This window comes from Podarcis gaigeae, assembly GCF_964106915.1.
Source record: "Podarcis gaigeae genome assembly, chromosome: Z".
Taxonomy (NCBI): domain Eukaryota; kingdom Metazoa; phylum Chordata; class Lepidosauria; order Squamata; family Lacertidae; genus Podarcis; species Podarcis gaigeae.
In genome coordinates, this window is record NC_139691.1 from 8400607 (window position 1) to 8508140 (window position 107534).

At 43.8% G+C, this 107534-nt stretch overlaps 1 protein-coding gene across 7 annotated transcripts; it reads left to right on the forward strand.

Annotated features, from left to right (window-relative positions):
• Positions 1–14890: 14890 nt before the first annotated feature.
• On the forward strand, positions 14891–94039 carry TNC (tenascin C). 7 transcript variants are annotated; one of them, XM_083721563.1, is made up of 27 exons: positions 14913–15389; positions 40963–41555; positions 43565–45157; positions 46707–46970; positions 48229–48344; positions 48448–48604; positions 51569–51838; positions 53316–53501; positions 53910–53999; positions 56970–57233; positions 62370–62642; positions 63544–63816; positions 65717–65992; positions 67514–67789; positions 68956–69228; positions 72990–73262; positions 76396–76518; positions 77344–77487; positions 78355–78474; positions 79654–79797; positions 80118–80248; positions 82543–82675; positions 84367–84518; positions 85890–85986; positions 86735–86896; positions 91662–91825; positions 92935–94039. In XM_083721563.1, exons 2-27 carry the CDS (start codon positions 41093–41095, stop codon positions 93043–93045), a joined length of 6528 nt encoding a protein of 2175 aa, XP_083577689.1. In that variant the 5' UTR covers positions 14913–15389; positions 40963–41092; the 3' UTR covers positions 93046–94039. The 7 variants fall into 7 exon arrangements, with proteins under 7 accessions (XP_083577695.1, XP_083577689.1, XP_083577691.1 ...); XM_083721564.1 differs by having other exon boundaries at positions 14988–15389; positions 41048–41555; XM_083721565.1 differs by lacking the exon at positions 67514–67789.
• Positions 94040–107534: the final 13495 nt, after the last annotated feature.

The window sequence follows — 107534 nt, forward strand, 5'->3', positions numbered from 1 at the left end:
CAGCTCTAGAGGCATCACCTTCCTTAGCAAATGTGAGATTTCTGAAAGCTCTCGTCATTTACACTCCAATGTGATGGGGAAGGTGGAGAATGAAGCCTGGCTTGTGGAATTTATCTTCCAGCATACTCACAGCTGAGCTCTTTCTGACTACATCCCTATTGTCTCAAAAATATATTTGAAGAAGGACTTTGAATTCTGGCGGAATGAGATCATCAGCCTACAGTACCGAAATAGGACTTGGGAAACGGTGGCTGCTCCTGGAAGCATAAAGTGAGTCACTGCAGTTCCTACAGAAGTCAATGGCATCTCTCCAGCGTGCATCCCTGAAGCACGGTTCTTTGGAAGGTGCTGGGTCAACACCAACTCTGATTCACCTCTCCAAGAATGCTAAGGGCAACAAGGCCCTTGTCTCTCAGCACAGGGGAGCCAGGTTTCACAATGCTTCTGCTGTAGCTGCATCGCAGACTGTTTGTGGCACAGGCTAGCCAGACAGTGTGGATGTGAACCAGACCAAAGTTTAATTAAAAGCATTTGGGAATGATGTGAGGATGCCTTTACGAACTCAGCATTACTCACTTCTTAGGAGAATGTTGCCAACCTGAGCTGTCCTCTCATTGCTGTGCCATTAGTTGCAGGGATAATCTTACCCAGTGCTTTTTTAAAAATAAACTAAAATAGGTGCCAGAACACACCATGTGCCCACCACCATCCTCACTGCCGCTTGCCCCCCTCCACTTGCTGACTCCCCTCCTGCACCTTTGCTGCTTCCTCCTTCTCTGCTGCTGCTGTCTCCTGTGGCTGCAGGCACAGCCTCCCAGAGTTGTTTTGTCGCGACCCTTTTCACCCCGAAAGTGTCTTCTAGGAAGGTACCTGATGATTGTTAAAAGGGTGCACCAGAGCCTTACAATCGACAGGCACCTTTCTGGAAGGCTCTTTGGCGATCATAAGGGTCGGGCCATAGTGCCTCTGTTCTTATTATCACCAAAGCGCCTTCCAGAGAGGTGCCTGATGGTTGTAAAGCTCTAGCTTGCCCTTTTTACAGTCACCAGACCCCTTTCTGGAAGGTGAATTGGCACGGCCCTCAGGAAGGCTGTGCCTGCAGCTGCAGAAGGCAGCAGCAATGGAGGAGGAGAAGGTGGCAAAGGTGGGGGGCGAGCGAGTGGGAGGGAGGGAGGGAGGGCAGACAGGCAGTGGCAGCAAGATGGTGGCAGGGGAGGAAAGAGGTGGCAGTATGCCGTGCCGATGCGTACTGACCAAAAAAAGCACTATTTATTTATTTATTTATTTATTTATTTATTTATTTATTGCATTTTTAAAAAATTACACAGAAAGAATAAATTAAAAATTACACCTGAATACACAAAAAGGAAAAGCAGTTTGCTTGATCAATGGCTGCTGGTGGCTACTTAGGACAGTATCCAGCTAAGATGTACTCCAGGGGTTAGCAACCTTTTTCAGCCATGGACTGGTCCACTGTCCCTCAGACCTTGTGGGGGGCTGGACTATATTTTGAAAAAAGAAAATGAATGAATTCCTATGCCCCACAAAGAACCCAGAGATGCATTTTAAATAAAAGCGCACATTCCACTCATGTAAAAACACCAGGCAGGCCCCACAAATAGCCCAGAGATGCATTTTAAATAAAAGGACACATTCTACTCATGTAAAAACATGGTGATTCCCGGACCGTCCACAGGCTGGATTTAGAAGGTGATTGGGCCGCATCCAGTCCCTGGGCCTGGGGTTGCCTACCCCTGCTCATAGCATACTCATTAATGTATCTAGGCGAGCCTTGTCCATTAAGAATATAATAATAGCCCTGCTGGAACAAGGCCAGTGGCCCATCTGCTACAGCCTCCTGTTTGATGGTGGCCAGCAAGGGAAACCCACAGGCAGGACCCAAGAACAAGAGGCCTCTCCCCTACTGTATTTTCCAGCTGCTGGTTTTTAGAAGCATTGTTGTCTGACAGCTTAAAGCAGAACATCACCATCAAAATTAGTACTTAGTAGCCGTTGATTATTTTTAGTTAGCCTACTTTGAATAGAACTAGCATTGAATATAACCCTTACTTTTTGAAGTTTTCTTTTTTTATCCATTGTTTCCAAAATAACTGATCCTGTAAACTTATTGTGACATATACTCACAGTATATGTGGGTGGGGCCAGTTGTCCATGTATATCTCTCTGGAAAATTTAGCTATAGGAAATACTGCTTTAGGGAAGGGGTGGAAAGATTTTGAAGGTGGCCACAACCACGCAGGAATGTTCTGCTTCCAGTCTTTCCAGAAATGGAAAGAAGGAACAGCTACTTAGTGGGAAGAAAACAAATGTTCCAGTGTTTTGTGCATCTGGCTTCCATTGTTGGACCTCATCCATGTAGCTGAGGGATCTTTTTTTCAGCTTCTTACATGTGCATGCTTGGAGGTAGTTTTGATTACTGACACCTCTTTTTCTCTCTCTCTGTATGGACTAGTGGGGGGTTGGTCCACTTGGCAGGGACAGTCTAGGACATTTTGGCATCAGAGGTGAAACAAAAAATGGTTCCCACCTCCCATCAGGAAAGAAGGGGCAAGTGATTAGGAACAAGGAGTCAATAAAGCTCTACATTAGGAACAAGGATGGAGGAGACCAACAGTGCTTCCTATTCACCAAGAGGTCCCTCTAAAAGTAGCATTACAGAGCAAGGGGGGCTGCCAAGGCAACAGGATCCACAGGGGCAGCAGATTTGGCCTCCAAGTAGTGTGCCACAGCTGTCACTGCCACCATGGCAGTGGTGGCAGCAGCGGGCAATGCGCTCCTTGGGGGCTAGATATGCTGCCCCTGTATTTCCTGCCACCTGAGGCAGTTGCCTCACCTTGCCTTATGGGTTGGCCAGCCATGGCATTTGAGCAAATAGAGCACTGTCCCACCAACCTCAGTCAGCCATAAGTCAACCCCATCCTACCTGCCTTATTTACAATCAGTCTAATCAGCTTCCTTCGCCTTAGTCTCAGTATTGCCTCCTGCAGAATTCAGTAGGGAGGCAGTTGGGGACAGAACTGGAATTAGTTAGTTTTGCCTGTCATTGGCTCTGGTGCCATCTTCCACTCTTCCAGTCCCAAGGGGCTTTGGAGGGAACCTCTTTTCCCTTCTTCCCATAAAAGTGGAGAGCAGTGGCTGCCGGAATGGAACATATTTTCAATGGAACGTGGCTGTTGACGCCATCTGTGACGCCGCCACTGTGCTAATGGGGCAATCTGTATTGTCTCACCTCTATCAAAGCCTTTGGTGAAGGAAACTTTGCTGGAAACAAACCCAGGCATCCCTTATGCATCCTTTCCAGTACTGGGAAAGGCAAAATGACTGGGTCGTTTTGAGGTCTCTCCTCCCACACTGCCTGCTTCTCTCTCTCTCTCTGTCTCTCTCTCTCTCTCTCTCTCTCTTTCCTTCTTTTCTTTTTTTCCATGCTATAACCCCAAGTCTGTGCTAACAGGAAATTTTCAGTCCATTAAAAGCCAAAAGTTACTGGAATTGTGCCTTTTTTTCATTTTTTTCTGGGCTTTCAGTGAGTTTCTCGAGCATTCTCATTAATCTTGGAAGGAACAGGTGTGAAAAATTCATCACTTCCCCTCCAGGGTTTGTTCAGACACACTGGTTGTGTAAGACACGACTAGGCTTCTGTCTGGCAGGGCTAGTAATCTGCTTCTAATTAACTGCATGCAATCCTTGTCCCCCCCTGCCCCTGCCACTGATTCATTCCTGAGCCATGAATGAACAGCTAATACAGAAAGTAATCAATAACGGTAAGAGTGTCCTGCAAAACTTGAACCTCAGGTCAAGGGCTCACATGTGGCCCTCCAGGAGTCTCTGACTGGCCCTTGGAAATCTCCCCAAACCCCACCCCTTACTGGCTTGGCTTTGTGTTTCTGCCTGGCTGGAATGTGTCCTTCAACTCTCATAGTGTCTTTTCCATGTCTTGATGGAGGATAGAGAGGGGTGTGAGAGCATGTGGGGAGAGTTGCATACCTTCCAACCAGCTGCCTTTTTGTTATTTATTATCAGTCTGCTATATAATGTACATATTTCCGATGTTGTTTTATTAAGTTGTTTTTACACACAGAGAGCTTTATTGTGGTCCATTGACCCAAAATACACAGTAAGGTAAAGTTAAAGGAAAAGGGACCCCTGACCATTAGGTCCAGTCGTGACCGACTTCACGAGCATGCGCATACCACCCAAACAAACAGAAACCCAGCCCCCTGGATATTTCTTGTAAAATATAAAAATGTGCCCAGATGTATGGCAACCCTATGTAATAGTATCAATCTTATCCTCAAGTAGAATCTTGACATGAAAGGAGTCAGCAATTCCAGGTTGTTCTGTTAATATTGGATTGATTAGATGCTGCCTAACCTGCTTATACAGACTACTGATGCAACGCTATGAAATTATAAGTGTTGTCAGACATGGAAAAGACAATGTTAGTAATATGGAGAGAAATGATTAGGCAAGTTAGAAGAAGTGCAAAAATCTAAGTATTAGAATGTTTTAAGGAGAGTTAAAACATTATACGATTTGAAGAGAAACCAGAGTAGTACCTGGAGGTAGGCTGTATGAATTGTGTATTGCTTTGTAACGATTTATCTCTGGACCGTAATAAAGATTGTTGCTGTTGTTGAAACATTTGTCATGAATAAAGTTTGAATGCATTAGATTTCTCAATTTTTTTAATCAAACTGCATTCAGTGTACATGTCAGAAAAAATATTTTGTAAGGAAAAGAGTTAAAGCAAAAGTTGTAACGTCATGTATAGATAGTTATATTGTTTACTATATAAATAGAATAATGTTTAAAAAGAAATTGTCACATGGTCTTCAACAGCATGCAATCAAGACTCTCATATGAGATTTCTATTTCCTCTTTAATATACAATTCCAGTGGGTTCCACTGGTATCTTTCTTGATTTCTTAACTTAGTTGTTATTCTAATGATTAATCAAGTTAATCCAAATATTACAACTTTTCTAAACAATGGTTAGCAAAACAAACACAAGAAAATCCCCTGTGCATTGCAATAGATTAATGAAATAATGCTGCCTCTGGCAACTAGTCCAAAATCTCCCATGCCTTCAGTGCTTCCATTAATGAGTCATGCTGACATGAACCATTTCCCCCTCCTTGTGACTGTGATGTAAAAGCCAGGGGAGCCAAATAACAGGGTGTGTAGGGGAATTGATGGGCACTGGGACCTAGAGGAAGCCAGAATAGCAATGTGTCATGGCAACCATGTGCACACCTGGTGCTTGGCAGTAGCAGATTAGACCTGATCAAATGCAAGAGGGAAGGAATAGATACCAGGGGCTGTGTGATGGAGGAATGGAAAACAATCAAGGAAACAGTCAAGAGTGAAGACAGCATCCTCCATTGTAAATAGTGGTAGAGGTCAAAAGAGATCAAAAGGACTTGCGTCTTCTGAAACCCTTTCCCCTTGTTGGGGCTGTTTGTCTTCAACTGTTACCATGCACATCCCCTGTTGTGTGTGGGGAGGTGTCCTTTCATCTTCTGTCTTTGTGTGCATCCCTTTCCATCTCAGACTTCACTAGGTGGAATGTTGCTGCATGGTAAGTGGGCTTCTGGGGGCGGGAAATGATTCAGTGCATAGCAGTGATAACCTGTTTGGATAATAATAATAATAATAATAATAATGATGATGATGATGATGATGATGATGACGACGATGATGGCTTTATTATTTATACCCCACCCATCTGGCTAGGTTTCCCCAGCCACTCTGGGTGGCTTACAGCACATAATTTTTTAAAAAACACTGGACATTAAAAATTTCCCGATATAGGGGTGCCTTCAGATGTCCTTTAAAAGTCAGATAGTTGTTTATTTTCTTGATATCTGATGGGAGGGCGTCCCACAGGGTGGGCGCCACTACTGAGAAGGCCCTGTCTGGTTCCCTGTAACTTCACTTCTCGTGGTGAGGGAACCACCTGAAAGAGTCTCCTGCTGCTGTTTTCTGCAGATGCAATAGAGGCAGTGATTAAGACCCTCTTTGCTCTTGCTACCACCACTTGGTAGGCTTGTTGTTGAGCTCTAACCCATATCTGGTCTGATACAGAATATGTTTTCTGCCACTGGCGCTCTAGCTGTCTCAGCAATTGATTCATCACCCTCAGCTCTGGTGGAAACCATAGGGCTGTCTGGGCTCCATGCAATTGGAGAGGGCACTTCAGAGCCAGACAGTCGATAGCCCTGGTTAACTCCACTTTGTAGCAGGTCACCAGGGAATCAGTTGAAATGCCATCAATATGGGATAAAACATCACCTACCGCTCTTTGGAAACCATTTGTATCCATTAAGTGGAGGGGGTGGAACATCTGAATCAGTCCCACCTCCCTGCAGAAGGGAAGGGTTGTGGAGAAGTCCAGTTACACCAGGAAGTGATCTGACCATGACCTTTTGTTTCACTTTTACTTAGTGTCAGATCACCCATATCCATAGAGGTGAGCACCACGTCTAAGGCATGTCTGCAGCTACAAGTTGGGCCAAACTTACTCAGGGACAGCCTCATGGATGCCGTACTTTCCACGAAGTCCCAAGCAGCCCCTTGTAAGGTTGTGTCTGCATGGATTTTAAAATCCCCTGGGACAATCAAACTAGGTGTCTCCAGCAGAACATCTGCCATGATCTGAAGCAGATCAGGCAGAGAAGCCTTGCCACAGGACCCATGATGCAGTATGACTGCAAAAAAAATGTAGAAAATAAAACAAAACAAACAATGGGATAGTATTAATATAGCAACGTCCTACAGGAAACTCTTCAAATTCAATTTGGCAGCCAGTGTGTTGAAATCTGCTCCTTGAGATAGGGTAATTGAAACACAAAAATGAATCATTACAGTCTCTTTTGCACAATTTTAAACTGTACATGTCCTGATGCCGCACACTGCAGAAGAAAATAAACTCAAAATCATTCCCTTTTCCCTAATCTACCACCTGATTCACATGATGGGAAGCACAACAGGGTCTGAATTCTTCATTCCAACTCCCCTTGATAGTCCCTTTGGGGAATTGCCATAGTTCAATGGTGAAGAATCTCCTTTGCACGCAGAGGGTCCCAGCTTCAATCTTCAGCATCTTCAGGTAGACCTAGGAGAAAACCCTGTTTAAAATTCTGGAGAGCCACCATCAGTGTAGATAGATATTTTTAGGGTTGCCAAATTCTAAAGAGCAAAAAAGAGTTCACAGCCTTCTAGGTCAGTATTGTCTACACTGATTGGCAGCAGCTCTCCAGGGTTTCAGGCAGGGACTCTTTACCCAGGCCCACCTGGAGATGCCAAGGATTGAATCTGGGGCCTTCTGCATTCAGAGCAGATGCTCTGCCTTTGAGCTACGGCCCTAAAACAAGCAGAAGATTGCACGAACAGAGAGAGGTTTCAAGAGATGGACAGAGCCTGGATGAGGCTCTCACTCAGCATTAGGCAGAGGCTGGGCAGTGTAGTGTAGTGTAGCGGGTAGAACACTGGACTTGGAGGGGGGGAGGGATGCAGTGGGCAGGGGAGGGGGAGGCCCTTGGCAGGACGAGGGAGTCAGGGGGGCGAATGGAAGAGGGATCCCAGCAGAAGGAGAAGAGAGAGGGAAGGAAAGGAAGAGGGTCTGGAGGAGGAGAGGGGAGTGCTGGGGGGTAGGGGCAAGGGAAGCATTGAAATAGCTATGCAATGGGGAGAGGCTGGGGTGGGGGCAAGGGAATGAAGCAACAGAAAAAGGGAGAGCAAGCAAATGGGGAGCGATCAGAAATCGAAGAGGGAGGAAAACTCGATTGGGGAAGAAATCAGGGAGCGCAGCAGAGATTGGGGTAAAGGAGGGAGGAGGGAGATTAAATCAGTAAGTCCCACTTGGGGAGAAGAAGGGTCTCCCAGAGCCAAAGATAGCCTCATTTTCTGGAGGACGCCCCCAAAAGGGAAGAGAAAGGGGATTGTGTGGTGAGGGATCGTTGGATGGGAAAAGAGAGAGGGAGAGGGGGGATGTGGAGTAAGCACACTGGGGGAGGAAGGGGAGGGAGAGAGAGAGAGGCACTGTTGATTTTGTCCTGGGGGGATTCAATCAGGAAGTGCTGCTGCAGTCGGGAGCTGAGAGGTGACTGCCTGTCACTCGGTCTCCCTTCCTCCTGCTCTTTCCCTCTCTCCCACTCTCTCTCACACAGAGGAATTCAAAATCGCCCCAGCACATGCATGACACACACACACATACAACCCCAATTCAATGGGTTTTCCAAATGACAAATAAACATGCACTGTTGGCAGGGGGCCTTCTCAGTAGTGGCACCTTTCCTGTGGAACACCCTTCCTACAAATGTCAAGGAGATAAAGAATTACACAGCTTTTAGAAGACATCTGAAGGCAGCCCTGTATTGGGAGGTTTTCAAAGCTTGATGTTTTTATAATGTTTTTACATATGCTGTAAGCTGCCCAGAGTGGCTAGGGAAACCCAGCTAGATGGACAGTGTATACATGATAACATTGTTGTTATTATTATTATTATTATTATTATTATTATTATTATTATTATCGCTGCTGTCTTCTCCTTTCTGTGCCGCAGCCCCTCCAAACCCACTCTGCATCTTCACGCTCTTGCACCAAAGCACTTGAAAGTGGCGCAAGAAAAGAGAGTCAAGTGCTACAGCCAGGCAAGCAGCCAATCAGAAGCTTTGGTGATGATATCCAAAGCGTATCTGTGTTTCAGTTCACTTATTGCTTTGGAAAGTGAAATTAGGAAGTGTTAAGTTGTGGGTGAACATATCAGACGACACAGCAATTCTTCAAACAGTTCTTGTTTATTCAAAGGTCAGAACAGAACTGAACTGAGGAGCTCAGTCAGCCTGCTTATATAGAGCTCCAGAACAACGTAACTGTTGCAACTTTCTAAAACTACCCAATCACTGAACGTCACTTTCGATCCTTCATTTGCATACAAACTATCCAATCACTGAACATAACTTTCGATCCTTCATTTGCATAACTATCTACAGTATCCCCCTGCTGGCCCAGGGGGAGAACTTCAGTACATAAAAGGAAGGTTCACATTTAAATGTAGAATCAATTTCATTGTTGGCCCTTCTCTGTTTTCCCCTCTGCAGAACCCTGTGAGGTAGATTGGGTTGAGAGACAGTAATGTCGTTTCCCATTGAGCTTCCATTCCAGTGTGGGGATTTGAACTCTGGTCTCCCAGACCTTAGTCCAATGCTCTAACCACAACACCAGTTGTGTATAGGCTTTGGAATAATGTCCCATAGAGGGAAGGTTGCCCCCCTCATTCTCAGATTCGAGAATTATCTAGTCACAGCATCTCAGTCTTACCAGGATTCAATCTGATGTTAGCTTTGCACGGGATTTCACCACCATCTTCCTACCTGGAAAAACAAGGTGATAGGGAGTTGTTATTGGGGTGGGGGGTAGGGAGAGAGATTATATCTTAATTCTCCATAATCGTGCGCAGCGAACATAATGACAGCTTACTCATTCCTTCTGAACTGCCAAACATTCTCTCTTTCCCTGCGCTGCAAGTCTGAGCTGAGCAACGGGAAAAGATTGCAGAGAATCTGTCATCAGAGCATTGCAACGGAGCTACTGAAATCTGCTGGAAGGGATTTTGGGATGGCAGCTGTCTTTAATAATAATTTAAACACACACACAAGTTAGCCACAGAAAATGTGAACAAGTCAAATCCCATATGCTTGGAGGTTTCCTTCTCGTCCCCAAAGACGTCGAGGCAGGATATGAGCAGAGGTGTACGCTGCTGTGCCGGAAATGCAGAGAGAAACATGAGGCATTATGCCTCCCTATGCTCTCTTTGTCTGCCTTTCGGGAATGACCTCATCATCCACGGCCTCCCACCATGACAGGAACTGGAGAACCATACATGGCCCAGAAGAAAACACAAGGGCTGAAGGAACTGTACACACTATATGGCTTAATCAGAGAATCTTGTCCCATGCGGCTTCCTTTCCAGATATGCGGGACTGGAGTAGGTGTTGAAAAGGGCCAGGAAAATCAACAGAAGCTTGGAACGACTTCATTGTTTGAGGAAAGCTTACGGCTGGGGTGTAGAAACTCTTTCAGCCCAGGAGCCACATTCCCTTTGGAGAAACCTTTTCATGCAAGTATAGTTGTACCTCGGGTTACATACGCTTCAGGTTACATACGCTTCAGGTTACAGACTCCACTAACCCAGAAATATTACCTCAGGTTAAGAACTTTGCTTCAGGATGAGAACAGAAATCGTGCTCCGGCAGTGTGGTGGCAGCAGGAGGCCCCTTTAGCTAAAGTGGTGCTTCAGGTTAAGAATGGCTTCAGGTTAAGTACGGACCTCTGGAACGAATTAAGTACTTAACCCAAGGTACCGCTGTAGTGGGTTGGACCAGAGACAAAAGTGGGCAGAGAAATGAATGTACATTTTATATTTGTACAGTAGGCTAGTTTCTACACTTACTCACACATCTCTCTCTGTCCTCCATCCACATCACAGTTCAAGGACACTTCTGGCCTGGCAAAAATACTCAACACTTCAGTACCTGTCATTGAACTACTGGTAGAGATGGGGGAGAAATTCTATTTACAGTTCCCAAAACAATACGAGAACTGAAACACAGACATCCTTTGAAAACAGCACTTCTCTGAATTTTGTTATGCAGTTCTCCAATTAAACAATGTGTACAAAAAAGTATAAATTAGGGGGGAGTGTGCATAAAAAATGAATAAATTAATGAAAATAGCTTGAAACATGCATTATATTAAGTTAAATAGCTTGCAAAAATCTGCACAACTGGCAAATTGCCTACAAAAAATGTGTTTATTAAGAGAAAATTGCACTAAAACATGAATAATTTTTTATATGTATAGAAAGGGTAAATTTCTGCAGCAACATGAAGAACTGAATTTAAGATGGGTAAAAGGAGAGACAAAGAGGACCAAAATTGACAGATCCATCCCTATGGGCAATCTTCCATAGGCTGCATGCTAATTGTGGGAGAAAGTGGAGCCAAAGATGGGCAGGACAACAGATAAGACTCTCAGCTTTGTACAGTTAGCTATGTTCCAGCCACACAAAAGCCAAAGGTTTCTAAACATGCACCTCTCCACTGTATATTCAGGAAAGTAAGAGGTGTTAATGAGCATGGTTCAAGGACATGTCCCAACCAGGTAAAGGCACTTGAGAAGCTGCCCATTAGGTACCATAATATATCCATCTCCCAGAAAGCCTTAATCCTGAAGAAACCAGAGGCCTTTCTCCTGGGCATGGTTGGCCAAACGGTGTCAAAGAAGGATAGAACTTTTTTTATGTATGCAACAACAGCAGCAAGAATACTTATAGCGAAGTATTGGAAGACACAAGATCTACCCACCCGGGAAGAATGGCAGATGAAGGTGATGGACTATATGGAACTGGCGGAAATGACTGGCAGAATCCAAGACCAGGGAGAAGAGTCGGTAGAAGAAGATTGGAAGAAATTTAAAGACTATCTACAGAAACACTGTAAAATTAAGGAATGCTAAAAGGATGTTGGAATGATGTAATGTGGTTTTAGCAGTAATGCTATATAGAGTTAAGTAAGAATGGATTGTTAACAGGTCAGAATGTAAAGTTACAATATATTAAGATAAATTAGTAAGGTAAAAACAAGAATGGAAAGGAATTATTGCTGAAATAATCAATTGAACTAGAATACAAAAAAGGGAGGTGTGAGGAGGTCAAGGAAATAAGTAAATGAAAGACAAGACATGGAAAGATGGATTTTTAAAATTGTTTTTACTTTTCTGTATTTTGTATTTTCTGTTTTTCTTTTTCTTTATTTCTTTATTTTTGCAACTTTTTTTGAAACTTTAATAAATATTATATATTTTTTTAAAAAAACACATAATATATCCTTCAGGCTCAGAACAGTTCTCCACCCTTGTTCTAACCATTATGCTGCACCAGATGTGAAGAGTGTTGTATTACCTCCCCATTCAATAAGAATACTAAAATCCACCTACCCCACCCCCACACATAAGCAAATCTCACTACAGCCAACCAAAGACAACCAACCACCCCATAGACCACCCCCCCAACCTCTCTCACCACCGAAGAAATACAACAAGCGAATAGTAAGAGAACCCATACAAGTGACCCTGACACAACCCCCTCCCCACATACACTAAGTAGTCGAATAGAAGCATTACCACCCCACCCCACTCACCACTCTCCCTTCCCTCTCCCCCTTTTCTTCCCAACCTAATACTGCATGCAACACTAATGTCTCACAACAAATGAAACTGATCTGTAGAAAACACAACTTGAAAAGACACAATGCACGTATTTTCATAAACTAAGAAATCTTTAATAATTTTTTTAAAATGAAATGAAATAAAAAGTTTGATTTATTTATTTATTTTTTTAAAGAGGATTATACAAGTCAACAGAGGAGAAGTCTGTTGATGGCCATGATGACTACTCCATTCTCCACTGTCAGTAACGGTATGCCTGAATAGTGAATCTCTCTCCCTCTCTCTCTCTCCACTCCAATCCCCCCCCCCCCCAACTAGTCCCTGGGTTGGCTAATGGCTCCAGCATGTGTGCTTCTGTCGGAAGTGAGAACTGCATGTAAAGTTATCAGACATCCATCCATCAGAGTAAGTGGCTCCCTCCTCTCACCTTGCCCCACACATTGTTAAATGCTTTGCAGAGCAGTTAAAAGCTGATGCTGCTAGATGATTCATTGCAAACCCACACAGGGGCTGTGGAGTGGCTGAACCAGCACAGGGATATATATATATACCCGTGAAAATCTACGAAAGCAAATATATATATATATATATATATATATATATATATATACACACACACACACACACACACACACACACACATACATAATGGGTTGGGAACCCTGTGGTGGAGTGAACCTCTTTCCAAATTTGAGCAAGTTTATCTGGGCGGGGGGAACTATGCAAAATAATTTTTGGAGTCCTTACAGGACCCTGATGGAGAAGGTGGTACTGTTAAACTACATGAAAGAGTCTCCTGGAACTGTTTTCAGCAGATGCAAAAGAGATGGTGAAGAAGGCCTTCTTTACTATCATTATTGCCACTTGGTAGGCTCAGCATTGAACCCTAACCTGTGTTTTCACCGATAGTACTCTAGCAGTCCCAGCAATTGTTTCATCACCCCATGGTCCCCCCCCCCCCGGTTTACCCTGAGGCAGTCTGAGCTCCACAGCATCAGAGAGGCAGAGACGGAGGAAGGGGTGGGTGTGGGCTGCCCTGGGTGTCACCACTGACGGGGGTGGTGACGAAGTGCTGGGTGGCACTCACTGCAGGGCTTGCAGTGCACCCGAGCCATGCATCTCTCCTGGGAGAGACGCGGTGGCTTGGGTGTGTGCAGGCTCCGAGCTGCCCAAACGGTCTGCCCACTGCCTGCCCCCCCCCCCACAGCTGTAGGGTGGCTGAGTGGGAGGAGGCAGGCAGACTCCGGAGGCCCTGCAGCACCCAAGCAGCTTCCTCCGCCACTGCAGAAAGGGTACTTTGGACACAGACAGTTGGTAGCCCTGGTTAACTCCACATTCCAGGGAATCAGATGGGAGGCCATCAACATGGGATAATGTATCCCCTACTATTTGGACCATGCAAATTGGTCCCACCTCCCTGCGGAGGGGAAGGGTTGCAGAGAAGTCTAGTTGCGCCAGGAAGTGATCTGACCATGGCACTTCTTTTGTTTCACTTTTACTTAGTGTCAGACCACCCATGTGCACAGAGGTAAAGGCATGTCCAAGGCTTTGAGTAGGGCCATTTTATCCACCCAAGTTGTACTTCCCCAGCCATTATATTGGCTAGGCCGTACTTTTGAGGCAGCCCTGGCCCTCTCCCCTTAAAAACAAATGAAATTATAGAAAACTAACTTAAAAAGTACACATAACGATTTAAAAATGATTTGAAACATCACCCCATTAAAATATTAAAATGGGGAGGATTTTATAAAGGAATGGAGAGAAGGTAGGACCACGAGAATCTCTGCTCATTGTCTGTCTCTGTTGACAGGACTGCCTCCTTCTGGTCACACTGGGAACTGACACTCGCCCAACAATTCAAGCTGAAACATCCAGCAGAAACACCTTGAAGGCAGCCCTCAAGGACCCCCTGGGATGGGGCTTTGCCCATGATCTTGTTCGAGCACTCCACAAGGGTGTTGTGAATGTCCTTGGCACAAGACAAGGTAGCTCAGTCAATAGAGCATGAAACTCTTATCCGCAGGGTCATGGGTTTGAGCCCCACATAGGGTAAAAAGATTCCTGCATTGCAGGGGGTTGGATGGGATGGCCCTTATGGTTCTTTCCAACTCCACAATTCTATGATTCTAAGAGATCTGGGACTTGATCAAGCTGAGACACTGAGTGTAGGGCAGACTCTCTACCTAGACCGTGCCCAGCTTGGTTGCTGTCAGCATGGGGATCAGTGAGTGCCTGCCACTATCAAAACTCTGGGAGAGGCACCTGTAGACCAAGTGTAGCCACAACTTCAGCTGGTTGCGCAAGGCATAAAATTCCTCGAATAAAAATCGCAGCTGACTCTGTTCACCAAAGCATCTGCTTTTGAGATCCCCCAGCTATCAACAAAGCATATACTTTTCATGAGCACTGGAAAACTAGTTCACACTTGTGTGTGTACACATGCACACACTGGATATATGGTGCTGCCTTAAGAGGACTGTGCTAGAGAGTCCTGGCAGCCTTAGTGATCTGATGGGAGGTGTGGGGTGGGGGTGGGTGGGTGTTAACAAAAATATAATGAAATGTGCAATATTCCTTGGGGAAATGCTCTCCCCTCTGAATCATTTGATGCCTTGAGCTGAGTTTCCTACACACACACACACACACACACACACACACACACACAGTCCCTTAGTGGGGAGGAAAGGGGGTGCGGTTATGCCTTCCTCTCATCATAAATTATATGCAAATGCCTTTTGTGCCTCCGCTCCTATATATGTGAGTGCCTGTGTCTTTCACACAAGCAAGCGCAGGGTCCAGAGAGGACCTGTGCCTTTAATTTGCCAACTGCAAAACTACAGAGTCTGTGCCTTGAAGGCATCCCATTACAGTGGAATGAGCTAAGGATCTACTCAGCTATATAAACCAGCAGAAACTGCTTACTCCAACCAGAGTTTGCCTTACTGTCAAACATTCTCCCTCCCTCTCTTTTTCCCCTCTCTCTGTCTTTCTCTCTCTGACTTGTCCAGTCTATACCATAGATGGGACAAGTTTTCTGAATTTTTTCCCTCAAGACAGAAGCGGACAAGAGTAAAGCATCCTATTTATCTCCTGGAGACTTGACACACCACAAGGAACTAACACATATCAAAGGCAAGCAGGTAAGTCTTCTTTCCAACATTGAGCATGGCATTTTTCAGGGGATGGAAAAGTAAATGTGTTAGAATAGGTTCCATTCTTTTATGGTTCTTTTTTCTGAGTTGCTGGAGTTTGGACCTGGAGATGCTTTTGAGATTACTAGGTGATTTAGATATAGACGATACAGATACAGATATAGATATAGATATGCAGAAATTTAAAAGTTTGTTTATTTTGTGTAATGCCAGATGGGATCAGATCTGTGTTTCTATGGTGTTTTCAGTGGATGCATAAATTAGCCAATGAATGAATGAGAGATGAAGGCATGCTAATGGAGGGTGTGCATGCACACACACAGGCACCCCCCCCCCCCCAGTTAAAGTAGCAAAGCAAACAATGAAAATGGCAAGTGAGGATGGGGAAATGGGGGTTATTCATGTTTCTGAGACTTCAAGGGGTGATGGAGATTAACTGATAGCATTGGGAATGTAACCTTTTAAAGATGCAAATGAACCTTGTTCATTGTAAAGAAAGAAAGAAAGAAAGAAAGAAAGAAGCTCGTCTTGTGTTTGGTGGTGGATTCCAATTTCTTCCTGAAATGTGTGCGCCTGGCTTCCAGACCAAAAAAATTAAAGGCAAAGTTCAGCATGTATCTTTCTTTCATTTGGCTATTGAAAACAGAGGGTGATCTGTGCCAGAGGATGGAAAATGCTTCTCTTCTCCCACATCTCCACAGCTCTTGAAGCAAGCTGCTTTTTTTCCACACTGAGCAGCCTATCACTCTGATCGTTTTATTCATCTCTACACTTTTCTGTGCACCAGCTGGCTGAATAGTGCATTTGTGCAAGCATGGGATCTCATGAGTTGAATGAGAAGAAAAATGGGTCTGTAACCCTTGGCTTGGCTAAGTAGCTGGATCTAGCTTCTCAACTTGCCAGCTACATGCAGTTGTATAATATATTTCAGGACAGGCTGTAGGTTTTTATTAATGGAACATTTTCTTGCCCGTTTTCCCAAGTACTTCAGAAGTCTTGTGTGATGTAGTATGGATCTGAGGCTGGCTGGTCCTATTTCATTCAGAAGCCATACCCACTGGGTTGGAACCAACAATTCTACTTGGAGTAGACCCATTGAAACTATTGGACCTAAGTTAAGCATGTTGATGATTTCCAATGGGGATCTGTTCTCCATATGGTTAATATTGTGTTCAGAAGGGTTTACTCTCACCTAAGTGTGCTTAGGCTTACAGTTTTAATTCAGAACTATCACTCAGTTAAAAAGCATCAATGCTGTGAATTCCACTTTGAAGATTGCACTGAATTCTGCCTAAAGTGAAAGTTGGAATCTTAAAGGAAACTATCATAGGGTTTTTGATAAGCAGCTTTTTCACAGAGGAGAGGTTGTTTTCGACTATTAAAATCTAAGCCATTTAAAGTTGTATTCCTAACTAAACACCCCATCAGACATAACAGAAAATGTGTCTGAGGAAATGCCTGAAGGATCATGTTGCATCTACCACTCAGTCCCATGGGAGAGAGAGCAGTAGCCTGACCTTATGAGTGTTTGCTCCAAACTAACTCCCGCTTTGCTTAATAGAATTACTCACAATGAAGTAAGATTAGATTCACAACACTGCAGTCTTAAACACCATGGATAGGGAACTGGTTTCAGACTAAAATAATAATAAAATAAAGCTTCCCCACTCAGGCAAGCGGGGCTACACTGCACAACCTGCCTACCTGCGCAGGTGAATCCCCCCCCAACACTGGGAGGTCATTCAGCAAGGGGGCCAGGGACACAGCAGTGAGGCCAGGCTGGGCTCTAGGACCCAGAGACCCCCCAGCAGCAGGCAGGGTGGGATGGGGATCCCTGCATGAGGGTGCCTGGGTTGCACCTCCTCAAAATCATGTGCTCAAGGCTATGGCACCCCTGATCCCACCATGCTACACCTCTGCTTTGTACGGTAGACTAGTTTCACTCACACTTCCCTCTCTGTTTTCCACCCAGGCAACAAAAAGACACCATCCAAGTTTAAAGACATATCCCAGCTGGGGAGGCAGAGTCCGGGGGGGGGGATGCTCAAGGAGGTTATGATGTAAGGCTTGGAAGGGGATATGGCTGGGTAAAAGAAGTGTCACTGAGGACAGTGGCAATGGTGGCCTCCAGCTAGCGAGGTCTAGAGGACTGCATTTGGGATAAGTCCCATTAAACTCACTTCTGAGTAAATGAAAAAAGGATGCGCCAAGAACATGCATCAGAATAGGCTGTGGATTGTGCATGAGAAAGCACATGGGACACACCAGCCAGATTGCAACACATTCAGCTTTCAGCCCTCCTTGTATCAGCTCCCACTTTCAGCATCCCCTTATGAGGAAGTCTGAATACAACCCAGCCAGTAGCACATTTAGGCTTCAACTTGACACACAGTTACCCGGGAACAAGTGCTATTGAACTTAGTGCAGCTTACTCCTGACTGACTAGACTTGCCTGGGACTGCCAAGAAACTGCCTGGACAGAGGGGTGTGTGCACTTGCAACTCCCCCCCCCCCCCCGCCGCCTGCCAGCTCCTATTTCACTACTGTGTCTTATTTCATCCCCTTGCAAGCACACACAAAGCACTATGTAGTGATCCCAGTGCTCCCAATGGCTATTGTTTTAAAGCAACTGGTAATTTATTTATGGCACAGTCTTGGATCAGTTTAATGTGCTGAAAGTATAACTGGTTCCACTTTTGCTGGGGAGAAAATGCAACCCACTAAAAGGAGTAGTTCTAAATAATCTGAAGAGATAAGGTTTGGCAAGATGGGAACGTAACCTTAGCAGAGAAACAATTTCCACACCTGGCTACCAGAGGTGGAAGACAGGTTTACAATGAGACCTCTCCTTCTTATTGTGATCCCACTCTCACACACACAAACAATCAATGTTTAGCAGGGGGAATTACAAAACTCTTCAGGTTTAGAGTTCAGGTTGTGTTGGGAAGTAATGCCCTGAAGTCTGCAGATTAGTTTATATATTCAGTAGTACAGTTGGGACGTGGGTGATGCTGTGGGTTAAACCAGAGCCTAGGACTTGCCGATCAGAAGGTTGATGGTTTGAATCCCCGTGACGGAGTGAGCTCCCGTTGCTCAGTCCCTGCTCCTGCCAACCTAGCAGTTCAAAAGCACGTCAAAGTGCAAGTAGATAAATAGGTACCACTCCGGCTAGAAGGTAAACGGTGTTTCCGTGCGTTGCTCCGGTTCGCCAGAAGCGGCTTAGACATGGTGACCACATGACCTGGAAGCTGTACGCCGGCTCCCTTGGCCAATAAAGTGAGATGAGCACCGCAACCCCAGAGTCGGCCATGACTGGACCTAATGGTCAGGGGTCCCTTTACCTTTACCTTTACCTTTAGTACAGTTGGTCAAGGGGCCAGGACCATTATTTGTACAGCAACATCCAAATGTGTAATCAGCCTATCTATTGTCTAGGTAGGTTGCCCTGGGAAATGAGGTGGGTCAGATAAGGAGGTGATCCCAAACTAGGGTCTCCAGCTGGTTTTGGACTTTAGCTCCCATCCCCCCTATTTACCAGGACCAGTGGTCAGGGATGATGGGAATCATAGTCCAACAACAGCTAGAGACCTAAGTTTGGGAAACCTTGCATTAGATGCATGATTGGGTCAGGGATTGCCTTTATGGTCCTTCCAGCTATGCAATTTGGTATGTCAATCAATATGTTAGAAGATGCAAATCGAACAACCCTCCTAAGTGGGACTGTTCTGCTTTAAAATGCCAGTGTATTAGTCTGCATGTTGAGAGTGGTCCCTTCATGTAGAAAGCTAGCACATCAAGAGAGAAGTTCTCATATTGGTTCTTCATTACGTGCTAATTTGCTGTGTGTCAGGAGATTCTGAAGTGAGGGGAGGGAATAAGAACTTGAGAGGGAATAAAGTGCTGTGATCAATTCCACCATTTTTCAGACTTTAAGCTTTTGGCATGAATGGAATATTCTGGTGCATACAGAATCCACAAACTGGTTTAGTATATATCAGATTCAGAAACAGGATGTGAGCCCTAAAGATTTTGCTGGGGTATTGTAAGGCTCTAGCTTTCAGAGTCCAAGAGAAGTATTCTTAATGTCTGCTCCCAAACATTGGAACTCCCACCCTGGAGAAGCCAGACTGGCTCCTTCCTTGCTGTCCTTCCCCCAGCAGGTGAAGACTTTTATGCTCCAACAGGCTTTTGGGGACTGGCTGCTTTTAATTAAAGGGCTGGTGTGCTGTTTTTATTGTAAATCCTGGTATGTTTAACATATTTAATATAGTTTAAATTCTTCTTGTTGTTGTTGTTGTTTAGTTGTGTCCGAGTCTTTGTAACCCCATGGACCAGAGCACAACAAGAACTCCTGTCTTCCACTGCCTCCCGCAGTTTGATCAAACCCATGTTAGTAGCTTCGAGAACACCATCCAACCATCTCGTCCTCTGTTGTCCCCTTCTCCTTGTGCCCTCCATCTTTCCCAACATCAGGGTCTTTTCCAGGGAGTCTTCTCTTCTCATGAGGTGGCCAGAGTTATTATAACCCCAGCTTCAGGATCTGTCCTTCCAGTGAGCACTCAGGGCTGATTTCCTTCAGAATGGATAGGTTTGATCTTCTTGCAGTCCATGGGACTCTCAAGAATCTCCTCCAGCACCATAATTCAAAAGCATCAATTCTTAGGCAATCAGCCTTCTTTATGGTCCAGCTCTCACTTTCATACATCACTAATGGGAAAACCATAGCTTTAACTATATGGACCTTTGTCGGCAAGATGATGTGTCTGCTTTTTAAGATGCTGTCTAGGTTTGTCATCACTTTTCTCCCAAGAAGAAGGCGTGTTTTAATTTTGTGACTGCTGTCACCATCTGCAGTTTAAATAATATATAGTTTTAATTCTATCAATGTTTAATTGTATTTTAATGATTGATTTTTCTGTTTATAGCAGTTCTCGTTTTCATCTGTAAGCCTTGAATCCCATCAGGGGAAAAGGTGGGGTATATATATTGTAAGCTGATTAGTCCTTCTAGCCCAGGATGCCCCAATTAGTAGACAGCAAACAGCACCTGAATGAAACAGCATCTCTTCCCTACTGCACTTTCCAGCAACTGAGCCATGTTTCAAAAGCAGCTGCTGAAGTTCAGAAAGCAACAGGAGGAAGTTGGGTGCAGGTAGCAACACAGCAGATGTGAACAGGTGCTTGACTAGGCAGAACCTGATATAAGATAAGGGTTGATGGAAGCAGGTTGATTAGGGCGGTGGTTGTTTCAGCTGTCTAAGTGCTAAGTCTCCTCATGCTGCTGCCTTGAATAGGGAGCATGCTGCCCTTCAGATGCTGCTAGACTAATTTCCCGTGCAATGTTCTACTTGCTTCTTCTTTTTTAATTAGGTTTATATAGGAGAATTGGAGGGACAGGAGCTGGAGCTATCCACTCCCTCCAGCACTTGTCTCATTCACATATTACTAGTATTGCATAAAACAGTAAATAAAACTGAGGTTTCATTGATAAAGAAGAAAATGTTTTTTTATTTGCACTTACTTCATATTTAGAAGGATAGCTTTGAATTCTAAGTCAACATGGTGGAGCTACTCTCTCGTGGCTGTCTCCTGCAAGAAAGGAGGAAGGGGCGGAGCTTGTGAGTTTGGCAGAAAACCACATAGGAGAAAATACACTATCTCTTGCTCTCAATGCTGCCCTCTGCTGACTGTGGGCTTGCAAGGTTGCTAACACCTAACATTCTCAGGACATTTCTGACCTTAGGGATGCATTGTATCACTTTGGCTAAAGGTGTCCAAATGGACTTTGAATTGAGGAGGGGAGGGAAATCCAGTGTGGTTCACATTCTAATGAAAACCTGCTTCATCTGCACTTCATGAAATAATGCACAAACTTAAATGTGTCTCCCCTGAATTTTGCAAACTGTTCCTCAAGACTTCCTTACCCAAAAGTGGATTGCTCTGGTAACATGGCAATTGGAGGCAAGATGTAGGCAACACCAGCAAATTCCCCTCAGGGAACACACTGGTGAAGCAGCACCAAGCAAGATTGAATCCTCCTGTCTACTGCATGGCTGGTGGATGGGGAAGGAGGAAGCTCCTGCCCCTATGTTTAATTAGGGTTTAAAAATCCTATTAAACATTTGCCGCACACCCAAGTTGATTTGAGGGTGGATCTTGGATTCCTCAGGTTGGCCTGGATTGGGTCAAGTGGGTGGGGGATGGTGCACAGTGTTAGTTTTTGGAGCTAGAGTTTGACACGGACACAACTGTTAACCAAAAATCAACTTTGTCTGCTAGTTCAAAAACCAACAAATATCAGAGGGAAACCTGAGAATGAAACAAAAATGAACAAGTTAGTGGCCCATTTGCTGGTGAAACACAAAGCTGTTAAGAGTGAGCAATAATCTGCTTTGTATTCAAGGATGCTCTCAGGTTTGGCCACAGTATTTTCTTCTCCTCAGACTCTCTTTGTCAGTGGCAAATGTTCTCCACATGTGGGAAAAATTAAGAACCAGGCACTTGTCCAGGAAATCCTGAAATATCCCCCTCCCCAAATGTGATGTAAATAAGCCGGAGAGTTGGGAGTTCCTTGGCCTGACAAGAGGCTGTCTGTCTGGCAAGCAGGATGTGTGGGGAGGGTGCGGGAATGGGAGGTGGGTTTCAGTACTGCTTTCTGAGGAGCTGAAAGGAGACTTGACATGTCTTCAGCCATAATGAGTAGGCAGAGCCTGCCATGTCCATCTAATTAAGGTTAAAATACACATTTCATTATGCAGAAACCTGATTGCCCTTTCTCTCATGAGAATGTTTCTTGTTTGATTAGAAAATGCTAGGGAGAGCTTTAAGGACTTGCAGCTGGAATTGGTGGGAGAGGGAGACGTCTGTGTGAATAGACTGGTCTCATTCACATCAGAAGCAGGGTTGTTGATTTTTCAGTCCAAGGGCCACATTCCCTTCTAGGCAACCTTCCAGGGGCCACGTGCTAGTATTGGGCAATGCTAGAAGCAAAAGTTAAAGCCATGGTTTTCCCAGTAGTGATGTATGGAAGTGAGAGCTGGACCATAAAGAAGACTGCTCGCCGAAGAATTGATGCTTTTGAGTTATGGTGCTGGAGGAGAATCTAGGACATTTAGAATGCAAGGCAGATGTTCTACCATTGAGCCACATCTCCTCCTCCCATGAGAAATTTGCATCCGATGTGGAGATGGCAAGGAGAGAGGCTACTTGGTGTAGCCCTGATCTGTGTTCATGTGGTGGTGTTAACTGTGAGCAGAATCGCCAAACAGGGCTGCTTAAGCACACTTGTTGAGTCCAGATTAGCTGTTTAGTGTATATTTGGTAGGAATGGGTGCTTAGTGTATACAGAGTAGCAGATTCAGCTTTGCTGCTGTGAAATACGTGGAACAGCGCTATGCCAATCTGTCTCCTTGGGAGGAATTGAAAGCAACGCTAACTTACCAGTTTTGCAACTGGATAGCGTTAGTGACTTGGTGCAAACATGTGATCTCCAGAGAGGTGATTGAGGCCACTTTGCTCCTACCCAATCATTCTGCCACTGTGCTGTTTAGTATGTCATCCAAACCCAGGCTCTTGGTTTAGCTGTTTCCAGACTAACTACAAGCTTCAACCAAGGTTTGTCCTAGGGCAGGGGTAGGCAGCCTAAGGCCCATGGGCCACAAGTGGCCCATGGGGGTCGTTTAACTGGCCCACAAGCTGCCCCCGAACCGAGCCGCCTGCTCGGCGAGTCCCCATGCACTGTGCTAAACTAGCAAAACGCAGCACGGGGACTCACTTCTGCGAAGTGCCCCAACTCCCCCCCCCTCCATGTTTTGTGCTAAGGAAATAAGGATAGTATGAGATCCCTCAAGCTTGGACTCAGCTACATTAGTCAAGAAAAAGTGTTTTGAATACGTTATAAACATCCGGCCAGATGATGCTGGAAAGAAAAAAAGAAAAGAAAAAAATTTCTAAGCAATCTTCCATAGCGTTTTCCTCCCTCTTGTTAAAACGATTTAATTTCTGACTTATTTATAGTGGTTTTTTCCCTGTGTGTAGATCCACCCAAGGTCCATTCTTCTAAAGCAGAACACTGCTATCTTTTCCAAATGGAGATTTTCTCACAGAAGGCTGCTTCCATTGATTTGTTCATCTGTTGCTCATAGCTAAATGCATATTGTAGTTTTATCCTTGCAAAATCAGTGGTGCACTTAGGGAAGGAGTTCAGGGCAGAGGTCCAGTGCAGCACTCAGCTGATTGAGCAAGGACTGGCTTACCACATCTTGAATTAAGTGCAGAAATGCATAGCACCATCATAGAGAGGGTCCAAAGAAGATAATGTAAAGTTATTCTATCAATTGTTCTGGGACCTTTTGGCATACAGATGCCCTATTGTTGAGCTACATCCATCACTTAGGCAAGGAATAACTTTTTACACCATCATCCAAACACTCAAACAGGATGGGACCAACAGCTCAGAGCTTCATTCCCTGTACATCTAGCGAGACTAGTGACTGGGAGTGGCCACCAAGACCATATAACACTGGTCCCAAAGACCTACATTGGCTGCCAGTACATATACAAGCACAATTCAAAGTGTTGATGCTGACCTTTAAAGCCCTAAATGGCCTCAGCCCAGTATACCTGAAGGAGCATCTCCACACTGAGGTCCAGCACCGAGGGCCTGCTGGCGAATCCCTCACTGTGAGAAGTGAGGTTACAGGGAACCAGGTAGAGGGCCTTCTTGGTAGTGGCGCCCACCTTGTGGAATGCCCTCCCATCAGATGTCAAGGAAATAAAAAACTACCTGGCTTTTAGAAAACATCTGAAAGCAGCCCTGTTTAGGGAAGTTTTTAATGTTTGATTCTATTTTTAATATTCTGCTGGGAGCCACTCACAGTGGCTGGGTATAAAATTATTATTATTATTATTATTATTATTATTATTATTATTATTATTAAGCCAATGCATTTCCCTCCAGACATTTTGAACTCCCAGCATACCCAACCAGCATGGGAGAGTCAGGAAGAGTGGGAGTTATAGTCCAGATCTAGAAGGTACCACACTGGTTAACAGTGGTCTGTACGCATTCATTCTCATGTGAAGAAGGCTCAGGACATTTTCAGAACTCCCAAAATCAGGGGAGAAATCTGAATGAGAAGCCTTTTTTAAATATCCCCAAATTCAACAAAATTGGGGAAGGTTGCCAAATTCAAACCATTGTTCCTTGTCTTGGCTATGGAAGACAGGATGGTCAGTTTTCCTCCCCTTCTCTTCCTCCCTGCTTCTGACATCCTTTTAAATACAAACTGTCAGCTTCTCCTTTTTGTAAATCCTTTTTCTCTTAGCTAAACAACATACACAGTGTGCCTTCAATCTCTCCACAGAAGTTTGCCATTTAGTTCCCTGGAGTGCTTCTCTGAATCCATTCCAACTTGTCAATTCTCAAACTGAAGTCACTACTCAAAAAACAAAGCAAAACAAAATTCTCAATGGTGCTGAGTAAGAACAGAAACATTACTTCTACAGTCTCTGAAATGTTCCTTCCCCTTTTGCTAACTCATTTCACTGTTTGACCATTTATAGTCCCAAACTAATGTTAAGACCCATTGTCATGATCAGACAAATCTAGCTGTGTGTGTGTGGATAGAGATAGATAGATGATAGATGATAGATAGATGATAGATAGATGATAGATAGATAGATAGATAGATAGATAGATAGATAGAGATAGATAGATGAAAGATAGATAGATAGATAGATAGATAGATAGATAGATAGATAGATATAGATAGATAGATAGATATAGATAGATAATAGATAGATAGATAGATATAGATAGATAGATGATAGATAGATAGATAGATGATAGATAGATATAGAATCACATTCTGTTCCCTTCTCAGCATAAAACAGTCTTCAAGAAATGTCTGAAATTCAAAAGTGAGGATGTCTTTCAACTCTCTACAGGAAGAATATTCCATAGCATGGGACACTAAATGTCTGACTTCCAATTCAGACCACTCAGGCATCTGTAACACAGGGGACAAGTAGCAGTGCTCCTCCATATGATCTCAGTGATTAAGCTGCACCATAAGGGCTCAGACAGTCCTTAAGGTATTATTTTATCAACATGAAAGGCTTCAACTTGGCCTGGCCGCCAAGTGCAGATGCTTCAGCAAATGTATCACAAGCTGCTAGTCATCTGCTCCCTTCAGCAGTATAGCCACTGCATTCTGCAATAGCTGAAACTTCTGGATCAGGCCCAAAAGAAGTCCCAAATAAAGTGCTTTGCAGCAATCCAGCCTCAAGTTTACCTGGGCTACAGCAACCAAGTTATTATATGACCAGACAAAGCTGGTAAAAGGCTACCCACAGAGGTCACCAGGGCCTTTAATGACACACCACACATTTAAAGCAACATTAAACATAGCTTCTCCTAAAGAAAACTAGGAACTATACTTTGTTAAGGGTGTTAGGAGACCCTTAATCCCTTTAAGGAGCTACAATTTTCAGAGTGGTTTAACAATCAATCCCTCTTTCCTAGGGATGCGCAGGGAGAAGGGATGAATGAATATTGAAATGAAAGTTGGAAAAGCTAATGTACTTGGAGCAGCAATGCAGGGAGGGAAAAAGAAGGAACATACTTTGAATTAATTTGGTAGTAATTTGTTTTAAATTATTGAAAATCAGTAAAAAAAAAATAATTGGCAATCCCTCCTTCCTAGGGAACTCTGGGAGCTGTGGTTCTTTGAGGTGAATAAAGGTCTCCTAACAACTCTTAGCACCCTTTACAAATGATGGTTCCCAGAATTCTTTGGGGAAGCCAGGACTATTCAAAATGGCATCAATACTGCTTTAAATGTACAACGTGGCCTAAATATACCTCCACTCTCTTTTATGAGGATGGTGAGTCGATAAGTTTTCCTTCTGATGAACTTCCTGCCCCCTCCTCCTAAATAATTCCTGGGTTGCTCAGCGAGTGTTCCATCCATTGCTTGCTAAGAACATTTCTGTACTAGTGTATTTACATGTGTGGGAAGATGAAAAATCCCTTTCCACCATGCACGAGACCACATAAATGGTTCCTAGAAGGCTTGTGTTAATCTCCTCCACACATCCCCACAGCTGCTTGGCCTAGTTCTGTCAGATGCGGTGAAATCAAAAAATTATCTTCTCTGGGAGGGAGAACGAGAAAGTGGAGATTCAGCACACCATCTTTCAGCAGAGGGCGCTGGCCCTTTTAGGCCTGCAGGCACATCTGAACTGCTTGTTTCCATTCTCAGCCATTGCCAGTAAAGTCTGCTATCACTGATTAATGCAGACATGGAAATCGGTTCCATCATACTGGGCAGTAAAAGGAAGTTAATGGTGCCCACCAGCAGGGGTGGAGTTTGGTTTTTCAAATTTCAGTGGTACCTTGTGTGAGGACAAAATTTGGTGGCCTACCCACCCCCTTTCTGATCAATTCACTATACATGATAGTGTAACCCCCTGAGGCGCCCCTAGGCTCAACTCCCAGTGTGACGGAATCACTGCTGCCCTAAATCCGGCTCAGCCACTGGGACACTTGGGGTGGAAGGTGTGGAGCCCAGAAGTAGGTGAAACTAGAGCTGATGACATGCAGAGTTGAATTCATTCTAGTTTTTCTCCAATAATCCTCCTCCCTGCTAGGTTCTACAGGAGGCAGCAATGAGACTAAGGAGGAGGTGGAAGCTCTCAGCCAGGGCTATGTCCTGGGCTGGTTGTAAGTAAGAAAGAAGATTAGAAGACTCTGGCTCTGGGCAGAATGTGGTTGGTGGGGCAACAGCCTCTTTGCCTTAATGGACCAGGCTTGGTGGGGTCAAACTTTTCTATTTTAAAAAAGACCAGATTAGCTTCATCCAGTGGAACAGCTATTAAGTAAATGGATTAATAGCTAGAACACCATATTAGAAAGGCCTGTAGCATACTGAACAACTGCCCCATTTTAACCCAGACTTCCCGGAATTACAAAAGCCACCCTGGTTTCTGATTCCAACCCAGGATGTCCTGGGATTTCTTATGGTTCAGTGCTTTCTTTGGTTCTGCGCCTTCACTAGCTGGCTGCCACTGACCACTGCCATACACACACAAGGAGGGCCACAGCAATGTACTTCTGGAAGCCGGTGCCACTTCTGGAAGTACATCACTGTGGCCCTCTGTGTGTGTGTGTGTGTGTGTGTGTGTGTGTGTGTGTGGTGGCAGGCAGAGGCACAGGGCAGCAGCCAGCCAGCTGACAGGCATGCCCATGCATGAGTGAGCAAAGGTAAGGTGACATCAGGTGTATGTGCGGTGGAAGTGAATGTGGGTGAAAGGTGGGGGCAAGTGGGTGGGTATCAGGCATCAGTGAGTGGGTGAGTAAGTGGTAGAATGGGGTGTATGTTTGTTTGTTTGTGTGTGTGTGTGTGTGTGTGTGTGTGTGTGTCCCAATCTGCCCACCTTGAAATATTGGAGGGTGTGCTGTAGAATCTGATCTGTGTTTCAAAAAAGAAGTCCCAAGGATCCTGAAACTGAAACATCAGCCTTATGTTTAAACTTCACATTAGCTGCTACAATTTATTTTGGGGCGTGGGGGAGTACAAAGGGTGACAAAAAAAGAGAAAAGAATTACAAGGCCTATATATATATATATGAAAGCTGTAAAGGGCTTGGCATAATTCAAAATGAAGTCATTGACAAAAAATGAGCTCCCGACCATGTGTAACTTGGCAAATGAACTTTCCAAAGGCATGTTTTAAAAAAGATCTTTTTCAGATCTTTGCCAGCTCCACATATGTCTTTTCAAAGAGGAGGGGTATTTGGAAACAGGGTGGTGGGGAAACTTGCTGCACATGTGTTGGGGTGTGGGGAAAACTGATCTGAAAACTCCAGTGTGTGTTTCGGTGAAGGCAAAGTACTGTTCTGCGTTGTGCTATTTTATTTAATTTATTTTATTAGACGTATATTCCACCTTTCCTCTAAGGATCTCAAGGTGGCATACCTACTTTTCCTCCTCCCCATTTGATCCTCATAAAAGCCCTGTGCAGTTGTTTAGGCTGAGAGTGAATGAATGGCACCGGGTCATCCAGTGAGTGTTATGGCTGAGAAGGGATTTTGAACCCTGATCTTGATTTCAGTAAGGCTTTTAACAAAGTTTCCCATGATATTCTCATGAGGAGGCTGGTAAAATGTGGGTTGAACAAGGTAACTGTTAGGTTTAGGCTGGCCAGGCCTAAAGGAGTTGGCCAGGCCCAAAGAGTACTCATTAATGGTTATTCATCATCCTGGAAAAAAGTGACAAGTGGGGTGGTGCAGGGTTCTGTCCTGGGCCCATTGTTGTTCCACGTTTTTATAAATGATTTGGATGAAGGAATTGGATGAAGGGGATGCTCATCAAATTTGCAGGTGGGAGCAAATTTGCATAACTGGGAGCAATAGCTAATGCCGCAGAGGAAAGACTGAGAATTCAAAACGACCACAACAGATTGGAGAACTGGGCACAAGCTAACAAAATAAATTTCAATAGGGACAAATGTATTCAACTCTATGTGCCACAATTTAAGAAAGCTGTTGACAAGCTGGAACGTGTGCAGAGGAGGTCAACCAAGATGATCTAGGGTCTGGAAGCTAAGTCTTATGAGGAACGCTTGAAGGAGTTGGGTATGCTTAGCCTGGAAAAGAGGAGACTGAGAGGAGATATGATAGCCATCTTCAAATATCTAAAGGGCTGTCACATGAAATAGGGAGCATGCTTGTTTACTCCTCTTCTGGAGGCTAGAAATTGAGGCTATGGCTTCAAGTTACAAGAAAGGAGATTCTGACTAAGCAGTCGAGAAAGCTTTCTGACAGTAAGAGTAAGAGCTGTTTGACAGTGGAACAGACCCCCCCCCCCCCGAGAGGTGATGGACTCTCCTTCCTTGGAGGTTTTTAAGCAGAGGCTGGATGGTCATCTGTCATGGATGCTTTAGCTGAGATTCCTGCATTGCAGGGGATTGGACTAGATGACTCTTGGGTCCCAACTCTAAGATTGTATGATTTTATGCAATTAGTATATGCTGATTTATGCAAATCTGGAAGTAATTACTATACTTTAAGCAGAAATCAAATGCATCTTACTCTAGTTGGGAAGACATTAATTAGGAGGTCTGTGTGCTTCCTTGGTTTGCTAACCAGGTGCTTACTGTTGGTGGGCAGCTTCCCTTAGGAAGCTACCTTTTACTGAGTCAGATCTTTGGTCCCTCTAGCTTCAGTTAGTGTCACTGGTCATTAGTCATTGGTCCATCTAGTCAGTGCCAGTGGCTTTTCAGAGTTTCAGGCAGAATTCTCTCCTATCCCTACCTGGAGACACCAGGAATTGAACCTGGGACCTTCTGCATGCAAAGCAGATCTTCCACCACTGAGGTATGCCTTATGTGGCTCTCCCTTCTTAGGGCTGTTTATCTGCAATCCAGACTTGGACTAGACAGTCATTCAAATGCAGGATTCCTTCAAACAGGCTTCCTTCCCAAATAGAGGACCTTCCTGTGCAAATTAGGGTACATGGACACCCTAGGTGGAGTAGCTGAATTTCCATCAGGTTCTAATCTAAGGGCATGACACTGCCTGTAATGAGCTTGCAGAGGCAGAATGAGTGAGTGAGAGTTTCCAAAGAGAAGCTGGCAGGGAGGTGGGGAAGCAGGTTTTTTGCTTTCCAGGGAGTCATTTTGTGTGGCCTACTTCTGAAGCTCCATTTCCATTTTTAGAACAGAGTTAATGTTCCCCCTCTTCAGTCTGATCGTTGCTGCTCATTGTGCCATGGTGACCTGCTGTTTTCAATCTATGGCCTTTGTATAAACTGAATCTACCCGAGGCCCTTTATGGGCAGGCCCTGGAAAAGGGTGGAAGATAATAGCAACGGCTTTGCTGATAAGAGGCAAGCTTACCAGTGGGTAAGGGTGGGAAATGCTGTCCATGTTAATTGACCTCCATTTCTCATTTAGCACTCCACATTAGTTTGCACTTCTTTTTAAAGTCCTCATGAACATTCATCAGCATTTTAGTGTAAATTTTTCCTAATATGTATATTTTTGAAGGTAGTTTTTGCCTACTATACAAATGTTTGCAAGATCATTTCCTCCAACATAATGCATTTATTTGCATGCTATTTCCACTAATATATGCATTTTGATGCACAGTTTACCCTTGCATGGCAATGTTGTGTGCATCACATGACCAGGAGAAATACACTGCAAAATTTAGAGGTGTGTGAATTTTGAAGGATTGCTGTGTTTCGGATTGCATTTTGTTTTGGAAAGTGTGAATGAAGTAGGTTTGCCTTGAAATGTGAATTGAATTGAATTTCATCCCCTGCCCCTATTAATGGGTGATTTACCTTATCACTTTTCCTTATCACGCAAACAAGCGCACACATACACACACACAACCAAAACAATGGCCTCTTATCAATAACTTGAGTTGGCTGATTTGCCAAAAGCCTCTCACCAACATACTAGTGTTCTTTCCTCATTTTGTCATATGTCAGTCTCCATGCTGTTGATGAGTTGTCTTTCGATGCATCCTCATTTTTTCCAGTCCTGATTGCATTTTCTAGTGCTTCATGATCCAATTAGTGGAGCCAATTTGACTCTCCTAAAATGAGATCTATCTGTGCCCAGCAATGCTCACAAAGTTCAGGCCAGGAGAAAGCACCCTCAGATTGAGGTGAATGAATGTTGTGCTATGTAGTGGGATTGTTCACATGTCACATCCCTTACCACCCCTACTTCATGCCCTCCTTGAATGTTTATCCCTGATGGGAATGTGCCATTGAGCTCTGATAATACCTCTTGGTTATCAGGATGGAGAATAGAGGTGTGTAGAAACTAGCCTACTCTACAAAGGTGAGATTTATGTTAATTGCTCCACCCACTTTGCCTTTGGTCACACCCACATGCTTTTGACATGTCACCCCATAAGGTTGCCCAGAAGAAATAAAGCCATTGTTCGGGGGGGGGGGGGGGAGAGATGATTTTCACCTGTGGTTAAGACAGAGTTGTCTCAAAACTGTCACCTTCTTCATTTGAAAAGGTGCTCTTCATTTCTGAGTCTATTCCAGATACCTTTAGGGCAGGGATGTCCAACCAGTAGATCGCAATCTACCAGTAGATCCCTGGCTGATCCTGATAGATCTTGGGATCCTTATTGTGTACAAAACGTTACGGGGGGAGCTTAAAAACTCTGGGCAATCCACCCACCTCACGCACACTCCTCCTCCCTCTAGTGACAACGGGTAGATCACTGCCAGTTTTTTAATACTGGGAATAGATAACTGTCTCTTGGGAGCTGGACATGCCTGCTTTAGGGGTATTGACAAAATTCATGCAGAGCTGCTTTCCTGTGTGAACAAACTATATCTGCCTTCATTGTGTATGAAGCCTTCTTCCACCTTCTCTTCCCCCTGTCCCAAGGCCCCAGAAAATTACCTCAAGCCTGGGAAAGGCATTGAAGGCAGGGTTGTTGTTGTTCAGTCATTTAGTCATGTCCGACTCTTCGTGACCCCATGGACCAGAGCACGCCAGGCACTCCTGTCTTCTACTGCCTCCCGCAGTTTGGTCAGGCTCATGTTTGGCAGGGTAGGTGCTCCAAGTCTTTTCCTACTGAGAATTGGGATCACAAGTGTCAATATTTCCAATGGGAAGTTCTGTGTATAATTTCTACCAATAGTTTCTACCTCTCAGACTTAGGGAGTGGATAGGACAGCCACTGATTTGTGTCAGTTTCACCTGTCAATCCCAATTTCACATTAATTTGCAGCAAAAGAAAGAAATTGAACCTGCAGTTTAAGCCTGGTGGTATGGATTAGTTCAGCTGACATCAAAATTAACAGAAATTTATTATTTATATATATATTCCAGCTATTTATATAGATATATATATGGTTTCTAAGTGGTGAAGATTCTAAGTGGTATACAAAGAGATTTTTTTAAATGGAGTTGACAAATGCAATAAAACTTAAAAATTAGAAAACTTAATTAAAAGAAAAAGTCTTCATCAAGCAACTCTAACCTACAAGAGCATTCCTGAAACACAGTTACAGGAAGATTTTACAGAAGCGTTTACATATCTCAAAACCTAGCAACACAAGAAACTCACATAGAGCAGTTGCTATTTGCCTGTGATTGGCAAGGCTTTACCCACCCTGGAAGGGCTAGTATGCCTGCAAATTTCACCCACTTCTATCAAAAGGTAGGGAAGGTATAGCCATTTTTCTGATCTCAGACAGCAGTGGGATGGGGCAAAGTCCACTTTGATAAAATGAGAGTCAAATCAGGAGCCTATGGAGCACTTTGGAAATTGTTGGACAGTTTTCTGAAGCTTCAAGTTCAGGGTGAACCAAAATTTATAGTCTGTGCCTATCCCTACTACATAGTAGAACTGGAGGGATGATAGACTGCGCTTTGGGTCTTTGCTAACAAGTTTGACGCCAACCCGTCTTAGCCAAAAACACCAAGCATTGAAACCTTTCACAGCTGAAGCCCATCCACTGTAGCCATGAATCTATTGACTGCTGTGGGTTATGTCAGATAAACTTTGGATACTTTTTATAAACACAGTTGCTTTGAGTCAGATGTTTGAATAAGTAGCACCAAGGAGTGCATTATGTAATGGTTATATTTAGCTGGCCAGATTTACGGAAAAGCCTTGCCTAAATAAAAGGATCTCCACGCTCCTCATAACTCACTCCTGGAAATGAAACAATCAATTTTGCTCTGTCTGAATAAGCAACTGGCATTCATAATTCAGAATTAGTCATTCTGTATTCATGTCTTGGTATTTAATCTCCTGTAACTCCTGTTAATTGCATATCATTAGCGCCAAATCATTGAGACATCCCTGATAGAGATATCCCATTAACAAGAGATTGCAGATGTGCTGAGGTCTGCTTTCCTCCTGTTTGACATATTCTAGCCATGCAAGCAAGAAAGAAAACATAAATAAGCCTCCAACTTCTACTAGTAAGATGGCATGACTTCCTCTCCCTTTTGAACAGTCACTTAGCATTCGATAGCCACTGAGTATACTCTGAATTTATTGAGATTTGGGGATGCTCCCCCATGTAGAGTCACACTCCATTTTGGGGGGTATTTATCCAAACCTTGGCATTCCCCAAGTTTGCTCTTTCTTCCACCTTTTGCACTTTGGCTGTGTTCAGAGAACTGAGATTACAATTTGGTTCCCCATCCCTAATATATACTATCACCCTTCAGAAGTTTATAGACTCCAACTCCCATCATCCTTCGCCACTGGCCTTGCTGACTGGGGTTGATGAGAGATGGAGTCCAACATTTGGAAAGCCATAGGTTCCCCCATCCCTGGTATATATGAATGAAATATTACTACATACCCCTCTAAACACCCAACTGATCACAGCATTCTGCAGGATGGGTGTTTTCCACAGACCATCTTATCAGGAGGTCCATTTCTCACAATATTGAAACCAGGACTTTAGTGTGGAACCACCTAACCTTTAGAATTCCCTCCACTTATATATTGGATAGGCACCTTCTCTTTTGTCCTTTGTGCACCTTCTAAAGATGGCCTTCTTTCAAGAAGCCTTCTAATTTATTTTCTATTTTACTTACTACATTTATATACCACGTTTTCCTCCAAAGAGCTCAAGATGGTGTACATGGTTCTCTGCTCTTGTTCTATCCAGAGAACAACACTGTGAGGTGGGTTAGGCTGAGGGACAAGTGACTGGACAAGTCACCAAGTGAGCTTCATAAATGAGTGGGGATTTCATGGGACATTATTGGAGTCAGGCCAGCAATTCATGCTTTGCCAGATGAGCCCATGAAGGGGCTGAAGCTCACAAAGCTTTCCTGTAAAATTTGCTAGAGAGAACTCTCTGAGATCACTTCCTTTGTCTGCCTTGGTAGGAATCTGTAACACTACATAGTTCCTTCCTGCCTGGGTAGCCTCCTCTTTCTTCATCATGCTTCCACGTTGACCACATATGCATGTCTGAGCTTTGCAGCTCAGAAACCATTTTTGTATTCTTGTAACTTAGATAGTAGTTATAAACCTGCCTTATAAATGCTGCAATACCTAGATTATGTAAGTAAATACTACTTTTATTTCTTCACAAAACAATGTTTGTGTGATTGTTCTTGTTTGAGAGGGGTGGGGAGGGAAAGGTAATACCAGGAAAATCCAGCCTGCCTTAAAATCATCCTGGATTGTTGTTCCTAGAATGTCAAATCAAACTTGTCTTAGTTTCCAAATTTAAGCTACAAAGGATGATACTCTGAAGATCTTACTAACGTGAGCAAGGAATAAATAATAAGTAAACAATATATCCTCTCTTAGTGTCTAAACCCATTCCTACATATTTGAATCTTGGTCTCTCAGGTCTTAATCTGACACTCTAATCATAACACCACACTGGTTCTAAATAGTTATATTTTATCCCAGTTGTTGTATGTGCTGTGTGTGAATGTTTCTATTTGCAATTGTTTCAAAGGTTTATATATAAGTAGCCATTTTACATATGACTTTGTTATGTTGTATATCATTTTGGGATGGCTCAGGGGAAGCAATTAATAAATGAAATGAAATAATTATATATTAAGATCAACAACAGTAAGCCATGCCTGTTTCTTGAGAGTGTCTCGAATTTGCCCTTAGAGAGATTGGGTTTCTCTTATTTTACCATTGCAAATCAAGTTCCTTTGCATTTGTTTAGCCAGAGAGAAAGGGAATCATCTTTCCCCTTGGTGATGGCTTCATGCTGTGAGTTCCTTTTGAAATTCTATCCATGCCTGCCCATCATTACATCTGCTATAAACAAAGGGATCCATTTACAGCCATCCCCAAACAACACTGGCAAAAGTTCCTGTCACACACAGCTTTTTTTTCTCTTTTGCGATGGAAGAGTCACAGGCCAATTCAAGTATGTATGTATGTATGTATGTATGTATGTATGTATGTATAAAATAAATAAATAAAATAAAATAAAATAAAATAAAATAAAATAAAAAAATGTATAGCAGAAATATAGGAAGCTGTCTTATGTTCAGGTCATTAGACCACCTAACTCAATATTGTCCACACTGACTGGCAGTGGCTTTCTAGGATTTCATTGTTGTTGTTTAGTCATGTCCGACTCTTCGTGACCCCATGGACCAGAGCACGCCAGGCACTCCTGTCTTCCACTGCCTCCCACAGTTTGGTCAGACTCATGTTTGTAGCTTTGAGAACACTGTCCAACCATCTCGTCCTTTGTCGTCCCCTTCTCCTTGTGCCCTCCATCTTTCCCAACATCAGGGTCTTTTCCAGGGAGTCTTCTCTTCTCATGAGTTGGCCAAAGTATTGGAGCCTCAGCTTCAGGATCTGTCCTTCCAGTAAGCACTCAGGGCTGATTTCCTTCAGGATGGATCGGTTTGATCTTCTTGCAGTCCATGGGACTCTCAAGAGTCTCCTCCAGCACCATAATTCAAAAGCATACATTCTTTGGCGATCAGCCTTCTTTATGGTCCAGCTCTCACTTCCATACATCACTACTGGGAAAACCATAGCTTTAACTATGTTAAACTATAGTGATCCATGAAGGGGAGGATTTCATTAGGGGATCTTATTCCCAGCCCTACCTGGAGATGCCGTGTGACCTTCTGAATGCAGCACAGGTGCTCTGCCACTGAGCTATTGCCCTTCCCCTCATAGATAAATTTGTCAGGTAATGACTGAGCACCTTTGTCTATAACAATGCAAAAGCAGCAAGAGAGGTTATTGTTGGCATGCCTTCAGCCACTGTTTCTTCTCAGTTAGGAACATCAGAAGAGCTCTGTTGAGTCAGGTCATAGTCCCACCTTTTATTATTAGCAGATAGGGCTTTTTGACTATTTACTTATGACTGATATTCTCTTCTAGTTTGCTATTGTTGATCTTCGTGTTTTATTTGCCTGAATGTGTGGTATGGATTTTCTGTTGTGTGAGTCATTCTAAGACCTTTTAAAAAGAAAAAAGAAAAAAGAAGCAGCAATGAATGAATTAAATGACAACAACTGCAATGATGATTGGAACATCCTAGGAACATCAGAAAAGCCCTGCTGAATCAGATTAAACACCCATCCAGCTCCACATTGTGTTCTCACAATGGCCAACCAGATGCTTCTCAGAAGCCCACAAAGAGGACAGGAGTTCAACAGCACCTGGGTATGGTGTATACTTGAGTATACAGGGTATACTTGAGTATGAAAGTTCACATTCCAGATCCCTGTCATTGTGAAGTGGATGTGAATATATATTCTTGATGCTTGTCCCAAATACCCACTGCTGCTGATAATCTCTGCCTTCAAAGAATAGCTCCCATCAGCCACAGCCAACATCATCAATGATCTGGGGAGATTGAAGTTGAATTCCAGCAATATCCAGAGAGATAAATGTTCCCCATCCCTGCAATAAAGTAAAATAACATGGGAAAATCCTATTTTTATTTTTATTTTCCACTTTCTCCATACAGTTGAACCATCGAAGGCAGAGAGTCTTTTACCCATTAAGAAAGAGCAGCCATGGCAATGACATATCAAAAGTCTTCTCACTCCTGCTGCGTCAAAAGCTGCAGTCCTCTCAATCTGCCTCCTCTTTCCTTTTCCTTTTTCTTTTAAAAAACCCAAACCCTTTCAAGACACACTGGTCCCCCCCCCCCCACCAAGTGCGAAAAGATGGCCTGTGGCCCAGAGTCTTTTGGCAGCAACTGGATCTACTAGCAGATTTTCCTTAAGCAAGGCAAGCCATTTCAAGCTGTTCCCCATGAAAGCCTCCTCTGACTGCCACTGTTCATTTTTGTTAATCTGCTCTAATGAGGTCCCTTGCATCTCATTGGAGCATGCACAAGTGAGTTGACCTCACTGGTTCCTCCAAGTTCCCACACCAAAGCGCTTGGCAGTTTGAAATATATAAGCAGAGAGAAATTGACCTGAGTTAGAGAAGGCTGCCGAACAAGAACATTGGCACTTCTGTGGCAGCTTTTTCAAACCTGATGCCCTCCAGATGTTCAGAACTCCAATTCCAACTGGCCCTAATCTGTATGGTCAATAATAATGGGAGTTGTAGTTCAAAACATCTGGAGGGCACCAGCTTAGGGAAGGCTGTTCTATGGGCTCTGATTATATCCAAACTCTGGTAACCTTAGGACTTAGCTGAAGGCTTCAGGTTGAGGTCTCAAGCCACAGAACCACCTTCAGGCAGAAAAGGGAATAGGTAAAAGGTAAAGGACCCCTGGACGGTTAAGTCCAGTCAAAGACAACTATGGGGTGCAGTGCTCATCTTGCTTCAGGCCGAGGAAGCCAGCTCTTGTCCACAGACAGATATCAATGACCTGCCTTGGTATAAATGAGTTTTCTATTTTCTACATCAGTGAATATAGAAACCTGCGGCTCTCCCAGTGTTGTTGAACTCCATCAGCCCCAGACAGCATGGCCAATGGTCAGGGATGATGGGAGCTGTAGTCCAATGGCATCTGGAAGACCTCCAGTTCCCCACCCCTGTTCCATATGATTTAATACTATGGGGAGTATATGAAAAGTTTTACCCATGCACAGTGCATTCTGTTTCATTAACAATTGTGTCTATATTTGGCTGTGTATTGTGTTGGATTTTTTTTTGGCAGGGGGAGTCTCAAGAAGTAGCTCATTTAACAGCTCATCTCAACATCCCTGACAATTGTTTGTACTGGCTGGGGTGAAAGGGAGTTGTAGTCCAGGGCCACAGGTTCCTCATCCTTGTTTTAAGCTACATGGTGGCTATTGCTGCATCTTTTGACAGCTAATTCCATGAGTTACAATCTTGGTGGATCAAGGGAATTCTGTGGACATAGTGCATCTTGATTTCAGTAATGCTATGGACACTACCCCCATGATATTCTTGTAAGGAAGCTACTAAAATGTGGGTTCCCCAAGGTAACTGCATTTGACCAAACCTGATAATACCCAGAGTCTTCTAGATTATCTATCCCATGCATCTAGATTCTTTTAGAGTATTTCATAAGAAGGCCTAATAATAATAATATCTTCTGACCAATGGAGGCTGATCCTCATTAGAACTGGTGGTGCAGAAGGCTGGGATCCCAACAGCAGGTGCCACCAGAGTCAATGACAGGCACAACCAGAGCCAAAGATATAGGTAGAGTGAACTAATTGTTTTCTTGTTCACCTTCTTCTCTCAGTTGGGTTCTACAAAAAGGGAGGAGGAAGCTGACAGGCAGGGCCACTCCCTGCAATGGTTGGAAGTAGAAAGGCAAGGAGGTCTGGGATGTGCTGAGGACAGACTGAGGTTGGTAGGGCAATGCCCCACTAGCCCCAATAAACCAGTCTCCACTGCTTATGGTTTTCCTGCATGATGCACACATACATTGATGCTAACAGCATCCTGGCAGAAAAGTACTCCTGTTGAGATTTGACAGGCATACACTATCCATACTTTACAGAAACAACTAAAGGCGTTCTTGTTTTGACAAGCTTTTTCAACTGGATGAAAAGGTATCTGCCTTGGGTGTTCATTTTGATGTTTTCTGTAGGTGCTTAGAAATACTTTTAGTTGTTTTATGGTATATCTGTAAATTGCCCAGAGAAATGTAAAAAAGGGAGAGCAATGCACAGCCTCCCCACCAATGCAATGGGCCCCCAAATTCCCCCCAACCTAGGCTGGGCTGACCCAGGGAACATCCAACCTGGATCTGGCCCCAAATCAACTCAGTGGTAGGGATGGTTTTAAAATCCTAATTATAAACATGGCTGTGAGGGGCAAAGGAAGGAGGTGCTGTGTGTCCATCCCCTCCTCTTGACCACATTGCAGAACAGGAGGGTCCATCCTGCTGGGTAATGTTTCACTAGCACATTCCCTGAAATGATCGTGCTGGCGTATCACACACCTGCAGCCTGCTGGTTTAATCACCTTAGGGTTCAATCCTGCTCAGTATTAATGTGCTCTTGTGTGTATCATCTGGGAATAGATGCATAGATGAATAGCCAAATCTTCTTCCTACCTGATGCTTCATACCCTAACAGCCCTGGCCACTTTGGAATCCTTGACCCTGGGCAGTCTAGAACTTGCTCGCCTCAGCCAAAGCCTGGATCCCCCTCCATTGGCCCTGTTTTGTTCAGGATGTGGACTTTGACTGAAACCAGTGCACAGACCTAAAATTAACAACAACAACATTCTGTCTTCCTGATTGATGGAGCTAGAGGTATCATGAGCCCACCTCCTTGGTTTAACATCTCTCTAAGCATACTTAAGTAATTATGGGCACACAGTGGCCTCTCTCTTGCCTCTCTTGTTTCAACAGAATTAATCTGCTGTGCCCCAGGGGCTCTGTGTTTTATTATGAAAAGGTAAACTGAGATACCAAGAAGTAATTGGCAGAAGCCAGTGCCTTAGGATTTCCCGATTTTCACTGGAGAAATGTTGGAGGGTATGGAATTGTCTGACCCCTGAGCCGTCTGAAGACAACCCTGTCTAGGGAATATTTTTTTTTTAAAATGTTTCTTGTTTTATTATGTTTTAATATGTGTTGGAAGCTGTCCAGAGTGCCTAGGGCAATGCAATAAGATGTGTAGGGTATGAATAGGAAAATTATCAATATGGAATGGGATGTCCCTCGTTTCATTGGAGAAATGTTGGAGGGCATGCAAGGGGGGCAAGCAATAACAAAGCCATCCAACTTAACAGTGCAAAGTGTGGGAAGGTTCAAGCTACCCTCATCTTCAGGAATACAATTATGGATCTGAGAAGTTGTTTTGCTGCTCCCAATGAATGGTATTTATTCTTTACTGCATTTGAGGTTTCAATATTATGTACTGGATTTCTATTTCTTTTTTTATTTATTTGAGTGTTTGTTTGAACTGAATAGTGTGGTAGAATAACAACAAGAGCAACAACAATAGATGCAAAAATGGGTGTGGCAACAGATGTAACTCTTACCTTCTGTACAGTTGGCTACATCCCAACCGTGCCAAATATGCACACAAACATAATCCAGTCAAGCAAGAGGCATTGTAATAGTCCATGGACTCATTCCAGCCAAGCAAAAGCACTCAAGGGAGGACATGGAAAAGGACTGGTGATGGGCATGGCCTAGGGAGAGTGGGTGTAGCTCAGGAAGAGTCCAAAGTGCCAGGTAGAGAGACCTTGAAGGCTGCATTTAGCCCCCAGACCTAAGGTTCCCCACCGCAGGCTAATATTTCACGAGCCACACAAAGGCCTCATCCAGATGATGAGGACCTTCCCCACCAATCAAGGAAGCTCAGAAGGACACATTTTCTTCTAGATCAAGCCAAGGGGTGTTCACCCATCTGTATTCCATATCACTTTCTAGATTTGGTTCAAGGTGCTGGTGTTGACTCCACAACAACTTAAATGGTTTGGGCTCAGCATATCCTAGAGTCTGCATCTGCCACTCTGTTTCACCACAGTTTTGAAGGTCTTATTCAGTTGCAAACTGATCGCTTCTGAACTCACTGCTGACCTCTTCCTGGAGGTCAACCACCCTGTCATGATATTGGTTTCACAGAGAAGTAACTTGCTCCATGTAACTTTAACTGTTGCAGGACCATTGATAGGAGGGAGAGCTGATCGGCACAATCACATCGAAACGAGCTTTTCTCATTGTTCCTTTCTATTGTGAACATAAAGGAGATTTGAAGCCATAAGAGAATTCCCAAGGAACTGAACCTCAACATGGGCCTCCATGTTTGGGTACTGGCCTTGGTGACCATCGCTTTATTCCATCAACATGTTCATGGTGGACTCATCAAAAGAATTATTCGGCAGAAGAGGGAGGCTGGACTCAATGTCACATTGCCGGAGGACAACCAGCCTGTGGTCTTTAACCATGTCTACAATATTAAAGTCCCCGCAGGCAACCTCTGCTCTGTGGACTTGGACTCAGCAAGTGGCGACTCAGAACTCAAGACTCAGACTGAGCAGGACAAGCAATACCAGGAGCATACATTGAATGAGGAGAACCAGATTGTCTTCACACACAGGATAAACATCCCACGGCGGGCTTGTGGCTGTGCAGCAGCCCCTGATATCAAGGATCTCCTAAGTAGGTTGGAGGAACTGGAGGGACTGGTGTCCTCTCTGCGAGACCAGTGCACCAGTGGATCCGGGTGCTGCCCCAGTGGACAACCAGCAATAGGTATGGCAAAGCAGATGCTCCAACTCCTGAGCTGTGGCCCTTCAACAATGTAATGACTGGGGTGCTGAGTTAGGAACAAAGGAAGCTGCCTTATGCTGAGTCAGACCACTGGTCCATCTAGTCGAGCATTGTCTACACTGACTGGCAACAGCTCTCCAAAGTTTCAGGCAGGGAGCACTTCCTGTCCTACCAGGAGATGCTGGGAATAATAATAATAATAATAATAATAATAATAATAATAATAATAATTTATTTTTTATACCCCACCCATCTGGCTGGTTTTTGCCAGCCACTCTGGGTGGCTCCCAACAGAATTAAAAGCACAATAAAACATCAGACATTAAAAACTTCCTGAACAGGGCTGCCTTCAGATGTCTTCTAAAAGCCAGATAGTTGTTTATTTGCTTGACATCTGATGGGAGGGCATTCCACAGTGTGCCACCACTGAGAAGGCCCACTGCCTGGCTCCCTGTAACCTCACTTCTTGCAGTGAGGGAACCATCAGAAGACCCTCGGAGGAGGACCTCAGTGTCTGGGCTGAACAATGGGGGTGGAGATGCTTCTTCAGGTATACTGGGCCGAGGCCATTTAGGGCTTTCAAGGTCAGCACCAACACTTTGAATTGTGTTCAGAAGCATACTGGGAGCCAATGTAGGTCTTTCAGGACTGGTGTTATATGGTCTAAACTACCACTACCACTCCCAGTAACCAGACCAGCTGCCGAATTCTGGAGCAGATGGCCCAGTGCATGCAGAGCAGATGTTATACCACCAAGCCATAACAAAAGGTGCTATTGTTGTGGGATTCAGAAATGCTGCACAATAAACTGCAGATTCCTCAGATGTCTGCTGTCCTAAAAGGCTTTCAATCTATTAGGTGGACCAAAATAAATAAATCAGGAAAGGAAGTTGTAGTCGAGAAAGGCCCATGATGGATAACAGGTACAGGGTGCAATTGTTTTATTTGTTCATTCTCTTTAATAATGTATACCTCACATTCCCAAATATTTCTTCAAAGAGCCTACTTACACATTCAGAACACAAAATGCATAGAACATTCAACATTTAAAGGGGAATCAATATTAAATCCTATTAGCAGTCACAAAATAAACCCCAGTGTGGCTGGTACTTTTCCCTGTTTAAAATGGTGTGTTGTGAATAGACGGTGGGTAGCTAGGGATTCTATCTCACTTTTGTGCAATAAGTTGCATTCTGGCCATGCAAAAGTGAGAGGTCTGTACACACACATCACAATTCTCCATCTCCCATCCAGGCAAGCAAGAAGCATTATCAAAGAAGCATTCCAGCCACCCAAATGTACTCAGGCTGGGTGCAGCCTGTGGGAGGGTCTATGGTCTGGAGAGAGTCCTTTTGAGGGCCAAAAAAAGAGGCATAGAGGGTTGTGTATAGCTCTGGAGCCTGTGTTTCCCACCCCTGGGTAGGTGGATAGACTATATACAAGGAGGTGGTACATAACAGTTAGGAAGCACTTGGTATTGGCTATAGGCACCCTACTAGAGGACGGGCCTTAGCAGGAGCATGGTCATACAGGCCCCTGTTGTCAGCCCTTTAAAAGCATTCTCCATGCACCCTTCATCCAGTGAGCTCTGAACAGGCTCGAAAAGGCCACACGAAAACAATCCCTCATTCACACATACATTTGCAGTTATTGAGATTCCTCCCCACCATGTTTTTTCAGTGCAGGTTTATGAATCAAGGATGCCAAGGAAGGCAAAAAAGTCAGCGAACCAACTTCTCATTATCATTAATTGCTTAATGCCACGATAAGAATGTAAGTGGGTTACAAAAACAGCTACATAAGCATCCAGGCAACCACTGTGATAACAGGATGCTGGACTAGATGGGCTGTTGGCTTGATCCGGCAGGGCTCTTCTCATGTGTTTATATTAACGGAGGGAAACTTCTAATCCATTATGTTTTCTGGTGCTTCTTTGTTAGCCATTGCTGTATTTTTTTATGATGGCCTGCTTCCTTGTTTCACTGGCACAGGTCACATTGATGCTACTCCCTACTGCAGTGGACGGGGAAACTACAGTAATGATGTCTGTGGCTGCATCTGTGAACCTGGTTGGAAGGGCCCCAACTGCTCTGAACCAGAATGCCCCCAGAATTGCAACAACAGAGGGCAATGTGTCAATGGCAAGTGCATTTGTGATGAAGGCTTCACAGGGGAGGACTGTGGGCAACTGACATGTCCTGGGGACTGCAATGACCAAGGCAAATGTGTTGATGGCAAGTGTGTGTGTTTTGATGGCTACGCCGGGGAGGACTGTAGCCAGGAAGTTTGCTTGGTGCCATGCAGTGAGAATGGGAAATGCGTCAATGGGCAGTGCATCTGTACAGAAGGCTTCAGTGGGACAGACTGCAGCCAATCCCTGTGCCTCAATAACTGCAATAACCGTGGGCGCTGTGTGGAGGAGGAGTGTGAGTGTGATGAAGGTTACACTGGAGAAGATTGCAGTGAGCTTATTTGCCCCAACGACTGCTACGACCGTGGCCGTTGCGTTAATGGGACCTGCTATTGCGATGCTGGGTTCACTGGAGAAGATTGTGGGGAAATGACTTGTCCCAGCAACTGCCATGGGAATGGTCATTGTGACAAGGGTTCGTGTGTATGCTATGAAGGGTTCATGGGGGATGACTGCGCCGACCGGAGGTGCCCCAAAGACTGCAACAAACGCGGCCGTTGCATTAATGGACAATGTGTGTGCCATGCGGGTTTCCTGGGCCTTGACTGTGGAGAAGTGAGATGCCCCAGTGACTGCAACAACCACGGTCGTTGTGTGAATGGCCAGTGCGTGTGCAATGAAATGTACATGGGAGATGACTGCAGTGAACTGCGGTGCCCCAATGACTGCAACAACCGTGGCCGCTGCATCAAGGGGCAGTGTGAGTGTGATGAGAGGTTTATGGGGGATGACTGCGGAGACTTGAAATGCCCTAATGACTGCCACAACCATGGAAGGTGTATCAATGGGCAGTGCGTGTGCAACGAGGGCTTTGTGGGTGAGGACTGTGGGCAGCTGCAGTGCCCCAATGACTGCAATGACCGGGGACGCTGTGTCAATGGCAAGTGTGTGTGTGATGACGCCTTCACTGGGGTGGACTGCAGTGAACTGCGGTGCCCAAAAGACTGCAACAGGCATGGTCGCTGCATCAATGGCCAATGTGTGTGTGATGAGGGCTACACAGGGGAGGATTGTGCTGAAAGGACCTGCCCCAATGACTGCAACAACCGTGGGCGCTGCATCAATGGTGTGTGTGTTTGCAATGAAGGCTTTGTTGGGGATGACTGCCGAGAACTGGCCTGTGTGAACAACTGCAGTGGCCGAGGCCGTTGCATGAACGGGCAGTGTGTTTGTGAAGAGGGCTTCACCGGGGTAGACTGCAGTCAACTGCAGTGCCCCAAAGACTGCAACAATCAAGGGCGCTGCATCAACGGAGTGTGCATATGCGACGAGGGATACCAGGGACAAGATTGCAGCGAGCAGTCCTGCCCCAACAACTGCAATGATCTCGGTCGCTGTGTCAATGGACAGTGTGTCTGTGAAGAAGGTTATGTAGGCGATGACTGTTCTGATGGTAAGTACCACCCAAACAGTTACCATTATGTGCATGGGTTCCCAGTGAGAGGCAAGGTGGGGCAGTTGCCCACATGGATGAACCATCCTCATCATTCTTTTATTTGTTTTTATTTATGAAATTTTAACAGCTTTTATGCACACATTGTACTGTATTCATCACTTCTTTTCCAAAGACTTCCTAATCCATCTCTCTGAGGCATACTTTGGAAATCTTGATCTGCTGCATATCCTCATATTTTACCCATTATCATTTCAAGACTTCCTTTTTGATGTTATCTGCTACTCATATGTTAACTCCTACTTGTAGGTTAAATTGTATATTATACCCTGTAAGATAATCTCCAAAACATCTCCACTCTTTTCTTATCTTTAACTCATCCTTATTCCTTAGTTTTGCCATCATGGTTACTAATTCTATGCATTCTATCCATTTGTTCTGCCAAATTTCCTTTGTGGGTATCTCTTCTTCTTGCCTTTTTTTTTTTTTTTTTTGCATATACTATTCTAGCTGCAGTGGTTGCGTACAAAAAAAATATTGAGTGCCTTTTTTGAAATGTCATCACCTATTATCTCTAATGGAAAGGCCTCTGGTATTTGGGGAAATGTGAGTTTGAGAATCTGTTTTTAATTCTGTGTGGATAATTTACATGAGCATATTTGCATGACCACCACATATGGATCAGGGTTCCCTCCACGTCGTGGCACTTCCAGCATAAATTAGACCCTTTTAAATACATTTTCACTAATTTTTCTGGGTGTCAAGTACCACCGGTACATAATCTTTTGTAGTTTTACTTAATATTTTGTAACCAATATCTATGGCTCATTTTGTCATTGGCCCATTTTGCCCCACACTTTCTAGGCAGAGGTTTGCACTTTAAAGTTCCAAGCCTGAGTACACTTTCTTTTCCTCCCCAGAGCTTTCCCTATGAAAACCTGCTCTTTAAAACTGAAGTGCAACAAAAAGCAATTTGGGTTTTCTGTGGATTTCCGTTTCCTCCAATTCAGCTGTAAAGAGCAGGTTTTTGTGGGGAAAGCTCAGGAGCAGCAACAACAAAAAGAGCACTTGGACAGAGCTTTAAAGCATGGAGGGGAAGTAAGAGAAGGCTAGAGTGAAGAGAAAAACAACCTCCTCTCAGCACCCTAAACAAACTGTTTCCAGGATTCTCTGAGGGAAGCTGTTACAGTTTAAAGTGCTATGATACTGTTCTAAATGCATAGTGCAGATGGCTTCAAAGTTAGAAACAAGCTAAAGGTTCAGCACAAACATTTAATAGAGATCTCTTTTAACTGTACTGTGTTGAACAGCATAGGGTCTAAAAACAACAACAACAAGCAATATGAAATCCAGGTTCTAGCGTACATAGGGTGCTGGTGGGAGCCATCAGAACCCTTATTCCCTACCTACAGTCCAAAATGACTACCCTGATCATGCAGCCTAGCCCTTAGCAGGGCAAATGATCTGTGTCTCAGTGTTAAAAACACATGCCATTTGATTCTCTGCCATAGTACATGTTTTTATTTTATCTTTTAATTTCTCTTGTTAGTATTGCCTCCAAAAGATCTGACAGTTACAGATGTGACTGACAAGACTGTCAACCTGGAATGGAAGAATGAAAATGTGGTCACTGAATACCTCATCACCTACATCCCTACCGGAACTGGTGGCCTAGACTTTGAGTTCAGAGTGCCTGGGAACCATACATCAGCCACCATCCGAGAGCTGGAGCCTGGTGTGGAATACTTCATCCGTGTTTTTGCCATCCTGAAAAACAAGAAGAGCATCCCAATTAGTGCCCGTGTAGCCACTTGTAAGTACATTAAAGCCCAGCTGAGCCATTCAACTAACTCGCTTGTCTACAAAACACTTACCTTCCTGTAAAATCAGGATGGAATACATGAATGCACTGCTGTTTGCTTCTATGTTATTGCTTCTATGCTATGAGCCCAGATGTAATTAAGTAGGTACTAGTTGGGGCAACCATCATTTCCCCTGGTTCAGAAATCCTTTCTCCAATACTAGCCAAGTGCAAAACACATTTTATTTAGAAAAGGAGGCTGGTCCAGTAGGGTGAATGGGGCCTGACACAGCCCTGCCAGCTCTCACCTGCCTACCTTTTTTACTTAGGACCAGCCCAGAGGGTAGAACTGCCTATCAGCTTCTTCCTCCTAGTTCTCTGTGTTGCCCCTTGCAGAACAAAGCAGGAAGGCGCTTCATCAGAAAGCCAAACCTGAGTGAAGGCAATGCTCTTACTCTGGAATGACAACATGTAGGCAAAGGGGGGAAATGGGCCAAGGAGCAGAGCATGAAAAGATTTAAGCCATTTTTACAGCCCCCTCCCTCCTGCCCTGTTGATATTTTCACCCCCTCCCATTTTCTAGAATCTCCTGATCTGATGTTTTCAGAAAAGAGGGGGTGGAAACTGCTCTTCTCTTCCACTCCTGACTGCCTGCCTGACTCTGTGTGTGGAGAGAGTCTTATCTATGTAGTGACTAGATGACTGAGTGGGAGCTGTAACACTCATGTAAGCCAGAAGTTCTTTAGTTTGCAGTAGCTATTAGAAATAAAAGAAGCTATGCTTCACAGCTAGCTTCCGCGTTATTTATTCTCTGCTGAGTCTGGTGCTCACAATGCACAGTTGTGAGTCCAGTGCACTGAGACCTGCTTTCCAGAACTGGAAGGTCTCTGAAAGTGCTCCAGTTGCCTAGCCCAGTTGGGGCAGAATCAGTTATTGAGCCCAGTCGCTGACATCGGTTGAAAGGCGTACCCTCACGCCCCACCCCACATTGCAAACAGGAATGTGGCCTTTTGCAACCTTCCAATGAGTTGATGGATTTGGAGGAACTGCTTTGTTTTAGTCCTAAATCCTGGGCCTTCCTCAAGAATGACAGGGGAAAGATTTGATAGTGTGTTCCCAGTATGTCGGATTTCTTCTTTGTAGCTTACTGGCTTTCAAGTAGTGTTCCAGCATATAGTGTTGGGGGTATTTCAATATATATATTTTAATGAATATGGTTTGAATGCTGAAGCCATGCCTCATGCATCTGCTTTCTGCTATTGCTTTCCAGATTTGCCCGCTCCAGATGGCTTGAAGTTCAAATCTATTAAAGAGACATCAGTGGAGGTGGAGTGGGACCCCCTGGACATCCCATTCAGTGGATGGGAGATTGTTTTTAACAGCCTGGTAAGGAAAGATATGACCTATGAGTGGGTCCCTTGTGATGTGAAGGGTCCTGGTTACATTTCTTGCTTCTTTAAATTCCAATTGTTTAACTTATGCATTGCAGAAGGAGGAAGACAATGTGGGAATCAGGAACAGTCTAAAGAAGCCTCAAACATCGTATCTGCAACCAGGCTTGGCACCAGGACAACAATATAATGTGTCTCTTTATGTTGTGAAGAATCAAACCAGAGGACCTGGCCTCTCCAGGGTAATAACAACAAGTAAGTAGCAACTGAATGTGATTAGCCTCTAGGTGACTGTGCCAGTTATTAGTTTGACTATTTAGTGAGTTGCTTCTCTTGTTTGTTGCGAGAAGAAAATAGATAACCTGGGAAGGTGAGCAAGCAGCAATGCTGAGAGAAAGCTAGAATGGATGGCATTTGCAGTGGATGACTGTAGCAACTGTCAAAACTGATAGTTGCTGCAATCTTCAAGAGGCTTCTCACCAAACAAAGGATGAGCAAGGTCATCAACAAAAGCATAATGAAGTACTCTATATCCAAACCACAAGCATTATCACTGGAGAACATTTTAACACTAAAGACTACTTAGTTGATTTGAATCTATTTTTCCCAATAAGGTAAAGGTAAAGCTACCCCTGCCTGTTTGGGCCAGTCTTGCCAGACTCTAGGGTTGTGCGCTCATCTCACTCTATAGGCCGGGAGCCAGCGCTGTCCGCAGACACTTCTGGGTCACGTGGCCAGCGTGACAAGCTGCATCTGGCGAGCCAGCGCAGCACACGGAACGCCATTTACCTTCCCGCTGGTAAGCGGTCCCTATTTATCTACTTGCACCCAGGGGGTGCTTTCGAACTGCTAGGTTGGCAGGCGCTGGGACCGAACGACGGGAGCGCACCCCGCCGCGGGGATTCGAACCGCCGACCATGCGATCGGCAAGTCCTAGGCGCTGAGGTTTTACCCACAGCGCCACCCGCTATTTTTCCCAATAGAGACTGCAATTGCAGAATACTGAAAAATCAGTGCTCTTTCCATAGTGAGAAAATGAGATGCCAAGGTCTGACAGCAAACACTAGAGCCTGTGCTGTGAAAGGGAAGGGAGAAAACAAACCAGTCAAACCAACCTCTTCCTCTTAACTTCCACTGCTGGAAAAGGCCCCATGCAAGAAGAGCTCCTTCTTCTCACCAGACACCCTGCCCCTCAACAGCTGCAGAACACTCCAGATGGCCCAACTCAAACTTGGGCAATATGAGACTGTCTTTATCTGACTCAGTCAAAGCCTTAGCCTGCCCAAAAGCAGTTCATTTTAAAATTCAGGAGTTGGATAACTGGTGTATAATCTTATTTAAAGGGCCTGTTACTTTTTCTGTGCACATTGGTGTCTTCTGCACAGCAAAGTTTCAAGCTGGGGGACTTAGAATTACAGAATCATAGAACTGTAGGGTTGGGAGGGACATCAATGGTTGACTAGTCCAACCCCCTGCAACACAAGAATCATATCTAAAGATTCATTGACAGATAGCCATCCAAACTCTGTTTGAAAACCTCAAATGAAGGAGAGTCCATGACTCCCCAAGGTAGTCCATTCCATTGTCAAACAGCTCTTACCACCAGAACTTTATTCCTAATGTTTAGTCAGATTCTCCTTTCTTGTAATATGAATCCGTTTGTTCAGATCCAACCCTCTGGAGCACCAGAAAATAAGCTTGGTCCACCTTCCGTGTTACAGACCTTCAAATATTTGAAGATGGCTATCATTTCACCTCTCAGTCTTTTCTTTCTGAACATACCCATCTCCCTTCTTTCTTTAAAGAAAGCTCCTCAAGTCTTTCCTGATCCTCTGGGGAATCTCTGGTCCACCCACTGGTCAGGTTTCACCCATTGGTCAGTAATCTCCTTAGAGCTCAAGGAACAAGATGAGGGATCTGGTTCCAGCAGGTCCACATGGGAAGAACCAAGTCTCCTCCTTGGAACTCCTGTGGTAGGACCACTTGGCACATGAGAATTCTTGGTTTGGGGCATGATAGCCAAGGAGCAAGTCATGGGAGTTGAAACCTTTCTCACATGTCCTCCCTTCCTCACCTCCACAATGTAACGGGCAGCAATTGGAAAGATAATTTGCTTCTCAGAATTGCAGTCACCTAACCTCTCACATAGGTGGGACACGGGTGGCGCTGCGGGTTAAACCACAGAGCCTAGGGCTTGCCGATCGAAAGGTCGGTGGTTCAAATCCCCGCAACATGGTGAGCTCTCGTTGTTCGATCCCAGCTCCTGCCAACCTAGCAGTTTGAAAGCACGTCAAAGTGCAAGAAGATAAATAGGTACCGCTCCGGCGGGAAGGTAAACGGTGTTTCCGTGCACTGTTCTGGTTTGCCAGAAGTGGCTTAGTCATGCTGGCCACATGACGCAGAAGCTGCACGCTGGCTCCCTTGGCCAATAAAGTGAGATGAGCGCCACAACCCCAGAGTCGTCTGCGACTGGACCTAACAGTCAGGGGTCCCTTTACCTTTAACCTCTCACATAGTGTGGCTACTCATTTCATAGTGGGGAGGAGGCCTAATTGAAAAGCAAGGGCTGGGGGCCCACTGACAGCCTCCTTCCAGATGCCCCACAAGAACTGGGAGCCAACACTGTTGGAGAGACTAGTGAGATAATATTGACACACATTGGGATAGGAAAAGGAAGAGTACAATGGAACTGTGGAGGATGTAGAGCCATCCGTTGAAAAAACTATCTCTCTGTATTTCTGTTGGGTCACCTTCCTGCTGTGTCTAGATTCTTACAGCAGTAAAGAGGAACAATAAAGGCACTTTATGTCACTGCAGTTCTCCTTGCTGCTGCAAAAAGAATATGGATTTCCCCAGAGGGTTAGTGAGTGGGTTAGGGAAGGGGGGGGGCTCTCTGCATGTGCCTGTAGCAACTGTCAGATTGAATAGCTGCTCACCACATGTGGAAAACATTTTATCAAGTTTTATATGTTTTATTAGATACAGTACAGAGAAAATTAGAAAATGTGGTAAATTAACTAGCCAACTAATTAATTAATTAAATGAAAATGAAGACTGTTTTGAGATGGAGATGTATGGTCTCTGCACACCCCCACCCCAGATAATTTTTGCAATTCATTCAAATTTATTTTTGCACCCTTTAAAAAGCCTATTCATCAAAGAGTTGTATGGTATCCAAATATTCTAAATCCCTGTCTCATCCTTTTTCGTACTCAACAGAGCTTGATGCCCCCAGCCAGATCGAGGCAAATGATGTTACAGACACTACAGCACTGATCACATGGTTTAAACCATTGGCTGAGATTGATGGTGTTGAGCTGACTTTTGGGCCCAAGGATGTCCCAGGGGACCGAACAACCATCGACCTCTCAAAGGATGATAGCCAATACTCTATTGGGAATCTGAAACCACATACTGAATATGAGGTGACCCTAGTGTCCCGACGTGGGGATATGGAGAGTGACCCTGTGACGGAAACCTTTGTCACAGGTAATAAGTGGTCAGAGTTCACCTACCTACCTACCATGGTTTCCAGTGTGGCAGCGAAGGATGCAATGGTGTCCTTGAATTATAACTTTGGTGCCAATAGACCCACTGAGCTCCCTCTCACTCAATGCCCTTTTAGTCATGAGGTAGTGAGGAATTTACTTTTTTTCATCCCTTGAGAACTGCATAGAGCTGGGGGAGGAAGTTGGAAGACAGACACACTTTCCCACTTCCCTTTTCAGCTCGATGTGCTTGTCAGGTCTTGTATTAATTGTACTGGATCTGACTTTCTCCCAGATCACTTGGCAAAGCAAAGTGTATGATCAGAGCAAATTGGCAAACCATAAGCTACAAGTTGGGACCAGGCTGGTCTTCTCTTGCTGGAGTTCTTGCCTGAATAGCAGCTGATGACTTTTGCTCCTTTGGCCAATGGTTGGGACCAGAGTGTTCTTTTCCATTACCTGCTTCTACAGTTCCAGTTCAAGAACTCCAACAGGTAGTTGGAGCAGGGTGTCCTTCAGTCAATGGATGGGTCCAGGCTAGTCTCTTTCTTGACATGACGTTCTTCCTGGGAGACAGGGGGAGCAGCCCCCCAGCGGGCCTTGGTCTATTGGCTGATTGCAGAGGCCAGTGCGTGTTGCCCTTGAGCTCTGCAAGCTCAGAGCAGACTTCTACCAAGTACCAAATCCATTACTTTTAAAACTATCTACTTTCGGAGAATTGATTCAATCCTTTTTTTACTTTTCTGACAACAAATAACTGCCTTGGAACCATGGTGCACTGCAGAACATTATGGAGCAATCCACGGGGCACATTCAGTGTACTAGTTAAGCCTTTGAGCATCACTATTGCTCCACATGAACTGCAGATGTGCACCAAAGCTCACCCAAAGCGCATCTGCAGAAAAACTTCTCTGGAAATGCTTGGGAGTACTGGGAACACTGGTGTGCCACCACATTGAGGAATCTTTTGAGAATCTTCTGAGGAACACCAAGGCACCCTGGGATTTAATCCAAAAACTACTGCTCTATCACAAGGGTGGGGAACTTGTAGTCCTGCAGTCTGCAGATGTTGCTGAATGCCAATCCTTTTCAGTACCAACCAGCATGGCTAATGGTTAGTGTTCACTGGGATTGTAGTGTAGCAACACTTGAAGGGCTACAGATTTCCTATCTATGCTAACATACCAAGCTTGAAAGTATTGGGTTGTATCCAACTAGGTTCTACTCAGGGTAGACCCACTAAATGTCCATTAATGCCGATGAGTCTACTGTGAGTAGGCTTGGCACTGGGCAGAAACCACTGTGCTGTTAGAAAGAGATAGTTCATAAATGCTGAACCAAATCTGAACAGAGCAGAAGGAAGTTTGCCCATCACTAATGGGGAACATGTCCTAACATTTGTTAAGCCCAAAGCTTCCCCTGCAGTTCTGCATACACAAACTTTGCTAACAGTTAACCACCTTCCTTCTTCTGCCCAGAACTGGATGCTCCCAAAAATCTGAAACACCTGTCTCAGACAGACAACACCATCACGCTGGAATGGAAGAACAGCCAAGCAACACCAGAAGCTTACAGAATTAAGTATGCCCCCATTTCTGGTGGAGATCATGCTGAAGTCACAGTACCCAGAAGTGACCAAGCCACAACCAAAGCTACACTCACAGGTATGGTTCACCTGAAAGGTAGTCAAGTTACTGTTGGACCAAATGTCTATATACGTTGCATGGCCTCAGGCTTGGATTGCATTCTTAAGACTACAAATCTTATCATGCAGGGCTAGTTATAAGACTACAAATCCTATCATGCTGTGGCATTCACAAGTTCTTAATATCTTTTATTAAATAAAAGAGGGGACACCTTTTTGACTGACAGAGATGGCAAAAAATATATGTTTAATATAAAAGATAAATAATTGCACTTTTAAAATCTTCACAACTAAGGTTTTATTCCTATGAAAATGTATACTTGTTTAATATATTAATTGATTTAAGAACATATAATTAATTGAAACTTCTTTCATCAAATGGCAAAATGAATAAAGAGCTATTTCTGTTGTTGCTGTTGTTGTTTAGGTCTCAGGCCAGGAACAGAATATGGCATTGGAGTGACAGCTGTGAAGCAGGACAAAGAGAGCTCTCCTTCCACTATTAATGCTGGAACTGGTAGGAAAATGTCTCATCTTCTTTATAATAGGAAACAAATTGCCTGCCAGGAAGCCCGGGGCTGTGGATTGTATGTGTAGCCAGGCTTCAGTGCCCTCTTCAGACACAGAAAGGAATAGCAGCAGTGATCGACTAGCAGTACAAAGCCTTTGGATTGTCCAGATTTGATATAAATACTTTCTCCATCTTCCCCAGCTTAAGATACTGATGCCTGGGTTCCTGAGCCACAGAATACATTATGCAGGTCTTAAGTATTGTCACCCAGGGCTGCAGCATGACCCTGACTGTGACAGTCTCCATTAAACACTCAGCATTACAGGAGTAATGAAGCTTTTCCAGCTCAAGGGATGCTTCCCCTCAGGGGCATCCCTTTTAGAGATGCACGCTAGTAGTGGGTGTGGCCAGAGGCAAAAAGTAGGCTCCATTCCAGCTTTGCAGAAGTGAGAGGTTTCTAAACACACACATACCTTTCAACATCCTCCATCCAGGGAAGAAAGGGGAATAATCACAATTCAATGTCACATACGATTCAGGCAAAAGCACTTGAAAAAGTCACAGGGCAATGCTGCTGAGAGATGGGCATTGAGGAGAAGGTATGGCCTGGGGAGGAGTCCATGCCCTGGGGAGGAGTCCTGTGGGCTGGATAGAGAGGCTTGGAGGGCCACATTTGGCCCCTGGGCCCTAGAAAAATAAGGGGAGCCAGTGAAAACAGGAATCATTATAAGTATTATTATCATTTATTTTTTCTCTAATGGGCTGGCAGTTAGTGAAACTGTAGACCATCACCACAGCCCACTTAAACCAGGACTTGCGTGTATAGTTGGGGTTCCCTTCTTGTGATATTGGTTTCCAAAACTTGTAGACAGACCTCTTTGAAACCCACATTTTCCCCATTTGTATGTAACCCTGAGCCAAATAGTGGTATGGTGCAAATAAGCAAATGTGCAGGTTTCCAGAGAGGAGATCATGGCTGCCTTACACCTCCCTGCTCACTTTGCTGCTATGCTTAGCTAAACTGTGGTTTGGCTTAGAGGGTCATTCAAACCTGGACTTGTGCTTTAACTCTCTCCACAAGCTGTAAACTATAGAGCAAACCTGTATGAGCTCGTGGTCTGTTTGGAGAGAGTAAATCCTGGCTCAATGCTTGGATGACATGCTGAGCCAAACCATGGCTTAGTCTGGCACAGCACAGCACCACAATGGCTGGGGAGAAGCAAATTGGCTTCATTCTCCTGTCAGGGAGCCTACGTGTTTGCTTATTACATACAAACCCGGCCAGTGTTTTTGTTGGATGCAGTGTGCATTCACATAGGAAGTGCTAAATTACCTTGGGCACCAGGTGAATGAACATTCAGAATATCCCACATACTTTCCCAAATGATTTTTCTGCACTCTTAAGAGTACAACTCACATTATCTAGATTAGAACCAATACCTTTTTCAATGCAGAGAGAACTACAGAGAACAAAGTTCCCAGAACTGAACTAGACCAGTGATTTCAAAAAATGGATAAATATTGCGCCAACGTTCTGCGGATATATGTACATTTCAAAATTGCAGAGAGAGCTTGCTAGGCTCTGTCATGCATAAAGCCACGTAAATTTGGAGCACACTGCACTCTTTCCTCCTGTATCAGCAAATTTCTAACTGGCACTCTGCCTGTCCTGGAATAGAGAGGGGAGTCAGAAAACTGGTATGTGGGTAGGGCTGTTTTACCTCCCTCTTGAAGCCACTTCTGAAGAGGACATTGGCATGGACTAAAAAGTTTCTTTCAAATCACTAATAGTGGTGGTCAACCAGTGGTTGTCACTAAGCCAGGTCTGAACTGCAGGCCATCTGCTCACCACTGTATCTTATATCAGGAAATGTGTCCCAAAAGCGCATACAAAATTGCAGCCAAGCAACAGGATCTATCTAAGGGTTTGCAGAGGCAACACTGTTTGCACAACTAACAATTTCATCATAGGGCAGGGATGGGGAACCCTTTTCAGCCCGAGGGCCACATTCCCTTCTGAGCAACCTTTTGAGGGCCACAGGTCTATGGAGTCGGGGCCAGATACAGAAGTATGTTGAAAGGCAATTGTAAATGCCACCATTATACAGTTTCTAGACACACATACCCCTCCATCTCCTCCATGTAGGCAGTCTGATTGCATTATTAGAGTTCAAGGAAGACACATTTTCACCAGGCAGAAAGACTCAAGGAGTTTGTGAAGCAAGACTAGTGAGGGCTGTGCCCTGGGAAGTATCCCAGTCTTGAGGGTTGGAGAGAGAGGCCTTGAGGGCTGTGTTCAGATCCCAAACCTGCCAAAGGGGATTCAAAGATTTTAAAAGAATGGTATTACTCTTTGAATATCCATGGGATTGTTACACTGAAGAGGATAAATACTTACTAGATGTAATGTGTTTAAGGGTACAGTATGGTCACATTAGCTGCTTAAAATGCACTGGGGTCATTTTGCCCTTGCTGCAATTCAAACGTTGGTGACATGGCTGAGATGGCAATGAGGGGGTGTCAAAACCTGTCCCCCCACGGGATCACTGCATGGGCCTGGATACCTGGCCACAATGCTGCCCACCACAGAAGGTGAGCGGACTTGTACCATACTGTTCACTTTGGGGGGGGGGGTATCTGTACCCAACATGCATTACATTTTTTGCTTCCACACCCCTGCAACCCCCACAACCCTTTTGCAACCCTTTCAGTAAATTAGGAGGAAACGTTTCTTAAGCAATACAGTACCAAATGTTTGGGAATCTTCCAATAACAGTTCTCAGTAGAAGGAGACTCAACCTCTCTATGCACTTTTTACACAGCTTGTAGTCCAGAAGAACAAGATCAACAGAATATACTGCTCCAGCTCCACCCAAACACAATTGTTCATTAACTGAGCCTTGTTAAATAGATTGATCTACATGACCCAAAATGGTCCCTCAACTCTACAATTCTCTTATTTCTCTTTGCACACAGATCTGGATCGTCCCAAGGACTTGGAAATCACTGATCCTACCGAGACAACTCTCACTTTGCGGTGGAAAATACCCCGGGCTAAAATTGATCGCTATCGCCTTACTTACATGACCCCTGATGGGAGGAAGAATGAAATGGAGATTCCTGCCGATAGCACGTCTCACATCCTAAGGTCCCTAGATGCTGGGACAGAGTACACCATCAACCTTGTGGCAGAGAAGGGCAGGCACAAGAGCAAGCCTGCAACAGTGGTTGGCTCTACTGGTACGTGCCTTGTGTTTGCATCTCCCCAAATAGGTTCTTGGATTGCACAATGGTTTACAGCCCATGGCTGAGGGCCTGAAGCCAATAGCCCCTTGTACACTGACCCTTTGGCTCTGACCCTTCAGTTCATGCCTCCAACCAAATTGTAGGCTTAAATTGCTATGGGGTGTAGGTACAGCAGACAACAAAAAAAAAAAGACAGGCAGCCCATAATATACCTTTTCTGCCATCAGCCCCACTTCCCTCTTGCTCCAGCTTATGTTTGCATCATTTTAATGTTTCAAGAGTTCCAGTGGGCAGGCACATGAGCAGCAAATGTGCTTTGACCCCAAAGATGAGACCTGTAATACGCCTCTTTTGCAAAGGATGGAACCAGGACACTGTGCAGTTATTTGCATGGCGATTCAAGCTGCCACATTAAATAGTCTTCTAGATTGACTTGGGACAGGCTAGGGACACTGAACTTAGCCCTATTCACACCTTAAATTTAAAGCACCATGATACAACTTTAAATAGCCAATTTAAAAACAATCTGGGAACTGTAATTCATTATGGGTGCTGACATTTCTTAGAAGACCCTCGTCCCCTTGCAGAGCTACAGTTTCTAGAGTGGTCTAACAATCAACCTCTCTTCACTGGGAAGTCTGGGACTGGTAGCTTTGGGGGAAGCTATGACTGTTTAACATGGTGCTATAGTGCTCTAAATGTATGGTGTGAATATGGCCCTTGTCATGCAAAAGCTCATTCACTGGGAGAGAAACCATCAAAGGCACAAGCTTACATCTGATTAATGTTTGCAGCCATAAATATGATAACAGCATCTTCTTTCTAGGAAAGAACTTTTCAGGAATGAGTTTCCCAGCCAGCCACTCCAAGTCTTTAGCTCCAGTTTTGGTGGTCTGTGCAGCTAAAGAAGTAACAAGATCAAAGTTTCCTTCTGTACATATTTACAAGATGTGCCTTGATATTCAGATTAGTGTCTGGATGTTAATGAAATCCCCATTGTTCCTTTTATGTTTCAGCAATAAAAAATAGAGTTCTTTGATGGTGGGGGACTGGCATGGGCAGCTCATTAACACCACATGGAAGGTTTTTTCTTCACCTCTATAGTCCCATCTGGTTTTGAGAACCCAGGACAGTGAAATGCAGATGTTCCCCAAATTAGCACATGCTCCACATTTCCCCCATTTAGGTATTGAGTACTTAGGGACCACAAGGAAGGGAAAGGGCTTTCTTCTAGAGTCTCATATCCAATACCAATCATTTGAAAATTTCAAGGCAGACAGTTTCTTTTAACCATCTGCCAAGGCAAAACTCTAAAAAATGCACATGCTATAAATAACTGGAATCTCTCTGCATGAAATAAATTATTGAGTACGTAAAGGTCTATTGTGGAAAGGGATGGTGGGAAGGTATTCATTGCTCTCATCTTGCCTAGTTTTATCTGTCAACTTCTATATGAGGAAGGTCCAGATTCTGAGGGGCATTCCCATTCCTGCTCAGTGGTAGGGCACCTGATTTGCATGCAGAAGACTGCACATTCAACCCCTGGCGTCTCTAGCTAAGGCTGGGAGAGACTCCTGCCTGAAGTCCTGGACAGCCACTGCCAGTGTAAACTATACAGAGTAGATTGAGCAATTGTATAAGGCAGCTTCCCATCTTCCAGAGGAAAGGGCTGTAGCTCTGTGGTAGAGCACATGCTTTGCATATAGAAATTCCCAGCTTCAATCCCCCAGAATTTCCAGGTAGGGCTATAAGAGACTCTGGCCTGAAACCCTGGAGAACTGTTGCCAGTCAGTGAGTTGTATTGAACTGGGAGCACGCACGCCCATTTAGATCAAGGAATCCAAGTTAGCCATGTTCATTAATTACAGTAGGTCTACTCTGAATAGGACTTACATTGGTCACAACACTATGTAGACAATACTGAGTTAGATGGGCCAAAGGTCTGACACAGTAAAAGCCAGCTTCCTGTGTTCCATATTCTTCTAGGGATTGTATAAACGAGATCTGAGCAAAAGTTGTATAAACAAGTGAGCTCAGATGTCCAAATCTGGACATTTCTGGCATCAAAGCCTAAACCACCTAGGGTTTTCTTGTTTTTTATTTATCAGTGATCGTCAGCCCAGAGTTATTTCTTCCACACCCACCTCTTCCTGCTGGACAGGGGCGCCAACTATAGGGGGCTCTGAGTGCCCGAGCACCCACATCGCAGGGCTCTGACTCAACATCTGGTGCCTCATGAAGCACCGGAAGTCATGTCCGAGGCCCTGTGAGACCTCAGAGATGCCATCCTAGGCCTTGTGAGGTCTCAGAACCTGACTTCCGGTGACACGGGAAATCGGGTTCTGAGGCCGGGGAATGTGTGTGACATAAAGATGTCACATTGCAATGTGACATCATGACGTCACGGGCACTGGGCACCCATAACCTGGGGCCCAAGTTGGTTCCGTGGAAGTACTGATAAGTACAGGAGCTCTTGCATCAAAGTTCTGCTAGCCGCTGTTCTGTCTCCCTCTGCCTCCAAGTGAAGTTGTGCTTGTCCCAATATATAAGCACCAGGAGGACCATTCAAACAAGGGCCCAGAAGGATGCCGGGATGTGACTCAGGGAGGTGATGGTTCCCTTATTATATTCCCTTGATTGCCTCTAAGGCAAGGAATCTTCCATCCTGAGCCAAATCATACAAGACATGTTGCTTCACCCCTTCTGCTGTGAAATGACACTGAGTCCCTTTGTTCTCCTTTAGCATCAGGCAGCTTGAGTAACCCAGGCTTGGCTTTCTGAATTGGCTTCTGTGATTCTTAAGTTGATGTCCCACAGGAACAACCCATGGAAGCAAAGATGGGGGCCATTTGATAGCATTCCTTCAAAGCAAAACATGAGTGGGCTTTTAAGAGCTGCAGCCGATGTCAGTCACACTCTGGGAAATAAGGAGCATGAATAACTTAGGTACATTGATTTTAGTGGGTCTACTCTTAGCAGAACTTAGTTGGATTTGTTTTGTGGGATTGGGGTAATAGAAAAAGAAATGGTATGAATAGTTCCAAGGCCCTGATCCAGATTAAGTGAGATGGTCTCAAATCCCACTGTAACAACAGGGATTTAAATTGCATTTCCTCCTTGAAGCTCAGGGTGACACACATTCCCTGCCCCACCAGTGTTGTCTTCACAACATCCCTGTGTGGTAGGGTAGACTTAGCTTCATAGCTGCAGCTTAGGATTTGAACCTGAGTCTCCCCCACCCTTTTTCTGGCATGCCAATCACTAGGACACACTGACTCTCCTTCTGGTTAACTCCTTCTGCTCAAGGACCACAGACAGACTGAAGTATAGTTCCATTTGAGACAAAGACAGTCAAAGTTCTACTTGTTTTCATTAACATCAGTAAAAATGCTTCATACTCTTCACCTCCTCAGCAGCAGGAAGTTCCTACTCCATTGTAAAGGGTTGGCTGATTCCTGGGAGATAGAAAACCACTGCATCTAGGCCCTGTGCTGTCAATACTAACAGCCACTCCCTGAGGTTTCAGGTCCATCTCTTTAGGTAGAAAAGAAGACAGATTTACCCCAGTCAGCATCCAGGAAAGCATTCCCATCTGGTATGATTTAGGGAGATAGGAAGCTGCCCTAAAGTGAAGCAGACCCTTGGTCCATCTAGCACACTATTGTCCCCAATTGCCTGGTAATAGCTGTCCACTCAGGACACATTCGTTGCCCTACCTGGAGATGTTCGGGGTTGAATCTGGGACCTTCTGCATGCAAGGCAGATGTTCTCCCGATGAGCTATGGCTGAAGTAACAGTGAGGGATCACTTTTAAATTCTTTATAGCATTCATATTCTCAATATGAACAATATGAACCATATATAGAAATGGCAGCCGCAGAAGCTGGAGGCTTTGCTTAGAGTATAATAAATAGAGGAATTTCATTTTTGGAAGGAATGTTTATAGCCAGATATCTGTTGTCCATCCAAGAAGCTCTTAACTCAAGACTGTATTTATTCTTTTCTTAATCTACCTGCTATGCCTGGCTACTGTCGCCTCATCTAGGCCTCTATATTTCTCATATTTATTAGATTTCTACCCCATTCTTCCTTTTAGAGAGCTCAGAATAGCTACATGTAGCTTTCAGTCCAAGCTCATGCCTGCTTTGCTTTGGCAATGTTATAGAAACAGATCATGCACTGGGTTGTTACTAGGATGGGGAAGAAACAGGATTCAGTTTGCATTTAAAGATAAACCTGCCAAATTCACACTTTCCCAAAATAATGTGAATTGAAGCACAACCATCAAAATTCATACTGCTCTGAATCTTGTGATGTAGTTCCCCAGCCAAAAAATGTGTACAAATATGCATATACTAGTATAATGTGTACAGGAGCATGCATATTAGTAAAAATAACATAAAAAATGCATTATATTAGGAAAATCTGTTTTCTTAGTTGCTGAAAGCATGACATTTTACCCATTTAACCACTGTATCCCAGAAAATATGAAATTGATGTTCACTATGAAAACTGGACTCTCTCCCCTTGCCAATAGAAGACAACTAATATGGAGATATAGGGAGCACTATCCACTCCCTTCCTTGAAAACATAGGAGTCAAATCCTAGGGGCTGTGGGGGCTTTGGTCCCCACAATAAAATATTTACCTCATTTACCTCATTCGTTACTGCATTCCTGTAATAGCTTTGGGGGAGCAAATATTGAATTGTTAATGGTTAATGTAAAGCAGCAGACTGTATGTGTGTGTCTTGCAAAATGAATTTCAGATGGAAATCAGTCCCTGAATTGCCTTTTTAGATCCCACAGCTTAATATTCTTGCTTGCTAGAAAGCTATAGCTTTACTGAGGCTATCAAGGTTTATAGGTGGTTTCGCTGATGTCTACTTCCTCAGCTGTGTTCCTGAATTTCCTTTGGAAATCTTATCCCCAGGTTGTCTCCTAGGACATATAGCTCTTGAAGTGTGTGTATAAGTGAAAGGGAGATGGGCTCATAAATACGTAACCAGGTAAAAATGGAACTCATTATCATGAAAGCTTTGAGACAGGCGGTACCTCATCACTCCTTTGCTTGCTTTCTTTGACCTTCAAATCTGATTAACCAATTTGGCTCTCTGTCCTTTATATCTAGAAAAAGAGCCTGAGCTGGGGAATTTATCAGTCTCAGAGGTTCACTGGGATGGATTCCAGCTCACCTGGACAGCTGGAGAAGGGGCCTTTGAGAACTTTGTCATGCAGGTGCAGGAGCCAAACCAGCCAGAAAATGGACATAATATCACCATCCCAGGCTATTTGCGATTTGCGAATCTTACTGGCCTCCTGCCAAGCACTCTTTACACTATCACTCTCTATGGTGTGACTCGGGGCTACAGAACAAAGCCCCTTTCAGTTGAATCCATGACAGGTATCTTCTTCTCTTTTTTGCATCTGCTCACATGTTTCAGCCACCATTTCTTGCTTCCTTCCTTCCTTCCTTTGCAGAAAGAGAGAGAATGGCATCTGCTCAACCCTGCATTGTTTCCATCCCTCCCTAATGACGAGCAAATCTCCTGTAGGTTGACTATTTCATTTCATGGTAACCCGTGGAACCACTTTCTGACATGCTACTTGCTTCCCTGCTATTTTCATCTAAAAAACAGAGACAGGGGTTTATCAGTTGTGATGCTTTCCTTATTTGAAGAACATCCCTAGCAGAATATTGAGGAACTGAGTGAAAGGAACTGAGGCTTGGCTGTAGATTAAAGTAATCTTCCAGCATGAAAACCATAGTCCTAAATCTATGCTCGAAGGCACTTTCCTCTGCATTTAATTTCTTTTATAATCATCTGTATTCTGAAGATCTCCAGGCAGCATAATATGCCTCTTCTTCCACTCCATATGCTATCAGCTCAGTACAGTATTTACAAAGTTTCTTTGCAAGTGTTTCAAAAATGTGCAGCTATTTCCTGAGAGTTTTCTCCCAGCTTAGTTTGTGTGTGTGTGTGTGTGTGTGTGTGTGTGTGTGTGTGATCTAACAGATATTATTGCAACTTTCCCCTCTAGAGTTGTACGTAGGAGAAGTCTCAAAATCATTCCTAGGGAGCTGCTCTGCATTCTGCTTCTACGCATGGGGGCCTTGATTATCTTCGACATCTATTTTGCATTGGCTTTTAGCTTCTTTCCTTATTTGCTTGCTTGAGCTGGTCTCTCCCCCATTTCATCTCCTGCATTGTTCAGCTCGGGACTTGAAGTCAAATAGAACAGACTTTGAACTTTCAGTTAAAATCAAAATTAAAATCAAATTCAATGTTGTTTCCCTTCTTCAGCGATGAAGCCCGAAGTCAGCAACTTAACAGTTTGGGGCATCACCCCTGAAGGCTTCAATCTCTCCTGGATCACCACCAAAGGAAACTTCGAGAGCTTTATCATTGAAATTATTGATTCCAACAGGTTGCTGGAACCCATGGAATACAACATCTCAGGCCATTTAAAGGCTGCTCATATCTCAGGGCTGTCCCCTAAAACTAATTTCATTATCTACCTCTATGGAGTTACTCGTGGTTTCCGTACTCAGGCATTAAGCGCTACAGCTACTACAGGTATATGATGCTACCTCATGTGTATCATGTGTTATTCAGTTTCCTTTTCAAGACCGTCCTTAACCTCAGCACCATTTACTCTTTCACACTTCCTATTGCCTTCTGGTGAGTTGCAGAAATGGACAACCAAAATTGTAAGTGTGCTGAAGTGTTCCCTTACATGAAAGGATATTTGGACCTTTTTTCATAGGCTTTTTTTTTTTTTTTTTTGGTAGGGAGAAGGGGCAATGAAGAGGAAAATTAACTATTTGTGTATGCCACTTTTAAAGTCATTGTTTAACTGTGAAAGAGGTAACGATGGCCACCAACTCGGATGGCTTTAAAAGAGGAGTACACAAATTCATGGAGGGTAAGACTATCATGAGGCACAATGGCCAAGTTCTTCCTCTAGTCTGTGTGCCTCTGAATACCAGTTATGGGGAGTCACAGATTGTGTTAACATGATGGTGGACTGTGGTAGGCCTTTGGCTTTAATCCAATAGAGCTCTTCTTACAATTTTGTAACAGAGATAAGTTCTTCTTCCTCTCTTATAAACACCAAAAGTAGGGTTTATCTGGTGAAGATGGCTGGTGGCAGATTTAGGACCTATAATAATAATTCACTCAATGCCTATTTAAATTATGGGACTTTGCTGTGGTGCAGCAGAGATTTTATTATGTTCCATGAAGAATAGCAGCCATTTTTTCTAGAAGTGTAGAACATGAGCGCATAAGGGAAAATGAGAATAGAAATGCTTGTTAGTCCATCACAATATCCTATTTTGATGGACTTGGGAAATTTCTAAGTAGTTTTTTCTAAGGTAGATTATACTTTCCATTGATCCTCCAAAGGTTCATAGGGAAGAGAATGGAAAGTCTGCTGAATATATGTAGCCACAACTAGCATCTTCTGTAGCCCCTTGCAGATGTTGGTTATACATGTGAAGAACTAATGAGTGTAACAACAAATCACTGTTCCCAGGGAACTCTGGGAATTGTATCTCTGTGAAGAGAACAGAGGTCTCTTAACAATTCTTGGCACCCTTGATGTGTTAAAAATGTGTAGTGCAGGTGGGGCCTTAATCTTAACAATAAAGTCTCCACCCACCCCAGTTTCACTAAAAATATGAAGTTTCCCATTATACATATAATATTATACACATACTATACCCCCCCCCCCAGATTTACTAAAGATTTACTGAAGTAACCTGCACATAAATAGATAGACACAGCAACACACATAACTCTATAAAGCAGACTCAGCTAGCACAGTCTATGTGGGACTAATAGTCCAACAAAACCTGGAGAGCACCATGTTGGTATCAAAATGTGTATGTTTCAATATACGTATAAGAGTATCCAGAGGAAACAGAGTACACCATGAGGCTTGACATTTTATGGGTATTGTCACAAATATATGCATAAATGTATTTTTAAACATAATTTTGTATATAATTATCCAGACTTTTTAAAACAAAAAACAAAAACAAACCAACAGTGCACATAGTTTAGACAGGAGTAGGTTCTCAATACAAGAGGCAGTTCAGTGTGAGAAAAGCCCATGGGTTAGAATTCTGTGCATATATCTCTTTAAAACTGATTCATTTTCCAGTCCTAGTCGTCTCAACACTACCCACTTCTTTCCTGTATTTTTGCCATTGTATAAGTTGGCCAACCAAAAAGCACCCTTTAAAGGTTGCTTTGAATGTTAGCTCTACTCAGAGTAGACCCAGTGACTAACTTAAGTCCATTAAAATCAGTGGATATATGCTCAGTAGGATTTAGCCAGATACAACCCAAAGTTTACAGGTAGGATTCCACCGGGCATGTTTCTTCTGCATCCTTCCTTGAGTTCTTCTGTTATTGTATTCTACCTTGGAAGTTTTGCCCATGTTGATTCCAATGTGTTTTTTCCTCATAGTAACTGCACATCTCCTTAGCAAACTCACAGTTTCAGATACTTCCTCTGACAGCCTGTCCCTCATGTGGGAAGCACAGGACGTTGCCTTTGACCATTTCCTCTTAGATGTTAGAAACACCAACCACCGGTCTCTGGACTCCCAGCAGCACACAGTGCCGGGGGACTCTCGGAGCTTTGTCCTCATCAATCTCAGACCGAACTCTAATTATACCCTCCAGCTTCATGGCTTGGTTGATGGGCAAAGTAGCCAGACCTTGACGACATGGGCTACCACAGGTATATCACCTCCAAGGTTTGCCTTTTCTCTGATTCCTTTTACTCATAAGTGCAGTTTCCCCAAGTATGATATTTTCCTTCCTGCCTTAATTTAGAAAGAGTGCTTATTTCTCAGAGCCGGAGTAAACCTGAAAGGAGGACAATATTGTTACAACTGTTGTGTCCCAACAATTAAGGACTTCTTCTATATATGCACACATGCTAATCTACATCACATATGTGTGTGTATGTGTGTGTGCTACTTACAACATACATATATGCATATATAAATATATGTGTATGTACTTGTTCCAGCAGACATCTTTCTAGAGCATCACTGCATCTGATCTCCCATCACTGACCATCATTGCACTTCTTCTGTCTTTCTTCTTCCTGCCTTGATGTTTTCATCATGAGGCCTTGCTATCCCACAGTTCTTGTCATCCTGAGAGATAAATCTTTGCATGCCACCTTGCTTTATGATGGCACATATCAGTGTTCTGCTGTTGGACCTCTAAGACCCCTCAGTTACTTATATTTTCAGTATTGCAGTGTATCAACCAAAGAGAGGTGGGAAGCTGCATGGTTGGTACCAATTCCATTATACATATCAAGAGTCTCATCTGCCTGGCATCTCTGCATATATTATTATGCTGAGTCAATACTTGGAATGGAAAAGCAAAGCCCATCTCTTTCTTGAGCTTCCAGCCCAAGAGTACAGTCACTTCTACCAATCATCCTTAATTGGGGTTAGGATGATAACATACCTTCCACAAGATGCCAGCGTGTTTTGCTAACAAAGGCACCTCCAGGGTAACCAAGATCCTACTGTATGTCTTGCCTGACAGGATTCTTTCATTTTGCATTGCATGCAGGAGCTTTTAAGTTCCAAGGGCTAAGCCTGATCTGACCGGAAAAGCATGCTTTGACAACGTCCAAGTGGTGGAGAAATGTTGGGGAAACTATTTCAAACTTGCATGTTAAGTCTGGTGGTGCTATATCTGTCTTCTGTGTTGCTGTACATTCCACCATCTTCAGGTGATCATGAGATCACATTGAGCTTGTTTCTTTAAAGGCACATGAGCATTACAAAACCATGCCAACACTGCTTTGTCACCATATGGCAGCATGAGGGCAGTTCTAGCATGAGTCCTTAATTGGGGTCAGTTAGGTTTCACACATGCAGTAAGCAAGGCTGAGGCAAGCACAGCTTATTGGTAGCTGGCGCCTGCTTAAGTTCTGCTTTGGTCCCTGCTCACACCCATTTTTCTCCCTTCCATTCCTGAGGCAAAAAATAAAACATCTTACCTTGGGGAAAGAGAAGGGAGACTTATTGGGGGGGGGGCTGTCCTAGATGAGCAGACCATCCATTGATGCAAGTTATGTCATTTTTATACTCTGGACTTAGTGGTTTTGTGCCAGGGGTGGGGAACATCACATGTTGTTGATTAAGTGATGCACCTTCTGTTTTCTCTACAACCACATGGCTGCCAACCAGTAATGCTTTTCTCTTTCCGCTTTTTGTGTTCCCTTTTTCTTCAGAGGTCGAACCACAGCTGGGCATGCTTACACTCACAAATGCTAAGGCCAACACATTCAACCTCTCCTGGACCACAAGAGATGTGCCTTTTGCAAAGTTGGCTGTAAATGTTAGAGATTCCCATTTGTTCCGGGAGTCTCAGAAGCTTTCGGTGTCAGGAGAGGCTCATGACACTCTCGTCTCAGGCTCAGTAGATTATACTGATTATGACATTAACATTCAGGGCACAACCACAGGCGGGAGACACACTGAGTCTCTCATCTCTTTGTTGATGACAGGTACCCATTTAAAAGACATTGGGTGTTTGTTCCCCCCACCCCTTCCATTCCCCTCCTATTTGGATTAAATGAATTGGCAATTATGATTGCGGCATTTTCACCATGTACTGCAAATCCCATATCTAAGAATGTTGATGGATTACAGCTTTGTGGAGCAAAGTTGATTGACTTTCAATTGAGGGTTGCCTGTTTGTTTGTTTTAAACCAAACAGCAGTAGGCAATGGACAATACTAAATTTATATTACTGTGCGTCTGGAGAAGAAAACATTGACGGTTAATATAATCTCCATCTTCGTGTAATTGTAGCCATGAGATCTTGGACTGCCTTGGAAGGTGGTAAATTCTCCTTTGCCAGAGGTTTTAGACATTGTTGGGCTCAAATTGCCATCAATCCCAGCCAACATGGCCAATTGTCAGGGATGATGTCTAACAACATCTAAAGAGCCACAGGTTCTCTGCTGCTATACACAATTACTTAGAAGCAAGTTCCATTGACCACACTGAGACTTACTTCTGAGTAAACACACTGAAGTTTGTCTACCACCCTCATAGATCAGCATTTCCCAAACTTGTATCTCCAGCTGTTTTTGGACTACAACTCTCATCATCCCCAGCTAGCAGGACCAGTGGTCAGGGATGGTGGGAACTGTAGTCCAAAAACAGCTGGAGACCCAAGTTTGGGAAACATGGGCATAGATCTTAGAAGGCACTGAAGCAGAGCTTCTATAGTCTCGGTTATGACTAGGACAGGTCCATGCAGGTGTTGATGGGTCTTCTAATAACCTGGTCTCAAACTGTGGCATAACCCTTTATGCAGCTAACATAGACCACATCATGAAACTTGACTGTGCTATTCATGGAGATATTGGATTGTACCCAAACTAAGTTCTCTTCAGAGTAGACCCAAATTATTCAGTTCATTGATTTCAACAGGTCTATACTGAGTAGGACTGGCATTGGATACAGCCCACTGAGTGATGGATATGCATGTATGAATCTACCTTGAAAACTATATACAATTATTTCACCATTAATACTACACTGTAATAGTTGCTAGTTTCCCCTGCTCCCCCATGCAGACCTGTGGTTTATAGCAAGTTACACGCACTGTCTTATCTAACTCTTTTTTCTCCTTTGTGTTTTTCACACCTTCCCCTTCTTTCAGAGCCCTTGCCCCCACTGGAAAACCTCACTGTCTCAGGCATTAATCCATATGGCTTTACAGTGTCCTGGATGGCATCAGAGAATGCCTTTGACAGCTTTCTAATAATCGTGGTGGATTCTGGCAAACTGCTGGACCCCCAGGAGTTCCTCCTCTCAGGAGCCCAGCGTCAGCTGACACTTAGAGGTCTCATAACTGGCATTGGCTATGAGGTTGTGCTTTACGGTTTTGCTCATGGTCGCCAAACTAGGCCCTTAAGTGTTGTTGCTCTAACAGGTATTTTAATGCAACTGGAATGTTCTCTACCTCTAATGCACACTTTCTTCATCCTTCCTCTGGACACTTTTTTTTTAACGCCTCATTTGGTGACAAACCATGGTTTCCCTCATCACTAGCTACTGACACATCCACTAACATGACTCCCATACTTCTCTTTCTTGGATGTCCTATTTTCCCTGTCTCTTGGAGAACCAAACTGAGAGAACCAACAGATGTTGATTTGTTCAGATGTCTTTGAACCCCTATCCAAAGGGGGAGTTTCAATGTATCTTCATTGATTTAATCTTTGTTTATACATTCTACTTCTCTTCCCTTGTTTATTTATTCTACTTTTGGAAAAGCAGATTGCAGGAGGTACACAGCAAGAGAAGAATTCTCCTCCCATCCAAACACTGATCAGGCTCACAGATATGGTTAACTTCAAGAAAACTTGCGCTTTCAAGAACTCCATGAGTGTTAAACTCCCTATGGGCTAGGTCATTCTGCAAAATGATGGCAGGGACAATACCAGCAGTGAACATTATGGCCCGCCAAGTATTCTGAAGGGTACCCCACATCTAAACCCATCAATATATCCATTTAACTAAACTTAGCCCCACCACCATATTGTCTCCATTGGAAAGCTTTGAACAAGGATTTAAATCCGTGTTAGGAACTTACTTCTGAAGGAAGAATAATCTTAATTCTTGGAACATTTTTCAGTAGTACTCCAGGACTCCTTAAAACACCTCTTCTCCATGATAGTCTGATCTATTTTCTTCATACAAGAGGATCTGCAATGATGGCAAATATGATCTAAGTTTGCATACATAGCTGAGCTTTCATATTCCTTGTAAGCCAAGGCATCCAGCTTCATTGGAATCCTGTTGGGAAAGATTTTACTTAGTTGATTAATATATTGCCTTTCTTCCATAGAACTCAACACAGCACAGCATACATAGGATTCCTAGGCAATCTTCTATCTAGGCACTAAATAGACCTAGACTGGTTTTGAGCTGCAGCCATGTTGTTGTAGCTTGTGCCTTCACACTCAAGTAGTGAACTCCTAGTTCAAGGGTATGATCTAACCCTCTATAAATAATTTGTCCTGCCCTCTCAAGACCAATGGGCAAAAGAAAGGGAATAGAAGTAGACACAGCACCGGGATGGGTGGAGATGCTTCCCTACCATCACATTGATCATTTAATGGATAGACAGGTGTAATATTCCCTCTCTTCAGCTGATCTGCTTTGGTCAGCTGATGAGGAGGTTGTCTGCTTGTGTATGTCCTTTGTATGTGCATGTGAGAGTGTGTGGGGATCATACCCATCACTGCATTGCCCCACCAACCTCAGTCTGCACTTAGCCAGCACCCACCTGCCTATCTTCTTTCTTGCAACCAGTCCAGGGGGTTTCAGTATTTTAGTCTTAGTGTTGCCCCTTGTATAACCCTGCAGGAAGCTCTTGACTTTCCTACTCTCTCTCTCTGTCTCTCTGTCTCTGTCTCTCTCTCTCTCTCTCTCTCTCTCTCTCTCTCTCTCTCTCTCTCTGTTTAATCCTTTTAAAAAATCACCATATTAATTCAATTCCTAGCCAAGAAACTAAGGATTTTTCCAATGCTTAGCAGCATTATTTGACATCCACCCATATTTACTTGTAGCCTTTCTGTTCTCTCTCTCCATCTCTCTTTCATTATCTCAGAATATCTTGCTAAGTAAACACAGCTCCGGAAGGCAGAAGAAAATTTATGCTACAGCAATCTTGGTAGCTTTTGAAGCATGCATGGCTAAACAGTGATACAGCTTTATTTAGTTCCTTCTACCTGTAAAAGTGCAACAAGTGCACTGCTGCATCAGACCAAAAGTCCATATAGCCAAGTTATCTCTTTCCACTAGCCAGCCACATGGGCTTGGGAACTATTATGTCCCCAGAGGAACTAATTCCAGTTCACATATGTCCTTTTACAAAATGAGCCAGTTCAGTTCATGTTCAGTTCACAGTTCCATCTAAGTTCATCCAAAGTAACCCTCAGCAAAAAAGAGAAAAAATCAGCATTCCCAAGCTGCTGAATTGAAGTATACAATATATTTAAGACTAAGAAGACATCAGAATACACACACAGTAGACTGTGAGTTCTTTGGTTTATTTACCCCAATTGTGATGTTTACATTTAAAGGCCCAAGGAGTAAATAAACAAACAAAACCCACATGTAAGAAAATAAATCTGAAGAAGAACTAGAAATTGTTCAAAGTTTCTTCCCCCAAATGAACTTAATTCATATTTAGTTCACCCGGAATTTTTGAGGACCACTTTCAGGTGTGGTTCAGAAGGGTTTTTTCTAACAAGTTCAGTGAAACCAAACTACTTAAACCAAACTAGTTCACTGCAAACATGTGAGCTGCCTATGTACCTGGAAGGTTAGTTTGTGATGGCCTGACCCAGTTCAAATTTTGGTACCAGGGAGGGAAGGTCATGCTACAGCCAGATAAGAGCTTTTTCACCTGGGACTATGCTCATCTTGAGATCCAGATGCTCATTACAAGCTGGGCACATGCATAATATGAACCTAGTATTCCAGTGAAATCACTAATCAAACTGCTTCAGTCAGGTGTCAAACATGCACCATGTGGATCAGATTTGTCTGAAGAGGTGCTACATAGAAGAGAGCAAAAATTTATTCTCATCTGCTTCAGAGAAAAGAACTAGAACTTTGTGCTTATGTTACGGGAGATCAGGTTTCAGATAAGCAATAGGAAAACATCTTGCTAGGGGAAAGCAGCTCAACAATAGAACCAGCTACCTAGGGAATTGGTTAGGCTCTCCCTTAGTTGAGAGTCATCTGCTCAGGCATGAAAATCCTCTGCCCCTCCAAATGTTATTAGACTTCAGCTCCCATTAGTCCCATACAACATGGCCAACAGGGAATAGTAGCCCAACAACATCAGGAGGGCTGCAGAAGCTCCCCACTCTTGCCCTCCATTTTCTGTATGGATAGGGCAGAAGGGGTGGTTCAATAAGACAGTGCCCCACCAACCCCAGGTATCCCCACCTGCCTGCCTTCTTGCTTATTACCAGTCTCAGTGTTAGTCTTGCAGAACTCAGCAGTGAGGAGGTTGGGAACAAAACTGAAATAAGTTGACTCAGCATATCATTGGCTTCACCTCCACCTACTGATAGCCTCCTCGTCTTCTGTGCCACCAGCCACCACCGGATCAGGGGTGCTGGACTAAAGGGGCTACAAACTTATTATAATTTGTGAATTGGAAGAATAGGTTGTTTTGTTCAAAGGCGTGCTTTGATGTGAACCCGGGAAAATGACAATGTTCAGATAATTTACAGTGGCTTTGCTTTTAATGACCTTTTAAAAAATGAGCAGAAAAATAGGAGATTCTGATGGAAGACAGAGAACGAATGAACATCAGGCTTACTACCAGCATGTTTTAATATTGCATGGCAGGGGGAGATGGTGAGTGATAATGCCGTGCTGCTTTGGGGGACCTTGAAGAGTGATCGCACCTACACCCACATATTTTGATAAGAATGTGTCTTGCTCATAATCTCTGAATGCATTTCCCCCCCCCCCCTTTTTTTGGATAGCGGATTCTTTCCACTTCTTTGAATTTGTGACGGGAACATTTACATCATACGCTAATCTGACTTGGGGCAAATCTCCTTGGAGTCTCCTCCTTTTTCTTCTTTTAAAGGAAATTAAAAATCTTATTTCTCCCTCTCCTGCTTTCTTTCTTTCTTTCTCTTTCTCTCCCTCTTGCACTTTCAGAAGCAGAACCTGAAGTGGACAACCTTCTGGTGTCAGATGCAACCCCTGATGGCTTTCGTCTGTCTTGGACGGCAGATGATGGAGCCTTTGACAGTTTTGTTCTTAAAATAAGGGACACCAATATGGTATCAGACCCTCTGGAACTAATTGTACCAGGCCATGAACGCACCCAAGATATAATAGGGCTGAAAGAAGGCACAGGATATTACATTGATCTCTATGGAGTTACCAGTGGACAACGTTCCCAACCTGTAAATACAATCGCTACAACAGGTATTGTTTGGATAAAGTGTGGCAAGGATGAGAAAGGCATGATCCACTCACCTGCATATGTGTGCATGTGTCTTTCACATCTGTACCTTTCTTCTTGACATGCTACATTTCCATATGCAGGGTCTTGTTTCTTTATTTTTTAAGGTGAAGGAGCATCTCATCATGTGAGCCCAATTGTCATTCTGAACTAAGGAGTATTATCCAGTGTTAGTCCTACTCAAAGCAGAGGCTTTGGAACTGATGGACATGACTAATTTAAGTACATTAATTCCAAAGGATAAAATTTAGCTGCAAGCAATGCTAGCTTTTCATACCATAAAAAATTGGAAAGTACAAAAATGGGTGTAACGTCTGTGGAATCCATGTTGGAACATGCCTCCATCACTGGTCAGTAGGTCTTCACACAGACCAACTCATGCAAACATCTACTCAGTATTTTCTTCACCAGAGTTGAGGAACCTCTGGCTCAGGGGCCACATTTAACCCACCATGCCTCCCCATTTGAACCACAGGATCATTTTCCTCCAACCATGGCCACTTGGACCACACCTGATGTCATAGGAAGTTCAATCCTGTTTTATCACTTTTCTTCCCCACTCCATAGGCCAGCTTTTAACAGGTTGGAAGGAACACCTACAAGTCAATCAGTCAATGTTATTATGGTGCAAGGTGACTGACATGTCGGTGCTCCTGCCCACCTGTCAGAGTTGACCCATGGGCTGGAGAGAGAGAAGGATCTGACCTGCTACACCAAAAAGGTTTCACACCCCAGTCTGCATTTACTGGCAGCGGCTATCTGGGGTTTCAGACAAGAGACATTCCAATCCCTACTTGGTGATGCCTTGGATTGAACCTAGATCCTTCTGCATGCAAAGTAAATACTTTGCCACTATGATACAGCTTTTCTCCATGATAAGCATCTATTAGCTGTTGCAGTGCCTCCTTCCCACCATCCCTATCATCAGTGACATAATCTTAGTCATCCCTTTTCAGAATGACTTAGGAGCCCAGGAGTTAATTCTGTAAGTTGGTAACAGGAAAAAAGTCCATTAAAATCTCCAACAACATTGCTTTTAGTGCAGCAATTCAGAGAGCTTGAAGGAATCGTGGTCCTCATGATGCATGAGTGACATGTAATTAGCTTTTGATTTTATGCTTTCGGTCTGTCAATACACCCAAATTTTGATGCTAATGCAAAAAAGATTTCCCCAAAGGCAAAGAAGGAAACCTGCAACACCTGGAGAGCCATGGGTCCCCCATCCCTGCTGCACTGAGTTTTGGACTGGAAAGGTTAGAACAGGGATAGGTGGATAGATCCAGATGCTGTTGGACTCAAACATCCATCAGCCCTTAGGACAGCTTTTTCTTATTCTTTCCTTACAAATCTTGAAATGCTGAAGATGTTTCAGAATTGGGTTTTGTAAGCAAAGTCAAGTTAGGAAAGCACATACATCCTCCAAATTTAGAAGACGAAAAAATTAGTTGAACTTTAACTTGCATGTCTTATTAGATTATTTTAATGTGATTTGCTTCTGGTATTTGTCTCTTGCTTGCTAATGGACATCTTTTGTGTGGGTTGCTTATTTTTTATTTTTTTCTTCAAACCCGCCCCCCCCCCCAAGTTGTTTTCATTGCAACTGGGGAAAAATCATCTATTTACAGTTAAAAGGCTGAATGTACATACTGGGCTGCCAGATTTTTTTTTCTTCTGGGTGTTGGAAAGCTCTTCCATTTTATTTCCCTTTTGCAAGTTGACCTGCCAAAAGAAATGTAAGACCCGTAGCAAAAATCTTGACATGAAAACTTGTAAACTTGAGCAGCTTTGATTTGCACATGGTTTTATCATTATCTACAATGAGTATGCAGGGACATTTAACCAAGGGGAAGAGGGCAGGATGTACACAAAACTGACAGATTTACATCAGCCACATTTTTTTTTCTACTCGAAGGGTATCTACATCTACATGCCAATCATCAGCATAAATATTGTGACAAAAATGCCCCAACAATGCTATGAAGGCAAAAAAGCTGGGAAATAGAAACATAATGACTATACGCCCTGTCCAATCTACATTTCCACTAGAAACTTCTAGGTGTGTGTGCATGAATGCACAGTCATGACTTACCCCAAATAATCCTGGTAACACTAGTGTGTTGGAAGTGCTGTGAGGTGCCTAGGAGATGCCTTGTCTGCTCACAGAACTACAGTTCTAAAAGTAGTTTAGCAATCACTCTTCCTGGGAAAATATGGGTATTGTAGCTCTGTGAAAGGGTCTCCTGACAACTCCCAGCAGCCTTAACAGACTGCTGTCCCCAGGATTCTTTGGAGGAAACCATGACTGTGTAAAGTGGGATGGTACGCTAATCATCAGATGACACAGTTGGTTAGAGTGTGGTGCTGATAATGCCAAGGTTGCAGGTTTGATCCCCGTATGGAACATCTGCATGTTCCTGAATTGCAGTGGGTTGGACTAGATGACCCTCAGGGTCCCTTCCAACTCTACAATTCTATGCTTCTATGGTACTGCTTTAAGTGAATACTGCAGATGAGGACTAATTCCAGTTTTGGCCCCACCTTCCTCCCCATTGATTTCTATAAAAGGGTAATACTGAAACTAAAGAAGGGAAAGTTGATAGCCAGGCCCTGGAGCATAAATGTGCAGAGGCTTTCCCAATACAAGAGCTCCATGTTCATAGCTGAGAACACATGGATCTCTCAGCTAGAGCTATGACACCTGACATACTGTCAAAGACCACGAATGATCCATTTTGAGTGCAGCATTTGCCATCCTGATGTCGTCTCCTGGCAGAAGGTGTCTTGGAATTTGAGCATTACAATTCTTTTTGGGGGGTTGGGGGGGGGGAGTTGTGTGCAGTGTTGACTACAACTTCAAGATCCTTGTCAAAAACAAAAACTTGGCCATGAAGACAATCATTTGCCTGTGCCAAGTAAAAATGCTTTGTGGTATGGAACTTTCCATTCCAGTCATGACACTGGACCAAATATTTATTGTAGCTCCTGGACTGGAAATCTGAGACCATGTGTGTGTGTGTTTTTCCCAACCAGCCTGGCTGATGCAACAATTTGTTAACTCCTTCTCTTTGTTTGCCTTGCTGTCTGTCTCTTGGTTAGCAATGGGACCTCCCAAGGAAATTACATTCTCTGATATTACTGAAGACTCAGCTGTGGTCAGTTGGACACCCCCACGGACAAGGGTGGACCTCTTCCGGATTACCTATGTTCCAGTTACAGGAGGTAAGGAAGAAGCAGGGTGTATGAACAGGGATGGGCCAGAGGAGGGGAAACAGAGGCCTGGAGGTGGCCAAATGCCTGGCCCTCAGAATCTTCTCATGCTGCATCTCCCAATCGCCCACCAGCACTTATCTATGCCCTTCATGAATGGTTTTGCCCGACTTAAAAGTGTTCATGAACTGTGATCATTTCTCTTGCTTGCATGGATGCAGCATAGAGAGAGATGGTATGTGTGTAAGATAAGATTTGCATTCGTTGCTTTGTCTACTTTTGTCTCTGACCCCATCCTCTGCTGGCATGTGCCTCCCCACCCCCCAAGGTTGCCTGAGGAAGACTATGACCCTTGGGATGAAATAATGTTTCTACCTTCTTCATAATACCAATGAAGCTGGATGTTGGGAGGTTCAGAACAGACAAAAGAAAACACTTCTTCTCATGGTGGAATGCACAACCAGAAGATGTTGTGACAGCCACCCACTTGGATAGCTTTAAGGGGAGATTAGACAAATTCATAGCCATGATGGCTGTGTACTACCCCCAGCGCTGGTTGCAGTATGCATCTGAATACCAGTTGCTGTGGAAGAGGAGTAGGGAAAGAGCTGTTGTGCTCATGTATTTCTTGTAGGCTTATCAGAAACATCTTATTGGTCACTGAGAACAGGATGGTGGACTAGATGGGCCTTTGGCTGATGCAGCAGGGCTCTTATGTTCTCTTATGGCTGGTAACGTATTGTGAATGTTGGAGACAAAATACTTAAGCCTTTGCTTCTGGTTTCTGAACCTTGCATACTTAGTCCCACCAGTCATCCAAGCTACTATCTATTCCAGGTCCCCCCAATTATGTGACAGTAGATGGAAGCAAGAGTAGAACTAAACTGGTAAAACTGATCCCTGGCGTGGAGTACATTGTCAGTATCATCTCTGTCAAAGGATTTGAAGAAAGTGAGCCTGTTTCTGGATCTGTGACCACAGGTATGTCCCAGAAGTTGATGGTAATTAAGTGATCAGTAGCCAGGATGCTTTACAGCAGGAGTAGGGAACAGGATCCAGAGCTCCTGTCTCCTGGTGGGCCACTTTGAGAAAACGATAGGGCTGACCACTGTCAAACAACTGATGTCTGGTTACCATAGGTGTGCTCCTGATTCTTTCCTTTGGACTCAAGCGAGATTGCAAAGGAAGATACCTGCCAATGTGGGGTTGCAGGCAGACATAATTTAGGGGCAGGGAACAGTTCCATTTTTGAGTGCAGCCAGCCACATTGGAGGTTGGTAGCAAAAACTCTGCTTACCATGAAAAAAAATGAAGAGTTCATTTTAAGGTTCCTGGTTGTTCTTTTTCAGCCATTTGGCGTAACATATAATGCCAGGTGTGCATGATTTGGGTGAAGTGGCTTGATTAGGCCTGCGGACTAGAGATTCATCACAATTGCTTTAGAGAGTACAAAAGGGCAGATCCCTGCCCTAAGGAGCTTACAGCCTAAAATTTGACACAGAGGAAACAATGGAGAAAGGGGAAGAAAGACTGGGAGAAACAAGGGAGCAAGATATGGCCATTACAGTTGCATGCATTTAGACTTAGTTACCCACTGCATTACTGGGAACTAGAGGGCTATCGAAGACAGGAATGCCTGGCGTGCTCTGGTCCATGGGGTCACGAAGAGTCGGACACGACTAAACGACTAAACAACAACAACAGAGGGCTATCCTTGACAGAAAATGTGTGTCTTTTTTTCAGAAAGGATTTGAAGGAAGTAATACAGATGACACCACATAGGTGTTCTAGCAACTGGTACCAAGGCAGATTGTGACATTTTATCTCTGTCTGTCTCCCACTCTGTAGCTCTGGATAGTCCATCAGGGCTAATGGCAGTGAACATCACTGATTCCAAAGCACTGGCTGTTTGGCAGCCAGCAATTGCTGCTGTTGATGAGTACATCATTTCCTATGTTACTGAGGGTGGTAAGTCAACATTGCTTTGAAGTAAGGCTGGGGCTGGGGGAGAAATGTGATCCAATTTTAAAGTCAAAACTACCAAAGTTGCACTTTCTGAAATAGCATGTGAACTGAAATAAAGTCATATTTTAAAATCTGCAATCCTCCAGATTTTGCAATGCAGTTCTCCACCCAAGAAATGTGTACTAAAAATGCAGATGCTGGGGGGAATAGTGTATATACAAATAACAACAAACAAAAATGCATTATGTCAGGGGAGATTGCTTTGTAAAAATGTGTATCAGGCAAAACTGAATACAAAATGTGTATATTAGGAGAAATTCACACTACCATGCAGATGAGGATTTATTTATTTTAATGCAAACAGTTGTGGAATTTTCTTCTTACCTACAACCACTCGAGGGGATGTCTCAGTCTGTCATTGGCCCTGGGTTCACCTCCTGTTGACCTCCCTCCTTTCTGCCCTACCAGTACCAATGGGCACCAACCACAACTGCACTATTCACTTTTTGCAAACTCTGTCATGGAGCTCTCCTAAAATTGTATGGTTGTCCTTGGAGTAAACCCATTGAAATTAATGCACCTAATTTAGCAATGGCCATGTTTCAATGGGTCTACTCTGAGTAGGATCAATGTTGGCTACAACCCATGAATTGCAGAAGAGTAGCCATGTTAAGTTATAGTGCAACCTTAAATACGTTTGAAACTTTAAAGGTGTTTGTTGCGTTTGTAGCCTGCTTTTTTTGGCAAGTTCATTTGTGATCCAGATTGGTTCAATGTGAATTGTAATTTGCATTGTATCCTGACTTAAGACCTTATGATGGGAGATGGGTTTGAGATATTTCTAAGAAAGAAAATAAAATTGCAGGGATGAAGTTCAACAAGCTCTCTCATCCAAGTGGGCTGTGTTGCAGAGTCCTCTTCTCTATATAGAGTGGCCAAAATTAGCTAAGAGGAGCAACACATGCTTTGCAAAAGCAGTGAATCCAATATGCCATTAACTTAGAGCACTGTGATAATAATGCCAAGGTTGAAGGTTTGATCCCTGCATCTTCCTGCACTGAACTAGATTATCCTTAGAATCCCTTTCAACTCTACAATTCTAGGATTCTATGGTTCAGCAAATGCACCTGCTGAATCCAAGTTGCTCGTTGATCGATGTTCTGTCTTTCTTTGTTCTTTTAGAGCGTGAAATTACTCAGAGTGTCTCAGGCAATACTGTGGAATATGATCTCACTGGCCTCCGTCCAGCCTCTGAATATACACTCCGGATCTATGCCAGGAAGGGACCACAGAAAAGCACAGTCATATCCACCAAATTCACTACAGGTAGGTTCTGTTCTATCATAGGTTACTGATGAAGCTTGTGGTCCTAAAACAAGTATATTGCACTGACTTTGGATTCTCAGAAGGGAGGGCTGAGTCTGCATGACTTGGTTCCTATACTGTATATCTTTAACAATCTTTTCCAACCTTGCTCCTTCCAGTTTTTTTGGACTATGACTCTTAACATCCTTGACTATTGTTCATGCTGCCTTGGGTCGATGGCAGCTGTGGTCCAAAACATCTGGAAGGCACCAGGCAGACTGATCTTTATATTAAAATATATTTAAAATAAAAAAAATAAAAACTTTTCATCTTTCTCCTAGACCTTGATGCTCCAAGGGATCTCACTGCAACTGATGTTCAGTTTGAAACAGCACAGCTAACATGGAAGCCCCCTCGTGCCCCTGTTACAGGTTACCTCTTGATCTATGAATCAATTGATGGCAAAGTTAAGGTAAGCATTTGGGTCTAGTATGATAGTCTCTGTCATGTGCAGACTGCAAAGGGGAGGACCCAGATATTAAGGATGCGTTCAGACATGCATTAGTTTCCTTCTGATTATAATGACAGCACTTCTGTCTCTTTTCTAATGTGTCTTTCACACTGCAGTGGCTGGTGCATTGTGTAACTATGAGTTTTAGACTGATATACCAGCATGTTGCAATAAATTTGATTCGCATCATTGAGCATGGTGTGACACAACAATGAATGTTGTTAGACAATATCACTACAGTGGACACTCAGGTTGCGAACATGATCTGTGTGGGAGGCATGTTTGCAACCTGCACTGTTTGCAACCTGCAGCGCTGCATCTGCACATGCACGGGTCGCAATTTGGTGCTTCTGCACATGCGCAAAGTGCCAAAACCTGGAAGTAACCTGTTTTGATACTTCCAGGTTCGGTGCAGTGCGCAGCCCAAAAATGCGCAACCTGAAGTGTCTGTAACCCAAGGTATGACTGTACTCCTTTACCCTTTCCTCACATGCCTGCTTTTGTTTCCTCATGACTGTTTGTTTGTTTTGCATATTGCCCTATACCCAGAGGTCTCAGGGCAGTTCACAACATGAAGTTACAATATAAAAAGCACAACATGCATAATAAAAATAATTAAAACAATTAACAATAATAATAAAAAATACACTCCTCAACAAAGGCCCCTAAACAATACACCACCCCCCAAATACAAATACAAAATCTAAATTAATATATAACATTTAAAAACAATTTAAATCAACCTCCCCCCCTCCAATAAAACAGCACCCACCCAAGTTAAAACTCTTTCTCCATTTGAGCAATAATTTTAACAAAGGAGAGCTGGCCATCGCCCTCATTCCACCACCAAAGTGCCCCTCATGAAAACCACAGGAAAGATCTGTATGCCCGTACACTGCCCCCAATTCTGTCACTTTATCTCATAATTTCCCAGGTTAAGGATGGTTGCAAATGTATCTTTAATGGAATCAAATGGAAATAAACATGTGCTATCTTCCATTAGTTTTCCAGCTTTTGCATTGTGTGAAGGCTCAAGTATAATGTGAGAATTAACAATTTGGGAAATGTTAGGGAATCAGAGTATACTGCTCTGTGAATGCAGCCTTAGAGCGCATGGCTTGTTTGTAAAAGTTTCCAGGTTCCCATATAAGCCTGGCAAGAATCCCTGTCAGAAGGCCCCATAGAGCGGCAATCAATCAGCAATTCACAGGGCCAATGGTATATAGGAGCTTTCTGTGTTCCTCCTGTGAACAGGAGTTCTACATCAATGGGAGTGGTGGTAATTATGGTTGTATCCAATGCCAGTTCCACTCAGACTAGATCCCATTGAAACCAATAGGCCTAAGTTTGTCCTGACCATTAATTTAAATGGGTCTTCTCTGAGCGAAAATAATATTGGACACAATCCAATGTAACCTGAATTGCACTGCTCAGATATACATGAGACATATCAGAGGGCTTGGAGGGGAACACGAACATTTCCAGCAGTACACAAAACCTTTGTGGGTAGGACTTTAGGCTGTTGATGTGAATTTTAAGAGCAAAGAGGCCAAGCTCAAAAAATGTTCTTCCTGGGCTGGAGGCTGCCATATTTGTTTTCCCAGAATGCCAAGCATCCCCCATCATTCCAATGGGATCTCTGGGGACAAGAAACTGGAAGTGCCAGCGTAGGAAGGGCAAAGAGGAGTGGCAGTGAGTTTTGAACCTCTGCCTTCATAATTCACCCCACCCCTGAAAATAGCCAGGGGTGGGGGTACTGCCCTTCTCACATCCATGCTTTCTTCATAAAAGCCTGGCATTGCACAGCCAAATTATTTGCCAGCAAATGCCCTTTGAGACCATTTTCGATGGGTGTCTAAGACATGATGAGTTTGGGCAGCAGAAACATCCCCTCTATTTAGTGCAGTCATGTTCATAGAGATGCCACAGTAGGGGATACATATTTGATGTGCTCCAAATATGCTGCTGCGCTTAGTGCATGTATCAGCCATGTTCATACCAACACTAACCTTGCTTTCTAGCTATGCCACCAGCATATTCTTGTATGAAAGATTTATCTTAAAGAAACCATTCCTTTGCTTCTAATGTGGTGTGGTGTGCGAAGATCTTATCAGGAACAGAAATGGCCTCATCAATCTTTGACACTGTTTTCTTAAGGTAGCATGAATGATTCAACAACCATGTAAAAAATGGAACAAGTCTTCATTCTTAATTCATTCACCCTCCATTCATTATTGATTCCCCCCACCCTGCAGGAAGTTATCCTGGGACCTGAGTCGAATTCCTACAGCTTGTCAGAGCTGAGTCCATCCACCCAGTACACTGTGAAATTACAGGCCCTAAACCGGAATTTGAAGAGCAAGATCATCCAAGCAATATTCACCACAAGTATGATATGATACATGCAGGGACTGGGAGGTGGCAGGTGACACTCCCACCCCCCAAAGCAAACTGGCCCATATTTCAATACATCTGCTGTGCACCTGAGTCTGGATTATCACATTCAGTTCTGATTGCATCTTTTAAAAATGCCATAGAACTGGGAAAGGCAGCTCAAAGGGGAAGGGTGGTTTCTCAGTCCTCCCCCAGTCTTCGTGCTCCAATGCTACCAGGAGCTAAGCCATGGTCTGAACCTGGGCCCATGTTTTCCCTTAAGCAACAAGCTATAGTCATGAGTTGTTCTTGGCATACCACTCATGGTTTGTCTGGAGGGAGACAAATCATGATGCATGGTTCATACATAATGCTGAGCCAAACCATGGCTTAGCTTCAGGTAACACAGCAGGAGAAGGACCAGGGAAGATGTGGAGCAGCTGTGTGGACCCTTGTACTTCTACATTCAAATGTAGGCATGATTTACCTCAGCGTCAGGGGTGCCAACTTGAATAAAATATGGAGGGGCAGGTAAGCCCCATCCTGCATAATCGATCACATGATGCAGTGCACACACAACATCTGAATGGCAATGGCCATCAACTTGGGGGGGGGCAGCCCCCTCAAATATTTTATTGCAGGGGCTGAAGCCCCCATGGCCCCTAGAAATTGGCTCCTATGCTCATCGTAAATGTTGTCATGGTGGTCAGAATTTGACATCTTTGTTGGGCCTAACAAAATCACACCTTTCTTTCAAGGGAGGTCAAGAAAGAAATGGGACACTGCACCCCTAACCTCAGTGTGCCACCAGACAGCCCCTAGCAGCCTGATTTTCTACTTACATCTTCTCCAGAGGATCAAACTGCCTATGCCAGTTTCCTCTTACTTAGTCTCATGCCACATTTACACCATACAGTTAAAGCACTATGTTTCCTTAGCTGTGGTTCCTGCATTGCTGGGGATCAGACTAGATAGCTCTTTAGCCAGTGTGGTGTAGTGGTTAAGAGTGGTAGTCTCGTTATCTGGGGAACCGGGTTCGCGTCTCCGCTCCTCCACATGCAACTGCTGGGTGACCTTGGGCCAGTCACACTTCTCTGAAGTCTCTCAGCCCCACTCACCTCACAGAGCGTTTGTTGTGGGGGAGGAAGGGAAAGGAGAATGTTAGCCGCTTTGAGACTCCTTAAAGGGAGTGAAAGGCGGGATATCAAATCCAAACTCTTTAAACAGCCATGTTTCCCCTCCCCCATGAATTCTGGGAGCTATAGTTTGTTAAAGGTTCTGAGAGTTGCTAGGACACCCTCTATTCTCATACAGAGCCATAACCCCCAGTTCCCAGTGAATATGAATTGATTGTTTAAGTGCTCTGGGAATTGTAGCCCTGGGAAGGGATTGAGGATTTCCTAACAACTCCCAGCACCCTTAAAAACTACAGTTGCCAAAATTCTTTGGAGGAAACCATGACTGTTTAAAGTGGTATCATAGCACTTTAAATGTATAGTGTGAATGGGGCCTGGGTGTTGCTCTTGTAGAACTCTGCAGGGAGGAATATGGCGACAAATCTAGAATTAGTTGGCTCTGCCTCAACCTCTTTTGGTCTACCTGCCTTCTTCTGTGTCAGGCTCAATAGGCACCACTCACCACTGCTTTCTCGGTAACATGTGCTGGTACTCAAGTAGTGATTCTTTGCTTGTTCCCCTTTGCTGCAGCTGGACTCTTGTATCCTTACCCCAGAGACTGCTCCCAGGCTCTATTGAATGGAGAAACAGCCTCTGGCCTCTACACTATTTACCTAAATGGCAACAAGTCTCAGCCTACAGAGGTGTTCTGCGACATGAGTTCTGATGGAGGCGGATGGATTGTGAGTATTTGTACTACTCTACTTACTTAATTGCTTATCTACCTTTCCACACAATCAGTAGCTATGAGCCATTAATGTAGCTACAACCAATCTACTCCCATCTTCTTGCATTCACAAAGGGCATGAGAGAGAAACAGAGTCTTCTTCCCTTTCTGCATTGAATGAGGAAAGTTAAGAAACAGTCCAAGTCTCTACCCACTGCCTGAAAGCTGCTTCTTACTTGCTCAAAAGCTTCAGTGGAGACAATACATCCAGATTAGGGTCCTGTGTAGCACTGGGTCTCCTGCATGCTGCACACTCTTGCTCCTGGTGATATGGTGGATTTGTGGATGCTTGGCTCGGTGGGAGAGCACATGGTGTTGAGGTTCAGTCCTTAGCATCTCCAGGTAGAATTGTTGATCAACCCTGGGGAGCCCACTGCCTGTCAGTGTAGATGATACTGAACTTGATGGACAAATTTTCAAACTCAATTAACATGTAATTGGTTGGGGGTGAGAGGGGACGGGGAGATGTTTGCACAGAGGATGCATTTTTGCATCCTTCTCCCCCCTCTCTTCACTGCCGGACCAAGTGGACCTTATTTGACTTGTGGCTCTTCAAGACCCATTGACCCCAGAGGGACCTGGTATGATTTGACAGTCCCAGGTATGAGAGGAAGAGGAAAGAGGAGGAGGAGTAAATGAGGGGCTGGCAGGCACCCAGGAATGGAGATGGGAGGTCCTCTCCTTGAGTCTCTAGATGTTGGAGAGGAGGAAGCAGATCTGCCAACTCCCTCCCATGATCCTCCAATGGAACACACCTTATCAGGGAGCGGGGAAGATTTTGACCAGTCAGAGGGAGGCCCTGAACAGGCGTACACAGGTGACATGGCTTCAATCCTGGAAGCAGGGGAGGAGACAGTGTTTTTGGTGAGAAAGAGACAAGGCATGTACTTTTGTAAACCAAGAAAATCTTTAATAAAAAAGAAAGAAACATTATGGAATTTTTTAAAAAAAGTAAGAGTCACTGGCAGGATCCTAGGGGTGATCCAGGACTGCCTCAACTCAAGAAGACCGCATTGGCCCAATCTACTTCAGGGGCTGGGATTTAGAAAGGTCTAGTATAAAGTAGCTTCCTGTGTTTGCTGGTCTGGTGCATAAACTGTCTATGTGGCCGATTAAAGGCTTTGCGTTCAGGAGGCTCCAGGTTCAGTTCATGGTGTCTCTGAGTAACGGCTGATGAGCAGCATTGGGAAAGATTCTTGCATGAGGGCCTGGAGATCACCAGCCACACATCACAGGCAGCACTAGGTATATAAATACACATGCTGCCTGCCACTGCCTTATTATAGCAATGTTTATAACAGTAACAATGTTTACTTTGGGGTTCTAGGTGTTTCTAAGAAGGCAGAATGGAGAGCAGGAATTCTACCAGAACTGGAGGACTTATGAGGCTGGATTTGGAAATCCCAATGGTGAATTCTGGCTAGGTACGTGACTAACAAGTGTCCCCTCACATTGCACATAGGACTGTGCCCTTGGCTTGGTGCCCTGTGCAGGAGGACCATCTACACCAGCCTATATTTGGCACTGCCACCACCTTCAAAGGGAGTCTGTTCCACCATCAAACATCTCTTACCACCAGAAAGTTCTTTCTGATGTTCGGCCAGATTCTCCTTTCTTGTAATTTGCAGCCACTGGTTTGGGTCCTACCCTCCAGAGCAGGAGAAAACAAGCTTGCTCCATCTTCCATGTGACAGCCCTTTGGATATTTGAAGATGGCTTTCATATCTCCTCTCAGACTCTTCTTTTCCAGGTTAAACATACCCAATTCGCTCAGCCATTCCTCATAAGGCTTGGTTTCCAGTCCCTTTATTATCATGTCTGCCCTCCTCTGCACACATTCCAGCTTGTCAATATCCTTAAATTGTGGTGCCCAGAACTAGAGACAGTATTCCAGGTGTGGTCTGACGAAGACTGACTAGAGCAATACTATGACTTCCCTTGATCTGGATACTATAGTTCTGTTGATGCAGCCTGGAATAGCATTAGCTTTTTCTGCTGCTGCATCACACTGTTGGCTCATGTTACGCTTGTGGTCTGCTGACACCTCTAGATCCTTTTCACACGTACTACTGACAACTGAGGTGTCCCCCATCTTATATTTCTGCAGCAGGTTATTCCTGCCTAAGTATAGAACCATACATTTGTTCCAGTGTTCTTGATTGTTTCCTATAGGTCTGGACAAGCTCCACAAAATCACTTCCCAGGGCCAGTATGAGCTGCGGGTGGATTTGCGTGACCATGGAGAAACTGCCTATGCCCTCTATGACAAGTTTTTTGTCGGTGATGCCAGGTCTCGCTACCGGCTGAAAGTGGAAGGATATAGCGGCACAGCAGGTGGGTTTGTGTGCTAGCCTCAGAATAACTTGTAAGCCTCTGCAATTGTTTGTTTGTAAGGTGATTTACAACATTCCTGCATTGCAAAAGTTTGGACTAGGTGACCAATTGGGTCCCTTCCAGCTCTATGATTCTATGATTCTACAGAACATAATGAACAGTATATGGCAATCCCTAACACAATATGCGTGCCGTACAAAATCCATGCAATACAAAACACTTACATATATATATATATATATATATATATATATATATATATATATATATAATGTGCTGATTATTACGGTGTACTGATTATTATTATGAGTTGCATTTATGTAACTCATAATAATAAACAATGCCTAATGGTACATAACATGTAATAAGCATAGTTAATATATGCTAAACAGGAATGATACACAGTATCATCCAAGCAATAAACACGTACACTCTGTAACATACAAAGTCTAATAACCTTATCACAGATGCAGCTGTAAAGTATAATACATATCTAGTATCACCTTCCTGGAAAAAACAGAGGGAAATCAGAAGCTCAAACTACTTCCGTTGTGTTCTATGTCCTTCCCCAATGCTCTGGTAAAGTCATTCTTAGATTGCAAACTGGAGCTGTCAGTCACAGAAGGACCCACACCTCTGCTCCTGCCTCCTCATTTCCATTTTATGAAGAAGTTGGAGGAAGTTACAATAATGTATCATAGAGAAATGATTCTCGGGCAATCTGAATATCTCTAAGAAAGGAATCCTTACCTGGGGCATGTCTCATTTGATTTCTTCTCTTGTTGAGTCTTGATTAGCATAATTAACAACAACAACGGGTGATAGCCAACTAAGTTTTATTTGGAGTAGGGGAAATGGAAAATGGAAACAATGCAACAGTCATTCATTATTTAGTCACCTTTTATAGATATCCTAGAATTCTAGGTGACTCCAAGGGTCATCTAGTCCACCTATGCAATATAGAAATAACAACTAAAGAATCCTTGACATGTGGTCATACAATCAGTCTTTAAAAACACCCAAGGAATGAGAGTCCATCACTTTTCAAGGTGGTCCATTCCACTGTCAAACAGCTATTACCGTCAGGCTGGATCAAAGAAGTGTTTCAGTTAAATGCTTTGTAAACTCATACAGGGAAATCCGGTTGGGAAAGATGGGACTCCACAGCGCAATCTGGTGTCACAGTGTTATATCCACAGCTGCCAATGTTTCTGTTTTTTAAGGGAAGTCCCCTTATTCCAAATAGGATTCCTCGCAAGAAAAGGGAAAAGTTGACAGCTATGGTTATATCGCTTATACAGCACATATAAAATGCTTTTTCTTTATCAATCGAGTTGAGTCCTCAGAAAGTTCTTAACGTTTAATAGGAATCTCCTTTCTTATTTCTTGAATCCATTGGTTTGGGTCCTCCCGTCCAGAGCAGCAGAAACAAAGCTTATTCTATCCTCCATACGAAAGCCTTTTAGATGTTTGAAGATGGCTATCATCTCCTCTCAGTCTTCTCTTCTCCAAGCTAAACATAGCTAGCCTCCTCCACCATTCCTCATAAGGCTTGGTTTCTATACACTTGATCATCCTGGTTGCCCTCTGCACATGTTTCATTCTGTCAAAATCCTTTTCAAACTGTGGCATTCCCTCTGTCAACAATGTATGCTAATAACTTGTTGTGACCCTCAGCCTTAATTTTGTGTAAGCTATGCATGGGGGGGGGGGGAAAGGGGGGAAACAAACCCAAGCCCAAGCCCAAGCTCTGACATTTATGGTTATTACAATGCATTTAAGAGCTGAGGTCAGTGGTGGTTGAGCACTTCTTGATAAAGAGTTCCCCACCCCCAGAAGGAGCATTATTTTATTTTTGTCCATCAATTTAACACAGGGTTAAAATGGGTTGCATTGGGATACCTTTGTTTCCTGCAAGGGATTATGGGCCTTTTTGTGTAACATTGCTTCTGTGTGTCATTTCCATTTTAAATCTACCTGGTGCTGAGCAACTTGCTGTTTTTTTCCAGTCTTGGAATGTAAACAAACAGCCTGAGCCCAGCAATGTCTCTCTTAAAGCTCTAAGTACCTGTCCTGAATATGGCTTACACAAGAAGGAACATGATGGGTCAAGATGCCAAGAATGTGCTTAGCGGTTCCCCATCATAACAAGCTGTACATTGTGTGACAAAGCATGGAAAATGTTCTGGAAGACCACATCTGCTTTGTTGCAAAGATGGCAGGCCAAATCCCGCAGGCTCCTTCCACTCCTTTCCTTTGCCCCCTTCCCAGCCCCTTATATTGGAACCTGTATTGGAATGATCTGGATGAGCTCCCAACAAAAACAAAACACATGCAATAGAAAGGGAGTAAAGAATCTAGAGGAGTTGTGACCAGCTAATTCAACTCAGAGCAGGCCCCATTGGAATTAATAGATGCAAGTTAGTCATGTGTGCTATTCTCCATGGGTCTGTTTGTTCTGAGAATCCCCAGAGATAGGTAAGTTTATAATGCAAACCACATGCACCCTTCCAAGGTTTGTTTTGAAGCCTGCTAGGGGCGGGGTGAAAAATGCCAGTGGTCACCAGACTAGAAATTTTGTAAACCGCCCTCCAAAAGCAGATGGATGTATCTGTCCATTTCTGATTCTCTCAGTTTCTCCCCCCCCCCAAAAAAATGTATAAAGTTTAGTTCTTCACAATTCCAACATTAGTTTGCTATTTCTTCACTTATTTAAACCTCGTCATAGAAATTCATGAGTATTTCTCTGCAGATTTCTTCCAATATGGGGAACGGCTCACTCAGATCACTACTTCAGACCATTCTCTTTGTTTCTGGCCACATGACATCAGTCTTTCTTTTGTGTTCCACAAACCAGGCTGGCAATATCATTAGGCAGTGGGGCAGCTACTTTAGGTGGTAGATGCTAGGGAACAGCAGCATTCTGCCCTTTTCCTCCTAAACCTATCTGCTCTGTGCCACCTAAGCTAGCCCACTGACCTTAGGTATAGTAGAGGAATCATAGAATCATAGAGTTGGAAGAGACCACAAGGGCCATCGAGTCCAACCCCCTGCCAAGCAGGAAACACCATCAGAGCACTCCTGACATATGGTTGTCAAGCCTCTGCTTAAAGACCTCCAAAGAAGGAGACTCCACCCACTCCTTGGCAGCAAATTCCACTGTCGAACAGCTCTTACTGTCAGGAAGTTCTTCCTAATGTTTAGGTGGAATCTTCTTTCTTGTAGTTTGGATTCATTGCTCCGTGTCCGCTTCTCTGGAGCAGCAGAAAACAACCTTTCTCCCTCCTCTATGTGACATCCTTTTATATATTTGAACATGGCTATCATATCACCCCTTAACCTCCAATGGGAGGTTGTCCCATTGTCAAAGGTCCCACCCACATATGCATCTTAAGAACTTAAGTGGGAATAAGAACAACTCTTCTGGAACACAGCAAAGGCCCATCTAGTACAACTTTCTGGTTCCAACAGTGGACAACCAAAGGTCTCTTGGAGGTGCTCCTGGGTGGAGCCAAGTCCATTGGAGCAAGTAGAACCCACTGAACCAGCAGCAGGGTGTATGCTACCACTGCCTGTGAAGTGCTCAACGAGACACGGGGGGCAGACCGCAGAGACTCCTGCTGCAGCAGCCCTACCCTCGACGCTTCTTCAAATCAGTCCAATCAGACAGGTTTGAAGGGTGCACTCACATAGCCCTGGCAGCCCTGCACAGCATTGCAAGGCTGGGGTAGGACTGTCTGATCCCAGCCTTGCAAAGTGGTGCAGGGAGCACACTCATGTGCCAGAGCCCAGTGGGGCGACAATGCTGCCATGTCCTCTCCACCACTTCTGCCCCTGGGTCACACCCTCATCCTCCCTCTGTGGTGACTGGTGGTGGTGGCAACTGCGTCCTCCCCCTCCCTGTCGGCCAGCCTAGGGGTGGGGCATGCATGGGCATCCCTTTCCTGTGCATAAAGAGAAGGAGGTGCTGCCACCACCCATACCCTGAAGGCCTGGCCCGGGTGCACCTTCAGTGAGGGAGTCTGGTTGTGCACCTACAAAAAAAACAACACCAAGAGCCATGCCCCCCCCCCCCGCCCTCCCACACTACACCACTGCACTGAACCCACCCCCCCAGTCAGCTCCAACCTACCTGCCTTCTTTCTTAAACCCAGTCAGGACTGCTCAAGAGAGCCAGTGTGGTGTAGTGGTTAAGAGCAGTAGACTCGTAATTTGGTGAACCGGGTTCGCGTCCTCTCTCCTCCACATGCAGTGACCTTGGGCCAGTCACACTTCTCTGAAGTCTCTCAGCCCCACTCACCTCACAGAGTGTTTGTTGTGGGAGAGGAAGGGAAAGGAGAATGTTAGCCGTTTTGAGACCCCTTCAGGTAGTGATAAAGGTAGGGATATCAAATCCAAACTCTTTTTCTTCTTCAGCCAGTTTCCTCTCCCAAGCCACCTACCTGCCTTCCTACCTGTTCAAAGGTTGGCCCTGCCTGTGGTCTTCCTCCTCCTTTGTCTCAGTGTTGCCCTTGTTAGAACTCAGCAGTGAAGAGGGTGGGTTAAAAACTAGGATTAGTTGGCTCTACCTGTTATTGACTCTAGTGCCATCTACTGTTGGGCTCCCAGACTTCCACCCTACAGGTTCCAATAGGAGCCAGCAGCCACTTGTATTTGGAATGAGGAAGAGGAGATTTTGCCCTTCACCTCAGGTCACAAAAATGTATAGTTCAGTTCCTGCTAGCAACAACCTAAAAATCAGCTATTTTTTTTCTCCATCACACAGGCGATTCCATGACCTATCACAATGCACGCGCCTTTTCCACCTACGACAAGGACCACGATATGGCAATCACTAACTGCGCTTTATCATACAAAGGAGCTTTCTGGTATAAGAACTGCCACCGTGTTAACCTGATGGGTAGATATGGGGACAACAACCACAGCCAGGTAAGTTGTTGTACATTGCACTTGTCATGCAGGGTACAAGTGGGCAAGTCGCCACCTTGCAGAGCTTAGAAGTGGAGATGGGAGGTTGTCTTACCAGTGCTAGCCCTATTCAGAGTAGGCATTGAAATTAATGGATAGCACTAACTTTTTGTTGGCATCTGTCTCCAACACCTGCAGTGCACCTCTGGGGGTGAAGTCAAAACTGCTGGATAATTGTTGTGCCTGCTGTGGCTGAAGAGACTCATAACTGATGCATTCCTTGCTGTTTTTGCTGTGTTAGCAGTGCCCTCTCTGGGGCACTAGCCTGGGCAATGTGTATGGAGGTCCTGAGCTGTCCTGATTACAATGTGCCCCCTCTCGGCCTCTCTGATGTGGTCCAAAAGGAAAGCATAGCACTACATTTGGCACCAGCTTGGCTGCAGGAGTTCCCAGAAGGAGGCATGCAAGATGCCACCTGACTGCCTTAGGGACTCCACGCTGCATTTGTGTAGTGTTTCCTCCTTAGCCCTTTCTTCTCCTGAAGATGTCCCACAGGGTATCAGGTGCAGATTTTCCCTTGATGCTTACTCACTAAACTTAGATCCATTAATTTCAATGGGTGTATACTGAGTAAAACAGGTGAATCATTACAAGGCAAAAGAAACCCTGAACATCCCACTGAGCTAAGTTCAGGGTGTAGCTACATCAGCCCCACCAGATGGCTATATTTTCAGCTTTGCTTAAATGCTTCCAGCAGTGCAAAGCCCGTTTCCTCCTGTTTCCCTGCCTACATACCTACTCTCTGATTAGACAAGCAGGCAGGCGGCACTGCTACAGTTCCAGGCACTTAAAGGAGGCCCAGAGAAAGAAGATGTGGTGTGGGGAAAGTCCCAAAGCCACATAGCAAGCCCTGGAAGCCCACATTTTGTCCCTTGAGTCTGACGTTTCTCACCATTGCTATAAAGCTTGGGAATAAATAGCAGCCGATAGAATTGATGGCTATGATGGCATTTCAACCAGGGATGCCAAGGCTTGTAGCTGATACTCTTAACTGCACACAACAGCTAGTAAACAGTTGCGTTCACCCATTCATTTATATCAACCTTCCGTTCTTGCCTCTGTTTTTGCAGGGTATCAATTGGTTCCACTGGAAAGGTCATGAGCACTCCATCCAGTTTGCAGAGATGAAACTGAGACCATACAGCTTTAGGAATCTTGAAGGGAGACGAAAGAGAGCATGAATCCTCCACGGGGTTGGCTGACAGAAAGAAAAAGAATGGTTGCTTGTTTGTTTGTTTTTCCAGAAATTTGGGGGAAGGGAAATGGAGATGGGAACTTTACCAAAGCATCAGTGTTGCTTGACGTAACCTTGGCTCCCTTGACCATTTTTTATTGGGGGTGGGAAAGGCTTCTTCAAAACGTAGCGTGCTCAACTGAGCATCCTTTTTTCCCCTATCTGTAGCTGGCTTTCTTTGCACCAAAGATGACAATCGCCAGGGAGGGAAGCGGGGAGGGGAGGGGATGTCAGGGAAGAGGACACAATCTGGCATATTCACACACAGAATCACACACACAAAATATATACATTATTATTGTGATCATTATTAGCCATCCTTGAGCTTTATTAGCTGATGATCTGGAAGCTTTTCCTATATATACAGACTGGATCCAGACTTCTCCATGACTAACTGAAGTTCCATTGGTTTCAGTGGGTTTACTCCAAGCATGACTAAAGGTGCAATCCTATCTCCACTCACCTGGGAGTAGTGGTGGCTGGTGCCCATTTGGACTGGTAGGGTGGATGGCAGAGTGTGCAACAGTAGGTGGCACCAGAGCCAATGACATTCTAGTTTTGTCCCCATCCTCCTCCCTGCTGAGTTCAAAAAGGGCAACATTGAGACGAAGAAGGAGGACCTAACTTCTTAGTAGGCATGGTGGAGATTGCACTGCAAGTCTGGATCCACCTCTCTCTATATATATTTTTAAAAAAAACAGATATAGAAAAGGGCAAGGAAGAAAGCAGCCCTATTTAAACATTTCATCCTAAGATTAATATTATTAATATAATGAAAATAAATGAAAAGAAAAGAAAAGAAGGGTGATAATAATAATAAGCTAAGTTTTTTGTCATCAAGGTTTTTTTTTTTAAACAATCCATGCTTTCCAAAACACAGCAGGACAGTGTCTGATTGTACATTTAAAAAAAAATTAAATAAAAGCACAATTTTACTTTTACAGAAATCTCTGAGTCTTTTTTTAAAATGTGTCATATTGTTTGGTGTACATTCAAGGGGTATGGATGTATATAGGCCTCTCCGCATTGTGTGTGTGTGTGTGTGTGTGTGTGTGTGTGTGTACCATAGCAATAACAGAAAAATTGCAGGCAGTCTCCATTTAAATTCCTGGCATTGCCAGTGAAAGCAAAGATGTGCGGGACCACAGATTTCCCACCCCTGAGTTAAAGGATCCCTGGAAAAGGGTTTAGGAAGAACTTGTTTGTGAGACCATGGAGCAATGTTGACAGTCAATAGTATAGATGGTGATGGAGGACATACTAGCCTCCTGCACCAAATTATTCTAAAGGTGAGGCAAAGTCTCAAAATGGTACAGAGCCATCATTTATCAGCAGTTAATTGAAGGGGAAGGACCATAGCTTAGTGGCTGAGATCCCAGGTTCATCCCCTGGCATGTCCAGATAAGGGCTGGGAAAGAGTCTCTGCCAGCAAATGTAGACAGTCGTAAGCTAGGTGGGTCATTATGGGATGAAGCCACTTGTTCCTGTGTATTCAGGGAAGGGCCAAAACACCTTGGCAGAGCACACACATAGTATGCAGTTGTTACAACATTCAATCCCCAGTATCCCCTGTTTGAAATACTGGAGAGTCTCTGCAAATTAGTGTTGATAATACTGAGCTAAATGGATCAAGGGCCTAAGATAGCTTAAGGCAGTTATTTTGTCATGGGACAATGATGTGCTGATGACAGCTTTCCCCTGGGTTGATGACCCCAAACAATGCCTTGATAGGAGAACTTGGGCAATGTTGCGATCAGTCAAAAAATGTGACAATTGATAAAGCTGAATCTTTCACCATCAATTTGAGGCTTTGTCTCTTGCTTCTGAAACTCAGTGAAGAATACTGGAAGCAATGACTTAGTGGTCTCAATTGGGATAAAGCAACCTTCCCATGTCCTTTTCTCTGGGTAGATCAGGACCATCAAGATGGTCGTTTGCTTTCCATAATATCCAATTCTCCCTCCCTCCATTATACAGCACAGACCACCTGGTGATGTGGTTTCTAATGGAGATGTTCTCCTGCTGAGCCCATATCAGAGGTGCGACAATCTTTTAGGCATTCCTTTGTTCGGTACTTTTGAGGGGTAAAAAGACATACAAAGGGTTGGTACTCTTGCTATATGTCATGTGGGTGCTGGCACAAAATGGCTAGAGTCATTTTGAAAGGGAGGGTGGGGTTGGTACCCCATACTGTTCTGCTACATTTTGGGCCCTTCCAGGTCATTGTATCTGGACCCTCAACCTAGCTGGATCCTAGATCCCTCAAGACCCATCCTGGTAGAACTGCCGTACATGGTTTCACCTTACAAATGCTGAAGATCAGCTGCATTAGAAATCCAGTGCCTCAAGGAGTGTTCTGCTTTCCCATATACAATCCTTAAAAAGGGGAAGGGGTAAGAAGCCTGTACCACAAACTGCTCCAGCTAACTTAGAGCTCACCCATTCTCTGCTTCTTTCTCAGAACCATTTCCTGCTTTATACCAGTAGGTTGCAGACAGATTCCGTTTTTTATAAGCAAAAGCACATAGAATCATAGAAGAGTTGGAAGGAATCCCAAGAGTCATCAGTCCAACCCGCTGCAATGCAGGAATCTCAAACTAATGTAGCCATGATGGTTGGCCATCTCCAAGGAAGGGGAGTCCATCACCTTATGAGGGAGTTCATTCCACTGTCGAACAGCTCATAGCGTCAAAAAGTTCCTCCTGATGTTTAGTTGGAATCTCCTTTCTTGTTGCTTGAATCCAATGGTTCAAATCCTACCCATTAGAGCAGGAGAAAACAAGATAACTCCATCTTTCATGTGACAGCTCTCTGGATATTTGAAAATGGCTATCATATATCCTCTCTCCTCTTTTCCAGGCTAAACATACCCAGCTCCCTTAACAGTTCCTCTTAAAACTTGGTTTCCAGATCCTTGATCATCTTTGTTGTCCTCCTCTGCACATATTCCAGCGTGCCAACATTCTTCTTCATTTGTGGTGCCCAGAATTGGACACAGTGTTCCAGGTGTGGTCTGACCAAGGCAGAATAGAGTGGGACTATTACTTCCCTTGACCTGGACACTTCTTCTTCTTCTTCTTCGATTACTCGTAGCTGAGTAAGATTGTGTTCCATAAACACAGTTTTAACAGCGAGTCTGTAAGTGGCTGTGGAGGCCAATTCTGGATCCACACATCCTTCCACAGTGGGGACATTGGTTTCTGGGCGGGAGTTGATCACGGTGTGGATTTGCCAACTGTGCCTTCCTCTTAGCACGTTTCTCCCTTGCATCCTGAGTTTGAGTGTCTTCAAAGCCCATGACACTTTTGGTAAAGGCTGTTCTCTAACTGGAGCACTCGCAGGGCAATGTTTCCCAGTTAATGTGGTCTGACCAAGGCAAAATAGAGTGGGACTATTATTTCCCTTGACCTGGACACTATACTTCTATTGATGCAGCCTAGAATAACGTTAGCTTTTTTTTTTTTTGCTGCTGCTGCTGCTGCTGCTGCTGCTGCTGCTGCTGCTGCTGCATCACACTGTTGACTCATGATAAGCTTGTAGCCCACCCAAACCCCTAAACCCCTCTCACATGTACTGCTAGTAAGCCGGAAGTCCCCCCATCTTATATTTGCATATCTGTTTCTTCCTGCCTGTGTAAGCCTCTAATGTATGTACCCATGGGAGAGGCCAAGGGAGGTCAAGGGGAGCAGCTGCCCCCCGCCCAGAAACAATAGAAATACTTACCTAACTGACCAATCACATCGGTTCTGACCCCCTCCCAACAAAAGTCCTGACTACACCCTTGTATGTACCTTATGCATGTAAACAGACTCAATGAGAGGTATGAGCTTGCTTTTGCTGAGTGATTCATTTATCTTAGGCCTAATTTGAGAAAAGCAAACTCTCTTCTCATCAGCATCAAGAAGCCATTCTCTTTCCTGAGCTTTCATATTTGTCAGAGTTGAAAATCCCTGTTCACAACAATATGTAGGAGAAAAGTCAATGCTCTTGGTCTCATTGTGTGTGTGTGTGTGTGTGTGTGTGTGTGTGTGTGTACACACACACCCCTATATAAAAAAATTATATTATTCTATACCAGCCATGTCCAAAGTCCATTTTGGGGGCCTAATCCGTCCCACCAGCTGATTTAATTCTGCCCCCGTGGCAGTATATGTTCTGGGGTAAAATCCTAAAAAAAAAATCTCAGCAAGTTCAATCCTAAAAAAAGCTCAGCAAGTTTGGTCGACCCTCACGCATGTTCACTTCTAGAAATCTGGCCCTCTTTGAAAAAAGTTTGGGCACCCCTGTTCTATACTGTACTATACTACACTGAAAATTTTAAATGTTTCTTTGACTCTCCTGGAATCTTCCCACAACACCCTTTGAGAACCACTGCAGCAGTGGCATAGTGTGGGGGTGCAGGGGGGCCCGGCCGCACTGGGCACAACATCTGGGGGGGCGCACTCGCAGCTAAAATCCACAGTTTAGGGGGCGCAAATTACTTGCCTTGCCCCGGGTGCTGACAACCCATGCTATGCCACTGCACTGCAGGAAGGCAAAAGCACCCAAGGAACAGCAGAATTAGGGCCAGTGAAGGGTGTGGCCGGCAGAAAGGGGGTGTGGCTTTCCAAGCAATCCAAGGCCCAGACACAGATGCTGAAGAGGTCCTCTGGTGCCGGGCCTGAGGTTCCCCAATCCTATTAAACAGCCTCCTATAGTCTCCTACTCAGATACGTCATATGGTATGAGGGTGGAGAGGCGTGAAATAATGCAAAAGAGCAAGGGAAGCCGCAAGCCAAACCTCTGCTTTGCAATTAGCTGGAGCTTCATGCACTGCCTCCGCAGCGTTCGCTCTGGAGACCACATTAAAAGCAGTGTTTGCTCTGGTTTCCGAGGACGCAGCTGGCAGTGATATAGTCAAATGGCTTGAGGATGACTGCAGTTAGAAGCTTGCTGCTTTAATTTCAGTTCTTTCCTCGGAAACTTACCAAAAAGAAAACCAAAAAACCTAAACCTCACCATTTCCTGAGTCTTTACAGTAACTCCTGTGCAAAAGGTTGAAAATGATTTAAAGCAGACAGAATGAACTGTCGGGTTGGATCCAAAGCCTCACAACAAAAAAACATGGTATCAGATGAACCATTCTGCTAAGTGCAAATTGATCTCTGGAACTCCCTGCCTCTTGATATCAGGCAGGGACCTTTTTTCAGCACTTGCTAAAAACATTTTGGTTAGGCAAACTTACCCAATTTATTATGTATATTTGCTTTTAAAATGTGTTGATCTTATTGACGTTTTGATAATTTTATGGTGCCTACTGTTTTTAAAGTCTATTTGCACAGCAGATAGATAGATATGAATATGAGCAGGTTGCACAGTTATTAGGGGATTTGGGTTGGCATCCATCTGTCTTGGGAGACTTGGGCTACAGCCACTACCATATCCATCTATTTGCTGTGGGAGCTGGGCAGCATTCAGAGGCTCCCTGTCTCACTGGAGTGTCTTAAATTCCCAATCCATGGAGATTATATAAGGAAGTTGCTTCATTTTTTATAAGAGACTGGGTAGAAATTAAGTGCTCTCTTCCATCCCAAATGCCTGTGGTGTTAAAGTATTGAGTCCTGAAAAGGATCTAGGAGATCTATTATCTGATTATTGATGTAAGCCTCCAGAAGGTATCTTGTATAGTGTATCTCTGAAGAAGTGTGCATGCACACAAAAGCTTATACCAGGCACAGGCAAACTCTGGCCCTCCAGATGTTTTGGGACGACAACTCCCATCACCCCTGACCACTGGTCTTTTTAGCTAGGGATGATGGGAGTTGTAGTTCCAAAACATCTGGAGGGCTGAGTTTGCCTATGCTTGGCTTATACCCAGAACAAACTTAGTTGGTCTCTAAGGTGCTACTGGACAATTATTTTATTTTATTTTATTTTATTTTATTTTATTTTGATTGTATAGTTAAAGTTTCACCCCTATGTGCAGTACATTGTATTTTGTTTTACTGCTATGGTTAGAGACTGATGCAAATAAAGATTCTTCTTCTTCATGATCTAGGGCACTAGGATTGCCATATGTCTAGAATTTCCTGGACATAGTTAGAATAAAGCAGTTGGAAACAGTGTCTGGGTGGGAATCACTGAAATGTCAAAAAAAATCTGGACTTATGGCAACCCATATCAGAGGTCTAGATTTTGATGAATTTCCTTTAAAATAGCTCAGAAACGTCTTCTTCTTTTTTGAGATTTTGCAAGAAAAGCTCAAAAACCTTTGTGTCCTGATTTTCACTTTTTGAAATAAGGCAGCCCTTTAGGGCAGTGGTTTTCAAACCTTTTCCTCTGGGCCACACTTTCAGAATAAAAATTTTCTTGCACCACACTGATTTTTGTATTGGTAACAAATACATTAGAAAACAAAATGACAGAATTCCTAGCAGTGCTTAAACATTTAAATGTTTTCTTGATTGTCCTTGAATCTTCCCGCCACACTTGCCATCCTCTCCTGCCACACCAGTGTGCTGTGCCACAGCCTTTGAGAAACACTGATCTAGGGAGCTTAGTGGACCACAAGCTCAACGTGAATCAACAGGCAGCAGCAAAAGAAGCTAGACTGAATCAACAGAAGTATAGTGTCCATATGAAGGGAAGTCATAGTACCTGCCTTGGTCAGACCACAAGTAAATTCAAGTAAATACGGTGAATGCTTATTTGTGTCTCAAAGATAAATGTACAGGAGTCACCCTACTTAATGTGACTCACGTGCAACCACATATATGTGCAGTACTTGGAAATAAATAAATAAGGGGACATCTGGATTACGTAAAAAGGATCTAGGGGTCTTGGTGGAACATGAGTCAACAGTGTGATGCAGCAGTAAAAAAAAGTGAAAGCTATTCTAGGCTGCATCAACTGAAGTGCAGTGGTACCTCAGGTTAAGTACTTAATTCATTCTAGAGGTCCGTTCTTAACCTGAAACTGTTCTTAACCTGAAGCACCACTTTAGCTAATGTGGCCTCCTGATGCCACTGCGCTGCCGGAGCATGATTTCTCTTCCCATCCTGAAGCAAATTTCTTAATCCGAGGTAATATTTCTGGGTTAGCGGAATCTGTAACCTGAAGCGTATGTAACCCGAGGTACCACTGTATAGTGTCCAGGTCAAGGGAAGTCATAGTACCTGCCCTGTTCAGACCACACCTGGGATATTGTGTCCAGTTGGGGCACCACAATTTAAGAAGCATGTTGACAAGCTGGAATGCGTGCAGAGGAGGGCAGCTAAGATGATCAAGGTTCTGGAAACTAAGTCTCACAAGGAATGGGTGTGTTTAGCTTGGAGAAGAGGAGATAAGATAGCCATTTTCAAATATCTGAAGGACTGTCACACGGAAGACGCAGCAAACTTCTTTTCACCTGCTCCAGAGGGTAAAATCTGAGCCAATGGACTCAAGTTATGAGAAAGAAGGTTTCAATAGGGCTTTTGAGATAGTCCTCTATTATATTCTCGTGAGGAAGCAAGTAAAATGTGGGTGGCACGTGACAACTCTTAGGTGGATTTGGTTGAAAGGCCAAACCCAAAGAGTACTCATTAATGGTTCCTCGTCATCCTGGAAAAAAAAGTGACAATTGGGGTGCCGCAGGGTTCTGTCCTGGGCCTGTTGTTGTTCAACATCTTTATAAATGATTTGGATGAAGGAATTGAGGGGAAGCTCATCACATTTGCAGATGACACCAGACTGGGAGGAGTAGCTAATGAACAGAAGACAAAATCAGAATTCAATATGACCTTAACAGATTGGAGAACTGGGCACAAGCTAACAAAATGAATTAAAATAAGGACAAATGTAAAGTTCTGAACTTAGGCAGGAAGAACCAGATGCACAAATATAGGGTGGGGGACACCTGGCTTACTAGCAGGACATGTGAAAGGGATCTAGGGTCTTGGTGGACCACAGGCTTAACATGAGTCAACAGTGTGATGCAGCAGCAAAAAAAGCGAATGCTATTCTAGGCTGCATCAATAGAAGTATACTGTCCAAATCAAGGGAAGTAATAGTCCCATTCTATTCTGCCTTGGTCAAATCACACCAGTGTCCAGTTCCAGGCAACACAATTTAAGAAGGATGTTGACAAGCTGGAATGTGTACAGAGGAGGGTAAGCAAGATGATAAAGGGTCTGAAAACTATGCCAAATGAGGAGCGCTTGAAGGAGCTGGGAATGTTTAGCCTGGAGAAGAAGAGATATGATAGCCATCATCAAATATGTGAAGAGCTGTCACATGGAAGATGCAGCATGTTTTCTCCTGCTCCAGAGGGTAAAATCTGAGCCAAAGGACACAAGTTATGAGAAAGGAGAGTCCGACCAAACATTAGGAAGAACTTTCTGACAATAAGAACTGTTTGACAGTGGAACGATTTCCCTCAGATGGTAGAAAGTTTTTTGGACTTTTTAAAAGATAAGTTGGATGCCTATCTACAAGGGATTCCAAAGCTGTGTTTCCTGCATTGCAGGGGGTTGGACTAGATGACCTTTGGGTCCCTGTCAACCCTACAATTATATGATTTTATAGATCCAAGATTCTACCAGTCTGAACAGGTATGGGTGATCTGTGGCCCATGGAGGTGCAGGCAGCAATGCAAGGATTTTCTGTGATCCCACAAGACTAGGGCTGCCATATATCTGAATTTCCTGGACACAACCGGAATACAGTAGTTGGAAACAATGTCCAGGCAGAAATCCAGATGTACAGCAACTCATGCCGGAAGTCTAGATTTTGGCAAATTTCCTTAAAAATAGCTCAAAGGATCAAAGGGTTAAAAGGTCCTTGGCCCTGAAAGTCTCTAGATGTTCTTAGTCTCGCCTACCTTGCAGAGTCACTGTGGTATAAATGAATGGATATAATTTCCCCTTTTTCTTTTCTTTCTTTCTTTTCTTTTTTTAAAGGAAAAGGTCAGTGACTGCTGACTGAGCTCTGAATAAAAGGAACAGGAGCACAGATGTCATCTTTTTCAAAGACTTTTGGTTAAATGTCCCAAGAATAGTTTCCAAAATGACAGGTTATAAACTGGATGGCGGTTTTATTAGATTATTTTTTTGTTAAAAATAAGTAAATAAATAAAAATCCTACTGTTCAACTTGCTCCATGGAATAAAGGATTTTTTGCTTACTTTCTGCCTGCTGCAGAAATGCTCAGAGCATAGTGCTTTAGAAGAGTCCAGCCTATCACTCGGATGTTCTCTTGTGGAAGTGCTACAGTCCAGGATTGCTAATGAACATGCAGATATACTTAATAGACCACTAGCAGACTCATACCCAGATTGCTTGGGAATTCTAAGAGAAGTTTATTTTTCCATTTGTTTCTTCATTTCCCCCTGTTCTGATCATATCCTAAGCAGCATCTCTACTTCCGCTTTTTCACTTTTCTCTTCCTCTGTTCCTGTATAATTTCAGCTGTTGCCTGCCATGCTGTGATGTTTCGGCAGTCCTTATCCTGATAATACTAGCATATGGGTCTCTTAATAAAGTCAGATGGGCATCTAGTTGTTCCAGCTTTACCTCTCGGGCTAACTCTAACATGTACCAACCAATATGGCTCAACCAATAACTTTGGTTTATTAGCTAATAAAGAAACATGAAGCATTACTGCTCAAACCACTTGGAAAGAAAGGAAAATGGCTCACATATATTGATTTATTAAAGGACCATGATGGAAAATGGAAATTAAGAGATTATGATGAGATCAAAGACCACTTTCAGAGTTGGTTGCATTATCGACAACACATATATGAAACACATAAAAAAGACAGCAAGAAAGGATTCAGTTATACAAAAACTAGGTTTCGAACAGAAGTAATTGAAGGGAAAGTGAAATTACTGAAGGCCGCATACTATTAGAATGGGAGACGAAAGATGAAGAGGTAAAATCAGTTATGATTAAATGGGCACAAGATGTAGGTCATAACATTATGATGGAAGATTGGGAAAAATTATGGGAAACTGATTTAAAATTTACAGATTTTCACTATTGAAGGAGAATTACATGAAGATGATGTACAGATGGTACACGACACCAGTGCAGTTAGGGAAAAGGTACAAAACTAGTTCAAATATGTGTTGAAAGTGTAAGGAAAAGGAAGGGGCATTTTATCATATGTGGTGGGATTGTAATGTACCGGTAATTTAAAAAAATTGGGAAATGATATACAATGAATTGAAAAAATGTGCCATTTAACATTTGTTAAAAAACCTGAAGCATTTTTGTTAGGGATTGTAGGAAAGACCTGCCAAAAAAGCTGAAAAACATCTTCATGTATGCAACAACGGCCATGAGAGTTCTAATAGCACAAGGATGAAAGACTGAAGAAACCCCAACTAAAGAATCATGGCAAGAAAAATTGATGGACTATGCAGAACTGGCAAAATTGACATATAAGCTACAGGACAAGAATAACTGTGACTTTAAAGATGAATGGGAACCCTTTTCAAAGTATTTGAAGATGCAACAAAGCGAACTGGACTCCTTGGCTGGCTTTCAATGAACATTCACAAACTTTTTATTGATGATAATCAGCTAAATAGTTTGAGGATCTATACAACTGTGTAACATGCAGAAAACAGCATTTTTAGAGAAATCAAAGACTGGAACTGAGGGAAGTCGGGGTGGGTGGGGTGGGGGGGTTTTGTGTGGGAGGGTGGGGGAGGGAGGAAAAATGGGGGGAAATAAGGATGATATGTTTCTGGGTAATATGTTTTGATTTAATTTTGAATAAAAAAACGTTTTTTTAAAAAAAAAGAAACAAGAGAATCACATTCATGGAACTAAACAGAGGCTAGATTTAATACATGCTCTGGCTGACATAAGAAGAAGGTTGTTTATTTTTTTGCATGGCTAAAAGGAGATCTATAGCAAAAGGCATTTCCAGAGGCATTTCCAACTTATAAGACTCCTTACTAAAATATTGGCTGTATGTGGATTACTTGATATGAGGAATTGGAACTGTGAAATGGGAAATGAATGCGTGGGCATAATCATAAATAGATATGGTACAGGGAGGGGCAGACAAATCAGACAAATTCAGTTCCTCTTTTTTCTAAACTTGTTCAGTTCTCCACATTTCCAGTTTTTTATTCTCCATTTTTATTTCTAGTTTGCAATAAAAATACAGGTTTTTGTAAAGCCATTTCCCCTAAAACAATGCAATTTTAAAGTTATTTTCATCAATATATGGTTTTTCTAGACACCTTACCCCAGTGTATGCATTTCTGTACTCATTACTCAGCTGGAGAACTGAACTAGAAAATTTAGAGGAGTGTGAATTTTGAAGGACAGCTGTGCAGTGGTTCTTGTTTTGGAAGGTGCATCCCTGGGTGCAAGACATGAAATAAGACTGTAAGGGAAGTATGGGACAGCTCAGGCAAGTCTGGACTAATTCAGGCAAGTCTGGGCATGTAGTAGCTAGACTTTAAAGAACACACACAATGCCCACAAACCAAAGCATCACTGTGTTATATTCTCCACCGCCATCTGAAATTGTACAAACTAAGGCTGCACATACATTTCCCTTTACTCTTCACCCAGTGCACTCTCACCACTGGTTTGAGAAGTGGTGTATACACATTGTGAGCCCACAACCCATTTCTATCCTGGTTCTATTCTATAGTTTTTATATACATATATAAAAAACTTCATTTTTCATTATTTGAAAAAGAAAGAATGACCTAGCTGTGTTTTAAATTGACAACATGAGCATAGCCTGGAGATTCTAACTCCTCCTCCACCCCCAGTGTGGATAGGGGGATATTTCTTCTGAGTCATCACCTACCCTGCATCTGTTAAAAGGCACATACTTTCTGTGAAAAAGGTAGGCAATTCTGTTCTAACCAAAATAAAACCCTTTTTGGTTTAACACATGTTAAGGCTTTCTACATTCACTCAAGCTCCAAAATGCCAGGACATAGCACAGGTTAAGGGTCACACTCTTAACAAACATGTTTTCTAGGAAATATGGATTTGGTATGGCATCCTATGATGTGGTTAGTTCCAACTTTACCACTGTTTTAGAGATGCATGGCTGTCGGCAGGCAGTGGTGGACTAAAATCCAAGATTTGTCTGTTTACTGGAATAAACTCAAGGAGGCTAGTGTAACTGCCTGAAGCTATCGTGCAACTGGAGTTAACATTCCACATTAGAAATATTCATCCAGCTGGAATCTGGTTCAGATTTTTAGCTACTGACTCAGAACACAGATCCAGTCTAATAATAGTAATAATAATACCTCTCTTACGCTGCCAAATTTCAGATTAGTCCATTGAACCATTTTATGTGAGTCACAGAACCTACACACACAATTTTTCATTATAATAGCAGGATGCATTTCAGCAGACTTGTCCTTAACATAGGACTGTGATCGTAAATGTAACAATGTAAAAAAGTTTTTTGTTTTTTAAACACTGATTGTACCTTTGCATTGCTGCCTACTTTCTACACACATTCCACTCAGTCCTCCAGCCAGCCACACAAGAGGCTTTCTCAGAGTTCAAGAAAACAGTCCAGCCAGGCAAAAGCACTCAATGAGGGTGTTAAGCAGGGACAGTAAGAGGTGTGGCTCTCTGTTGGGTTATGACCTAAGAAGAATCCCAAGGGCCAGACAGAGAAGCCAGGAGGGCCACTTTCAATCCCTGGGCCTGATCTATGTTCTGCTGAATCGCCAACCAAATCACAAATCACTGCCTTGGCTTTTAAAACACAGCAGTACAAGACTTTCTGTGTAAATAAACAGAGCACATAAAAGATGGAATCAAGGCTTCAAAAACACCAATCTCCTAGGATAGCTCAGTTAGTAGGGCATGAGACTCTTAATTTCATGGTCATGGGTTCAAGCCCCATGTTGGCCAAAAGATTCCTGCATTGCAGGCAGTTTCAGCGGTTCTCAACCTGTGGGTCCCCAGATGTTGGACTACAACTCCCATCATCCCTGAGCTCTGGCCTTGCTAGCTAGGGTGATGGGAGTTGTAATTCAACAACATCTGGGGACCCAAAGGTTGAGAAAGGCTGGACTAGATGATCCTTGTGATCCCTTCCATTTCTATGAGTCTATGATTAGAATTGGCGAGGGAGGGAAACTAGGTAGTGACCACACTTTCCCCTATAAAATGTTGGAGCTCATGCATTGACATTAAAGTCTCATGCACAAACAGGCATTGCTTACTGTTTTCTTTAGAATTTCATAGAAACATGGGGAAATGATTTCGAAACTTGGGCTTCCCCTGATAAAAGATACAGAGAGCTGTGATCTTTTTAAGTGCTGGGAAAAAATAGACAGATTTGGAAGGGGGGAAATGCTTACAATGCTGCCACTAGTGTTTGAGAGAGACTTCCAGCATATATTTTCCACTCAATCAGAACAGGTTGCAAATGTAAACAAAATGTTTCTCCCTTGTTGCACCACATAAGGAACATTACCGTATGCCATGAATGATATTCTCCATCTGATTTAGTTGACAAATACATATATGTCAGCTGCCAGGAACCTGATTGTGTTGCTAGTTGTCTGCATACACTTAGAGGACCCTATGATTCCCAATTCAAGCGTACTATATACATCAGCAAGAGGTGTCTATGAAATTATTTCCAGGTGACCCACCCAGATGCCTGGCGCTTAACATAGGAAGCTTCCTTATACTGAGTCAGATCACTTGGCAGCCCCATTTGGAAGAGGAGGAGGGAGGGAAAGACATGGGTTGGGTACTGGAAGGCAGGCATCCAGGGACAGAAGAGGGAGGTGCCCTTCTGGATACTCTAGATGTCAGAGAGGCAAGCAAATCTGGTGATTCCCACCCCACCCCTGCCTACTGTGGAGTGCAGAGCCTCGTCAGGGAGGGGGGAGAATTTCAACCAGCCAGAAGAAGGTGTGAATAGGAAGAGGTGGTGATGGAGCAAGTTGTTTCTCCTCCTGCTTCAACAAGCTCCCCTCCTCTCTGGTCTCCCAGAACCCAAAGAGGTATGAAAAGGGTGGAGCAAAGGCAAGACAAAGGAGTATCAGATTGCTTCGGGAGGACTTGGGGGAGGCACAGGGGCCAACTCCTAGGGACTGAGGTCCCTTTGCCTCTCCCCCTCAATAAAATATTTGAGGTGGCCAGCCCCCCCCCCCAGTTGATGGACATTGCCATTTAAATGGTGTTTGTACATCATGTTATATGATTGATTATGTGCGGCAGGGCTTACCTCCCCCCCAAAAAAATTTTTTTTATTCAAGTTGGCACCTTTGGATGGACAAGAGGGATGGGATTTAGGTCAGTGGACTGTCATGCCAAATTGGGCAAGTATATATTTCCAGGTGTCCAATTCAGTGCTGTTTAGGATGCATCTATTTGTGTGCCATCTTGATTCAAAATGGCATCTGACGGTTTCCAAACACAGACCGAAACCAACTGTCTGGTCTCAGGAACCATCACCCCAAA

What these genes read in the sequence shown, in the direction of transcription:
- TNC (XM_083721563.1), top strand. Translation starts at nt 41,093, where the DNA reads ATGGGCCTCCATGTTTGGGTACTGGCCTTGGTGACCATCGCTTTATTC. An exon ending in TTCTGGATCTGTGACCACAG is followed by an intron (nt 77,488 to 78,354) that starts GTATGTCCCAGA and finishes CCCACTCTGTAG; the next exon opens with CTCTGGATAGTCCATCAGGG. An exon ending in CTGATGGAGGCGGATGGATT is followed by an intron (nt 84,519 to 85,889) that starts GTGAGTATTTGT and finishes TTGGGGTTCTAG; the next exon opens with GTGTTTCTAAGAAGGCAGAA.